General features: G+C 40.4%; 2 protein-coding genes across 4 annotated transcripts; one reads left to right on the forward strand and one right to left on the reverse strand.

Moving 5' to 3' along the window:
• The first annotated feature begins 18824 nt into the window (after window positions 1–18824).
• LOC127623181 (C-X-C chemokine receptor type 5) lies at window positions 18825–28054 on the forward strand. The gene is made up of 2 exons (XM_052097498.1): window positions 18825–18920; window positions 26561–28054. The coding sequence occupies exons 1-2, from the start codon at window positions 18864–18866 to the stop codon at window positions 27632–27634; spliced, it is 1131 nt and encodes a 376-aa protein (XP_051953458.1). The 5' UTR covers window positions 18825–18863; the 3' UTR covers window positions 27635–28054.
• A 201-nt stretch (window positions 28055–28255) lies between these two features.
• On the reverse strand, window positions 28256–109229 carry LOC127623180 (B-cell CLL/lymphoma 9-like protein). Of its 3 annotated transcripts, none has more exons than XM_052097497.1 (9): window positions 108814–109229; window positions 52797–52858; window positions 48144–48551; window positions 38015–38137; window positions 34761–34935; window positions 33974–34058; window positions 31172–33593; window positions 30753–31010; window positions 28256–29988 (listed from the first exon to the last, which is right to left on the reverse strand). In XM_052097497.1, exons 3-9 carry the CDS (start codon window positions 48454–48456, stop codon window positions 28754–28756), a joined length of 4611 nt encoding a protein of 1536 aa, XP_051953457.1. In that variant the 5' UTR covers window positions 48457–48551; window positions 52797–52858; window positions 108814–109229; the 3' UTR covers window positions 28256–28753. The 3 variants fall into 3 exon arrangements, with proteins under 3 accessions (XP_051953457.1, XP_051953455.1, XP_051953456.1); XM_052097495.1 differs by having other exon boundaries at window positions 28258–29988; window positions 38015–38140; XM_052097496.1 differs by lacking the exon at window positions 108814–109229 and adding an exon at window positions 55947–56084 and having other exon boundaries at window positions 28258–29988; window positions 38015–38140.
• Between the last annotated feature and the right edge of the window lie 27458 nt (window positions 109230–136687).

Genomic DNA, 136687 nt, shown 5'->3' on the forward strand with positions numbered 1-136687 from the left:
AGGACGACATCCACGACTATGTCCTTTCCTGTCCAGTCTGTGCCCAGTCCAAAACTCCTCGTCACCTTCCCGCTGGACTCCTCCAACCGTTGCCCATACCCGATCGGCCGTGGTCCCATATCGCCATGGACTTCATCACCGACTTACCTCCTTCAGACGGTCAGACGGAGATCCTAGTGGTGATTGACAGGTTTTCCAAGATGTGCCGCTTGATTTCCCTACCTGGACTACCCAATGCAACCCAGCTGGCCGACCTCATGATCAGTCACGTCTTCCGTAACTTTGGCATCCCCGAGGAGATTACTTCAGATAGAGGGACCCAATTCACGTCTCGATTCTGGCGAGCCTTCAGTGACAGACTAAGCATCCAGCTAAACTTCTGCTCGGGATACCACCCCCAAACAAATGGTCAGACTGAGCGCCTCAATCAAGAGATTGGTAAATATCTGAGAGCCTACTGTGCTCAGAACCAGGGTAACTGGCACACCTACCTTCCTTGGGCCGAATATGCCCAAAATAGCCTGGTCAGCTCTTCGACCCGCCTCACCCCATTCCAATGCGTCCTGGGGTATCAGCCTCCCCTTTTCCCTTGGGAGGCAAATCCGAGTGATGTTCCTGCGGTGGATACCTGGGCCCAGAAGTGCACCCAGGTCTGGAGAGCCACCCATGACCGTCTACAACACTCTAGCCAAACCCAGAAATCCAAGGCTGACCGCCGATGCAGACCCACGCCTTTATTCCATCCAGGCCAGTGAGTGTGGTTATCGACCCGAGACATCCGTCTTCGTCTCCCGTCGAAAAAGTTGAGCCCCAAGGACGTTGGTCCCTTTAAGATTTTAAAGAGAATTAACCCTGTAACGTACAAATTACTACTGCCACCCCGCTACAAAATCTGCTCCCTACTTAAGCCAGTATTTTACAGCCCACTGCATCCCAGACACCCCCTCCACCACTCGATGTTGGAGGTCAGCCCGCATATGCGGTCCGGGCTTTGTTGGACTCCAGACGTCATGGTTGTCTGTTGCAGTACCTGGTAGACTGGGAGGGCTACGGACCTGAGGAGCAGTCGTGGGTACCTTCGAAGGATGTCTTGGACCAAGCACTAAAGCTTGATTACCATCGCCAACATCCCGATCGTCCCGCACCACTTCCCAGAGGTCGCGCTCCTTGTAACCGAGCGCGGCCGTCCGGAGCAGTCCGCAGTAGAGGGGGAAGTACTGTAACGAACTCTAATTCCCAAGTTCACTCTGCCCCCTCTAGCTCTCACACTCGTTCCCAATCACCAGAATATTAGGTTCACCTGCACTGTTCATTTCCTCTATTTATACCTTGCCCTTTCTCCCCACGGTTGTTGGTTATTGTTTTGTCTACCACTTCGCTTTGCCAACTCTAGTGTTTCGCTAGCTTTCCCCAGTTTACCCACTCTCGTCTTTGTTTATTCTGATCTCCCGGCTTCGACCCTACGCTTTCCCTTTAACTACACTTCTCTGGATTTGCCCCTTTGTACTTCTGCCTGTCTGTGAATAAAGCCGTTTTCCCACATTGGGACTATCTCGTCTTGAATACATGATTTCAACGTATTGTGTGACAGACGCAAACAGACGAAGTGTAGTAAAATAAAGACCTAAATGTGTATTTCGGACTTTTTTTCACCACAAGTCTGAAAGAAGACATGTTATTGAAGACAAATATCCAAAAATCTCAAAATTGACCAGTAAAAAAAAAACGATGTTTTTGCCTGCCGTGTCTCGCCTTAATATAAACACACACTGTTATCAGTATTATTTTGGACAAAGTTTTGCACATTTCACTTCAATGTACACTGAAGCATGCGTCGTGAATTAGCAATGTGGAAACAGTGGTTTGTTACTGCAGTAATATCACGTTCAGTGCTATAAATCTCTCCGTTCCAGAATATTTGGTTCATAACATCAATCTTTGATTCAGGTGTTTGTGCAACCGTGCCCTGAAGATTTAACAAAAGTCTGGGTAGGCCTAAGTTAAAAAAAAAGTAAGTAGGAATTAGGAAAGTATGTGAGAAGTGAGATCAAAATTACCTTGCTTGCTTCTTTCCGCCATTTCACCTCAGTTCGAGAAAAAAATGCATCAGCTTCTTCTGTATGGAAAATGAGCAATTTTAATTGGTCGATCAATTCACTGTGAGTCTGTGTATCAGTAGCAACGAGCACAAGACTGTGCTGTTATGAATCCAGTGGGAAAATAGATCTCGTGTATTGTTTATATATTTCGTGTGTGTATGTCTCTATGTGATAGAATTATTATTTGATGCAAATAATTCTAGCCGGCTCAGCCAAACTTTATCAGATGGCGGCTCAATTTGGCTTACGAAATTATTGGCTGGCGGCAGCTGAAATTGTAATTGGCGCAAATGGCGGCTATGCTGCATCATACTCCAAACGGCTAAGGAAAAACTCAAGCTTGTACTACAAAAAAAAAACTTAGGTCCAACTTAGCCTAGTAGTGGCGTAAATGGGCACTAAGTCACAATTTAAGCACTAATAAATATTTGAGTGGTGCACCATGAAATTTAGGTAGAACGTAACCCTACGTATAAACGAAATATTTACAAAAGACTACGACCAGGAGTACATCCGGAGCAACCTGGAGTTAAGGGCCTTGCTCAAGGACACAATGGTGGTGGCTGAGTGGATCGAACCAGCAACCTTCTGATTACCAGTTTAGTGCTTTAGCCCACTACACCACCACCACTCTAGTAATGACTGGAATAAAAAAGCAGACTGATATTTTATGACATCAATGAGCTAATGTTTTGCGTGACAGGCATCAATCATTTCGACATACAGTATGACGTTGACATTTAAGAGAGAGAGAAAAAACCTTTCATTTAAGTATCTCTTCAACACACTCACAAAAATATTTTAGCCTATTTTTAAAATGTAATTAATATTTTTTTTTTTTTAAATTTATACATTTAATTTGTTAAAGATTAGGCAATTCAATTAGATGAAAATTTGTTATTAAATTAAAATGGATACATCTTAAAAATAGACAAATATTTTTGTGAGTGCATGAAACCGTTCAAGCAGTGCAGTTTTCAGGGTGTGTCGACCAGTGTCAAGTTTCAACACATTATACATGTATAAGAAATTAAATTAATAAATGTTTATTTATCACCCCTTATTTATTTTAGATACAGTTCCTACATATTGTTATTTACACAGGGCAAATATACTATTTATTAAATCGACTTTTATTATGTATCATATATTAATGGGGAATTTATTACAGCTGACAGTTACGTGAACAACAAGGTTTCAACATCAACCTTAACAAGATCAAATTGAAGTTCACAGCTTTTTAACACTTCTGTGTACAAATATGAAGGCTGCTTATTGGATCAATACAGGTAAACATCATATGCGACTATGCATTATGGAGAGTTTACGACCTACTAGTTAAGACTTGCCTTAAGAACAGGTGGTGCAACCAAATTAAGCACTTACTTAGTTATAAAATAACTAGTAGTTACTAAGCCCTTAGTGTGAACTTTACGTCCCAACGTAACACATTACACAGCTATTTACTCAACCTCATGTCCTTCCAAACCTCTATGACTTTTGCTGTCGAACACAAAAGAAGATATTTTAAAGAATTAAATTCCAATGAACCACTTTTAATGACAGACAATTAATGCAAGCCTGCATTATATTCATCACTTAAATCACCGGTGTTGATCTGCAAGTAAATATTCAACTTGATCAAAAAAGCTAACTTGATGAGTTATACTGTTATTCATTGTGGTTATTTATTCTCCTAAGCTAACGTTAGCTACATAGCTCACATTCATTTAGCCTTAGAAAATAACCACAATGAATGTTCAACATAAACAAAAGTTACAAAGCATAATTATGTATTCAGAATAACAAATTTAAAGCCTGCAAAACATATGTTTGAAAATGTCTACTGATATCTATCCTCAGTTTCTTAAACTTGTTTCTATCAAAGTAACATGTGAGCCGCTGAACGTAATGCTGCTGCAATAAAGAGTAGCATAACACGCTCACACTTAGAATAAGCAGGGGGGGAAATGAGAGTCCAAATAAAAACTAATTACATGTATAGGAAGATTGCATTGTGATGCTGTATATGCAGATTAAAAAAAACTTTTTTTAAAGTGACTGGATTGGTAAAAATAAGCACCAATACAGATGATTTCCCATTGAGACCCATAGGAATACAGAATGTTAGGGAATACAAAGACGGCGGCGCAGTAGCTTCACTGTTGTGACGTCATGAGCAATCCAGTTATATATATAGATCAGTGGTTGGTATGCATTTGTACCATGGTTCATCTAATTCTGAAGTGTAGTGTTACCGCTGAAGTCTGAACTTTAGCAAAATCACAACCATGCTAAGGCTAATGGCTCTGTATGTTGATACGGCTCAATAAACAAAGCTGCGCAAAGTTTTCTCTGCTTTCAATTTATGTCACATCTATATGCACTCGAGGTGATGTCCTCCCTAGAAAGTGGCTGTGTCTAGAAGGTAATACCCTGGTGTAAAGGGATTCAATGGGAAGGAGGAGGCGAGAACCGGCTTGATAATATAAATAATAGTTTAATGAATAACTTAAAAGACACAAACACACATGACGGATATGTCCTTAAACTATCTCTCTCTCGTCGCACCACCATCTGTCATCGGCCTTTATCCCTCTCAGAGGCTTATTTAGCCTGATTAGGGACCGGGTGTGTATAATCACAACCCGGCCCCGCCCTCCGCCCTGCCTCATTCCTCCCTCGTTCTCTCAGGTTGGGGAGCCACCCCCCGTGCTTTAAGCCTAGTCTGCTGGCAGGTCATCCCCATCTACCTGGACGAGGGAGGGGACAAGGGGAGGGAAACAGAAATAATTAAGATAAAATATACGTTCATCTGATCACACCATGATTTGTTGATCATAAAACATACACCAACACCTCTGCTTTTATCTGAGAGGTCTTACACTCTGTCCGCTCAGTGCGGAGAACCCCGCGGGTTCGATGGCCGAGTCTGGAATCTCCGCAGACATCCAAGTTTCTGTAAGTAGTATTCTGGGTAGCGTGGGTCGATTTGCACGATGTTTTACTCTGATGAGAACGCCGGCTCTTTTTTCAAATTTCCTTCTGCGTTTCCGTGTTTGTAAACAGCAGATCGGCATTGAGGAATTTGAAGTCTGGTTTTCAGTGTGTAATTGCAGAACCAGTGTCCAAATGCGTTTGTCTGTCATGTACAATAAGGCACACAACATCCAAGAAAAAAACAACAAAATTTAAACAAAACAAACAATAAACTGCAGTGTTGTGTCGGAGCTCGCAACGGTAGCAGCCATACTCGGCGCCATCTTGAGTCCAATCTCTCATGTATTATCCTGGCTGATTTCTACGGCACCAGTGGTTGCATTAGACTTCCTCATCATCCATCATTTTGACGGACAGGGTCGTAAAAATTCTGTCAATCTATTATTATTACTCATCATTTTAATTTTCATATTTTAATGATAATAAGACATTTAATAGCTTTTATTTTCATTCACATTTTCATTTTTAATCATGAATTTACAGGACGAGCATATAACAGATTATGCATTTATTTTTTTATGAAGAGAACAGATGAAAAACAGAGACACCACACGAAGCAGATTAATATTTTTCTTCCCGCAGTGACAGCAGAGGCCACTAAAACCTGACACATGAACAATGCAAAAATACAAAAAATGAATAAGATTTAAATATGAACAAAACTCAATCGACAACTCAAACCTTCCTCCTGGTCTGCAACGACTTAAACTGGGTTTAAAAATGGGCTCGCCTGTGCGTAATGAAACGCATCAAGGGAGACTGATGCTGAGGCAATTGTCATTAGATTTTGTATCTTTTCCACGGACAGACGACTTCTCGTGGCAGTTTTAATTTGGTTCTGAAGGCTGAACCTGCAATCTGCTGCCACACTGGAGACTGGAATTACCAGCACTACTTCAGCCAAAGTTTTGAAGTTGTGACACATTTCTCCCAGGGAAGCAATCAAAAGTTTTCAGTACTCTCTGAACGTGGGATTTCCCAATCCTGCAAGCACTCGCTTCACCAGGAGGAAATCCCACAGCATGCGCTCCTGCACCAGTGGCGCAGCCGCACCCCTCTATGACCCATAGTGGTCACAGACATACTCCTAAGCTGTTGTGCAACTCCAGCCTTTCGACCCACCATCACACTCGATCCATCACTTCCCAGTCCAACTACCCGAGCCATAGCTACACAACAGCCTATCAACACATTTTTTTATTTTTGCTGTGATGCATTCTGCAGTGCCAGAGGGTATTACATGATTTCCAATTAACACAGTTTCAGGGTCCCCTCTCTGCGCTGGTTATGGTCATTGCTATGGCCCCCTCCATCTGACTGACTGTGTCATGGTGGGTGTACGTGTGTGCACTGTTCAGGTTTGGACACCCAGCAGACTCTAAGAGGTGTATTAGGTTAGGATATAGGTGGCTCGGGGTGTTTGTATTTGCCATATGCAACAAAAATTATGTTGTGTTTTTAATGCCTCGTTACATGCAGACAGTGATTTCTCTACATGCTTGACCATTGCCAAGCTCCGACTGACCACCTGTGAAGCTTCGATGTGGCTATGGCTACTTTTGTGATTATTCAAAGCTGATATCTGCATCGTCGTGCTCCCTCGGACAAATCCATTACTCATGTTAGCTTTTATGCAGATGTCGCAGAACATTTTGCCATCTTCCCTCCTCAACCACGTGAACTCCTGCTCCCACTGAACCCGGTACTCCCTCCTGACCTACTTGCTGCCACTTGCTTGCCCCGTAACTAACTGCCGGTGACTGATAAACTGTCTGATGTTTGCCCTTCATCCTCCACCGCATCTGCATCAGACCATTTTTTTCACCTCTTTTATCTACAAAATCACAACTATTTGGCTGTTTGAAGAAACCTTTCACACTCAGCTGCCGTGACATTTTTACAATTGTATGTAGTGGTGACTAAAGCTACACAGGACAAAGACGTCATGCACAGAGCTCAAAGACGAGATAATACTAGATAATAGTTAATTAATATAACACACGCACTGCCAACTAGACAGGGGCAGGAATCACAGTTACAAGTTACAATAGATCACCCTTCGTGTAATCCATCAAATTGACGGACGGCCTTCAGATTTTTCCATCACTGCTAAAAGAAAAATCGGTCAATGACGGAAAATATACGGTTAACGCGACCTCTGGACGGCAATGTCCAGTTAGCAGGGGAGGATTCTGTCAAGTACTGGGTGTGACTAAACAAGGCAGTGGATCTTGCAGTGGACACATTGAAGAGGCTTGGGTGACGAATGGAGGACCCATGCCAAAATGTGGCCATGATGTTCGTTAAATACTGCCCTGATTCTAGTCTTGCCGCAGTATTCCGATTGAAATCTCCCAAAAAATGGACTGTACAGGAGATCCAAGAACAGCTTGACCGGTACCAGACCAAATTGAAAGAGCAGGTGTCAGCCGAGCTGAAGCGTCACACCATTACGAAGCATGTCACAACTCATATTCAAACATCCAGTGAGGATGATGCAGTGGATGCTGGTCCCCCAGTAGAGCCATGTGAGTGGGGCAGAGTCTGCAATGTATACACTTCACAGAGTGACAACCATTGTTTGAGATCTTTGGTCAGCCTCCTAGACTCCTAGTCTTAAAACACCCAGAATGTGGTTAAGCAGTTGCCAACTCTCCAGCCACAAAGTAAGAGCCCTGTAGAGTATGCAGATCACACAGACACACTGTCTCATTGCCTGTGTTTCACATGCCTTCAGCCTGGACACCGTAGGAGAGACTGTATGGATGACAGATTCAAACCCAAACCTGCAAGTATACAGCCATTTCAGGGTCAGTCAGGTTTAAACTAGACAGTTCACGTTTGGAAGGGGGATGCATGGGCAGGAGTGAACAACCCCTAGAGAGTGCTGACATTCATCAGTTTTATGAGAGCACGTGCGCACAAGCTCCAGCAGGGGCTAAGATGATAGTGCAGAATGTCCAAACAGTTGAAGCATTCAACAAACTGTTCTATGCACCAATGTGTTGCCTACACCGACACAATTTAAGCAGGAAGACATATTAGTAGGATGTGGAGGTAAAGCCACAAAGCCAAAATGTAAAATGGAGTTAAAAGTTTATGGAGAAAGCTGTCTAGTGCCTGTTCTTGTCGTACCTGGCCAGCAGGATGATCTGATCATTGGCACAAATGTGATCAAGTTTCTCACGCACCACTTGAAAGGTACCAATGATTATTGGAGACTCATTTCTAATAATCATACTGTGGAACCAACAGCAGGATGTGAGCAGTTCTTGGATGTCATGGCCAGCACCTATTGGTTGAAGTATTCAATGTTGCCAGACAAGGTGGGAACGGTTAAGCTACAGCAGTGTGTTACTCTTTTGGCAAAACAAGAACACCTCATCTGGGGAAAGCTGCCGAAAAATGTCCCCATGTCACCAGGAAGAACAGTTGTGGTGGAACCAACTTCTTCAAGGTCCATGTCATGAGACATCATAGTCAGCTGTGTTGTCACGCCATTATGGGTTATTGCTGAGTCCCCGTCAAAGTCACCAACTTCTGAAAAGCCAGTTACCCTCAAGAGGAACCGCATATTTGCAGATGTGTTCCCATGCATTGCTGTAGAAGATTTAGAACTTTTTCAAGGGTTGAGTCGAGCTGAAGTGGCTTGGGAGGAGAGTCAGTGTTCACCAAATTCGTCAGCTGTTTTCAAACAGAGGCTGGAAAACGTGGGTCTTGCAGATCTTGACATCAGGTCTTGTTCTGTCAGCCATGTGACCAAGGAAAAGCTAGTGCAAATACTGGAGAAATACACTTATGTGTTCTCCAAGCATGCGTTGGACTGCAGAGAAGTTAAGGGATTCATCCATCGCATTCGACTAATGGATGAGCGCCCATTTCAACTCCCTTATTGTAGAGTGCCACCCGCACATTATCAAAAGTTTAGTCCCAAATGGAAGAACAGGATAATTTGGAAGTCTCTGAGTGAATATGCCTACCCTTTGGTGTTAGTGTAAACGAAGGATGGCAGTCTGAGGATTTGAACAGACATTAGATGGTTAAATGCAAGAACCATAGAGGATGCGCACCCACTCCCACACCAGTCTGACAGCTTGGCTGCTCTAGGCAGAAACATAATTTTCAGTACCGTGGATCTGACATCAGGATTTTACAACATACTGTAAAGGGAAAGGAAAAGGAGGCTTAACAATATAAATAATATTTTAATTATAAACGAAACCAAAAAGACAAACACACACACACAGGTGTCGGACAGCTGTCCGTAAATCTATATCTCTCTGTCGCACTGCTGTCTTCGGTCGGCCTTTATCCCTCTTGATGGCTAATTAGCCTGATTAGGGGCTGGGTGTGCGGAATCACGACCCCGGCCCTGCCCTCCGCCCTGCCACACATACCCATGGCTGAAGAGGATAAGAAATACACTGCATTCTCACCTCCCATAGGGCTGCATGAGTACAATAGGATGCCACAAGGGCTATGCAACAGCCCAACCTCCTTTTTGCGCATGATGATGAGCATCTTCGGAGACTTGAACTTCAGCAGCCTGTTATGTTATCTTGACAACTTGCTAGTATTCTCTCCAAATAAGCAGGAAGCATTGGAAAGATTGGAAGTTGCGTTCACTCAACTGAAACAGTACAATCTTCACAAACACGCTTACTTTAGCGAAGAGGAGAGATTCGCGATTGCAATGAACACGTTTTAAGTGCAGGCATATTCTCTGGCGAGCGCAGAAAATTCTTTCAAGAGCAGCGTGTATCTGAGAGCTGGCGCCCAGTTCCAGCGCGAGCAGAGGGATTCGGCCATGATATATTCATGTCGAGCAGAGGGATTCAGGCTTCACGCATAACATTAATGTACTTTCGCGCTACAATAATGCGCTCTCGACATTTGACAGGGAAATAACGCCATAAAGATGAGCCCTAAGAAATGTCACATACTTCGGGCATCTGTCAAGTTCCTGGGCCACATCATAGACCGTGATGGAGTTTCTGTGGACCCCAACAAGGTCAAGGCCATCTCAAAGCTTTCTAAGTTTGATCTCATGGAAAATTATGGACATACCCCATCAGTGTGGAGAATTAAATCAGTCGTTGTTTTTATCTTCTTTTGTGACTTGCTCATCGAGGCTGAAGAAGGGGGGACTTTTATAACAGCAGGTTTTGTCTTTGTTTTGCTGTTTATTTCTCTTCTGTTATCAAGTGTTGTGTGGACTAGTTGCATATTGGGTGGCCTGATATTCTAGGCCCCATTTTGTATGTTTAAACATGTAATTGTTATTTATCCCCCACATTGTTTCAAGGAGCTAGACCCTACAAAAAGGGTACTAATAGAGCTCAGGGCTCTCTCTTTCTCCATTTTGAGAAGAGGTAAATGGAATAGTGTTGTGGACATGGGCCATTTGTTGGTTTAGCCATTTTTGCACATTGTTGCAATTTTCTTTTGTGTAGTTGTAGTTAATACTTATGTAAACATTTTCACTGTAAATACTTTTTCACCATAATAAGCACTTCTTGGGATCCACCAGCACATCATTTTTACTCTGACCGTTAGGCCACTTAACACAGTCCTTTTAAGATTCAATACCAGCTGGTTTCGACACCCTTCCTGCAATCACTGCAGATGAAATTCAGGAGAGTCAAGAGTCTGATCTTTTCATTCCAAGGGTCATGTCCTTTGTGAACTTGAAGCGTCAACCATCAAGATGTGAGAAGTTCAGTATGAGTACCAGGGTCTTAACACATTTCAGACAATGGAACAAGTTAAAGATTCAAGATGGGATACTGTACCAAGCCACACAAGATCCTTGCATTAAGCAGAAGTAGTACCAGCTAGTTTTACCATCCAGTCTAAGGGGACAGGCCTTGAATGGTGTATGCGATCTTGCGGGTCATCAGGGGCAAACAAGAACCATTCATTTAACCCACCAATGGTTCTTCTGGACAGGAATGGAATGAGATGAGTGTGAATGCTTTAAGCACTGCCAAAGATGCATCTTGGCTAAGATCCCAGAACCTTGTGTGCATGCTCTGCTTGAAAGCATCAAGACTTTTGTGCCAATGGAGTTAGTGTGTCTGGATTTCTAGACAGCTGAGGATGGAATAAATGCTCTGTGGACATGCTTGTCATAATCGAGCATTTCACAAAGTTGCCCCATGCTTTCCCTTTTGCAAATCAATCAGTGGAACAAGTTGCAATAAAACTGTGGGATTGTGTGTTCTGTGTTTATGGGTTCCCAAGCCATATTCACACGAACCAAGGAATAAATTTAGACTAAGACTGTCAGGTGTCGCTAAGTCTCACACCACCGCATACCACCCCATGGGAAACAGAGGAACAGAGGTTCAATCGGACTCTAGGTAGCATACTCCATACCTTGCCTTTGAAAGAGAAGAACAAGTGGGCTGAACAAATACAGACTCTGACATTCGCCTATAATGCCACCGTTTATGAGACAGGGTATGCCCCATTTCAGCTTATGTTTGGCCGTGTACTGAGACTTCTGGTTGATGTCATGTTTAGATAAGTAATGCACGACCCTGTGGTTGTTGATGATGATACTTACCTAAAGTCGCTGATGTCATACCTCCATGAAGCAGCAGAGATTGCGCAGAAACGCTCTGAACATGAGCAGAGCAAACAAGCCAAAGGGTAAAACATAAAGTTCAAGGGAACATGTTTAAATATCAGAGACCATCCATCCCATCCATCTTCAACCGCTTATCCGAAGTCGGGTCGCGGGGGCAGCTGCTCCAGCAGGGGGCCCCAAACTTCCCTATCCCAAGCCACATTAACCAGCTCTGATTGGGGGACCCCGAGGCGTTCCCAGGCCAGTGTGGAGATGTAATCTCTCCACCTAATCCTGGGTCTTCCCCGAGGCCTCCTCCCAGCTGGACGTGCCTGAAACACCTCCCTAGGGAGGCGGCCAGGGGGCATCCTTACCAGATGCCCAAACCACCTCAACTGACTCCTTTCGACGCAAAGGAGCAGCGGCTCTACTCCGAGCTCCTCACGGATGACTGAGCTCCTCACCCTATCTCTAAGGGAGAAGCCCGCCACCCTTCTGAGGAAGCCCATTTCGGCCGCTTGTACTCGTGACCTAGTTCTTTCGGTCATGACCCAGCCTTCATGACCATAGGTGAGGGTAGGAACAAAAATTGACTGGTAGATCGAGAGCTTTGCCTTTCGAGGTGCTAATCCTCATCCCAGTTGCTTCACACTCGACTGCCATGCGATCCAGTGAGAGCTGAATGTCACGGACCGATGATGACATGAAGACAACATCATCTGCAAAAAGCAGCGATGAGATCCCCAGCCCACCGAACCGCACACCTTCCCCACCCCGACTACGCCTCGATATCCTGTCCATGAATATCACAAACAGGATTGGTGACAAAGCGCAGCCTTGGCGGAGACTAACCCCCACATGGAATGAACTCGACTTTGTGCCGAGGACCCGGACACAGCTCTCACTTTGGACGTACAGGGATTGGATCGCCCTAAGCAGGGACCCCCCCACCCCGTACTCCCGCAGCACCTCCCACAGTCTCTCCCGGGGGACCCGGTCATACGCCTTCTCCAGATCCACAAAACACATGTAGACCGGATGGGCATACGTCCAGGCCCCCTCCAGGATCCTTGCGAGAGTAAAGATCTGGTCCGTCGTTCCACGGCCAGGACGAAAACCGCATTGTTCCTCTTCAATCCGAGGTTCGACAATCGGCCGAACCCTCCTCTCCAGCACCTTGGAGTAAACTTTACCAGGGAGGCTGAGAAGTGTGATACCCCTGTAGTTGGCACACACTCTCTGATCCCCCTTTTTGAAGAGGGGAACCACTACCCTGTTCTGCCACTCCTTAGGCACTGTCCCAGATTTCCACGCAATGTTGAAGAGGCGTGTCATCCATGACACACCCTCCACATCCAAAGCTTTCAGCATTTTTGTTCGGATCTCATCAATTCCTGGGGCTTTGCCACTGCGGAGTTGTTTGACTACCTCAGTGACCTCCTCCAGGGAAATAGAATCTGATCCCTCATCAGCCTCCGGCTCTGCCTCTACCATAGAGGGCGTGTTGGGATTTAGGAGTTCTTCAAAGTGTTCCTTCCACCGCCCAATAACCTCCTCGGTTGTGGTTAACAGCGTCCCATCTTTGCTGTATACAGCTTGGATGGTTCCCCGTTTTCCCCTCCTAAGGTGGCGGATGGTTTTCCAGAAGCACTTTGGTGCGGAAAGTCTTTCGTTCTCCATGGCTTCTCCGAACTTTTCCCACACCCACTGCTTTGCCTCCCTCACGGCCGAGGCCGCAGCCCTTCGGGCCTGTCGGTACCTTGCAACTGCCTCCAGAGACCTCCGGGACAACAAATCCCGGAAGGCCTCTTTCTTCAGTCGGACGGCTTCCCTGACCACCAGTGTCCACCACAGTGTTCGAGGGTTACCACCCCTCGCGGCACCTAAAACCTTGAGGCCGCAGCTCTCCACCGCGGCTTCGGCAATGGAAGCTTTGAACATTGCCCACTCCGGTTCAATGTCCCCAACCTTCGCAGGGATGCCTGAAAAGCTCCGCTGGAGGTGTGAGTTGAAGATCTCGCGGACAGGGACCTCCTACAAACATTCCCAGTTCACCCGCACTACTCGCTTGGGCTTCCCAGGTCTGTCCAGAGTCTTTCCCCACCCCCTGACCCAACTCACCACCAGATGGTGATCGGTTGACAGCTCTGCCCCTCTCTTCACCCGAGTGTCCAAAACATATGGCCTCAGATCTGACGACACGATTACAAAATCGATCATCGACCTTCGGCCTAGGGTGCTCTGGTACCACGTACACTTATGAGCATCCTTATGTTCGAACATGGTGTTTGTTATAGATAATCCATGACTAGCACAGAAGTCTAATAAAAACATCCACTTGAGTTCAGATCGGAGAGGCCGTTCCTCCCAATCACGCCTTTCCAGGTGTCCCTGTCATTTCCCACGTGTGCGTTGAAGTCACCCAGCATCACTATGGAGTCCCCTACTGGGGCCCTATTCAGGACTCCATTCAGGGTCTCCAAGAAGGCCGAATACTCTGAACTGCTGTTCGGTGCATATGCACAAACAACAGTCAGAGTTTTCCCCACAACCCGTAGGCGTAGGGAGGCGACCCTCTCGTCCACCGGGGTAAACTCCAACGTAGTGGCGCTCAGCCGGGGGCTCGTGAGTATCCCCACACCCGCCCGTCGCCTCACACCCTGGGAAACTCCAGAGAAGAATAGAGTCCATCCCCTATCCAGGAGTACGGATCCAGAGCCAAAACTGTGTGTCGATGTAAGCCCCACCAGATCCAACTGGTAACGCTCCACCTTCCTCACCAGTTCCGGCTCCTTCCCCCCCAGTGAGGTGACATTCCATGTCCCCAGAGCTAGCCTTTGCTGCCCGGGTCTTGTCCGTCGAGGCCCACGGCCGTCACTGCCACCCATATGGCAGCGCACCCGACTCCTGCGGTTTCTCCAATGGGTGGTGGGCCCAAGGGACGTAGAGGGGGGTTTCACGTCGCTTCTTCGGGCTGTGCCCGGCCGGGCTCCGTGACAAGCCCGGCCACCAGGCGCTTGCCGTCGAGCCCTCCATCTGGGCCTGGCTCCAGACGGGGGCCCCGGGCTTCCTCCGGGCAGGGTAACTCCTCCTCTTTCCGTTTTTCTCATGGAGTCTTTGTGAACCATTCTTAGTCTGGCCCCTCACCTGAGACCACATTGCCTTGGGAGACCCTACCAGGAGCACATGGCTCCAGACAACACAGCCCTCAGGATCATAAGGGCACACAAACCTCTCCACCACGATAAGGTGCTGGTTCCCGGAGAGGCCATCTGAATCAGTCAATTAAAAAAAAAAAAAAAAACGAATATATATATATATATATATATATATATATATATATATATATATATATATATATATATATATATATACTGTATATATATTTATAATATACAAGACAATAATATAATTATATTAATATTATAATATTAATAATATACATCATATGTATTATCTACATTTAATATTTAAGCAATATCACATGAGTTAGAGTGCGATATGGCCCTACATCAGCACTGCTGTGATTCAGCCACAGGTAATCACAGCAGTGCTGATTTAGGGCCATACAGCATAATTGTGAGTGTGATATTGCTTATACACAACCAGTAAATGTCCAAAAAATTGGAAAACTGAATACCGTCATAAAAACGCATTTGTGCATGGAACTACTTTCTTATGTGACGGATCAGAATCTGCCGTTGCTGGTTCAAAACAAATGATGCATCCAAGCCTTCGTTTGTAATTCAAAAATGTCACTTCAGAAATAGTTGCATGGCTTGTGCTTTTCTAACAAGTTATTGGATAAACAAGGATGGATGGATATAGGTGTGTGTGTGTGTATGTGTGTGTGAGAGAGAGAGAGAGAGAGATGACCTGTTGCCACCCTGGAAGCAGAGATGCTGTCAGCTTTCTGAAGATCAGATTTCTCAGTTGAAAAATAGCCATCCATGTGGGGTATTTCTCCCTTTTTCACGATAGCAAGTGCGCAAGAGTCTTTCATTATAGAAACTGCAATGTCCTCTGCCATTTTAAACACTGTGTCCACTCCAATGTGGCAAGTCTGATAAAAGGTAAGCACCTTCAGTTTGTGTAATTTATCAGTCTGTTGTGTCTCTCAGCTGTGATGAGCCGTAATGCTAAAGTTGTTCATTTAAAGCTATTTCCTAGCTTTAGTAGTAGTAATACAAGCGATCACGAAGAGCTGTTGTATGTAATCATCACCTTATGCTGAGTTTACACTACATTTAAGCTTGATTTTCGCTCGCCAACAGTTTTGTGGAGATCACCGGCAAAAGCCCGAAATTGTAGGCAAATCAGAGCTTGCACCCGTGAGCGAAGATCGCAATGTATGAATCATCAAAGACGTTATCTGAGAGAATCGCCGACGCGTCACCGATGTCAGCGAGAAATACAGAATGTTAAATATCTGGACCTATCTGCGATTCCAAATCGCGCAATGCGAAATATATTTTGACTGAATACAACTGCAGCGTTGACCTACAGCCAATGAGAGAGCAAGAAGCGGGGCATGGGAAGTTTCAGTGGGAGGAGTCCTGATGTACCTGCAACCAAACATCAACTAGCATGGCTGCCGTATCAAAGACCGTCTCATTGGACCGAAGAATTGGAGGGAAATTAGTGGAACATTGGCAGGAGCACCAGTGCCTATTTGATGTTTCATCTGATCTGTACCACAACCGGGTGGAGAAAGAGAAGAGTTGGAGAGAAATTACCAATTCTCTTGGACAGTCAGGAAAGCAATTTTCAGTAGGAGGTTGTGGCAGCGGGGTGTGGTCAAGCGCCCGTCCGGGAGAGAAAAGTGGTAAGGGCGCTTACACCTGAGTTAAATTATGTCTAACACCTGTCTCTAATTTCAGTGAGCACGGGGAGAGCGGCACAAAAAGCAGCCAGAGGGCCTCCATGGGGAGAGACAGACAGATATGTGTGAAGCTGAAGGCTCAGTGCTGTATTGTATATCATTGAAGCTGTCTGTATGACATTGTGAAAACATTAAAAGTGACTGACCTGAACTGCCTTGTTAGGATTTCTCTTACAGAGGTATTTTCATATTGTAACCAATAAAATATCTGATTAAAAACATGCACATCATATTCTGAATGCATAGCACATGATCATGCATTTGTTTTCGTATCTCGTAACACTTCTTGCGTGTACTTTGCAACTCTCTACTCTGTACTCTCGTATATAATCTGTTTTCAATATACATCATAATTAATTGTGCAGCACAGTTCTCTTTCATAATTTAATCTATTAAAATTTTCAATACATCTTGTCAACTTTAAACGGCCATTTTTTAAGGTAACTGACAAGTTTTTAATACTTGAGATATTTCACACAAAATGAAAAGTGTCATCGCTTATCTTCATGCTGTTGCAAACCTGTATGATTTCTGATTTCAGTGGATATCAAAAGGAGATATTAAGGAGTTTCAGTCACCATTCACTTTCAGTGAATGAAAAAAGATGCAGTGACAGTAAATGTTGTTCCAGAAGGAAGCGGGTGGTAGTAAGTGCTGACAGAAAGCCCATTGACTTGTGTTAGATTTGACAGATTAGACGATTAAACGAAAGTATGACACAAAACCATCATAAATACAAACATATTCTTATGATGGTTTTGTTTAACTGATTCTTATATCAGTCTGGTCAGCTCTGTTGATGGCTTGAAACCACAGCAGTCAATGAGAGCCCTTAATAACATTTGTTTTAAATGTTATATTTAATAAAATTCCATAAAAAAATAAGTAATCTGATAAGTTTACTTTATGCACATGGTTTTTGCCACCACCTCTGTCTTTGACGTAAACGGTGACATTGCTAAAGGATTGGTTTATTGCATCATGTACAGGGTTGGGGAGTAACGGAATACATGGAACAGGATTACATATTTAAAATACTAAATATAAGTAACTGTATTCCACTTGAGTTACAATTGAAATTATTGGTAATTAGAATACAGTTACATTCAAAAAGTATTTTGATTACTGAAGAGATTACTTTGCATTTTATTGTCATTTTCTTTAATTTAATATTTAGTCCTTTCAGATGGAAAACATTTATACATAAAAATGATGTGATCCAAAGTGCATTTGAACAGCAGTGAAACACTTTCTTATGATGTGTTACATTCATACGCACAGACAGAGTAAGTTTCAAGTAAGTTTGGAGCAAAAGAAATAGAAATAAACACTGTGTAAATTGTTAGCTTCACGCTAAGCTAAAATGCTATTTCTAGCCATTTTACAAGCACATGTTACCAGACATGATCATATTTTTTTATCAAGAAAATTCACGTTGGATCATAATTTCTTTTTCTAGTAAGACCTTTGATTTTATTGCAAAAATCTTGATACAAAAAAACATTTCCTGTTAAAAAGCAAGTGACTAATGAGAATGGTCACAATATAGGCTACATGCATTCCTAATGAGTTCATTTACAGTTTTAATGTTGTTCCAGAAGGAAGCGGTGTGGGCGTCTAGTAAGTCAGCTTTTTATTCAAGCATTTCAGCTTCACAGTCTGAGTATCGGCTTTTCAGCTTGCAGTTCTGTCTATGCTCTGGTGGCCTTTTATAGCCCGTCTCCATTGTAACTGCAACAACACACAGGTGTTTAGTATTAACTATCACCATGTGACGGTCCTTACGCTTCCTCTCTCTCAAATAATTGACACACAACCACGTCCCGCTCCACAGTTATTTTAACTTATTTAAATAAAGCAAATACATAAATGCACAGTAAAATATATATAAAAAACATGTCCAGAGACTTCAAACAGGCTGCTAAAAACAAAATGTGCCAAGCTGTGGTCTACCAGGTGTTAAAAAGCAAAGAACTGTCCTAGTTGCAAGAATGCTGCAAGCTGTGTAGATCAGGTCACTTAAGACAAATCAAATAAGAGTAGCATTAGGGTTCAGGTTGTGCAAAGTACAGCATAAATATGAATTGAATTGGATGATAATTGGGGAGGAGTGTTTGAACGGTGTGCACAACTTCCTGTCTTTTGTAAAGTATTAAAATAATGTGAACGTGAGTTCTTGGCTTGAGGTGGGGATTTTTGAAGAGGCGTATCTCAAGACTTGGGTTGGTTGTTCAGAGTAGTTTCACCACTGAGGCACCTCTTATTATTTCCCTTAATACTGGGGCCGAGGACACACTTTTGAGACAATAGTATGGTTATCCAGATCAGGACGAACATGGATCAAATAACAGAGAAAGTCATTTTAGAAGTGAGTATTCCAAAGCTCCTTTGCAATAACTCAGATTTTTAGAAAATAGCATGGTTTTTAAAGTTTACATATTTGTGAATACTGATTACAGCAATATTAAACTACCTGTAATTATTTAGCACAGAAAACCAAAACTCTGCTTTTTAAGAAAAAACTAATTAATTAAAAATGATTATTTAATCATAAATAAAATGATCACACTCCAATATATATATGTCTTTGGATATGTTTCTGTGAATCTTTGTGTTTATTCATCAGAATTAATAGTTTAGATTTATAAATACATTTTAAATACAGAAAGAAAAAGATGTTTACTTGAAACAGTTTTCTGTGAACACCACAGTTGGATTCCAGCATACATTTGCCTGCTGCACTTGTTTATTGTTAAATAAAATTGAAATTGTAAATCATTAAGCTACACTGTCAGCAAAAACATGCACAATTTGTACCTTTAGGGGTACACTGGCTTGTCACTGGGGCAGTACCCCCAAATGTACTCTTAAATGTGGGTACATTCTCATACCCTTACAGCTTGTACCTTTATATGAGATAAATATGTACCCTTGGCGATTAACCTGGACCTCAGTGATATGGTACTATAATGTATGCTTGGAAAAGGTGCACATTTGGCCTTTTAAGGGCACTGCCCCAGTGACAAGCAGATTAAACTGCCAACTTGATGTTTAATCACATATATTTAATAAAATGAAACATTCAATAATTTCCCATTTTTATTCACAGTGTCACAGAATTAACAATAATCTCAGAATCCCAATTTGTCATCGAATACAGTAGGATACATACATTTATTTGAGCCATTTTGCTTTAAAAATATTACTACACATTTCATTTTAACTTAGGTATACGGGACGTCTTTCAATGATTCTTGACTCATATCTATGTAAAAGCACATTGCAGGAAGTGAGCATATGGGGTGAATTTTCATATAGGGTGAAAAAAGTCATGTTAAAAAGGAAGTATGAACTGAAGGCTGCAGTTACCCCCACTTTGATTCTTATTCCCCTGCACACCATCCATTTGATCAGGACTTGATTTTCACATGGTGTATCAGCATCACGCTTTGAGAGGAAATCATGTTAGAACAGTATTAAAATCATGCAACATCTGCAACAACTTTCATTTAAAGAGCCCTTTTTCCTCTTCAAAGCACACACATTATGCGCATCCACTTCCCTATAGTGAGCGTTGCATCATATCATACAGTGAGCAAACCAAATTGCCCACGGTCAAATTTTAATTTGCCATGACAAAATATACAGTATAACATAATTCAGATGAAACATAAATGTTTGTTTGACAATATTTACTACTCATATAATCCGCAGTAATGCCACAGTAAATACCTGGAAGATCTTCCGCAAGCATCTCCTCTCTTGCTTTAATATATATTTTGGCCAAAATGTTTTTTTTTTGGTGCAAGCTCATGCACAATACAAGTGAAGCCCTCCTTCAGGCACTGGACAGTTGATAAATGGAATTGGTCAATTTCATCACATAACTGGGAAAAAAACCCAGTTAGTAATGGAAAGTTAATCGTTCACATTAACTTGATATGGTCACTTCAGTCTTATAGAAATTGTTCACCCAAAAATGAAAATGATGTCCTAACTCACCCTTATGTTGCTCAAAACCTGTATATCTTTTTGTTCTGTGGAACACAAAAGGTGAATGTTTGAAATCTTCATAGTTTTTATTGGCCATATTGTAAATTGTTGGTGACTTAAAAATCTAAATAAAAGAGGGAATTTTGTTTTGATAAAACCACAGTAAAACTTATCAATGTTCCTTAAACTATATTCTAATTTTTTTTAACAGGATGCAGTGAGAACCAGTGAGGTTTTCAGTGCTTAAATTGCTTTAATTTGACATAAATTATGTTCCCTTACAACTTCAGTCTACTTGACATTGTGTTTATTAATAAATATGGGTGCCTTCATACACAACCTATTTGAAACATCTCTACAATAATGGCAATATTCTAATATTGGCTATGGTGTTTGAGCCCCGCTTATTTTGGAGTGAAACGGACCGCTCGTTTCGGCGCGAACTGACCACTATAAAACAGGTGCACCAACACCATTTCCTCAGAATTTCTTCCTTCAAGACAGCAAATACCTCTTGTCTCGAAGCCCTCTAACTTCGCCGTCGATACACAGCAGTAAGCGGACGGAATCTTCACAGCAGCAAGAAGCCTTGCCGCTGACGCTTCGCTGGTGAACGGACCTCAGCATCTTGATTCTCCGCAGCACGTCGGCAGGTGTAGAGTAGATTCACGTGTTTGCGTCTTTTTCAAGATGTCGTTCCATAAGTGTTCCTTGTGCGAGAGACACATCCCGCCATCAGACAAGCATGAGAGCTGTTTTCTGTATGGGCCGTGCCCATGCAGAGTCAGCTCTCATGGAGACAGACTGTTAGCACTGTGAGGACATGAATCTAAAGTCGCTTCGCTCATGAATCGCCCTCGTTCTGAGGGACGATTCAGCCTCTTGCAACCTCCCACCCGTTTCTTCTGTGATACCCGAAGGTCCACACGAGGGGGCACGGCGGGGCCACGAGGTTGAGTAGGACGAACTTGAGGTGGATTTCATGCCGGCACACGCCCCACGAGCCCCTCAATCTCCACGAAGCGCATATTTCCCCATCTGCTATGTGCGAGCTGAGCTCCGGCCTCTGAAGGAGCGTGCAGCCTCGTCCCGTTTGGTGGATCTGACGCTGGGGATGATGATGATGTTATGTCTCTCGCCGCATCAGGCAAATGGTCAGTGGATGATGCTGCCGCCCTTCCCCCCAGCGAGGGCAAGCAACGTGCACGAGCCACTGACAGGGAGATGCACCGCATCCTTACAAGGGCAGTCGAAGAGCTTCACCCTGACTGGTCTCCCACAGAAGAACATGAACAGTCTCGCCTCGATGAACGGTTCCAGCAGTTTGGATGCCGTCAAACGGCAGCATTCTTCGCAATTCTTCCCCAAAGTTCATAACGAACTAAGTCCTGGTGCGCGACCTTGTATGGCGCGCTCGCACAGTGGTGCCATCCTCTTTAATGTGGATCACGGGAAAGAAAATGGTTATGCCCAATTGCCCCCAGTGGAGGAAGCCCAGCGAGTAACGTGTACATCCTTCCAAACCGTGTCGACAAACGTCCACACTGGCAGGAAAATCTTACTCAGCAGCAGAACAAGTTGGATCAGCACTCCACACAATGGTGGTGCTCCAGGGCAGAAATGAGTGATAAAGAAAAAGCCACTCTTTTGGATGCTCCAGTGTCTCCAGCCAGCCGTTTTGGCGGCTCTATGAATGAGTTTGCTGAGAGTTATGTCACGATTCAGCAGCAGCCACAGGCTATGAGACACTTTATGCCCATACGGAGTATATCACAGCCGGTTCGCTTTCGCTCTGTTTCTAGCCAGCGCCCGACTAAAAGCCCGTACCTGCTGCCTCACAGGCACCTGTGTATCAGTACGTGCTGCAAAAGCGGTCCTGACAGGCACAAACCTTTGAAGCGTAAAGCAGAGCCCAAGATTCCCTCCAGGTCTGCTCCAAAAAAGTCTCGATAGGAGAGACACAAAACACTTTTCCCCATCTCCCCACTATTGTTTGTTGGGAAAGGGATATTATTGTTCAAAATGTTGTTTCTGTGTCTTGCACTCAAATAAATGCAATAAAAAAAAATGCAATAAGTGCAAATAAGAATACAGCATTCTGTATTCTCACACATTCTCAATAAAGAGCCCTTTTTCCTCTTCAAAGCACACACATTATGTGCATCCACTTCCCTATAGTGAGCGTCGCATCATATCATACGATGAGCAAACCAAATTGCCCTCTGTCCCATTATGCGGGTTTCAGAATGGGTGCAAAAACGATCGAACATGGTTATGCGATCCAGTTTTGCACACCGGCCACCCCATTTCAATGGCGTTCTGTCTTCCACAGTTTCGTCCGATGACGCGGCAGTGTTATGAGCCATCTCATCGTGAAAAACGCGATAGAGATTGTGCCCAATTGTCAAGCACAAAAATGGTTTTACAGCCGTTATTTTGTTGTTCCAAAGAAAGACGGCGGGCTTCGGCCAATCCTGGATCTGAGACATTTAAATTGTGCACTTATAAAGCGCCTATTCAAAATGATTACTCAGAAAAGGATCTTATCGCATCTATGCCCACACGATTGGTTTGCGTTGATAGATCTGAAGGATGCGTATTTTCATATCCAAATTGTATGACATCACAGGATATTTTTGAGATTCGCATTCGAGGGAACAGCGTATCAATTCAAAGTCTTGCCCTTCGGACTGTCTTTGGCTCCTCATTACGCTGGGACAAGTCTCACGCAGTGTCTAAAGCCATCGTCTGTATTTCTAGCCTTAAAGGATTTTCAGTCAGAAATATAAAACTGTCATGTCCTGGTTCGCTCAGACAACATGACAGTTGTGGCCATATATAAACCGCCAAGGTGGAATTCAGGAGATTTCACCCTCAAACTGTATTGAGGATTTGGGAAATATATGGCAAAGCAGAAATCGATCTACAGTATTTGCCTCAGTGGAGAATACCCACTGTCCCCTCTGGTACTCGAAGTCCCAAGTTGTCAGGCAGAAAGTGGTGACCACGGATGCTTCCAAAACAGGTTGGGGGGTGGTGTGCAATGGACCCCCAACTTTTGGCACCTGGACAGGTGCAAGGAGGGCTTGGCACATTAACCGCTTAGAGCTATTGGCTGTAATTCAAGCCTTAAAGGCTTTCAGTCAGAAATAGTGAGCTGTCATGTCTTGGTTTGCTAAGTCAACATGACAATTGTGGCATATATAAACAGCCAAGGTGGAATTAATTCACCACCACTGTCGAGAATGACGTGCCATCCCCTCCTATGGAGCGAGCAGCATCTCTCCCTGAGAGTGACATATGTCCCAGGCTGCCTTAATTACGGTGCGGGTCTACTGTCACACACACTAAGGGGTGATACCGGGCGAATGAAGACTTCATCCTCAAACTATGTACCCAAGGCCCTGACCACACCCTTCAAAGCGAAGGTGGTTTACCTTTAGGTCTTCTTCCCTCCTCCATTTAATTCACATGAGGAACAATCATTGCGGGCATTAAATACATACGTTGAGCATACTTGCCAGTTCAGATTGTCTGATCAGCTCTTTATATTCTATGGAGGATGCACAAAAGGAATGTCCATCTCCAAGCAAAGACTTTCTTACTGGACTGTCGATGCAATTACACTGGCTTATGAATCGCAGGGTCAGACTTGCCCAATTGTTGTTAAAGCACACTAAACTAAAGGCATGGCCTACTCATGGGCATGGACGAATGGTGTGTCCTTACAAGACATATGTTTTGCAGCAGGATGGTCCTCGCAAAACACATTCGCAAGGTTCTACAATCTAGACGTAACGTCTCTTTCTTCACAAGTCCTCTCTGTTTAAAGCACTTGCTATTCATTGGCCAAATATATATATATATATATATACTTGTGCCCCCTTTTAGAGTACGGGCTCTGCATCATTTACACAACTGCCTGCATTCAGGCTGTTATCAAGCACTAAGCACTTCATTATAAATAAACCGGTTGATAAGGAGTAAATCATACTATATGGCTATAGCTCATATATTCATTATGAGTGCTCTCCTCCTGGCCATCATGAGGATCACTCCGCCATCCAATAAGACTGTGCCGCCATGCTTCCTCTCTAGGAAGTTATGTCGTGTAGTGCAGCGTAATGAGATTCCTGAAGTAGACTGAAGTTGTAAGGGAATGTCTCGGTTATGCACGTAACCTCGGTTCCCTGAGACAAGGGAACGAGACATTGTGAAAGCTAGCCGCACCACAAGACTCAGAGTTATTGAGGCACGAGTAATGCCCTCCTTGTTTTCAGTCAGAAATTCTGAGGAAATGATGTCCGCACTTGTTTTATAGCTGTCAGTTCACTCCGAAAACAAGTGGTCAGTTTCGCGCCAAAACACCATAGCCAATATTAGAATATTGCCGTTATTGTAGATAGGTTTCAAATAGGTTGTGTATGAAGGCACTCCCCATATGCATAAGTAAACGCAATGTCTTGTTCCCTTCGTCTCAGGGAACCGAGGTTACGTACGTAATCGATACATTCTGTCCATCAAAGTAATCATATAACTACAGAAAACGTGGAATATATCGCACCTTTTATTTCAAATAGTTTTACTGTACTTTATGTCCTGCCACCAAAAATTCACCTTTTGTGTTACAAAGAAGAAAAGAGTTATGTTGGTTTGAAATTACATTAGGGTGAGTAAAAGAAAGAATTTCAGTATTCAGCAACTTTTTAGCAATATTAAAATATTAAAATGCCCAAGTGACAGGTCAACGGCCATCAATGAAAATTACTCCCTACAAACACATAATAATTGGACAAATACACGAAATACCAATTATAACAACACTTGGATTTAAACATACCTCTGAATTTATCTTCCAGGTTCTTTTAACTTGAGAAGATCCTTCGTGGACAGTCAGAGATCCATCATCATGTTGCGAGCGTCGGTCCGTGCACATGCCAAACTTCTAGTGATGGGTCGTTCATGAACGAGCAAACCTTTTAAGTGACTCAGAAGAACGAGTAGTCTCAGAGAGTGATTTGTTCATTTTGTTTTACTGTAAAAGTGTTTCAAATTCTTTTTTAGTAAATTAAAATGAATTCCTTCTTAAAGACAGTACAGAAAATTGTACAATTATATAAATACTTAAAAAATCTGCATAGGCGCTGTACAGGAAACAGAAGTGATTTGTTCACCTTTCAACTCTTTTGAGTCCTTCGTTCTTGTCATGTGACAGCCATATGTTATGCATTGCTCACACAGGAAACAGAAATGATTAATTTACCTCTCGAGTCTTCCTGTCCAAATCGTTCATTCTTTTGTCACTTGAAAGCAGTATACGCTGTGCACTCAAGTGACAAAAGAACTAATGACTCGGACAAGAAGATTCCAGAAGTTAACTAATAATTTTTGTTCCTCATAATTTGTCTTTGGCTGCATTATTACTTTTTCCTTATTGGGAATATAATCAAAGTTTGTGTAAGTAGACGTGTTGGGGGGATTTGGCTTTTGAAAATGTGACATTTTAATTTAATTGTCAATGCTCAAATGAACGAAATGACGTGAATAAAGATTTGTTAATTTTACTGAATTCGTTCATTATCACTACAAACTTCCCATGGCACATCCCAAACTTTCCACGCACAGCATGCACCTCTTTTGTGGGACATGGTGCATACATGGACCCTATGATGGACAGAAATGTATTCGTACCTTATCAATCCCTAAAGTGTAAATATTAGTATCTTAAGGTGTAACTTTGACCCAGTGAGGGTACAACCACATAAGCTGTACCCTATGAGATCACATATCACAATTTTTCTGACAGTGTATGCCTTGTTTAGGCTTTCATTCACATTTGCAAGAACTAACAATGTAGAGTTTGAAAAAGTGTGAATTTCAGATTTAATCACATTCAATCATTTTGATTTCTCTATTGCAAGATCGCCATTGTAAATATTGCAGGATCTGAACAAAACAGGACAAAAAGGTGATTAATCTTGATCATATCTAACTTGTTTCTATTTTATCTATCAGATAGATGATTTTTTTGTCTATGAAAACATGACGGAGGCTCCTTATGATGATGTACAGTACACCTGTGAAAACGAAAAAAACCCACTGCTCCTGTTTCACACCGTGTTCCAGCCCCTTGTGTACGGTGTGGTGTTTCTCTTGGGCTTGACAGGAAACGGCCTCCTCCTGACAGTCTTGCTTAAGCGCCGAAGCAACCTCCGCATCACCGAGATCTACCTGCTACATTTGGCACTGGCTGACCTGCTCCTACTCTTCACGTTACCATTCGCAGTGACTCAGAGGGTGACTGGATGGCTTTTTGGAGAGTTTCTGTGCAAGTTATTAGGCCTTATTAATCGCCTAAATCAGGTGTGTGGGAGTCTGCTTTTGGCTTGTATCAGCTTTGATCGTTATCTCGCCATCGTGCATGCCGTCCCCAGCCTCAAGACCCGTAGCCCTCGGACTGTTCACCTCACCTGTGCTCTGCTCTGGCTCCTCTGCCTATTGGTGTCCATGCCCAATATGGTGTTCCTTTCCGTGGAGGTAGATAAGGATGAAAGTGCCAGTCTCTCTTGCTCTTATAACAATCTCGGCCTTCATGCAAACAACTGGATGCTGACCAACAGGTTCCTCACACACCTGCTATGCTTCTTCTTGCCTTTGGTCATTATGGGGTACTGCTACACTGCCATAATCATCACTCTTTGCCAAAGCCAGAGGAGTCTGGAAAAGCAGGGGGCCATTCGGCTGGCCTTGCTGGTTACCCTGGTTTTCTGCCTGTGCTGGCTGCCCTATAACATTACCGTTTTAATGGATACCTTGGTGGTAGTAGGTGCTATGCCTGAGCAGAGCTGCCATGCCCGCTCCACATTGCAACAGGCACTGATAGTGACAGACAGCATTGGCTTTAGCCATTGTTGCCTGAATCCAATCTTGTATGCCTTCATAGGTGTGCGTTTCCGGAGAGACCTCCTGCAGTTGCTAGCGAAAAGGAAGTGTATGCGCATATGCCTGTCAGGGCTTAGAGCGGAAAGTCTTGGTAGAGTGTCGGTCTCAGAGGCTGTTACCACCACAACAAGCAGCCACTACATCTAAAGAACAGTTGAGGTTTTTGAAATGACTGTACTTATTAAACAAAAAAAATATGTTTTTGTACATGCAACTTGTAATATTTGAATTGCCAATAAGCAATCTGAGATCAACAGCTTCATCTCTGCACTGATGAACTGCACACTGCCTGAGCCTAAGTCTGAACACATGAATGCACACAATGTAACTGAAATTATATACAGTGGTGATATACAGACCCCCTATGGATTTGGACAAATAAGCCACACATATATTTGTTTAAAAGACATTGTATTAAATAAAAAAGCACACTTTTTTCTAAGCAAAGCATTTAACATAAATCCTATAAAGTTTTGTTAGGTTTTATGGCACACATTTAAAATGACTAGAATGTCTTTATATTAGATAATAAAAGTGTGGCTGAAGTGTCCAAATACTTTTTGGGGGCACTGTAATTTGGGTGATCTGTAAATCAAAGATTGAACTGCAGCAGTAAGTAAAACTAAGCTTTTGCATCATGCCTACCCCACTATAGCGCTTTGCATTGTGTTTAAAATGTGCCCTAATCCAGAATTTAGTGAATGTAAAATAGCAAATTGTTCTGAAATAAAAAAAATATATATATATGTAATGGTGTTATTATTTATAGTCCCACACACAAGGACAGAAGTTGCTGAGCAGATATTGTTTTTTTACATCATTAGATTTCTAATAAAACACAGTATACAGAACAGTTGCAAACAAGCACAAATTGCATCTTATTTACAGCAACTATATATATATATATTTTATATTTATATATAGATATTTGTATACCTTGCACAACAGTTTGGTAGCCAGAATATAATTAGAACATAGAAACCCATAGGTTTTTCTCCTTTCGCCTTAGCAATCAAACACACTGATCTGAAATATACATATTTTACAAATATCTTAAAAAATGGCTTCAGATTGTACTAAACTGTAATGACAAACCTCTACAGTTAGCTTTTCCTGCCAAAGTTCCCTTCAGCATCATGAAAATATTACTAAAACCAAAGTTTTTGTAGCATTTGATTGCCACAGTTTATCAGAAGCAATAAAATATTGTCCAAAAGAAATAACCAACAAGAAAAAAGGTTTTTACAGTTTTACAGAAAAGTCCCATTAAAAGGGCATGTTGGCCATACTCCCGGGCCCGTAGCCCAATGGACTGTCCAGTGACATGCTCCTTTGTCTTAGATTTTGAGGGCCCATCATGCCTGACTGGGAATGTGGAGGTCCCATCATAGGCCCCTGAGGGGACATGAGGGGCCCCTGCTGGCCAAAGTGCTCCCCAGGGAGGGACATGCCCCGCTGCTTAGCCTGCATCATCATAAGATTCTGCTGGGCCATAAGATTATGAGGGTGCTGCTGTGGAGACAGCATACTACGGGGAGGGTGGGACGGGTGTTGTAAGAGGTTATTGGCCATCATCGCCTGCTGCTGCTGATGGTGGTGTTGTTGTTGCTGAAGATGCTGTTGTGGAGACATGACTGTCCTGCCAATCATGTGCCCTGGGTGGCATATGGGCCCAATCCCACCACCTGAACCCATGCCCCTAGTGCCAATCTGAGGCATGTCCATACCTGGGCGCATACCACAATGTGTGTGTGAGGGGTGTAAGGACAGCTGCTGTTCAGCCATCATGTTCTGAAGGTTAGCAATATGGGGGTTGGTCGAGGGGACATTGCTATGGGGTGGTCCAGATGAGGAAAGCTGCTTGAGAAGTTGAGCAGAAGAAACCTGTTGAGGCGGTTGGCCCTGGTGAGGATTGTGCTGTGGCTGGGACATGGCCTCATTCTTGGGGAAGTACTGTAGGGTACTGCTGGGCTTGTCTGCAGGAATGATACGGGAAAGGTCGAACTCAGGAATGCCTGTATGTGTAGGCCTGATGACCTCACTCAGGTCTGGACCATCACCCATGGGCATGGATGGAAAAGAGTCTTGTTGATGAGGAGGCTGCCGGTGAGACATGCCTTTACTTAGAAGATGCATCTGCTGAGGTGGTAGGACCTCATCAGAACGCTGGGGATACTGTTGCCCCATACCACCAATAGGGGAGTGAAGAGGCCCCTGCATTCGAGGAAATCCACCCATCTGGTTTTGGGGATGAACTGGAGAAACGTTACAGGGTCCTATTCCATCAGGAGGTCCCCCTCCGCCTCCCATTATTGTTGATGCCATTCCTGGCATGCCCATAGGATTAGGGGATGGGAGCATGGGCCCAGAGGGATCATGGGATAGCTGCTGACCTCCTTGCAGTGTCATTCCCATGGGACTTTGTGGACCACTGTGAAGTGCCATTGAACCCTGGGAGGAGAGGAGCATCGGTGTAGTCTGGTGATTTCCCATGTTTCCCACTGAAAAAGAGTCAAAATTGCATTGTATTTAAACAATCACATAAACAAGTATAATCTTTAATAACTATTTGGGTAAGCCTCATGAAACCTGTCAAGAAATGTCAGGTCATATTTCACCACAAAAGAAAAGATCCCTTAGAATATTTTTGCATTGTGACAATATATTTTTATGTATCTGGTTGTATTAATGTTGTCTTTCTCACTATTTTTTTAATGCTGATTCTCATTACTGTAAAACATAATTTTTTACTCTATTACTGTAATAGTGTTTCAAATAGTTTTTTAGTAAATTAAAACGAATTCCTTCTTAAAGACAGTACAGAAAATTGTACAATTATATAAATACTTAAAAATGTATTATTCTTTTTTCGTGTTAGAATAATGAGAATTAATTTATGTATTTCACCTTGCAGTAATGTTAACTAGGAGTAAAATGTACTTAATTGTCCTGTCACAATACAAAAAAAAAATAATAAATAAAATCTTATGGGTCTTCATAGTAGATTTTTCTTTTGATTTGTGACCTTAAATCTTTGATGATGGACTGTATATCTTTGTGAGATTCACTTATTTACTGCTCTATTAAAAAAATAAAGCAGCTTTAAAGATGATAATAATATAACCAAACAGCATATTACGACCTGAAGGGGAACCCGAACCACCCCCCCCCACACACACACAACCACACACTCAAATTTACCTTCAAAGATGAAGTTTGAGATTTCAGATTGAAAACAAAAGTTTATCAAATTTAAAGTACATACCTGACATGTTTAGTCCAGGTAGAAGGGGTCTATCTGGTAGCATCTCATCATCTGATGTGGCAATTGTCTTAATTGCGTCATGGTAGAGTGGAGTAGAGCTGGGCATGGCATATTTTGACATCTGAGACATTATAAGGGATAAAGGATTTTGGGATGGTGGGGCATCTGGTGAGGATGTGAAAGGCATGCTAGAATTGATAGAGTTGGGAGGCTGGCTGATGGGTGTTGAGTTTGAACTCCTAGGTGGCAGGGACATACCTAACGTAAAAAATTGTGTAAATTATCTAAAGGCATTAATATATAAAATATGCATAATACACATAACATATGAAAAACAGATCATATTTTGCAAAACAAAACTGATCAGTGAATCTCTGAGTGACATATGTCATATAAATGTTTTTATTTTTTTTATTTACCTGTATCAGTGGAGCTGCTCCCCCCATTCCCAGCAACTTTGACACTAGGAGGCCCCCCAGGGCTGGGAATAGCAGTTTTGGGTGAGGCAGTCCAGCCAGGTGAAGCGACGGGCATGGTTGGAGACTTCAGGTGTCCAGGAGAGTCAGATGGTGAGCGAAGACCAAGGGAATGGCCAGTGACCTGGGGGGACTTGATAGAGGTAGAGGAGGGAGTTCCAGCCCCAGAGGCTGCTGGTAGAGGAGGGTGAGGGCCACTCTGTGATAAATGGCTGGGTGATTTTAGGCCTGCTGCAGAGGGTGAAGGCATGAGAGGAGATGGCTCCTGGCTAAGAGAGGGGGATTTGAGCAGGTGAGATGGAGGTACTGCTTGGGATCCCATTGGGTTAACACTAATGGACAGGTCAGGAGGATGTCGGGTGCCAAGTTCTGTACCCCTTGAGCCAGTGTTCACAGGAATGTGACTAAGCCTTGAGGTGCTGCTCATGTGGGGAGGACCTGATTGGTCTGCTAAAAATATCTCAGGGCCTGGCTGCTGCATATATAACACATCACCTTGACTACCAGGAAAGGAGCTCTGGTTGGGGAACTGAAGCGGTCCATCTGGGCCAGGGATCATTCCTTTGTTAGCACCACCCCGGCCATTCTGAAAAGCCCTGATGCGGGATATGTCTTCCGGGCTCAAAAACTCTCCAATAGTGCCACCATGTCCAGGACCACCTCTCAGCTTCTGAATCAACAACTGCTGCTGTTGTGGATTCATATTCATGCCCATATTCATGTTTAGGTTACCCCCCAAAGGTGAGTCAACAATGTCTCTCATTGTAGGGCCACCATCACTGCATACTCCTCCAAGTGGAGAGCCCATCATAGCCCGAGAACCAAGAAAGTCCACTGGATCTCCACGAGAGGGTGGGCCTCCTCCCACGCCAGGATTATGGAAGCCTGGTCCTCCAGTGTTATCCATCATCCTTTGACCTCCAAGCCCTGCCTGCTGCTGGTGTCTGGATATTTGCGGCAAGTCTAATCTATGGATTCTACGGAACATCTCCTCTCGTGTTAAAGGGCGATCCAAATCACCTGTAAAGTGCTGAGGGGGTCCACCAGGCCCCCCAGGGGTGTAGCAGCCATGATATGGGCCTCCACCACCCATGTTTGCCGGCATTTCATCCAACCAACCCATGCCTGGCCTCGGAGGTCTTTGAGGCCCCAACCCTTCCATTGCTAAAATTCCCCCAGGGCTTTCTGGGTAGCTTCCACCACCTGATGGGCCTCGCATATGTCCAAGAAACCTTGGTCCTCGAGGCCCCTCCTGATGCATGTCCATTATTCGTCCATTACCTCCTATGCCTCCCCCTACCATTGGACCTTGCCCCCACTGTTGATCACCAGGTTTACTGTGATATGGTGGAGGGGGTCCCCTCATTAGCATTGGAGGCCCCCCAGGCATTCCCATTTCTGACATCATACGGAAATGCTGGGGATGTTGGTGTGGATTCAGTTCTTGTTGTCGCCTTTTCTCCTGGTAGTACTCCTCCTGCAACTTCCTCCAAGCCAGCTGCTCTGGTGTTACACCTTCAGGCCCCATTAGGGTTCCCATGTCCAACCCTGAAGGTGATGAGAGGTGATGAGGGTGTGGTGGCATACCATGGTGTGTGCCCATCAGCGATTCCTCTAAACTGGGCCCAACAAGATTCTGTGTCTGTGAGATGATGGACTGTAATGGCTCCTCATACTTTTTCATTCCACCTACAGGGGGCATGCCAGGTATTCCAGCATTGATGCTATGGCAGTTGCCAGCATTTCCCCCACCATTCTCACCATCTTCCAAACCCCTACCTCCATCATTACTATTATTGTTATTGACATTAGTGGCATTAGAATTGCCATTAGGACCTCTTAGTTCCTCGTGGCCAGCACCAGCCCCACTACGGAGAAGCAACCTCTCAATGTCTCGAAGAGTCTGCAGAGAGCGTTCTCGATGCTCCAGTTGCTCCTTAGACAGGCCATCTTTATTTCCTCCCCCCCCACGCTGGCCTGGTTCACACTCACTGTGTGCTGATAGTGCAGAGGGACTAGAAGAAGGAGACCCACCTGCACCATGGTGGGAAACGGTACTTGGCCTGTCCACTCCATCTGTTCCTGAAACTCCAACAGACTGAGGGCCTGAAATTCCTGGACCCAGAGAATGAGCTGCAGAGCGGCTGTTGCTGCTTGATGTTCCTCCCTGGTGGGGTTGAGTTGGCTCACCATCTGGATGGCCAGTAGAGGAAAGAGTACTGGTGCCAGGAAGGTGTCCTCCTACAACTCCACCAACGGAGGCTGGCCGAGGTGTACCGCTTTGGGATTTGGGTGTTTCAGTGGGCGGAGTGTGACTAGAGCTGATCTGTTCTGTTAAGTTGGAGAGTTTTCCAACACCAGTAGACTTTTCAGAGAGTGCACAGGTATACAGGAAAAGGAAAAGACAGAAAAGGGGGGGGGGGCTGTTAAAATATAATATTTATCTCAGCTCAACACATTACAAAAGACATTCAACTGTACTATTTTCCATTACAACAGAAACAGGAACAAAGATGAGCATTGTGATTTAAATAGCCATTTAAACAAATACAGGGTCTCACGCCAAGTTGCACCTGCTTGTGTGGATGTGATGACACATTTCTTCCTTATTTAAAGACTTTAAATATACAGTATGGCTTATGTTTAGGAACAATTCAAACCAACGTAGCCTAACATAACTATTTTAGAATCTTGCATAACATTGTCGAGGCATGTGTATGTATGTGTCTATGCATTGGAACAGACCTGGTCCAGCTTAGTGTGAGGGACATTCTGCTGGTGATAAAAGAGAATGGAGTCTGTCTGGCCATGCATCACTGCCTCTGCAGCACTGCAGAACACGTAAAAATATTATCTTTAAAAGGTCTTTGATCCATAAACAAATATTTAAAATATATACTTTATATACAATACTATAATACATCAGCTTGACTAATCTACAGCTTAACAAAAATAAAATGTATTTGATCAAAATAGTTTCCTATTCAGGCATTTGACAATGCCTTGTAAAAACATACTCCTACATCTGCTACAAAAGCGTGGTGGAAAATTAGCTGCAAAGTGAATACAAGCATAAAAGTCAACACCTTTGTTGCGGTTTCATCAAAACTTTCCAACTTACAGTTTGAATAACAATTATTAACACAGGATGTCTGTGATTTAATTTACTCATTTGGACATGATTGCGACCTGTAGTTATTATTATGGTGCCCACTGTCTGGATGAGGGTGTTAAAGAAGGTCATGTGCTCTGGATGTGTGAATCACCCACTGAAATACACGACTTAAGAAATATGATCAGTTGCATAATTATGGCATTATGTATATAATTAAAGGAATTAATTAAGATGAGGATGGAACCTGATACTGCTTCTGGAGTGGCAATTCTGAGCTGTTTGTGGGACCCGACTGTCCTTATTGATTTAAATCTGTTTTTACATATGATGGAATGCCAGTATATAGTAACTTTCTCAAATGGAAAAAAGAATATGTCTACTGAAGACTTTATTAGAGTAGAAGGCAATCACACTGACCTGTTGGCTAGGCTGGTAGTGAACACATACACTACTTGCTGAGAGGGCCGAGGATGCAGATCTGTGCGAATACCTGGTCCATGGCCTGAACCTGAACCTTGACCTCCCGGATCACTAACAGGCCCCATGGCGGATGAACCAGAGTGGGCCTGACCAGGACAAATCACATGCTCTCCTGAATAAATGTCACCAAAGAAAAACAAATAGAGAGTGATTCATAAGGTACGTAAAAATGCATAAATAATCAGGTTTCACTTCTGGAGCCTTTTTACTTACAAAAGCACCAAAAGATGTGCCGTTACCATGGTAGAGTGATGTGTCAAACAGTAAAACCAAGAAATACCACGAAATTGCCATAGCACATGTTGAAAAAACATTGTATTTCCATGAAGCGTGTCCATTTTACCAGTGTACATTTTATGAGTACAGCACAAAAATATTGAAGATGTTAGCTTTTCTGAACTATACTTACAATATTAAAGATTATAGTGAATCCTAAAATCAAGCTGTTTGTTTACTGCAAAAAATAAGATACAAATCTTCCAGAAAACCACAAGGAGGAGCTAAATACCACTGAAACACTTCCCAGAGCTTGGCATTTACATCATGACATTATGTGGGCAGATATGAAACGCTGAAGATGAATGAAAAATAAAACAACAAATAGGCCATTTTCTGTTCAGGTCACATGAAATTAATGGAAATCTCTTGTAGAGATGTTGAGAATTTGGGAAAACATCTAAAGGTTATACCACACAAAATGTTGTAACCTTGATTAAACAATTTATATGTTTTAATGTCTCAGACAAGGTCAAGGTTAGAGTGTCATAAGTTTTCTTTGAAGGGAAAGATACTAAGAGATATAAGTGAATTATGGGTGTTGTGCGAGCCATGTGCAGGCTTTGTTTCATGCCACACCTTTAGTCAGGTGTCCATACACAGCTGATTAAGGTAGGGTTTACCTTACATGAGGGGACAAATATCTCAGAATGCTTAGCTGGTATTATTTAATAATAATAGACAATCTCATACCATTACAGGCAAGAACACACTGAATTTTTTTGTAAATATGGACTCATACATATTTTCAATGAAACTAATATAAAAGCACAGTTTTTAAAAGAGCTTTTCTTCATTTTAAGGTGTTTTCAGCTGTTTTTATGTTTTAAGTGCTTGCCAGATATGGCAGTTATGAGCAGAACTTTTAAAACAGATATTTCACTTTTCTGTTTGGTATGCAAACACGTCTTCAAATGCTTCTTTCTCAGTTTTTTTTCTAGCATAGAACAGCAAGTAGCACATGGTCAAGGTATGTGTGTGTGTGTGTGTATATATATATATATATATATATATATATATATATATATATATATATATATACAGTGGCATGCAAAAGTTTGGGCATCCCTGATCAAAATTTCTTCCTTCTACCAGTGAAAAGTTCCTCGGTGCCACTGGCATCAACACAAGCCCAAAGCATGATCAATCCACCCCCGTGCTTAGTTGGACAGGTGTTCTTTTCATGAAATCCTGCACCCTTTATTCTCCAAGCATACATTTGCTCATTGCGGTCAAAAAGTTAGATTTTAACTTGTTTCTAAAATGCATCAGGCTTGTTTAGATGTTCATTTGCAAACTTCTGCCACTGAAATTTGTGGTGAGGACACAGGAAAGGTTTTCTTCTCATGATTCTTCCATTATTTAAATTTTCAGAGTGCTAGGCAGATGCATATAGGAGCCCATGGCTGCTGGTTGTTGGGACAAGATTTGAGGAGTCAGAGTATGGACAAAGCTTTGAAATTTGGAACAAGCCCTAACAAGCTAATTAAAGTCTGAGACTTATGCAAAAGTTATCTGAGAGCTCAAATCTCTTGGGGTGCCCAAACATTTGCATGGTGCTCCTTTCCTTTTTTCACTCTAAAATTGTACTAAATAAAAATAATACTAATAGCGTATTTTTTTAAAATGCTGAAAAGAATGTTTAATCTTAAACTTTATGCCTTTTGGAGATCAGTTAATCTTCCAATCACTTAACTATTCAAAGCAACTGAAATTTTGACCAGGGGTGCCCAAACTTTTGCATGCCACTGTATATATATATATATATATATATATATATATATATATATATGTGTATATTTATTTTTAAACAGTATACCATATTCTTAAGATTTATACATTTAATAAAATGTATTTAAATAGATTTTTTATTTATTTATAACTTTTATTTATTTAGTATCTGTAAATTCATTGTATTTTTTTATGTATACTATGTATTCTGCATTTCGGGTAATATTTCAACAACATTTTCACTACTGTTTATTAACAATATTAACCCCCTATTTAAAATGTTTTTTGTTTTATTTAAAACCTTTATTTATAATTTATCAATTTACTTGTCATTATTAAATGTAATTATTTATTCTGCCTTTCTGGTACATAGACTGCAAAAATGTCACTATTGTGATTTTATTATTATCACATTTAGAATTTATAAATTGACGTATTTATCTATTTTTGTATTTACATAAACATTTGTAATTGTTTTTCATTTTAAACATTTATTTTTTATAAATTAAGAATTTTTTCTATATTAAATCCAGTTTATTTTGCATTCCTGGTAAATAGGATGCATTATCTTCCCTATTGAAGGGAATACATATTTTTCATGTATTAAAATAGATTTCATGTATTTATAACATTTATGAATTATCCATTTACTTTTCTTAATAATAATAAAAAGAAACCATTATTTGTTAAACATTTACGGTTAATAGACTGCAAAGTTTCCACTTATGTAATTGAGTTTTAGTTTCTGTCATGTTTTTTAAACTGAAAACTGATTTATGAGATTTACTGTATTTTAATACATTTTAATAATTTATATTCATACTTTAGAGGTGATTTATGTGTTTGTTCTCATGTGTTTATTTCATAATTTTGTACCATGATCATGAGTTTAACAGTTTGTCCGTCGATGCTCCCTTCACAAAGAGCTTTAAGCTAATGTCACATCCTGTAGCTTTGCCGTAATGAAAAAAAAAAAGCAAAACAATTTAGACAGTGATTTTTCAGAGATGTTATTTTTCTTGTCGAGCACCTCCATTACTATATTTTTACTGGGCAGCATAAGCTAATAATAAACACTGTTGTGATGTTTGTGTAAATACAGGAAGACACACTCATTAAGGCTTATCAAACAGTGTTTATATACAGGTACAGACTGGCCAGGTGTACTGTCTGTGTGTACTTACGGTGTGTGCAAGAAAGGGGTTTTTCATCCTCTTCCTCAGTTTCAGCCCCCGAGCACCATTCATCTCCACTGTACGGCTGCTTTCTCTCCAACACACACCGCCGTTTGCTGCGCATCACACCCTCTACTGGACACCATTAAAAAAAACACACAACGACAATGTAATCATTTCAAATGAATTCCAAATAAAGTGAAGTTAAAAAGTCTAGATCTTGGGACATTTTCAAAATCTAATTTAAACCTGGAAATAAATAAAAGTAAAAAGCAAAATACTGAAACTCATGTTTTTTTATTATTCAACTTTGACCTCATATTATTATATAATTTGCAATAAAAATACATAAAAAATAGATTAGAAGCATTTTTAAGTTAATGTTTGAACCCCACTGTAAATATGAGCACACAGTCTCAGTCACCCTCACATGCACTTATTTACTATCCGTACAATCCGTTCTCACACACTCCAAACACAGAACACTCCAGAAAGGTTGGCATATGAGGGCTAAGAGTGGACAAGACCTCCAAAGCCTTGAAATATCTCCCAACCTTGAATACCAGACAAAGTAAAAGTGTGTAAGAAACTGAGAAATAGAAAGAAATAGAGAGAGCAGGTGGTGTTAGTTGTGGTTTCCTCGGCCTGCACACGCGTGTTGGCAGCGGGTAGAGATAAAGAGCTAAACTTTTCTGCATCTTCTTTTGTTCACAGCAGACATCAGTTTACGTAAATGAGTGAGTCAGCTCTCGCTCTCTCTCTCTCTCTCTCTCTCTCTCTCTCTCTCTCTTTCTTTCTGGACTACTTTCTCTTCATTGGCCCTTTCCAGGTGTGGCGAGAGGTCTGAAGTGCATGGGGGACTTGCATTTCATTTAAATGTCTCTGTTTGTTTTGCAACAGGTGAGGAATATTTACAGAGAAAGAGGGAGACTGAAATAAAGGGGATAATTTTGAAATTCTCTGATATTTCCAGGTTGTCCATATTCATGGGAACCTTTAAGGACAGTTCACACTGTACAGAAAGCGAAAAAGCGAGAGAAATGGCCCCTTCAGAACCAAAAATGACAGTAATTTGACATTAGCACATTTATGCCTTTACAATATGTGGCTCTGTTTTACTCCGGTACAGTAAGCGTTACAATAAGTGGCAGATTGGTGGCATGATGCACACCGTTAATGACTGTTAAAACCAATGTTGTCAATTGGAACAATACTGATGACATGTTATTGCCATTTACATCTACTGTATTTGTGTTCTTTACATTTGTTTAAAACTCTATGCAGTTACAAATGAAATGTGACGACATCTACATGTAAACGATTAGAAGTTTTAAAGAGGACGCAAATGAAAAATGCAGCAATATGAAATACATTATGAAGAGAATACTTTTTCAAAGGTTATGCAAGGCAAACAAACATAATTTTTTTTTTATAAAATGTTGTATGATAATGAATGTAAACTAAGACAACTTGCAAAAAAACAACAACCAGCCAATCAGACGATAAGGCTCACTTATTCAATCTGCCTGAAAAATGACTCATAGGCAACAAATGAGAGAACTATTTTTAAAGTTAAAATTAATCAAATTGATCAGACCAAAGCACATTTTGGAGTCTATATAAAAAAAAATTAAAGACCCAAATCTGAAACATCACTTTATCAATAATAACAAAATTAACCAACAGACCACAACCAGTCCCCAAAAAACAAAGGAAGAACTTGAAGATTACTCAAAATCCTTTGGATGCCTATACTGTATAACGCTGTCAGAATTAAAAGAACATATTAAAGATCTTAAATTAAAGAAAGCATTTGGACAAGACAATGTTAGTAATGAAATGCTTAAACGCAGCAGCTACAACATCATTCATGCTCTACTCAAATTATTCAGTCTGATTTTATGGTCTGATATTTCCCCTGAGATCTGGCATGAAAGACTCCAATAATGATCACGGTATTTGTGTGGGCAGTGCCCTAGGGACATTATTCTGCAGTATAATAAATACTCAGTCACATTCCAAGCAAAACACTAAATCCTAAATAAATCACAAATTGTCTTTTTACTAAAACAACACACATCAGATCACATCTTCTCTATATAGACAAAATACTCTAATAGACAAAAACATCAAGGGCAAACAAAGAAAAATACTTGGAAGATTTTGAAAAAAGCATTAGACTCAATTTGGCATGATGGTTTACTTTACAAACTCGTACAAATTGGAATTGGTGGAAAAAAAATTAGATAAAGTGTAGATGTGTGGTAAAAATGGAAAATCAGAAAAGTGAATTCTTCAAGAAGGATTGTGGAGTGAGACAGGGCTGCAGTCGGAGTCTGACTCTATTCAATATCTACAGTATATAAATGGTTTGGCAGCATCCCTGGCCTCACTCTACATGACACTGAAGTGAAGTGTCTGCTATATGCAGAGGACTAGTGATGGGTTCTTCGGAACCGAGTCAGCTCTAAGAGCCGGCTCTTGTAGGTGAACGGTGGGAGTGGGATCGCATATCAGAAGAGCAAAATATAAAAAAATTAAGATATGAATAATCTAAAGATTTAAATGAATAGAATTAACTAATTAAATCGAAGCGCACACACATTCGTTCTGACTGTCTGCTCAGACTAACAGTCTCACCTGTTGTTCCTGTCAATCACACACGCAGTGTCAACCAATGAACCAAAGATGCATGAGGGAGTGTGGAGCCAATTTATTACGTTGTTCAGATTGTATTAATTTGAATTGTTACATTTATATGCACTTTGTTTATATACATTAAAAAATACTTTCAATGCACATGTGAAATAGCATCCTTCTTTTATACATTTATTTCAATTTGTGGGATGCTGCAGTTTTGAAAATATTTATTTATTTTCTCTGATATGGTGCATTATTCTATTATGCTGTAGAATGTATTCGTTTTGAATGTTTAGATTTATATGCATTTTGTTTATCCACAATAAAAAGTCATACTTTAAATGCAACTGTTAAATAGCATTATTTTTCATAACAAACCTATCACAAACTGACTTTTTTTCTTAAATTTTTTTCTTAAAGTGCCGTTTGGGAGCTGAAAAGATGCCCATCACTACTTCTGTCATCTGGTCCTACAACACAGCGCCACCTACAGTTTTCTGGGCGTTGAAATAAATGCACCTGGAGGATTTAATCAGTCTGTAATAACCTTGGTTGAAAAGGATCGGATGACATTTTATGCCATCAAATCATGGCCAAATAAAATTACCAATAACAATTTGGACAAAATTATATCATTATATAATAAAAACCAATACTACTATATGGATGTGAAATATGAGGATCCATGACAAATTTGTGCCATTGGTAGAAAACTCCAATATAAAAGGATATGCAACTGGAATATGGGAAAAAAATAATAAATAAAAAAATAATAATTATATGCGTGTGTGTGTGTGTGTGTGTGTGTACATAGAAGCACCTCAAACAGTGCCTGTATGACTGAATTAGGTCTTTACCCCCTAAACATCGAAATTCAGAAAAGAGTGGCATCACCAGCATCAGTCTAATCCTGAATCTATAAAATATAAAGCCTTCCTTGCCAATGAAACCCCTACAGTGTCACTCCCTCTGAACATTCTCGCTCTGTAACTTGATATCAACTCCATTTACAAATCTAAACTTATTGTTAAAGAAATTGACAAAACCTAAAACATGACAATGATGAAACATTATAGGTGCAATATGTAATATATTTACTGTACTAAAGCATACAATTATCATAATATGTTATCAGAGATTTTGGAAACATGCCAAGTTGAAATACTGGCTTCTCTGAAAGCAATGCTACAGCCAGTATATTCTACTCTGAAATGTCTGTTTCGGGCTGAAATTTCTGTTTCTGTTTTGGCCTGTGTGATTCCGCCGGACTGTGACCCCCGGGTTACCAAATTTGAAACAAGTTGGTGGGAAAACAGTGCGCTGTAGCCATGGAAGCCGGAAATACATCTAGCAAACATTGACAGAGTTATAAAAATCCACATGAGCTGGTTTATCATTTGCAAATTATAAACCAGCTCATCAAATTACAGTGTAAGGCTCGTCGCTGGCCATTTTCAGTTTGCTTGTTCCTGTTGCGTGTCCTCAACCTGGCAACCCGTGTGAGCTGTCTGGGGAGGAGGGAGCGGGGGACACAACTCTCTCCAATATTTTGAATTTGGACTGTAGTTCCCATTTTAAACACTTGATGTCAATGTTACATATTGCTCCTTTAAAAACTGAACAAACTTCAATGCTATTCAGCCCTAAATAGAAACAACAAATTGACAAATTACGTATCATTTGAACAATTTAAAGAAAGAAAGATTCTGACTAAATATAGACTAAGAGGCCATGATCTAGAGATAGAGCGAGGAAGACATCACAGTTTCTGGCTGCTGAGAAAGCAGAGGACATGCAGAGAGTGTGACACAAACCAAATAGAAGATGAGAAACACTTTTATTTTCTCAATGCACTACACTGAAAGAGCACTACACCATTTTGTTTTTATATTTTAAATTTCAGCATGTATTTTTAAAAACTGTCTGATACAGAGAAACTCAGATATGTACTTGGAGAAGATTACCTACACAACCACACTAGCTGCAAAATATGTGTTTGCCATTCACAATATAAGAAATGGATTATTCATTCAGCGTGTAATATTGGTGGGCAAATCAGATTTCTGAGCTTTAGCTCCAGCAATTGTGCCATTTTGGTAACTGCAGAAGTTCCTGACAAATGATACAAAGTTCATATTTTACTGGTTGGGGCGTTTCATTGCCAGGTGAGAAAAAAAAAAAATCAAAAACACTCTTTGTCTGCGTGTGAATTCTTGCTGCTAGAGTGAAAAGCTCTATTGGAATCCATTGTTTCTATTTAAACTCTTCACTGCACGAGAAATTGCAATGAAAATGTGTGTTTGGTGTGAGAGACTTTAGGATTGTAAACATAGTTTTGTTAACTAATATAGAAATAAGAACTGAAGTTTGAAAAGAACCTGAAACTGTAAATGTGCACTACATTATAATTAAACTCAGAAAAATTACAGAGATAATTATCTTTTATATTTCAAACAATGTTGGATGCCTGATTTAATTTATATTGGCTTATTCTTTCTAAAAAAAACACCCATTTAGAAAAGAATCATCTCTCTGTTCAAAAGTACAAAAACTAACCACAGATCGCATTTTGCATTTTCTTATGTCGTCATCTTAAGCAGGACAAGCTAAATGTTTTTGTCCTTTTAATTCAGCTTTTAGTCCATGTCTATTATCGTTGAGGCCATATGTATGCTAGTTTACTCCTAAAAGTAAAAAATATATAAATAATAATCAGATAAATGCATATAGAATTTAGAGTCTTTTTCAATTTAGGAAATAGACCAAAAAATATGAATGACTCATCTTGCACTCATGAAATGTGGATGTCAGAAAGAGAATGTCCCCCACTTTCACACTTATTATGAATATTTAAATCTATATTGGCTATACACCAATCAGCCACAACATTAAAACCACCTGCCTAATATTGTGTAGGTCCCCCTCGTGCTGCTAAAACAGCGCCAACCCGCACCTCAAAATAGCATTCTGAGATGATATTCTTCTCACCACAATTGTACAGAGCGGTCATCTGAGTTACTGTAGACTTTGTCAGTTCAAACCAGTCAGTTCAAACCAGTCTGTCCATTCTCATCAACAAGGCATTTCCATCCACAAAACTGTCGCTCACTGGATGTATTTTGTTTTTGGCACCATTCAGCGTACATTCTAGAGACTGTTGTGTGTGAAAATCCCAGGAGATCAGCAGTTACAGAAATACTCAAACCAGCTCGTCTGGACCAACAATCATCCATGTGATTATCTAATCAGCCAATCTTGTGGCAGCAGTGCAGATACAGGTCAGGAGTTTCAGTTAATGTTCACATCAACCATAAGGATAGGTAAAAAATGTGATCTTAGTGATTTTGACCGTGTCATTATTGTTGGTGCCAGATGGGCTGGTTTGAGTATTTCTGTAACAAAGGAAGACATGTGATACAAAGCCACATGTCTGATGAAGGTCTGACACAATTTAGAAATTGATATGACCTAAGCTCTTTGTTCCATAATGATGTATGTAAGTGTACTTCCAAAAAAAGGCCACTTGGAGGTGCCAATAGACCACTTGTAGTAACTCCGTAAACCAATTATCAAAGTGGTTCAAAACACACAATTTGTTTATATTTCAATGTAAAAAAAAAAATACCACACAAACCATATATTAGTAAAGTCATCAAAACTATGGACTAACATAAATGGAACTATGGGAATTATTTTGTGACTAAACAAAATATACAATAAATCAAAACTGTGTTATATTTTAGCATCTTCAAAGTGGTCACACTTTGCCCAGAATTTGCAGACACGTACTCTTGACAGTTTCTCAACCAACTTCTTGAGTTATCACCCTGGGATGTTTTTTAAACAGTATTGAAGGAGTTCCCATCTATGTTGAGCACTTATTGGCTGCTTTTCTTTCTTATTTGATCCAAGTCATCAATTTCAAAAACTTTTTTTTTATTAATTTTAGTTTTATAATCAAATATATTAATATGGTGGCACAATTATATTTTTATCTGCAAAATTATTTTCAAACATTTAAGCATACACCTTCAGATCAAAATATTTATAAGATCATAAGAAACATTTCAGTCAAATCTTTCAAAACTTTTGACCTGTAGTGAATATTTATGCATTTTATAAATAATATGAAAAGAACATTGCAATTTGAAATGTTGCAATGGAAATAAACTTTTACATACAAAAAAGATGCTTCTGTTTTTCCCCATACAAATGTAAATTGATTTAGTCATTTTTCAGAGCTTTTGCTCTGCCATTCACCCAGGGACTCGCTCTCTCCGGCTTCAGTCACCTTCAGTGAAGCCTGAGCACACCTGCTCCCAATACAAATTGAACAAAAAGCAGTGGAAAAAAATGACTAAGTCAGAGCATTGTGAGCGCGTGTGCTCCTAAGTTCTAACTCACGGTGAACGAAGCTGGGGAGGGTGGCTCATTTCAGCTTGAATGACATGCAAGAGCCCCCTAGATGTGCATTTGCACAGGAGGTTTGATGAAAAAATGCAGTCAGGGAGGAGCGTTTCCTCCAGCCCCTCGGTGATGGTGACTGAAGCTGATCAGGGTGGCACCTCTCGGGTTCAATGGCATGCCTGAGCCCCCTGGATGTGCAGTAGAATAGGGGGTTTTAGCGAAAATGCTGTTGGGAGGAGCAGTTCCTCCAGGCCCATGGTGATGGTGACTGAAGTCGAAGAGGGTGGCACCTCTCGGCTTGAGGCAGAGGCTAAAGGCCCTGGGTGAATGGCAAAGCAAAAGAAGTCAATGTCAATGCATTGGGAGCGCGTGTGCTCCAGGGTTTAACTCACGGTGAGTGAAGCCAGAGAACGTGATGAGCATTTCGGCTTGAATGACATGTCTGAGCCCCCTGGATGTGAAGTTGAATGGGGTTTAATGATAAAATGCAGTCAGGAGCATGTGCTCTCCAAACCTTTAGTGATGGTGACTGAAGCCGAGGAGGATGGATCAGATTGCAGATCCAAAAGCTGAGTTCTTTGTCGACAGTACGGCAGTAACAGGCTATAATTGCACACCATGTGTAAAAGCGTAAACACAAACAAACACAATCCACAGTCACTTCGAATCGGCATCCGGGATATATGCAACCCTCATATCGTTGTTTTCATCTTTTCATTAGCTACACGACCCACCAGTCAAAAATTATCTAGCTTTTCATTGCCCGACTTTATCTAGAGATCTATCTATCTTATTCTGGTTGGCTATTTTGAATGACTAGTCAATCACAGCTGCAAAGAAAATTTTGAGGTACATGTCATTTTGTTTGTAAGACCTTCCTAAATATCATGTTTGGGTGTTTTGCTACTGAAACACTACATGGAGTGCAAGATTTAGCAGAGAATGGAAATGAATGATAACATGTGCTGAATATGTAAAACCTGAACAACGAGAGATTGATACATATTTCTTCATATTTGTATATTTTTGGTCTAAAATCTCTAATGGATTTTATTTATTGGACTCTTGCAATGAAAAGCATACTGACGTTGGGAGGATTGTGCTCATCTGTGTTTGGATGGAAGACAATAAATGTCAGAATGTCAAAATTAATTTTCCGTGTTTTGATTTTCACACTTGACACGCTTAATAAAATCTTATTGTTGTAACTTTGCGACCATCAAAATTTGTTTGTTTAAAATATAAAATCTTCAGACCTTTCAAATGATATATTAGATGTCAATATTAGTTTACAATTTCACCGTTTAAACATGCATTAAACCTAAATTAAAAGTAAATAAATTTTTGACCCAACTGTTGTTAAGAGTTTATAAAGAACGCTATTAACTGTTCTAACCAGTAAACTTTTGGAAAGGAGGCTGCGGAAATTCTCAACCGGAAAAAAATCATTTTTAGTCCCTGTTCAAAACTAAACTACAGTAAAACTAAACTGAAATTGAAAATCAAAATACAAAACTCAATAAAAAATACAAATATCAATAACATAAAATTATTAACTGTAATAAACCTGACCCCACCTTCTACCTTCCGTTCTATAATAAAGCCAAACAGGTGTGTGTTTGTGTGAAAGAGAGACTGTTTGCACACACACACACAAAGGAGCTTCAGTGCCATTACAGGAAGCCCACATGACTCAGTTTTTCAAAATCACACTACTGCTTTGATATTTCCCCTGATCTCGCTCTCATACACACGGCCTACACAAAGAACTGGGGGAATGGAAATAAAATAAGAACAGCACAATGAACCAATCAAAGAAACAGCAAACACACAGTGAAAAGAATAGCACACCCCCACAATTCAGAAAGAGTAGACCAGTTATTGCTATTTAGAATGGTCAGAAGCTGTTCGAGTAGGAATCTTAAGAAATATGAAGAAAGGTTCTGCTCATTTTTCACCTCAACACCCCCCAAAAAACAAACAATAAAAAGAAACTAGGACACTTTAATTCACTTTAGGACACTTAGAATTTGTATTGTTATATTATTTTCATTTTTACAATTAAATACCTTTAAACCTCTCTCTCTCTCTCTCGCTCTCTCTAAACCTTGCTGTAAAGCTAATTGTTTTTATTAATTTTTTTTATTTTACAGCATTTACACATCATGGTAGTATTTGTACTGCCTTTAATCTATGCTGATTTAAATAAAAACAAATCTTTGTATTATTGCATTTTCCCCCCTTTAATACAATAAAATAAACTCATGACAGTCTAATGACAAATTATCATTGATAATTATAGGAACTAAAAATGTAATTTAAATAAAATGCCAAAATGCATTACAGTAGTGCGACTTTGAAAAATGTCCTAAAATGTCCTAAAAATTGCTTCATTGTCTACATGTACAATATCATTTTTTAGCTTTTATTTCTTTTAACTTTGGAGTGAAATGTGACCTGGATATATTTTTCGTGACTTTCACTCCTTTCGACCACATAAGGGAACTGATGTGCATGTGTGTGTGTATTGACATTCAGGAACTGGTAGAGTCTCCCTCCCCCTCACTCTCTCCACCCCACTCTATTCTACTTCCTGTCTGAGTCGGTCTCTATCCCACTCAATTAGAGAGTGACACACCACAGAACGACCAACCGGAAAACACAAACACTTTCATGCACACATTTGGTCATGTTCTAGGCAAATACAAATGGGGCACAACGTCTGTTATGCTACACACAGAGACGCATAGAAGCATGCACACAAACGTGTACTTGGAAAGGTCAGGGCATTTTGGGGTTGCTGAAAATAGGCAGTTTCATCTTTACTGTGTTTCCAGTTGAAAGGGGAATTACAGAACTTTGGCTTTTTGGGCTTGTTGATCGAGAGATACAGTGGTACAATGGTAAATTACTAATATGCATATGCATGTTGCTGTTGGTTGTGAACTACCATTGAGAACCAGTGGATGAATAAGTGTGTGACAGTGTTTATATCAGGCTAGATTCAATTGGAGCCTTTTTGTGTGTGTGTGTGTGTGTGTAATAAGCATCAGACGGTCAGTGAACAGACTAGGACTAGTATGGGGCTTACCTTTGGCATCTGGCTCCAAAACAGGTGTCAGTGATTCTCTTTGGTCTCCTGTGTCCATGGAGACGCTTCTTTCCCTCTTGTTCTTGGTTTTCATCATTCCAACGCCACCACCTGATTGGCTGAGACTCTTCAGTCCAGGGTTGCCTGGAGAAATCTGGTTGGATTTGACACCATGGTTCCCTGATCCATTGCCCTTTGAACCCTGGTTTCCAGCAGATCCTTGCTGCTGCGTTTGGTTTACATTAGAGAGCTTGGATTGGGCACCGCTTGTCACTTGCTTGCCATGATTGGATAGTTTATTTTCTGAGTGCATTTGATTGGTCGGTGATGGAGATGAAATATAGGGGGTTGGATTGCAGCAGTATGTTGTGTCTGTCTGTCAGTGAGACGTACACTGTAAACAGATGGCTAAATAAAGGCAAAGAGAGAGAAAGAGAGAGAGAGAGATGAATTGTGTCAAGAGTATGTTTTTATTAGGAATGCCATAAAATATAGATACATTGATTACTGATCTGCACTAACTTCTCAATACGTTTTTGAGGAATCTATATATTAATCTCTAATTTGTATGTTTTCCAATTCACTTTCAGTTGGCCTTCCGTTTAATGTAGTCTGGCGTAATACATTTGGGCGACCACAAGGGGGCAACAGTACTGAAGGACACACTGATGTTGTGCAGGTGGCAGTACAAAGTTGTGAATATACCATAAACCCAAAAGTTACAAAGGATTTTGTACTTCTTCAAGAATGAACAGTAAAGCTGATGAGTTTGCAGGTTAGTGTATGAAACTGGTGTAACTGCGCAAACTGAATGATGTTTATTATACAATTACTCCATATGTAGCCTTAAATAAATTTCATTCAATCTGTCAAACCACAAAAAGACATACTGTAACTGAAAATACATTTGTGCAGGCTATATAAAAAATACAAATCCACAATATATCATCCAGTGATGGCTAGAGTAAATAATCCATGTCCTTTGATAATCATTTAGATGAAGAAGTTTTATGGAAAACTATGCAAGATGTGCTCAGTGGCGGGGCAAAAATTTAGGCAGACTCTGGAGTCATAGGTGGGCAGTGTGCGTACATTCATTGAAAATAATTGTTTCGAATGTTAGAATTCATGTCGTCCGCCAGACAGGTCCGGTGTGTGACCCCCTTTAAGTTACCCTGCCACTCACACTTTACCAAAGTTGAAATATGTACAACGAGACAAAAACTACTGTGCAATAATTAGCCTTAATTAAATCAGATATAGATCTATAATCATCTGAATTTGTTCTGATTATTGAGGCATCAATTCCAAGAGCTTAGTCTTTAAAAATGTCACACACTTACAATATACTCACAGAAAAGTATGCGAACCCTTGGATTTACTTGTATGTTTGCATAAATTGGTTACAGTCTGCTTAAACAAATAATGTCTTTACTAGCCACACTGTGTAAACATACACAGTCCAGGATTTAATAACTGATTGACCCCAGTTTGATGACGCTTTTCTGAACACGATTATAAATATATTTAAAATGTACCACCTTACAAGTCATGCACTGTAGTACAGGTGAAACTCGAAAAATTAGAATATCGTGCAAAAGTTCATTAATTTCAGTAATTCAACTTAAAAGGTGAAACTAATATATTATATAGACTCATTACAAGCAAAGTAAGATATTTCAAGCCTTTATTTGATATAATTTTGATGATTATGGCTTACAGCTTATGAAAACCCCAAATTCAGAATCTCAGAAAATTAGAATATTACATGAAATCAATAAAAAAAAGGATTTTAAAATACAGAAATGTCGGCCCTCTGAAAAGTATAATCATGCATATGTACTCAGTACTTGGTTTGGGCCCCTTTTGCATTAATTACTGCCTCAATGCGGCGTGGCATGGATGCTATCAGCCTGTGGCACTGCTGAGGTGTTACGGAAGACCAAGATGCTTCAATAGCGGCCTTCATCTCTTCTGCATTGTTTGGTCTCATGTCTCTCATCTTTCTCTTGGCAATGCCCCATAGATTCTCTATGGGGTTCAGGTCAGGCGAGTTTGCTGGCCAATCAAGCATGGTCATTGAACCAGGTTTTGGTACTTTTGGCAGTGTGGGCAGGTGCCAAGTCCTGCTGGAAAATGAAGTCAGCATCTCCATAAAGCTTGTCTGCTGAAGGAAGCATGAAGTGCTCTAAAATGTCCCGGTAGACGGCTGCGTTGACTCTGGACTTAATAAAGCACAGTGGACCAACACCAGCCGATGACATGGCTCCCCAAACCAACACAGACTGTGGAAACTTCACACTGGACTTCAAGCATCTTGGATTGTGTGCCTCTCCATTCTTCCTCCAGACTCTGGGACCTTGGTTTCCAAATGAGATGCAAAATTTGCTCTCATCAGAAAAGAGGACTTTGGACCACTGAGCAACAGACCAGTTCTTTTTTCTTTAGCCCAGGTAAGGCGTTTGACATTTGAAGCCCATGTCCAGGACCCGTCTGTGTGTGGTGGCTCTTGATGCAGTAACTCCAGCCTCAGTCCACTCCTTGTGAAGCTCCCCACACATTTGAATGGCCTTTTCCTGACAATCCTCTCCAGGCTACGGTCATCCCTGCTGCTTGTGCACCTTTTTCTTCCACACTTTTCCCTTCCACTTAACTTTCTATTAATGTGCTTTGATACAGCACTTTGAGAACATCCAACTTCTTTTGCAATTACCTTTTGAGGCTTTCCCTCCTTGTGGAGGGTGTCAATGATGGTTTTCTGCACAACTGTCAGGTCAGCAGTCTTCCCCATGATTGTGAATTCAACTGAACCAGACTGAGAGACCATTTAAAGGCTCAGGAACCCTTTGCAGGTGTTTACCTGATTAGAGTGTGACACTTTGAGCCTACAATACTGAACCTTTTCACAATATTCTAATTTTCTGAGATTCTGAATTTGGGGTTTTCATAAGCTGTAAGCCATAATCATCAAAATTATATCAAATAAAGGATTGAAATATCTTACTTTGCTTGTAATGAGTCTATATAATATATTAGTTTCACCTTTTAAGTTGAATTACTGAAATTAATGAACTTTTGCACGATATTCTAATTTTTCGAGTTTCACCTGTATGTTTGCATGAATTGATAATCTGCCATTTTACTTTTTTGATTTGTGTGAAAAGGAATAAAAGTCGTTGTTTTAGCATTTGTTTGTTCGTGATAGGAAGAAATCAGAAATTCTGCCATACCATTTATTTTACGGTAGATATACGGTTTTGAATTTTTGTTTTTAACTCATGTGTAACTAAACCTGAGGCTGTTTGCTATTAATAATCTTATATTTTGGTTTGCAAAATGATATGTATACAATTATTTACATTATTTGGATGCAATATTATTTATACTGTGATATAAGTTTTTTGTCATATCATCCAGCTCTAACTCAAAATTATAATTTCTCTCCACTATATGAGAGAATTAAGCCATAAAAAATATGACAACCTGTATTTCGAAGGTAACTCACAAAGGTAAAACACTAAACCATGCCCTATCCACTTGATCCAATTGAAATGAATGACCTAAATTCAGAGAATAATATGTAATTCAGAAATTACCTGTGGTAGCATGTTTTGTTGAGTAATGTTGCAGATTTATTAAAGGGATATTTCACTCAAAAATGAAAATGCTCTCATCATTTAACCTCCCCCATGCCATCACAGATGTTTATGACTTTCTTCTAATGAACACAAATGAAGATTTATAGAAGAATATTTCAGCTCTGTTTGTCACAATGTGAATGGTGACTAGAACTCTGAAGGTCCAAAAATCACATAAAGGCAGCATAAGCCATACGACTTCTGTTGTTAAATCTATATCTTCAGAAGTGATAAGATAGAAGGTGGTGAGAAAACGATCAATATTTAAGTCCTTTTTTTTTACAATAAATCTCCACTTTTGACCAGCCCGAACCAGTAAGTTGTGATATGCACAGAGCATGCTAATGGCCAAAAAAACAAAATAAGAAGAATGAGGAAGTAAAAGAGAAGAATTATAGTAAAAAGAAAAATGATCTGTTTCTCACCCACACTTGTCATATCACTCCTGAAGACATGAATTTAACCACTAGACTCGAATGGATTACTTTTACGCTGCCTTTATGTCCTTTCTGGAGCTTATGTTTTCTTCAAAAAATCTTTGTCTTCAGTGGAACAAAGATAGTACATACAAATCTGGGATGGCAAGAGGGTGAGTGAATGATGAATTACAATTTTTGAGTGAACTATTCATTTAAGAGAACTGGAAAAATATATTCTAGTAAAATTCTGCTATTTAGCGAGACACATAAGAGGGATGTTTTATGGTGTGATAACCAGATTCCAGCCCTGCCGTGCAAAGCCTAAATGCAGTAACTACACCAACACTGCTTTATAGTGTTTTGATTGTCCAGCCAAATGTGGATTATAAAATAGTCACTGAATCTGAGCACTGTTGAATGACACCCATCTGTCAAAGGACATAAAATGCTCTAAAAGACCCGATTTCAAATATCAACTCATTTTTGGCAAAAGGGGTAGTAGATACTGCATTTGCCTTTGCAGGGCAGAACTCATGCTGGCTGGGGTTCTCTTGTTAGCTGGATTTTAGAGGATGCTGTAAGTTTGATTTACAGACCTCACTGGGATGAAAGTCCAAACAAGTGCATTCCGACGTCTCCTCACTGCACGCACATTGATCTGTAACACAAACACACAAATGAGAAAAATTTACAAAACAATAACTATGGCAGTCTTAACAAAAAGCAAAAATCAGGGCAACAGCTTAGATGTAAACAATGTGCGTTAACATGATTTAAGTGTGATAAAATTGTTTACTAACTTTTCTGTGTAAAGTTATATGCAATTTCGCAACTATGCTGCCATGACCACATATCACCATAAACCCTAAAACAATGGTAAAAATTTTTATTTGAATAACTTCACAGCTCAAATAAAAAGTTTTAACAGAAGTTTTAATGTAAGTGCTTTTATAGAATTATAAGCTTCACATTTCTGTCTTTAAACCCTCCAAAAATTAGCCCAATGTATTTACATTGTAAGTGCATCACAATTACCTAGATTCTTTTTTAAGAGAAGTAGGCTTGAGTGAATTGTTTTCCAGACTAAAAACGGTTCAAGGAACAAAAACAAAAAATGAATGAAATTTTTAGCAGAATGTAACCAAAAACCGGAACAAAGTGCCTTTCAAATGTTCTGGAGTGAAAACATTATTTTTAAATGCTGGTAACAGGTTAAAACGGATTAATTTTATTCCGATCATTTTTTCATAAAAATACTAAAGGCCAAAGGGATTATCACAGTGTATTTATGGAACTACACCACTTCATGTTGCCCAAAAATATGAAACATGTTCTTTGAACCTGAAGGTAACTGATGCATCACACATTTCTGCCTAATTTCCCATTGTTAATGTTGCATTCTCTAAATGAAGACCTTTATTAAAACTATGTAGAATTATAATTATAAATATAAATTAAGGTAAAAATTTAATTTCTCAGTTGTTTCCAAATCTTCAGTGAATTATTGTTAGATATGATGCATTAATACAGATTTAATGCAGCAGGATTTTGACTCCGAAGCAGATCTGTAAATATAATTATATTTAACTGTTAATTAACTGTTTGTTATGATTTCTATGCCGATAAACACACGGGGATGCTTATTTTCGGTTATTTGGGTGAGGCAAGTGGCTTATTTTGGGCTTCTTTTTTTATGACCAGGTCGCTTGTTTCTCTCTCAAGATCTGGCAACACATCGATTGGTATTTCACCCACTGCTTAGTGCAGAGTACTGTCATTTTAAAAGAACTCTATTCTTTTATTTTGTTCTAATCGGACAACTTATGTAAAGAAGGCTGCAGAACTTCTGAACCCCAAAAAAATACAGTTTTTTGCTGAGAACTAACCGAAATGAAAAACATTTCGTTTATAGTCCCTGATCAACATTATATCACAAATACTGTTGATTGAGCTTAACTTGTATTGAACCTGGAATATACTATCTTGGGAGTTGCTCAGAGTTTGGTTTGTTTCAAGACTGTGGTTCAGTTTGTTCACAACATGCACTGTGAACGCAAAGATCTCCACATCGACTACACGGAGAAGTGTGCATGACCAATAATTGGAGAGATGTGCATGTCTCTTTAAGAAAGAGAGTGATGTAGGTGATTTATAACAATAGCTGCACATGTTTTCAGAAGCCTTGGTTTCAGAAGTATTTTTTTTTCCCCATTCATGTTCTTTTATTAATATTAATTAAAAATGAATATTAAAATATTAATATCCGATATAATAAACAACCAGTCACAGTTCTTTTTTATTGTTACATGCCATCGTGTTACTACAATAATATACCAGTGTGCAACAGAGTGTCATTTAAACGGTCCGCATATCAGAGTTTAAGCTCATTCTGTTAAAGTGCTCGCCTGTTTCATTCTCCCTCTCTCTCCTCAACAGTTCTCCGTAAATTTTTCTTGTCTAACGATAAAAGGCAAATATCAATAAAACTAATATCATATACCATCTGCAAATATGCACATATCTGGCTTAAACAGATGTAATAAACCAACCTCACACAACTTGAGCAGATTCAGCATCCTGTGGAACGCACATAAATCTTCCTCTGAAGCATGTATTCTACCAGCCAGAATCAAAACTTCAGGATCAAGATCAAAAGTCTCTGATTCACAAATCATGATGATCCAAGCAGGCGATCCAGGCCATTTAAACTGTCAGGAGATTGCTGCTCACACTGGATCCGTACAAGCACGTGTGTGCAACTTCAAAGTAAAAGTGCTTACGTGCGCTATGAGTGAATATCTTATTCACTGTGTGGTTTGATTTTATTAGATTTTTCTTTTTTAGAAAATGCAATTGCTGAAGTGGACATGCTATCCATGGTTTTTTGACTACTGTGTGTACTGTTAATGCCATCTTCCAAATATATTAAAAAATTCTTCCTGGGCAAAATCATTATTATTTATTTGGAATGCCCAATTCCCACTGTGCTTTAAGATTGATTGCCTTTTTATGTTTTTTTTTTTTAATTTAGTTTAGTATGAGATTTTACACAGAAACAGAATAAATCAGGATGGGGCAAATACTTATTAACAGCACTGTATACCACCAACACTGCATATTTAGGATCTCTCCATTATTTGACACACCCAGTTCAATTCATGGGGCCTCTACAAACAAATATGTGTGAGCGGTTGAGTATGTTCTGAGAGTTCCCATGCCGTCATTGTGGGTCGTGTAGACCATGTAGGAGAGGCATGCAGTACATGTCTGACTGTATACAAGTCTGAACAGGATGCCAAAGACACCTGTTGCATAAGACACCCACTCACACACCTAATGACACAAGAGTTCATGTAAATGATAGAAAAGATTATTTTACGTTTTCAGAAAATGAAAAATGAAATAAAAATAAAAATGCTGAGAATGGTGAGTGGTGTAGCCACAGAGCTACTACGGAGTGTTGTGGTAGTTTCCAGAGTTGCTAAGGTGTTGCTAGGTGGTTTCTATTGTGTTCTGGATGGTTGTCAAAGTCAATGAGCCCACCAAAGTCTCGATGATATTCTGGTTTTAGATATTAGATCCCACCTTAAATACTAGTCTATAGAATTTTTTTAAACAGTTTATTTCAACCATCAAGCAAAAACCTGATTTTCTTATTAAATTAATATCACCCCTCTTCTCCACACTGAACAAAATTTGAGGTATGGCACAAATGGTGCGTGAGCTATAGTAATAGTTATGCTTACCTCAGCCAGTATTATTAATAAGTGGTTCTTTTAGCAGAAACAAACACTTCCAGAAAGATGTAGAGCATGCGTCGGTGACGCTTACAGTGTCCCACTCATATTTCCATCCAACTGTTTCAAGGTATTGACCTCAAAAACAAAATGCACAGTATCTATCCCTCTCACACACCCCCACTAACACACCTCTGCTCCTGTTGCTGCCTTTCTCACTCTCTGTCTCTTCAATGGGAAAAGTTCTTTCCACTTGCTGTCTTTCACAAACACCCTCTCCTTCCTCTATCAAGACTCCTCTTCCTATTAATAACTTGCTCTTTCTATCTCTTTTAAGTGTCATTTCTGTGTAACTAGTGGCATTGCCAATGACTGGTTTTCAAATGGGTTTCTTGAACACTCTGTTTTGTCATTGCTTTCCAGGCAAACAGGTAGTCTTGCTTTTCGTTTATGTCGGGATTCTCGATTACATGTATCGAGCTCACTTAGAAGGGCAACATATTTTGACAAAGAGTGGATTTACATGGATGATCTTACACATACATATACCAGTAGAAATGTGTCAACCGTATGGATTTTCAAGTATCGTTTCCATCGCTGTTATGCAAAATGCGGCAGGCTGGTTTTCAATGTGCAAGGTGTTTACTTAAAATGTAAAAAGACACTGAGGAAGAGCTTGTTTCATTACTGACCTGCCGCTAAGCCCCATTTCCATTATTTACTGTTTAACATATCATCAGCTTTTCTACCTGCACCTGTTTTGTAGCAAACATGGGAAGGTATTTATTGAACAATGCCATTTTCAACTGTGCATTTACAGTATATCTACTATAAAGTCACCACACATGTTTACAGCTGCTTTACTAACAGAGATTGTTCTTTATTTTCATTAAAATATAATTATCAGAATCTTCTAATTCCCAAAAAATGCATGTTGGAGGGGTTCACTATAAAGTGTGCAGCACATGTAGACTAAACAATTATTTAATTAAACCACTGTCTTTTTCAGTTTAATAAAGAAACTGAGACATACAGCAGACAGCTTATCCACAGATTCACAATATTTCTTAATAATAATAATACATCAATAATAATTAGATAATTTTAAAGCAATATCTCACAAGCAAGAATGATGTTGTTCTGAAGTTTTAATCAGTGAGTCCATTTACATCCACACAACAATATGCTGATTACTCCCAAAAATCAGGAAATCCGTGTTAACATGAAAATTTTAATAATTGCGTTATTCTCCGATTTTGACATTAAACTGTCAAGAGGCATGTGCAGAATGCTTGCATACATTGTGAAAGCCGGTAAGAACGGTGGTAAAGGTGTTTACATGCAATGCAAAATCAGGGTTATAAGCAAAAATCTACCCGTGTAAACAGGTTTGTTCTTAAGACGCTTATGGCCCTACACGATAAAGGAATTCCGTTTAATGCGTTTACATGACCACACTCATTGTTGGCTTATTAAGCATATATGATTTAATTTGTACGATGATGCTCTGTTAAAACAAGGAATTTCCAAAATTTTTAAATACATTTAGGAAAAAAAATTAAAACATAAAATTAAATGGATTTCACAGAGCTCTAATTAAGTTGTTTTATTGCACTATACACCACTGTTCAAATGTATTTATACACTATAATTTGCTTTTGAATCAAAAAGGAACTTTCTCAGAAGTTTTTGAATTACTTTTCCAAAAACATTTTTATATCTTCATATATATTGTTACAGACCATAATCAACGACATAATGGCTTCTATCACCCACCACTAGTTGGGGAGTTTTTGAATTAGGTGACTTGGGGGCGTTATCATCATATTGCTGTGCAAGTTAACATGCTCACTGTTTTCCACAGTTTTTTACATTGCTGTTTGTGAGCTCCACTGTCTTCACTCTCATTGGCAGTCGCCGAGATTCGCTACTGCTCACTTGCAATTAAGTTCTCAACTTTGTTGTTGACACAGAAAAATGTTAGACTTTTTCCACCAGAAGTTACTGTCAGTGTGAACACCACTTTATAGCTGTGCAATAAGCCAAGACGAAGTGTACTACCATCCCAAAAATGACACATTTAACCTCTAAATTGAATTCTAATGGGTGTTATATCCAACAATCACCTTGATGGAGAAAAATTTGTCATTACCTAACATGCACATAAACCACAGCATTCATCATTCTTATTTCTTGTAATAACGTCTCAAATATTAGGTGTCATGCTGAATTGGTGGGTTGGGTCAAATATAGTTTCTTATTGGCCAACCCTCATGCGAGTATCTATACAGCAGAACATGAGTTCTGCTTTAAGTCCCCAATGAAATGGTGATAAATGACATTTACTTTCTGTTGACATATTTCCAATTGAAACAAGAAGTTGAGGCAGAACATATGGAAGGGCATGTCATTTATTCAAAATTGCCAATAGTCTTGAGTTTCACATCACAGCCTGACAAAACCACACTTGATGTGGATGTGTTAGAATGGTAGGCGGTCAAGTTTTTTTAATATGATTTTGTATCTCTGAGCTACTGTAAATTAGTTTAATGTCAGGTGGTATTTACAATTACTGGAGAGGGATTTTGGACAAAACATTGCATTCACCCCTGCAAAAATATTTTGTTCACTTTGCCAGAAGAGAAAGTGAATCTAACAGATATGAACTGACAGCCATAAACTCCAGTTTGATTTCATGAGGTAATTTTCTGTTCTCAACACCTTTAAATGGACAGTTCACCAAAAACTGAACATTCTGTTATCATTCACTCTCTCTCATATTGTTCCAGACCTGTATTACTTTTTCTCTTCTGTGGAACAGAATGCTTTACTGCATTCAATGGAAGTGAATGGTGAAATTAGTTTGTGATCCATGAATAACTGCTTCATTGGGACATATTTACACACCTATTAAAGTAATGACTACATTTACATGGACACCAGAAAGTGACATTGCGAGAAAGTAGTTTATTGCGAGAGCGTTCCTGTGTACGTGCATTGTATAAGCGGCATACACTTTACACCTGTATAAATGCGGCTCGATCAATAAGCAGCTTTCAACGCAATATTGTAATTTTCCTGTGATGCTTGTTTATATAACAAACATGGGATCTGAGGAAGACTACGCAATAATCTTTAATCTTTGTTGCTTTGCTTTACTTCAGGATATTTCAGAGTTCTTGTGTTTGTTTCCTTCACTTTCCATCGTGACCTACAGCACAGTTGTGCTACAATATTTCCATTTCCCTCTTTCATCAAACCCGTGGGATTCCCCCAGTGTACAAATGCATTTATGCAACCATGAGGGACAGTTCATATTTTTCATTGGTGTGTACAAATGGGTAAAGTTTATAGTGTTTATGCTTTTCCTACTGTAGTCCCAGGAATTCTGAATTCTTTCTGCTGTGTTGACTTGTTGTTGGGCTCCATTCTATTACGTTTGTTATCTGGTCTGTTCACGTACTCCTCAAAAGCCTGTGTTTACATGACCACATTAAGCTGCATTCTCTGAGAGAAACCCAGGTGTGTTAAACCACCTTCTCTTAATCCCTTAAATGGTGCAAGGAAATCAGCATTCTCGTTTACATGATGTTTCAGAACACCAATTTCTGCAAAAACTCTGGAATAAACCGTTTTCTTAAGTGCATATAAACGTGGTCACTGAATTGTGTGTGTGTGTGTGTGTGTCAAAAAGACACAAGAGAAGCGAGAGAAAGTGAGATGTGAGAGAGAGGAGGCGTAAGACAGAGGGAGAAAAACAGAGAACATCTTTAGCGAATGACCCAGAGAACCATGTGAAAAGTACCCCGCACCATTACTTCTAAAAATGCTGCTATTACTGCTTGCCACTTTGATCCCATTTACACTGTCCAGAACAAATCATATAAAGACAGATATAAGAAAACAAGTGATCAAAATGGGAGTTTGTCAGTCACAAATTACATTTGAAACATGAAAGTAAAGTTGGCCGAAGAAACTTTCCAAAGATCCAGTGCGAGTTTGAAAGAAGCAAACAAAAGTTTGAGATGTAAGAAATGTAAACATTTTGACCTGGTACTCACATTTGATGTCACGGGGAACACCATAGTTTTATTTTTTTCGTCAATGTTCAAAAATGTCATTGATTATTTAAGTCATTCTATGTTACATTTTCAAACAACCCTGTAACATTACACCACAGCCAGAAAGACGACATACATGATAGAGTCAAAATGGACATTTCTGCTTGTATTTGTGTGTGTATGTAACCATAAACAAAACCACTGAGACTGAGAAAAACCTCAGTCACATTGCACTGAACACATTACACAACAATAAAGCGTGGGTGTGCAATAGTTGATGAACAACTGTGTGTGTGTGTGTGTGTGTGTGTGTGTGTGTGTGTGTGTGTGTGTGTGTGTGTGTGTGTGTGTGTGTGTGTGTGTGTGTGTGTGTTCCTTGTGAATATAGAATCAAAGCAAAATCAAAGTGCAGGTAAGGTGAGGACAAAAAACAGAGGGCAAGTGTGTATAAATGGGAGTTTACATAAGAGAGAGAAAGGTGTTTCTATCCATCAGTGTTAGGGAAACTACTTTGAAACAGTAGCTCATCAAGCTACTCATAATTTAAAGTAGTCCAACTGCAGTCAAGCTACCCTATACAAAAATAAGTAAAAGACACCAAACAAAAAGTAGCTAACTATATAAAAGATACTTAAGGAGGTAATATGCTTTAGATAATTATCAGACATAATTTCCATAAAACTAATGAAGGTCTCAAAAATGATGACAGCATCAAACTTAATACTTATTTTATTTATCGGGAATTGATTGGATCGTGAACACTGGGCATTACATACCAGAATGGAGCAAGGTGGTAAGAGAGTAAGGGGTGTACATCTGCACATTGCATCTGTTCACTGTGTAGGCATACATTTTTTTGTGGACTTTCCATCATAATGTTTTTGAAGCCAAATACTAAGTTATTATTAAGTTAAAAAGTATTATGGAAATACATTTTTGTATAATATTAACAACAACAACTATTATTAGTATTATTATAAAACATCACCGTATTCATGTAAAATGTTCTTCAGCAGCCAAGCATATATGGATGAGCAATAAGTGAATCTACAGTGCTGTAAATATAACATGCTTAGCTCATTAGCATCACGTGCACTTTGAGTATGAGCAATACAAAACAGAGTATAGCGCTGCAAACAAACACAGCATTAAGCACAGTGAGCTGAACATGCAGACTATTTATTTATTTAAGAAAACGTATCGGTTACCTAACGTAACCTCGGTTCTCTCTAGAAGAGGGAACGAGTATTGCGTAAGCTAGCTTACGCTACGGGAAAGATTCATCTTTTCTGAGATATTGAAGCCAAAAAATTATCCTTAATTTTTGTATCCATTGTCAACGCATTGCGGCAGCTGCAGACCTTGAGCGGGCTATCTAGCGAGCTCATAGGTTGCTCTGCGGCAACTGCTGCAGCCTATAGACGAGCTTGGGCGAACTCGCATCCAATGAGAGGCGTCCAGCGCTCACTGCATCAAAGCCCGCCAAAATGGGCGTGACTAGAGTGCATATAAGCGTAGTTCGTAGGCTGGAACCCTGGTTTTCATTGACTGAAGCGAAAAGTCGCCGTGGGCGCGAAGCACGGCCGGCTACGCAATACTCGTTCCCTCATCTAGAGAGAACCGAGGTTACGTTAGGTAACCGATACGTTCTCTTACGAGAGGTTCTCTCGTATTGCGTAAGCTAGCTTACGCTCACGGGAACCCATTGTCAACGCCGTCGCGCTCAAGCATCCACTGTATGAGCCCCAGGGAATTAAGGGGGACCGGGGAGCCCTTATGAGTGTGGAAATAATATTTGGCCGGCAAGAATGCGGGTCATTGATTGTGTAATACATAAGCACATAGTGGGAAGGGAACGACAGAGCGGCGGTGCCGGTCTGTGTGGAATGTGACCCATCAGTGCAGCTCACCAGGGGAGCTGTAGCGTATTAAACCGCTAGTAGTTTTGCCTGCAGAGCGGGCACTTCCATATTGTAAAATCTGACAAAGGTGGAGGGGGAAGTCCATCCCGCTGCCACACATATGTCGTGAATGGAAATCCCGCTGGAACATGCCCACGAGGATGCCATGCCTCTAGTGGAGTGAGCCCTAATGCCCAACGGGCATGACAGGTCTTTTGACGCGTATGCAGCAGCAATAGCGTCCACTATCCATCTAGATAGTGTCTGTTTCGAGGCGCGAGACCTTTGGTGCGCCCTCGAGCGAAACAAAATGCTGCTCAGAGCGTCTGAAAGCGGCGGGCGCGCAGTATACAATCTCAGTGCTCTGACCGGGCAAAGGAGATTGGCGTCGCGTTCGCTATCGGGTGTTGGTAGCGCCGATAGGGAAATGACCTGTGCTCTGAAAAGAGTACCGATCACCTTGGGAACATAGCCGTGTCTAGGCTTTAAAATGACCTTGGAGTCACTTGGTCCAAACTCAAGACAGGCAGCGTGACAGACAGCGCATGAAGGTCTCCCACACGTTTGACTGATGACAGGGCAGTCAGAAAAGCGGTTTTGAGTGAAAGGTATTTCAAATCCACGGATTGAAGTGGTTCGAAAGGGGGCTTTCATAGTTTCGAGAACTATAGAAAGATCCCAGATAGGAACCGATGGGGGCGCGGGGTTCATCCTTCTAGCTCCCCTGAGGAAGCGGATGACCAGCTCCTTTTTACCCCATGACTGGCTGTGCAGGGGTTCAGCTGAACGCCGCAACGGCCGCCACATACACTTTGAGCGTGGATGGGGATCTGCCCTTATCCAGCAGCTCTTGTAGGAATACTGAGCAGCGACAACACCCCACATGTCCGCGGGTCCAGGTCTCTGTCGGTGCACCATTTTGAGAACACAGACCATTTTGACGCATAGAGTCTTCTCGTGGAAGGGGCTCTAGTGTGTATGATGGTGTTTATTACTCCTTCTGGCAGAGCGACGGGTAGTCGTTGATCACCCACGCATGCAGCCCAGCTCTGGGTGGGGATGCCAGATTGTGCCGCGAGCTTGAGAGAGGAGATCTGCTCTCACTGGGATGGGCCATGGCGCTGTCAGTGACAGCTGCGTAAGCTCCGGGAACCATGTCTGATTCTCCCAGCGGGGCTATGAGGAGCACCGAGTGGCGTTTCCCTGATCCTCTGCATTACCTGTGGCAATAGCGAGGCGGGAGGGAAGGCGTAAAGCGGGCGTCTGGGCCAGTCCTGGGCCAGCGGCGTCCTCGCTTCGAGAAAAATATTGGGCAGTGAGAGTTCTCTTTGGGCGCAAAGAGGTCTATCTCTGCTCTGCCGAATAGGTGCCATAATGTCTGGACTGTTTGGCGTGCAGGGACCATTCCCCTGGGGAATATTGTATCTGGACAGTCTGTCCGGGCCGTCGTTCAGGTGGCCTGGCACGTGCGTCGCCCTCAGCGGCGCAGGTGGCACTGGGACCAACTCAGTATGCGTTTCGTCAGATGGAAGAGGTTCCTGGATCTGACACCGCCCTGGCGGTTTAGGTAGGATACCACAGATCTGTTGTCCGAACGGACCAGGGCGTGGTGACCCTGAATGACCGGGAGAAAGCGCCGCGGCGTACTCGACCGCTATCATTTCCAGACAATTTATGTGAAGGAGCTTTTCCTGAACTGACCACAGGCCGAAAACCGGAGAGCCCTCGCGAGACCGTGCCCCAACCCATGTTGGACGCGCGTCTGTCGAGATGACTTTTCGGCGAGATACAGCTCCCATTGTCACTCCCCGCTGATACCATTCGGCCACTGTCCAGGGCTGCAGAGCTGATATACAGGTCTGAGTCACCTTGATGGGCTGGCGGCCTGTGGCCCAAGCCCGGCGAGACGCGCGGGTGTTTAGCCAATGCTGAAGCGGGCACATGTGCAGTAAACCCAGCTGAAGTACTGCTGCGGCTGAGGCCATGTAACCTAGCACTCTCTGGAATTTCTTCAGAGGCGTGAGGCTGTTCATCTGAAAAGAGGCGGCTAGTCGCTGAACACGGCGCGCACGCTGTGTAGATAAGCGAGCCGTCATTGCCACGGAGTCTAGTTCTATTCCAAGGAAGGAAATTGTCTGACTGGGCTGTAGTGAGCTCTTGGTCCAATTGACTGCAAGACCCAAACTGTTCAGATGGCTGAGGAGAACTGCTCTGTGAGACAGAAGCTCCATATGTGACTGTGCCATAATCAGCCAGTCGTCCAAATAGTTCAAAATTCGCAAACCCTGACTCCACAGGGTGCGGCGCCGCATCCATGCACTTCGTGAAAGTACGAGGTGCTAAGGACAGGCGAGCGGGAGGACGGTGTATTGATAAACCTGGCGCCCGGCGAATCTCAAGAATGGCCTGTGACGGGATTTATCTGAATCTGAAAGTATGCATCTTTCAGATCGAGAGAAATAAACCAGTCCCTCTGGCGCACATGCGCGAGGAGTTTCCTGATTGTAAGCATTTTGAGCGGTCTTTTGCAAGCACCTTGTTCAAAACCCTGAGATCTAATATGGGTCTGAGGCCGCCGTCTTTCTTGGGAACAAGAAAATAACGGCTGTAAAGCCCGACTTCGCTCAGAGAGGGTGGCACTTTCTCTATGGCCCTTTTGCACAGAAGGCTTGCTATTTCTGAGCGAAGCATGCACGCTGCTTCCGTGTTCACAGTGGTTTCGAGCAGCTCTGAAGCGAGGAGGGCGGCGATCGAACTGTAGCAAATAGCCCTGTTGTATTGTGCTTAACACCCACTTGGATATCCCTGGAATAGCTTCCCATGCTTTGAAGCGTAACGCTAGAGGGTGAATGGCCAATTCGCTCTGATTGCCGCACACAGAGCGCTGAACAAAATGTGTGAGCGCGTTTAGTGTGTTCATGAATGATTGCTCGCAGACAGCATGAACAGGCTGTTTTGTGAGTGACTTCCCGATTGGAATGAATGGAGAAAGAGTCACATCTGTTACGTGATGCGCAAGCATAGTCATGGGCACGGGACTTACACACAGAGGAATGTTTGCTGGCCGTGTAACAGAGCGGGCAGAGAATTTGCACGCGCACGTATTCGTGGGCGCATTTATTTCTAGCGCTCGAGCGGTTCGTAACCGCTTTATGTGAGCGTGCTCTGGTGGGGACACGAGACATGCAGTGCTTGTGTGCAGAAGTGAACACTGGATTGTGGGCACATTTTCTACACATAGGGCTGGTCATGTGACAGAGCGGCCAGAGAATGGGCGCTACGACGCATTTGTGGGCGCCTTCATTGACTCTGACGCTCGAGCGGTTCAGTAATCAGCTTTATGAGAGCAGCTCTGATAGGGGCACGGGATGTGTTATGCTTGTGTGTAGGGGCTGAACACTGGGTTGTGGGCACATTTTCTACACATAAGACATGTTTGCTCTTTACAAGATTTATTTGGGTCGCCGTGAAAGCGGCGTTTGAGTGCTGAGCAAGCGGGCAGTGTCACCGGCTTGTTGGCTGCTAAATTCACCACTGTAGTAGCCTGAGAGAAGGGGACTGACAGGGGGCAAAGCTTTGACGGTGGTCCGGCCGCGGCGGGACTGAGCCATCGTTTGTTCAAAGTTAGGAAGACTTCGATTGCTCTGGTTTCAGCGTTACCTTAAATCGAGGCCCGCAGGGGGGCGGCGGTCTGCGGCGGCTGTCTGAGCGCGATCGAGGGCGGCCGCCCTGTCGACGCTGAGAAGTCTGAGATTGTTGAGCTGGGCGCTGTGAAGAGGCTCGTGCAGGAGGCTGATCACGTGAGCGGCCTGCAGAGGAGCTAGCGCGACGAGGCAGAAAGAGATTCATGGCTTGTGTGGCTTTTTGGACCTCTGAAAACCGGTCAATGATACCACTCACCGCGGAGCCGAAGAGACCGGATGGAGAGAGCGGTGCATTGAGGAACGTAGAGCTCTGCTTCTCCCATGTCGGCTAGCGTTAACCACAGATGTCTCTCGGTCACAGTCAGCGGCCATGCACTTCCCTATAGCTTGGGCTGCAGCTTTGGTAGCCGGAGGGCGAGGTCCGTAGCACTCCGTATGTCTGCAACCGCCTCTGGATGCCTACTTTCCTCATCCCACTCCCGCAGAAGGTCCGCTTGGAGGATCTGTAGGACGGCCATAGAGTGCAGAGCAGATGCAGCTTGGCCGGCGGCGGAATAGGCGCGGCCAACACAGGCGGAAGTTGTTCTGCAGGCCTTAGACGGGAGCACTGGTTTAGACCGCCATCTCGCGGAGGGCGGGCAAAAGGTGTGCTGCTACCGCATCCTCGATCGGAGGGATGGAAGCGTAGCCCTTCTCAGTGGCGCCGTCCACCGAAGCAAGAGAGGTGGAGATGTGGGATCGGACCCTGGCCGAGAAAGGCGCGTTCCATGATTTGGAAAGCTCGGCGTGGAGTTCCGGCAGGAAGGGAGCGGCCCGGGTAGCGGGTGCTGCACTCCTCGCTGTCCGAAGCCATGATGGAACAGCCCTTATCCTCCGCTTCTTCGTCCGAGATGGCAGAAGAGCAGCCGCTCGGCGGCAACTACGCGGGTGGGCGGGGAGGGTGAAGGCGATGCTCGAGGGATGGGCTCCGGCGAGGCAATCGCTTCTACCATTGTTTCCGGCAGCCTTTGAGAGCGGCGCTTTTTTCTGCGCGGCTGAACGGAAGGCGGCGCGGCGGATTCGGTCCTGAGCGCTTCGAGTCGAACCCGCAGGGTCGACATCGGCAGCTCCTCGCAGAAATCGCATCCGCCTTCGGCGAGGGCGAGCTCTGCATGCCCCAGTCCCAGGCAGAGGCGCCAGATGATGTGGCGGTCTCCGGTGCTGAGAGGAGCGGCATGAGGCGCAAGTGGAGCGAGGCATCTTAAAAAGACGCTCGTACTCTTTTGTGAAGTTCTTAAGAACTAGCTTGCTTTTAAAAGGATACGTCGCCGGATGGCGTAGCTTCGCAGGACGGCTGAAGGTGGCGAAGACGGCCGGCTTCTTCGGCGCTGTCCACGCTTGCTTGATGCCCCTCGAACGGCGACGCGGCTTCCAGTTCAGTGATGCGAAGAGCTTCACTGAAGAGATGAAAATCAGGGTTCCAGCCTACGAACTACGCTTATATGCACTCTAGTCACGCCCATTTTGGCGGACTTTGATGCAGTGAGCGCGGACGCCTCTCATTGGATCGCGAGTTCAGCCCAAGCTCGTCTATAGGCTGCAGCAGTTGCCGCAGAGCAACCTATGAGCTCGCTAGATAGCCAGCTCAAGGTCTGCAGCTGCCGCACTGCGTTGACAATGGATACAAAAATTAAGGATAATTTTTTGGCTTCAATATCTCAGAAAAGATGAATCTTTCCCGTAGCGTAAGCTAGCTTACGAGAACCTCTCTTACGAGAACCTCTCGTAAGAGAACCATCTTTTCGGTCACAGATTACCTTTCTCTGTGCTTGATTACAAAATCAAACCAAGGAACCATATTAAGACAAACAAGTCACATGGTCACATAATCACATGACAGCATGGCATCCAACAAACAAAAAAACAAGACTACACAATTACACTTTCCATAGTATACAAGACTGTCATGGCTCCGGTGAGTTTGTCGGTTTGTTTTGTATGTTTTGTCATTTTCTCTCCCTCATGTCTCACAGGCACAGCCGGCAAGCGTGATGGCGTTTCCATGGGAACATTGATTGTTCCCGGGGGAACGCTGATCATGCCACTGATTAGTGTGCAGAGCAACACCTGTTCTCCTCTAATTCACTCTCTTCTATAAGGCCATCGTCTTCTCAGTATCTTTGCTAGATTGTTGTTTGATGTTGAGTACTAACCTCACTCGCTCTGCCTAGTTGGTCCTGTCTCATCTACGATGCGGATACCATTGGAGATCGCTTCTGGTTGCTATATCCGGCGTCGGGAATTTATACATTCCTCAACCCAGTGACTGCTCATTATTATTGATAATAAATCCTTTAAAATGTTCCTCTGCTCTTGGGTCTCTTTGACCACTATCGTTCGTAACACAATACTAAGTATGACTCACTTAAAACAATGGACAAAGACAATTTCATATTAGCAAGACATAATTTATATACAAAAAAGGAAAATTACACTAGTTATTCCCCTACACATCTATGCCCAAAAGATGAAGGAAAACAAGATAACTGAGGTTCTTCATGTGACCCTTTCAGTTGTGCACAGTTCATATTATAAATCTATGCAAGAGTCTTTTGTCAATGCCACCACCCCTCCTTAGTCATGTCAACTTCGGAGTTCCACAAAATTTTAAATCAGTTTTAGAATGTTTGGTATCAATAAAATGTCTAGAAATTGAATTTTACATCCTATCAGGCCAGTTTTGTACCTGCTTCCAAAAGACACTGCAAAACACTTCTGGCCATCCTAATTCTAGCTCCACTGGGTCACTCGCTGAACCTTTATCAAACTTTATTGACCATCTCAAACCCCTTGTTTCACAACAGCATTTGTTTTTGAGAGATACAAATTTTTTCTTTGAGCAACTGAAATCAGTTAATGTGGACACTGGACAGCAAGATAAACTTTATCTTTATCCCACACTGACCTGATCCCACACCTACAGATTGTACACAACACTGTATAGAAAAGTCTACTGATCACAACAATATTCTCCATGTCAAAGAGGGGCTCTTTAATCTTGAGATTGATTACGTTGTGATTTTCAGCAGTACCTTGATTGTCGACGGAGTTGTCTTACAGCAACCAAATTGAATCATTATGCATCAGTGCTAGTGTTTGTTCTACAGGTTTATGATAATCAAAAGAGAAAATAATTAACCATGTTTTGTTTTATTATCATGTAATTTAGGAAATTTGACTGATTAATGGATATTATTTAATACAAATTAATGTTTATCATTGACTGTAAATCTCCCAGGGCATGTTTGCGTGATATCACACAAGATTTCCGCCCGAGTTTACAAGTTGGAAGTCCTAGCCTACTCCATAGCACTTCTCAAAGTAGGAATTGGAAATTCTGTTTATAATTTAATTCCAAAGTTAGATGGAACACAACATTAATCATCACAGCAACAAGCGCAAACACAGCGCACAGTGACTTTCTGTCCAGGGCAGAGACAGTGCTCAACACTCTAGGCACACACACAAGGTGAGTTCTTCCTTTCAAATGGAATGGAACAAAATGCAGGATATTCAAAACTATGTTCACCTTTACACGGTGTATAAAAACGTGATGTTATGGCATGTCCACATATTGACGAAACAGTGGTGCATGCTTGTTAAGATAATTACGGTAATCTGTAAGATAAGCAGAGAGACACGCTCAAATCGGGAAATCTGTTTCAATACCCAGCGTTACAGATGCCCTGGGCATTGCTAAACCATTATGCTGGCAAAAAGCCTGTTTCTCTATTGGCGGTCATGCAAAATGGTATCAATGGCCCAACAACTGCCATTGAGTACTTAAATATTTATTATAATTGTCATTATTTTTTAATGGTACAAGATCTTATATAGAAACTTGATTGCTAACTCTTCCCCTACCACTCCTATCTGTCTAGTTTTTACATCTAGGAGTGGGACACACTTGCACAACTTCCACTGTTGCACATTTTTAGCATGCTGAGGTATATTTATAGCTCCAAAGTCCCAAAGGAGAGCAGGAGAAAAGTTACAGGAAAATTCTAGGCCCTCCTCTAAGACCCATACACACAAAAACACACAACTATTTCTCTCTTATACTAACATAAACACATAAATCTCTCACACACACACATGTACACAGAGCACTACTGTAGGCAATACAGGGTCAATACTGTGACCAAAGTATGTGACAGAGAAGTTAAAAGTTAACAGCACACACACGCACACACACAGTGAAGGCTTTATGACATTGGCCCCGGCTTAACAAACTACATTTGAGTGTGGCGCCAGTGGAAACACGGGGAGGGGTGCGAGAGAGAGAGACAGATGTAGAATGAAAGGGTCTGATGGCCTTGCTCTCTCCATCTCTGTCCCAGGCCGTCCACTTAGACTCAGTCTCTCTGGCAGACCAAATTGGTTTTGTTTCCAAAACAAAAAGCTCTTTTTCTTTTGCAACTTAACCTCGTCAATGCTGCAGCCAGATTTAATTAGGTTGAGAAAACAGCAAGAGACGTGTGCTGTTTCTCCAGTGGAATGGCAAATCTTTATCGATTAGGGCTCAAGCTGGGTTGGGTGGAATGTGGAGACGTTCACTGCAGCAGCCTTTTAACTAGCTGTCAACCGCTGATATATTCTTTTCTATGTTAATATATCTTCTTCTATCTCAGCTTAATATGCAGAGTCAACCATAAGTAAACCATTTGTAGGTTGATTCTGCCAAAAGTGTAGTACTTTGACATAATAATACGGACATAGCAACATTGGCTCAACAATGGCATGAGTTTGGGGCTGACCAATCTGTTTGTTTGACCAGTGGAAAAAGGTATGGTATGTTTGGGAAATTTGTTCAAAAGTTTAAGTTTAGTGTTGCAAGTGGCACAGAAATGACACTCTTCAGCTTTAAAGTCAACATAAAACAACCCATTTTACTTCCCCAATTTGGCATTTTCCCAAGTAAACCAGATATTCAACAATAGAACAAACAGTTGTAAGGTGGGACTTGATTTTATCCATATCAAACTGAATGGATCGAGTAAAGTGGGACCTCCATTAGGGCTGCCCAATAATCTAATATATAATCAAGATTACAAATACAGATACTATTTGCGGCAAAACTGTTTTGTTCGCCACAAGTTTGGCACAAATATTTTTTGCAAGGCTTGTTGCAAGCACACCTTCTATAATCAATGCAAATCACAGACAAAGGCTATGTACAAACCATGGATCACTGTGACGCAAGTTAATGTACACAAATACATTGTCAACGGTCTCCTATTCTGCAAGTTCAAAGGCTCAGCGGCACTGAATTGAATCCCACTCGATCACCTGATGGTGTGACCTTTGCTCATGCTGCTGAGTGTTGTGAAGGAAAGGTAAACATTCTCAAGCTGACTGACACACTCAAAGCTCTAGGCCTAATCATTCACCTGCTACTGGTGTTTAAAAGCCCATAAGAGCATCCAGGCCACAGCTGAGCGTTCATGACCACAAATCTAGTCCTCTACGCTCGAAAAAGCCCTGAAACAGTGACCGGTATATATATATATATATATATAAAAAGCTGATTTTAGAGCTTTTTATGTGCATTTTAAAGTAATTTTGTAGTCAAGCATCCACAAATAAAAAAATAAAAAAAAATGTATTAATGGTACTTGTATAATAAAATGTTAAAATAACACGTATGACACGTATGTGAAATTTATATTTAGTTTTATTCAAAAACGTTACCAAGAATGGTTTAAAAATAAGATCACTTTAACAATGTTTTTTTTAAGGAACCATTTTTTTAATGAACAATATACATTAATACAAATTAATAGCATAATTTAAAAATGATTTAAAAATAACAGTAAAAAAATTTGCACTACAGAACTTACAAAGAAACCAATACTGATGGCATTAGGGTAATGCAATTACATAAACTCGGAGTCTACATGAAAGCTATAATATTTTTATAATTTCACCTTTTTTAACTTTCACTTTAAGAAAAACAAATGGTGAAACTTGGCTTTTTATAAAATGTGCTCTTTCAGGGCTCTCTTTCAGAGATTTAACGCACATGCACATATACTTGTCTGATAAGCTTCCGAGTTTCTTGTGCCCAGAGGTGTAGTGGTAAAAAAAGAGGTGGGTAAACTATAAATTCTGGTGGACCACGACGTGGTCACCCGGTAAGGTGGGCCACTGCCTACCGGTGTATGTGTATCCTGATGACATCGCTATAGGCTATCATTTGATGGTACTACCAAGGGTATCACTGGTTGTTCCCTCATCATAGGTCACACAATCACTATTCAATTCATACATTAATCTAAGTTCTTGTTAAAGAGACCCAAGAAAGAATAATAAGGTTGAAATCTATAAAGTTTACTAAATGACAAAACAGAGAGAACAAAAATATTTAAGAGAGATAGAGAGGGAGGCTTATATCCAGGGCTTCCAATGCAATGCACTTGTACATAATGATTAGGGATTTGGGATTATTTTCATAGTCGATTAATCTGTTGAATATTTTCTCGATTAATCAATTATTTGTTTGGTCTATAATATGTCAGAACAATGTGGCTCAGTGTTTCCCAAAAGCCCAGGAGGATGACGTCCTCAAATGTCTCGTTTTGTCCACAACTCAAAGATATTCATTTACTGTCACAGAGGAGAGAAGACACTAGAACATATTCACATTTAACAAGATGGAATCAAATAATTTTTTACTTTTGTCTTAAAAAATGACTCAACCCGACTAATTGATTATCAAAATAGTTTAGTTAGTAAAATAGTGCAGATTAACGACAGAAGAATGAATCTGGTGCCACATATTTTAAATAAAATTATATATCCATTTTTACATGAGACGTTTGGGCTAGTGAGTGACGGATGAATCTTGATGCAGTCTGCTGCTTCCTGCTGATTGGTCAACACTGACAGTAATGCAGCCAGGGTTTCCCATACGTTCATTTATTTGTGGCGGCCCGCCACAATATCAACGCTGACCGCCACACATTGATTTTCGATTTATTTTTTATTTTTTACTAAGCCTATTTAAAATCGTATTTGATTGCAGAGAGCCGTAGCGCATTCGCGCAGCACTAGGCTACCTCTCGCTCGTCCCTCTCTCTCTCTCACCCGTACCTCTCGCGCTCTCTCTCCGTCATGGAACACCGCTGCATAAATCTGTCCAACACAGCACTGTCAGTTATTACTTATTAGCCAGCATACAAGGAGCTTAGCTAATAAGGAGAGCTAAGTTATTGTTCGAATACAGCTGGATTTTTGAGGTCAGCACGCTGTATATAGCTGGTAGTAGTCAATATCGATGCACGCGCATGGGAAACACTGGCAGCAGCGCATTATGAAAGACTTCGTCTTAGGTTTAACAACCTATGAAACTAATAATGAACAATATGAAACTAAAAGCGACATAAGCTTAATTTAAAATGGCTTAGGAACTAACTATTTAGAGGTGGATAAACGCAATTTAGAGGTGGATAAACCCACTTTGGAGGTGGGTAAACGCTATTTCCGAATTTTGGGAGGTGCGTAAACGGCGTTTACGTGCGTTTAGCCTCCACTACATCCCTGCTTGTGCCACTTCGCATTTCTTTCCACCATTAAAGCAGTTCTTCATCATGGTTTGCATGACTCCAATAAGAACAGAGTGCAAATAGAGTAGAATTAATAGAAATAATATTCAAAATATTACTAGTATTGCCACTCGTGGCTTTGCTTGAGAGCATAGATGCCATGATATCTCCTTCTCTCACCAAAAAACATCCCCAATCTATCGTTCATTTCTTGGGCTAAAAAGTTTGATACACCTCTTCCTCTGTAATTCTACAAGCCAAGCACTTGGTATTGAGCATACTTACTACAATGCCATAGAAATGACTGCCCCACACCCCAAATTAAAACTGATGACTCATAGTTCCACTGCATAGCAACTCGAATATGAACAAGATAAAGACAAATAGCAATAACGGGACGCGCATGCATGATCCATGTCTTGTTTGAACATGAAACTTACTGAGCAGAAACACAATTTCCCACACATCAGCTGAGTCAAACACGCTTTCATCTGGCAAATAATTAATACGTTCACTCTCGCACAAGCGGTGACTAACACACTTTCCTTAATTTCTTCTCCTCCTCTGCAGCAGGGACTAATACACAATGTCTGAACACTTCCCTCCCTCTAAGTCTCTCTCTGTCTCTGTCTCGGCATGCGTTCCGCTCAGACCCTAATGAACAGTGTAAAGAGGGAGCCATTAAACACATTTTAAACCATGTTCAAACCCATTATTCATGCTGCCTGCAAGATCGTCTTGACATTTGACTGAACATCAATTACGTTTGACAGCTCTAATGATACACAAAGGACTTGTTAGTGGTGCTTGCTAAGGCAAGCATTGCTATTACTGCTCATAGTTATAGTTAGGTATTTGAACAAAACCCTAACACTAAGTATTAAACTTTGGGCTGTAATTCGCAAACTGTTTGTTACAGACATAAATGAGGCCTAAAACTGTGTGCTAAGGGATTGGACTAGCGATTTTTACTGGGTGGGCAATGAAATTGAGTATACCTAAGCCACTTTTTAGAAAAATGATTTAGAAAAAGAAATGTAGTGATCTAAAGAGTTCACATAAAAACCTAACATTTGCTAGGGGTGATGGAAGTAATTTACATTTATGCATTTGTTATTTTATCCAAAGCAGTCATTTTAAGTTATGGATGAGGCTTCCCTGGGAATCAAACTTGTCATCTTGGCATTGCTAGCACTATGCTCTACCAGTTGAGCTACATGAACACCTGTACTCATTGCTCTAATGTTGCTCTCAGACTGCTGTTAGGTCAAGAGGCATTAGAGGTCAGTAGGTCATGAAATGGCATAACTGAACTAATTAATGCTTTTGCGCACAAAGGCCTTAAAATTCATGTAGCACAACAAGGAGAGAGAGATGAGTAAATACGGAAAATAAATCATCACAATAGAGGGTTTACCTTGAAACTCCCCATTGTTAGAGGGTCCCTAGTAACAGTAAGGATGGCCTGGGGCCAGTGCAAGAGAGTTTTGGACCAGTGCTGTGTTGCCATTGCATCTTGAATTTGTTGATCATGTCCATATGTCTTATGCCTTCCAAACAGGTTTTACTTGATGTAATGGTTGTTGTAGTGAATTCTGATGATATAAAGCTAACGTTATTTAGCTGGCTGACATTAATGAGGTTTCATCGAAATTGCAAAAATGAAAGCATCAATATAATGAGTATTGTTTTGCACCATATGTCATCCATCGTTTTCCCAACTGATCTCACAGTGAAATAGGAAACAGCAGGTTGACTTTTTTTAGCCAAAGAAAAGTGCTTACAAAAATTCAAAACACTGCCTCAGAGGCCAGTGTGGTAAGTGTTGTTGGGCGAATAAGTATGCGTGAGCTTCATTATCCGTTTGTAATGTCCATGGAGGGGTGCCAAAAGCCAGTTGTGAAGTGAGTTGTTTTCAGCTGTACAGTGAATACAGAGGTTTGTTGAGGTGTGCAGCCAACTATTGATGCGGTCATAAAAACAGATGTACTTTAAGCTTGACTTACTCATATGATAGGAAAATACGTACTTTTAGTATGGAATATACGTACACGTCAGGGGGTCGATTAATAAAGTAATTTTTTAATATAATTACATTTATATTTTTATAATATAATATATATTTTTTATAATTTATAACTTTAAATTTAATTTAATTTTGCACACTGTGAACACGGAATGTGCGGGGATACATAAAATGTTGCATAAGACGTGCAATCCCACTACGAAATTCATTAAGTGTGATTTTTCCTTCTATTTTCTACACATTGGTAATAGCTGCTGCTAAGACACTTGGAAAAGAGCAAGGACAGTGCTAGGAGAGTGCACTCGGTGTCTGCACGATCAATGCACGCGACTGTGCATTGGCGCGTCCGGTATATTATGCATTTGTGCATCTATGCGAGCTAACTAGAATCGCGCTCACTCCTTGGTTAGAAGACTTGTTGTTCTCTTGCACTAATGTTATAAATGAAGCACTGGCCCGATCGGGCACGTGACAGTTCTAGCAATTGGCCCGAAACTCTCTTACACTAGCCCAGGGCCATCGGGCAGTCCTTATTGTCGAGCCCTGCAAAGTTAAATCGACAGCCCTGTACATGAAAGTCCCCCACCCCCCCCCCCAGTTATTTTCTAAAATTAAAGGGGTATAGACCTTTTTGTTTTATTTTAATGTTCCTTGAGGTGCACTCATGATATTAGTAATGTTTTTTGCTAAACAAAAACAGTCACATACTGAATTTGTAAAACTTTATTTTTCCACCCTCATTCTGACCCTCTGTCAGAAATGTTCTGTTTTGGTGCTGATTCTCCTTTAAGACCTGACAGTAAACATCCAATGTTTACACCAGCTATCTCCTCTTGCTACAGACGTAATAAGGTAAGTAGGCAGGCGTTGATGTATTGTTGTGGAGGTGGTCAGATGCAAATGTCTTCCACAGTGTGACATCAGACCCACGTTTTTTTCAGCAAGGAATGTTGAGTAATTTTCTCCCTCTGTCCAGCTGTGTTCCATCCCTCCTCAGTCAGTCAATTGTTCAATCGCTGCAACAGGCTGTTTGTGTTTCTGTCGTCCGTTGTTGTGGGAGTGAGTGCAGAGTATTTTGAGCAAAAGGTTATGTGAGTGCAACTGTCACATTTGCCAGACAGAAGCTACCGGGCATGTGTGAGACTGCAGGTGACAGCATGTGTAACTTGTTCTCTTGAGTCAACACTCAGAAGTGAACTAGATCGAGCCATTTACCACAGCCTAGGATGTTCTAAGTGGAGGTTACGAGCACTGAGACTTTGAGACGCCAACTGCACTCTGCATACGTCAAGATGTCACTCATTTAAACTGATCTAATTTTCTTCCAAGTACCTCACTGTCCCAAGCCAAACTGATGCGTGACAGTGAAAAATCGAATCTGAATTATTTTTGTCGAAAAGGCTATGATGACAAAGTCAGGGTTCCCACAACTTTTGGCCAAGGAATTTCCATGAACTTTCCAGTCGCTTGTGATTACTGGATTAGAAATTTTACAAATCATTGTGTAGACTCACAAAAAGCATTTCTTATGCTTTTCAACATTTTAGTATGATTTTTTTAGTCCAATATTTTGGACCATATGATGCCTTATAGTGTTGTCACGGTCCCAACATTTTAGTATTCATGTACCGATACAAGTGAAATTTCACAGTTCTCAATACCAATTTCGGTACCACAGCGTAAACATGCTAATATGACAATGTGCTACTAAACACACCCTATTTAAATAGTTACATTTCAATGTAAATAATAATTAAAAGAAATGCATGTTTCCTTCAAGTGTCTCTCAATCAAGTATGCAAGTGTTTTAAGTAGAAACCTACAGAAATCTGTTTTATTCTTTAACAAATCATGTTTTCCTTTTGTTATTATTATTATTATTATTTTCCAAAACTCTATGTTATAGAGTTTAATTTAATTTTATCATCAAAATGGTGCCTAATCAATTATTTTTTTTTTTAACTTTTAACAAGTGATAATAGAACTGTTCAAAATATCATTGCGTTTTTTTCACCCCAAATTTTTATTTGCTTGTGATATATTGCATAGTTGTTATTATTATCATCATTACAGTGAATTTTACATTTTACTATAAAGTTGTACGGTAATATATTTGTCACAATTGCGTGAATTTTAGCGCTCTAGCTTCTATTTTGAACCGTGATTTTATTATGATGTGTATGTTCCAGATAAAAAGTTTGTGACACAAAGACTTTTAAGTCTTTACACAGGCCTTTGAGTCTGACAAATGAAATGTAGGACACAGTTTTAGAGTGTTTGTATTTTGTGTTTTACATCCTGGTGTTTGTGGTCATTTAGAAATGTTACATTCTAAATTGTATTACTGTGAAGCACTTTGGTCAACTCTGTTGTTTTAAAATCTGATATAAATAAAGTTGAGAGATTAAAGTGCAAATGCTGTGATTTAATTATATGCATAAATAGTTTATATATGCTGCATGGTTCACAGTAGATTAGTGCTCTGCTCTGTCATCTGATTCAATCATCATGAATGATTCTCAATATGGATGAGCGGTCGGATTTTTACATTCATTCAAAGTATGCATCTCTTCCACACTAAGATTGCAGCCTTTAATGGTTTAATAAATCACACTAGGAGATGTCCTGATTTTAATTCGATACATTTCTCTTCAGTGCATTACATAATTTACAACTAAAAGCAACTCACTTTTGGCGGCCCTCTGTGGACATTTCACCCAAAAGCTGGAGGTTAAATGTACCCTTACGTTCAAAAACACTTCTCGCGTCGGCCACTGCATTTCGAATTGCGTTAAACACAGTAAAAGTTTTGCTCAAGAACTGTCAACCCACTGTTCGACACAGTGAGATTAATCTGGAGTTACAGTAGAAACTTCTACACAAAGAACTATTCTATACAAAAACATGAAGGCTACAGGAACCTGAAAGGGAAAATCTTGTTTATTTCTTTCAATAGGGGAATTGATTATTATCAACAATTTACAAACCTTTAAAGCCAGATATATAGTGAACTCCAAAGATGTTAATCAATGCTTTATGCCTCTGATGAACTCATCAGAGCTCTTCAGCACCCCTCCCATGATGCACTGTGAATAACATAATTGAGATGCTCTTTAACTACTTGTATATTTGTACATATCTGAATATTTTGCAGTAAGCATAACATTTATTGATTCTAATCTAATGAAGAACAACTTTAAAATCAACAGTTTTACATTTTCCCATTGTTTTAAATTGATTACACTAGGGGTAGGTGATATGACCAAAATCGTATATCATGATATCACTAATTTTATATCATGATAATGATATATATATCATGATATAGTTAATTGTTAACTATATAGCTAACTTTGCTTAGTTCGCCTACAAATGATGATGAAATGCAGTGATGTTTTTGTTCTGCCAAGGTGTTTGTTTGGTGAGATTTCTCCTGGTTGCACACATTCTTGGCCCAAGAGAACTCTTGGCTGGTCGAAGAGTGTTGATGATTGGTTAAAACTTATCGTGGGTGTGGTTTGGACGTGACATTTTTTATTTACAATCACTCGTGCCAGCTGAAGAGTTGTTCCCATGTAGGTTACCGTTGTTAAAATGGATAACTTTGAAGCACACCTCTCAGAGATTGTGTGGAAGTAAACTTTTTTTAAATGATTTGCAACACAAATTCTACAAGGACAGCACAGCCATGACAAATGAGTGGAGAGAGATTTTAGTTTTTCAAAGTAAAAGGGGCCGTGACAAGTTTAATAAAGCACAGTCACAGCGCTAAAAGCGGCGATCCACAGAGAGAAAACCCTGCATTATTGGCTTTACTTGTGGCTGGAACAGTACGTTAAACACCATGACATCACCCTAAACGTACTCATTTTAAAACGTGCTGACGCTTGTCGCCTGTTCAGGGTTTAGCTATAATGTTAGCATTTACATTTCTGTCGGTTCACAATTTATAACATTAGCACATGTGTGTGCATGTGCTTGTGGCAAACGCTAGCTTATGTCTCTACGATATGGTAACGTACCAATTCAAAATGGTGTTTGTTAAGGTTGCACATGAGTGATTTGCTGCATTTATAGCAGTAACTTAGCTAACTAAGGACGAGGTCATTAGTCAGCAGAGGTTGGTTAACGTTTTGCAGTGGAGTTAATGTAACTGCAACTGAGTTGCTGAGCTAAAAGTTTTCTTATGTTCTATTTTTACATGCTCTTGTGAAGATGCAGTGGAAGTATTGTGAGTTTATATGTGACAAAAGGAGTTACCTATTAAAATATTACAGGTTAAAACATGGCACTACTTTGCAGATGCATTAGCTGACTGGTACAGTTCAATTTGTGCTCGATTTTTTTTTTCCTGCAGTAAGTTTCTCAATATACGGCAATCAGCTAAATAATTGTATTTACTGATAGACACAATGATACAGAAGTCAGAAAGACAGCCTAACTTAAAAAATACCAAAATTGTCCTTTGATTATTTCAATAATTTACATCTTAAATGAGATAAAGATTCAAAGTATTTGATAGGTTTCAAAGTTTCCGTTATCCGGTAATAACCATTTTGTTCTGGGAAAATCTGTTCAAGTCTGACATATCTAAATCTCTCCGGTCCGGTGAAAATAATTCCCTCTGAGGGAGTCGGCAGCAGCACGCCATAATTAAGAGCCAGGTATTTTTTTGTTTGTTTGCAAATAGTTTTTATTCTGTTTTATCTGAGGGCCTAACAGGCAGACTACACAGTACACTATAATCAACCCCTGCAATTAACACTGCCGTGTTCACCACAATTTTGGCATGAATGGCTTGATGGCTTGGACTGAACAATAGGAGGAGCTTTGTCCTGACAATGACAGGTAGCTGTTGCAGAGTAGTGTGAGTAGTAACTACCTCTGATTCTGACATCTTGCGTATCAAAGCTTCAAGCGTGATTGGCCCTGTAGAGCTGATGAGGGCAGTATTGAGATGCACACAGGATACAGGTACAGTGCAAAGGAAACAACTTGAGCAGGAATCACTTAGTACAGTGTGATCAATTTTGATTGCTCACCTCATGCTGGCACCTCCAGCCACAGTGTTATTTAGTCTTGAAATTTAATACACTGTATTTTTCTCTGTCTTTTTCAGAAGTACATGAACATCAAGAGATTAACAGGATTGTGGGCAAGAACCTCAAGCAGGAATTCTATGAAAGCATCGATCGGCAAAGTATTCGTCTTATTGAGATATTATCTAAGAGAAGGAACATTTGGTAGCTGTTGACAGCTTTCACAACAGACCAGGGCTGGTCCATATCCATTATACACTTGCATTGCATTGTTTTTCACGGCTTATGCAATGACAGCATGTAACAGAAAGTGCTACTAACACTAAATGACACTAAACTGACAACAACAATAGTATATATATATATATATATAGGTTTTGGATATACAAGATTGACAAATGCTTAATCAATAATACTCTTATGGCTAAAATGTTTACAGTGTTCAGTGACAAAAATATCAATGACTAAATGTTACTAAAATATGACTAAAATGTCAACAGTTTTCATTGACTAAAACTACATTAAATATGCCCAGACTTTGGCAAACAAAATGACTAAAAACAATAAATAGAAATAGAATAAATATGATAAAAACTAAAAAGGACATTTTGACAGGATTAAGACTAAGATTAAATAAAAAAAAAAACAGCGGACAAATTTAACACTAGTATTCAGTTGCCAGGTCATTAGGAGTGTATTAATGCAAAGCCAATGTTTACGTGTTTTTAACGTCACTTTTTTTATCTGTATGTGTTATGCTTGTAGGTGAGCAGGAAAGAAGACGAGGGGCGAGGATCTAAATGCAGCTGGACTTTATTGAAATAAAAGGGCAATACGGAAAAACACGAACAAATGAAACATCCACAATGGTAAAAAGTAAAACAAAAACACGAAAGGCACACAAGGAGTTAACAAGTGGGGACAACAACGATGGGAAACACGGGAACCAGGCATCTACATACATCAAAGACCGACAGGGGAATGGAGAAACAAACAGGGTTTAAATACACGAGGTGATGGAACCAAACGATAAGCAGGTGAAAACAATGAGTGAGTGCTGGCAGGTGGTGAGGGCAAGGAAAGATGGGAAGTGTAGTTTTCTTAGACAAGGACTAGTGAAAACACGGGCCAGAGCACAAGGAACGTGACATGGAGTGTGAAGTGCTGAGTGAAACAGAAAACATGGGACAGACAACAAGGGATCGTGACATAACCCCCCCTCAAAAGGACTGGATTCCAGATGGTCCTAAGAAACAAAAAAATAGCAAAAATATACAAATGTTCAAGGAGAGAGGGGCTAGAAAAGGGGGAAAACAGACAGACCAAAGGGGGCACAAGGGACACAGAGACAGACCAAGGAGGCACAAGGGACACAGAGACAGACCAAGGAGGCACAAGGGGCAATTAGGCAGTCCATGGGGGCACAAGGAGCAATTAGGCAGTCCACGGGGGCACAAGGGGCGGACAGGCAGACCAGGGAGGCCGAGAGGGCCGACAGGCAGTCCATGAGGGTATGAGACGGGGAACGGGTAGGATAGGTTTAGGAGGCCAAGGAGGTGTCGACCGGGCAGGGACAGGTTTAGGGAGCCTTGGAGGAGGAGTGGCCACTGGGGGAGCTGGCGGAGCCACGTGAGGCGGAGCCAAGGAGGACTTCTGAGGCGGAGCAGTCGAAGACTTGGGTGGAAGCGCCGAAGGAGGCGCAGGCAGGGCCGCAGGAGACCCTGGGGGCAGAGCAGAGGCAGGCAGAGCCATGTGGTACACTGTGGGCGGAGCCGTAGAAGGCTTGGGAGAGGGCGCCGTGGAAGGCGTAGGCGGAGCCGAGGGAGGCAATGGCGTAGAAGGCTCAGAAGGCGGAGCTGAGGGTGCCATTGGAGGCGGAGCAGAAGGAGGCTCGGGAGGCGGAGCCAAGGGAGGCGATGGCGTAGAAGGCTCAGAAGGCGGAGCTGAGGGAGACACTGGAGGCGGAGCCGAGGGAGGCGATGGCGTAGAAGGCTCAGAATGCGGAGCTGAGGGAGCTATTGGAGGCGGAGCCGAGGAAGGCGGAGCCGGGGAAGACTCTGGAGGCGGAGCCGTAGGAGGCTCGGGAGGCAGAGCAGAGGGAAGCTCAGGAGGCGGAGCAGAGGGAGGCACAGGAGGCGGATCCGTAGGAGGCTCAGGGGGCGGAGCCATAGGAGGCTCGGGGCGGAGCCCTGGAAAGCTCAGGAGGCGGAGCCCTGGGTGGCTCGAGAGACTTGAGAGGCAGAGCCCCGGGTGGTTCGAGAGACTCGAGAGGCGGAGCCCTGGGTGGCTCAGGAGGCTCGAGAGGCGGAGCCCTGGAAGGCTCGAGAGGCGGAACCCTGGGAGGCTCGAGAGGAGGAGCCCTAGAAGGCTCAGGAGGCTCGAGAGGAGGAGCCCTGGAAGACTCGAGAGACTTGGGAGGCGGAGCCCTGGAAGGCTCGGGAAGCGCTGGCTCTGCGACGGTCGAGGCTACTGGCACTGGCTGCTTGGCAGAGGTAGGCAGAAGCTGGAGGGCAGAGGCCTTTCCTTTTCTCCTCCTCCTCCTCCTCCTTCGGGCGGACGAGGCTGGCAACGCTGGATCGCTGACCATGGCTGGCGTGAGCTCAGGCTCGCTGACCGTGGCTGGCGTGGACTCTGGCTCGTTGACCGTGGCAGGCGTGGGCTCTGGCTCGTTGACCGTGGCAGGCGTGGGCTCTGGCTCGAAAGCCGGAATCAAGAGGGGTGGTTCCAAAGGCAGCGAGTTTCTCTACCACGAGACTCACATACTCCCTCCACGTGTGCTCTCCGGGTTCCGGCGCTTCCCTCCGCTGGCATGATGGTAACCCGATCCAGTAGATGGATTTCAGGGAAGCGTCGTCGAACCCGGTGTAGATGGCGACAGTGGAGAAGAGATGTGAGTACTCGCGAATGGTCAACTCTGCCTGGGCCAGTTCGGTAAATACCGCCGCTAGATCCATTTTTGGTCGGTCTTTCTGTTATACTTGTAGGTGAGCACGAAAGAAGACGAGGGGCGAGGATCTAAATGCAGCGGGACTTTATTGAAATAAAAGGGCAATACGGAAAAACACGAACAAATGAAACATCCAGAATGGGAAAAAGTAAAACAAAAACACGAAAGGCACACAAGGAGTTAACAAGCGGGGAAAACAATGATGGGAAACACGGGAACCAGGCATCTACATACATCAAAGACTGACAGGGAAATGGAGAAACAAACAGGGTTTAAATACACGAGGTGATGGAACCAAACGATAAGCAGGTGAAAACGCATATCGCAATATGACATTTTCCCCAAATCGTGCAGCCCTCGAGTCAACTGATATTCAGTCACTGGTGCTCAGAGGGCTTCATATTGTCCTTGGTGACAACCCCACAGACTTCTAGTTCTCCACAATTCCCAATGCACAATTCATTCTCGTGGTGGCATAGTGACTCGACTCAATCCGAGTAGCAGAGGACGAATCTCAGTTGCCTCTGTGTTTGCGACAGTCAATCCACGCATCAGATCACGTGGCTTGTTAAGCTACCTCGGAGACCTAGCGTGTGTGGAGGCTTCATGTTTCTGGCTTTCAAGGATACATTATCTCCAAAGTGTTTACTGAATATCCTAGACAACCCACTGAATAACTTTGATAAATAATGTAATTAAAAACAACCCATGACAGATTATAATCACTCTTAAACTTCTTGTTCAACAATAGGTGTCTACATTTCTCAAAACCCATTTTCGTAATTATTTGTAATTACCGAAAGCTTTTCTTCCAGTATCACAGAACCAGCTGGATATATGGACCTCATGGCAGGATATTTGCAAATGTGAGCTAATCATAATCCTGTTGCAATAATTAACATGATTGACATTTACAAAAAAAAGAAAGAAGAGAAAAGGTATCTGAAAGACAATTTAGAGAGTAATTTGTCATTCTGTAACCAGTTTGAAATGCGTTTTCGTGCACGCCAAACTGCAGAGGACTTGCTCAGTGTGCAATGCATTGTAAGACTTTGCACAGGTAAAAGCCAAAAAAAAAAAAAAAAAAAAACAGCCTGTTCAGGTAGGTTGCTGTGGCAACAACACATGACATGGGTCTCAGCAAATGAAAGCAGCATGAAAGAAGAGCAAAGAACTTGAGGCCTACACTGGGCTGAATGACGACACAACAACAAACAGAGTGAGAGAATATGAGAACGGACACAGTCAGGGGGAGATAAACTCACAGCCATGCCTGTTTGAAAACCCTGTCCGTGCCCTTGCGCCAAAAACAATGCCACAAAAAAGAGAAAGAATACTGTTTATTTAGGAGGTAGGGAGGACAGACTGCAGAGGTCTGAAGAAGAGAAAAAGGAGGAGTGGAGAAATCAAAGGCAATGGAGCAAATATAAACACCCAGAAACACAGAGAACCTGATGACGTAGGCAATGTTAATTGAGTGTTTGGCTACATTCACACTGTCAGTGTTTGGGATTGACAAACGTTGTGACTCTTAAATTGCCCTGTACATACCATAGCAGACAGGTCATAATCGAATATTGTATATGAATAGTTCACCAAAGTAAATCCCCTTCTCTAACTTCTGATAGCCATAAGTAATGCCTGTACCTGTAAAAACACATCAATCCTGCTAAACATGTGTTCTGCAGAGGAAAGAAAGTCAACATAATATTTTTGCCCAGCCCAACCTGCAAATATGTGTGCAGTGAGGTATGCAAACAAGTATGCATTTTTTTTTTTTTTAGAGTATACAGATCAATCGCATCATGAAATTGAGTTTCTTGGCGAATGTACCGTGTGACCCCCAAGAGAGTAGAAAAGCAGAGAGAGAGGGAAAGGGAGGGAGAGAGAGAGAGAGAGGGAGAGAGAACAGCAGCAAATGCAGCATAAACAGATTGTCATAGCCACAGAAGAGTAGAGTGTGTTTGTGTGCAAGTGCAATGACTGAGATCGCAGTCCTTCTGTGAGCTCTGTGGTCCCTTTCTCCATAACTCACTCTCTTTCATTCAGTATTTTTCTCTTGCTAAAGGCAGGGAAGGGCTGGGCTCACTTTGCACGGGGGCCAAAGGTCGTATCTTTTCCAACACACTCTGGGCCGTCAGCCAACTAGAGCAAGAAATAAGAGAGCGAACTGCAGCCACAGCAACAACAGGCGGGTGATGGTGCGAGAGACAGTAAGAGAGAGACAAATAGGGTGTACGTATGCACAGAGTCCATTACATACACTTACTGTGCAGCATTCATACATTACCAACTGACAAAAGAGCGAGACACACAGAGGACAGAAAAGTGAGACATGCACTTGAGTAAAAGGACACTGTGTTTATATTTGGGGATGCACAGGATGTTCAGCCTAAAATACCATTTTCTTGGCTGGAATGAAAAGAAATTTGCACAATTATTGGGGGAGCGAACATTAAGAAACCGCATCCCGAATTCAGCCTCCGTCTTCATGATCAAAGGTCTTGAGACATGCATAATAGAATAGTATGTTCATCAAGCACAAGTGTACACAAGACACACAGTGAACATAAGCACCACACCTTGTCCCCCCATAAAGAATTAATTCTGGATGTGAGAAGTTTGAATTTTAATTCACTCTGATACAAACAATATCACAAGTACTGACTGGTTTGTACAATAGATTTGAAGGATGCTTATAAAAACCAGCAAGAAACTGTAACTGAACATTTTGTTAATTTATAGAGAGAAATGCACATAGTGATCGCCAATAGCTGATGCCTTTGACCATGTCATGACGATATTTGGCTAATTTTCCCATTAATCTATTACATTATTTTTATTAGACTATTATTATTATCAAATTAATATTACACATAATTTGCCCGTAGACACAAAGACAGGCATTTGAAGAAACACTCTTTATTATATTATTAAGTACAGATGACAGAAAAGCCGTAAATGGGCATATATGACGCGCTGATGCAGAGGCGTGCAGTCTCGTGGAGCACGCACATCTAAGGATCTCACTCTTTGTTTCTGCCTTACAATTTTTATTTTTTATGAGTGCTGCAAATGACCTCAGTTCAGGAGGTGTTTTGAGTTCAGTTCACTTTATTTCCACAGAGTGAACGCAACTCTGCAGCCTGTAAAATAATACAAATTATATAAAATAATACAAAAACACGTTCACCTCGAACCATGATTTATATTTCAGTAATGATTATCATCATTATAATTATTATTTTTACATTTATAATTGTTTTTATGTCTTCATTTGTGCAAGTAATTTTCCGCCTGCATGTTTAGTCGGATTCTTGCCTGACGGTAAATGGAAAGGTGGTTACTTATAAACAGTATCTCACAAAAGTGAGTACACCCCTCACATTTTTGTAAATATTTGATTATATCTTTTCATGTGACAACACTGAAGAACTGACACTTTGCTACAATGTAAAGTAGTGAGTGTACAGCTTGTATAACAGTGTAAATCTGCTGTCCCCTCAAAATAACTCAACACACAGCCATTAATGTCTAAACCGCTGGCAACAAAAGTGAGTACACTCCTAAGTGAAAATGTCCAAATTGGGCCCAGTTAGCCATTTTCCCTCCCCAGTGTCATGTGACTCATTAGTGTTACAAGGTCTCAGGTGTGAATGGGGAGCAGGTGTGTTAAATTTGGTGTCATCGCTCATACTGGTCAACGGAAGTTCAACATGGCACCTCATGGCAAAGAACTCTCTGAGGATCTGAAAAAAAGAATTGTTGCTCTACATAAAGATGGCTATAAGAAGATTGACAAGACCATGACACTGAGTTGCAGCATGGTGGCCAAGACCATACAGCGGTTTAACAGGACAGGTCCCACTCAGAACAGGCCTCGCCATGGTCGACCAAAGAAGTTGAGTGCACGTGCTTAGTGTCATATGCAGAGGTTGTCTTTGGGAAATACACGTATGAGTGCTGCCAGCATTGCTGCTGTTTGAAGGGGTGGGGGGGTCAGCCTGTCAGTGCTCAGACCATATGCCACACACTGCATCAAATTGGTCTGCATGGCTGTTGTCCCAGAAGGCAGCCTCTTCTAATGATGATGCACAAGAAAACCCGCAAACAGTTTGCTGAAGACAAGCAGACTAAGGACATGAATAAAGACCAAGACTAACTTATTTGGTTTAGATGGTGTCAAGCGTGTGTGGCGGACACAAGGTGAGGAGTACAAAGACGAGTGTGTCTTGCCTACAGTCAAGCATGGTGGTGGGAGTGTCATGGTCTGGGGCTGCATGAGTGCTGCCGCCACTGGGGAGCTACAGTTCATTGAGGGAACCATGAATGCCAACATGTACTGTGACATACTGAAGCAGAGCATGATCCCCTCCCTTCAGAGACTGGGCCGATGATAACGACCCCAAACACACCTCCAAGACGACACTGCCTTGCTAAAGAAGCTGAGGGTGAAGGTGATGGACTGGCCAAGCATGTCTCCAGACCTAAACCCTATTGAGCATCTGTGGGGCATCCTCAAACTGAAGGTGGAGGAGCACAAGGTCTCTAACATCCACCAGCTCTGTGATGTCGTCATGGAGGAGTGGAAGAGGAATCCAGTGGCAACCTGTGAAGCTCTGGTGAACTCCATGCACAAGAGGGTTAAAGCAGTGCTGGAAAATAATAGTGGCCACACAAAATATTGACACTTTGGGCCCCAATTTGGACATTTTCACTTAGGAGGTACTCACTTTTGTTGCCAGCGGTTTAGACATGAATGGCTGTGTGTAGAGTTATTTTGAGGGGACAGCAAATTTACACTGTTATACAAGCTGTACACTCACTAGTACTTTACACTGTAGCAAAGTGTAATTTCTTCAGTGTTGTCACATGAAAAGATATAATTAAATATTTACAAAAATGTGAGGGGTGTACTCACTTTTGTGAGATACTGTATATTGTATATATATATATATATATACAGTGAGGAAAATAAGTATTTGAACACCCTGCTATTTTGCAAGTTCTCCCACTTAGAAATCATGTAGGGGTCTGAAATTGTCATCGTAGGTGCATGTCCACTGTGAGAGACATAATCTAAAAAAAAAATCCAGAAATCACAATGTATGATTTTTTTAACTATTTATTTGTATGATACAGCTGCAAATAAGTATTTGAACACCTGAGAAAATCAATGTGAATATTTGGTACAGTAGCCTTTGTTTGCAATTACAGAGGTCAAACGTTTCCTGTAGTTTTTCACCAGGTTTGCACACACTGCAGGAGGGATTTTGGCCCACTCCTCCACACAGAACTTCTCTAGATCAGTCAGGTTTCTGGGCTGTCGCTGAGAAACACGGAGTTTGAGCTCCCTCCAAAGATTCTCTATTGGATTTAGGTCTGGAGACTGGCTAGGCCACGCCATAACCTTGATATGCTTCTTACAGAGCCACTCCTTGGTTATCCTGGCTGTGTGCTGCGGGTCATTGTCATGTTGGAAGACCCAGCCTCGACCCATCTTCAATGCTCTAACTGAGGGAAGGAGGTTGTTCCCCAAAATCTCGCAAAATACATGGCCCCGGTCATCCTTTCCTTAATACAGTGCAGTCACCCTGTCCCATGTGCAGAAAAACACCCCCAAAGCATCATGCTACCACCCCCATGCTTCACAGTAGGGATGGTGTTCTTGGGATGGTACTCATCATTCTTCCTCCAAACACGGTTAGTGGAATTATGACCAAAAAGTTCTATTTTGGTCTCATCTGACCACATGACTTTCTCCCATGACTCCTCTGGATCATCCAAATGGTCATTGGCAAACTTAAGACGGGCCTTGACATGTGCTGGTTTAAGCAGGGGAACCTTCCGTGCCATGCATGATTTCAAACCATGACGTCTTAGTGTATTACCAACAATAACCTTGGAAACGGTGGTCCCAGCTCTTTTCAGGTCATTGACCAGCTCCTCCCATGTAGTTCTGGGCTGATTTCTCACCTTTCTTAGGATCATTGAGACCCCACGAGGTGAGATCTTGCATGGAGCCCCAGTCTGAGGGAGATTGACAGTCATGTCAAACTTCTTCCATTTTCTAATGATTGCTCCAACAGTGGACCTTTTTTCACCAAGCTGCTTGGCAATTTCCCCGTAGCACTTTCCAGCCTTGTGGAGGTGTACAATTTTGTCTCTAGTGTCTTTGGACAGCTCTTTGGTCTTGACCATGTTAGTAGTTGGATTCTTACTGATTGTATGGGGTGGACAGGTGTCTTTATGCAGCTAACGACCTCAAACAGGTGCATCTAATTTAGGATAATAAATGGAGTGGAAGTGGACATTTTAAAGGCAGACTAACAGGTCTTTGAGGGTCAGAATTCTAGCTGATAGACAGGTGTTCAAATACTTATTTGCAGCTGTATCATACAAATAAATAGTTAAAAAATCATATATTGTGATTTCTGGATTTTTTTTTTTAGATTATGTCTCTCACAGTGGACATGCACCTACGATGACAATTTCAGACCCTCCATGATTTCCAAGTGGGAGAACTTGCAAAATAGCAGGGTGTTCAAATACTTATTTTCCTCACTGTATATATATATATATATATATATATATATATATATATATATATATATATATATATATATATATATATATCTTTATCTTTATCACTTTATTATTCATTTATTAGCTTTTTCATTTCGTTTGGAGTGCAATTTCAATTTAGAAATGTTTTTGATTTAAGTTTTTTGTTTTTTTAAATAAAGTATTTAATATTCAATGCAAAATCAATAAAGCAAGAATATTCACTAATCCCTCAGCCCGGAAGTTTCCTATGTAATTGGATATATATATCATGAAGGAGGGAACAAAACTAATTTATTCACACACGTTATATATTTTCCTGGATAACAAAATACCTGACGGGTAGAGAATGCACAGATGAAGCTTCTTTGCCAGAGAGATGTTCAAACTATTGTAAAGCCATCTTTCAAAAAGTTGAACGACACATTTTAAATGCACTTATTTTTTTCCAGTTTCATTTGAACTTTTAGTTAAAATAAATAAAAAATTAAGTTAAAAGTTTGAAATCAAGGTGTCTTGCTTTATTGTGTAATCTTAACCCTAACCCTGCTTAATGAAAATGATCCCATAGTACCACATAGCGTCCAACCAGCGGTAATACCGGTGTGTCGTTTTCCTGGAGTTTTTTTTTTATCGGTATCGAAAATTTTGGAACGATGCCCAGCCCTACTTAGTAGATTCCAGTCAGAACAGACATGTTGTCTAAGGTTTGGGGCATTATTTGGCACCCCCGGCCGGACTTGTGGAAGTTATGGATATGGCTCCTCACCGTGGTGCTCTTTTGAATGATGGGTTATCCCCGCAGTGGTTGATTCCATTCTAAATGCTAGAGCTCCATCAACTAGGAGGCTTTATATTTTAAAGTGGCATATTTTTGCTTCTTGGTGTACAGCAAGGTACAGTGCTGGAATTTTTGCAGGAGCGTTTCGGGGCCAGGGTTGCCCCAGCAAAGCTTAAAGTCTATGTTGACGCTATAGTTGCAGAACGCGTGCTTATCAATGGAGTCTCTGTCAGTAGACATTCTCTTGTCTCTCGTATTATGCACAGGGTACGCATGGGCTTAAAGATTTTCGTCCCTTTCATGTTCGTTTATGGGATTTACTGTATCTGTTGTTTTAGAGGGACTCACGGGTGCTCTGTTCGAGCCCTTGGTAACTTAAAATGGCCACACTAGTGGCATTGTCATTGTTTAAGAGAGTCTGTAATTTACATGCCCTGTTATTTCAACGTAATTTCACAAATGGGGAGGCTTTCCATCCTCCCCCATTTGAGTTGAAGTAGCATGAAAGGTTGCATTTGCTTCGCCCAGTTCGGGTGCTGCAAATGTATGTTGACCGTACTAGCCAGTGTCGTAAGTAAGAGCAGTTGTTTGTGTGCTTTGTTGGTAAGCAAAGACTGTCTCATTGGCTTATTGATGCAATTTCAAGTGCTTACTAAGTGCTAGGTTTACCTTCGCCTTCTGGTATTCCAGCCCATTCTATGAGAAGCATGGCATCCTCATGGGCTTTGGCTAGGGATGTGTCCTTGCAAGACATTTATATGGAGGCAGGGTGGTCTTCTCAGCATACATTTGTTAGATTTTATAATCTGGATGAAGGTTTGACTCCTCTTCCCAGGTTCTCTCTTTTGGAACAGGAGTAAACTCATAATTCCTTCTTGTCATTCAGACACTTTAGCTTGCTTGTGTACTGCTATATGCTTGCCAAGCAAGCTTAGACAGTTGGCAGTTACTGTTTGCATGGCGTGAATGTACTAATACCATAACTAATATGCAGCTTTAGTTCCTACGAAAGGGAACGTGTCTGTTACGTGGAACATAACCTTGGTTCCCTGCATTGGAACGACATGCTGTGTAGCTGGCCATACTCTCTAGGAGCTGCATAGGCTCATGCCTTCCTGCAGAAAATCTGACTCGATGGCACGATATCTATGACTATGTTTGTTCAGCCAAAGGCAGATGGTGGGAGTATTCGGAAATCTGTTTGAAAATAATTTATATTTTTGCAGTTCCGTTTGGTGATGCTAGCTGCGCAGAAATTACACTATTAGGCCACATCCACACTAATCAGTTTGCTAACGTCATCGTTTTCAAAAGTATGTGGTATTGTAGAGCGTTTGCTCTGTTTTATTTAGATGGAGAAAAAAGGCATTCTAGTGTGGATCAGAGGCGTAATGTAATGTAATGTATTTTCAAACAAAAACATATTGGGAACGTGGCCCTCAGCTTTACTGGTATGGTAAGTTATTCCAAAGTCTTATTTAAATTAGAATTTTCTGTTTTCAGCCCCATGTCCATGTCCATGTCCAAAATATTATTTAAAAGTGAAAACTACATTTTAACATTTTCCAAAGAAGTCCTTGGCCATGTACAATAATGCTAGGATGTTGTGGGAGGTTGTCAAGGCATTGCTATGTGGTTGCTAAGGTGTCATAAGCTGTATTTAGTCCATTTGATATGTGGTTGTAAGGATGGTTGCTAGGATATTGCTAGATGGCAGCATGCGTTACGAGTGTAATACTTAGAGTTATAAGAGGTATGATTAAATCTCTAACTCTAAACACTAGTAATAGTGATGCATGCCTTAGCAACTTACTACCCAATATGCAATTAGAATGCAGGGCAGCAACGAAGGACCTTCAACCATGTCTATGTGCCTTAGCAAGCATCACTAAATATCTTTTCCATCAGGCAACATCCATCTCTTCCATCTGTTTTTATTTTGTTTTTGTTTTTTTGAAGTTCACAAGCTGTTTTCACACTTGATAATAATGAATTTGTTATTTCAACGGGTTAGCATGTCGACTGAACATTGATTAATGCTTTAAAATGTTCTTGTTTACCCCAATTTTTCATAGTTCCCCTAGACTTTTAATCATTCCAACCATTTGTTTTTTTGTAAATCTAAATGAACTATACAAGTATCAACAATCGTCATAAAGAATACCATACATTTTCTCTTATGGGTGAAATTGCACTTCATCTTTGGTCCATAAAGCTAAATATTTAAAGTCTTAAATTAAGCTTGTGTATACATGCTGTAATTCGGCCAATGGTTGTGTTCAAGGAACAAACTCAACAGGAACCTTGTACACAAGCATTATAATTTCCATTCCACCTTCAATGTAGGGCAAGGTTCTGGCTCGATTCACAAAAAGTTTGTACTAAGGGAATAAAGGCTTGTTGTGTTGAGTGTGTAGTGCTTTGGTATCTTTGTAGAAGCTAACAGCTGGGTTGAGAGCTTCTCGATATCACATTATTCTTTAAAAGATCACCTCAGCACCGAAGCTCGTAACTCATCTAGAAGCTCTCAGATCACCTGAGCAGATAAGAAACACTTTGTTTCAAATGTTGGATATTATTGTCCTTCCAACACACTACAAACAACATATAATAGACAAGAAACACAGATCTACTTTCACTGACACATTTCACCTTCCTTGGCATAGCCTTGTCTGGCCTGTGTAAAGCTGAATACATTTATCACCTTACAAAATCAGCTTCAAGCTATCTTTGTAATCATGATGTGACGATAATGTGGTGGTGCAGCACGGGGTTATATGACACAACAAAGACCCACCATGTCCAGAAGCCCATTAGCGAAGTGGGTATTTGAATGCAACTTCTAAAAAAGCAAACAATTGTGTCTTTGATAATTAAAGTTGAAATGTGTGATTTCTGTGTCACTAGAGTAGCCAAATTGATTTTTACCCATGGGACAAAAGGGGTTTTTATCAAAATGCCAAAGCTACTTTTCCAAAAATGCATGATGATCACTGCCTGTCAATTTTAGTTAAAATTTTGCTTGGTTACTGTAATTAAAATATAAATATATATACGGTATATTCCACCCAATAAGGCCTCAGTCATGGCAGAAATGCTGAGGTTATCTACAAAGAACCCATATCCACCAGCTTGAGACAGATATGAGGTATTCTGGGGTGTTGTTTTTAATATTCCTGAGTCTTTTGTGAATATGCCTTCCCTGGACACCCATCTGTATGCCTGAGAGGATACACTGCTCTTAAAACAACATGAAAGCAGATGGTAGAACTGGGACAAACTCTCTCCCTTAGCAGAGGTGATCTGAAGTGTGTTTTCTAAGGCATTGTCTCAGGTGAGAGGTCATATAAGTCAGGCTGTAAAAAGTTTGCATTGGCCAGCGTGAGGATGTCCCTATCGAATATGCAGCCAAACAAATTAACTGGCATTAGAACAGGGCAGGGGTCGGCAACCATTGGCACATGGAAGGGTTTCATCCAAGTTATGGTGTACATCACATAATGTAATTAATTTTCATGACCTAAGCCGTGGGTGGCAGTTGTGCTGAGCCAGACAGAATGTAAACTTCCTGAGGAGAGAAGACATGCACGATAGAATAAAGGAATGCATTTTTTTAATCATAGTTGTTGCAACAATTATTTTGCCATAATTAGTAACATTTTATGACAAAAAAGCTTGAGTGACTGACTTTTAAAATGGTATCTCATAAGAATGCATCCTAGGCAACCAGACATTTAAAACTTTGCCAAACTTGTGAAGAGAGGCTGATGAGTCTTGTAATGTTGCCACCATAGTTTTTGCATCATTCCTACACATATGTCTAGTGGTTAGCTCCTACATATTAAAGGAAAGCACTGGGTTCAATACAAGTTAAGCTCAATTAACAGCATTTGTAGCATAATGTAGATTAATACAACAAGTAATTTTGATCCCTCCCTCGTTTATTAAAAAAAAGCAGAAAGACATTTACAATGGAAGTGAATGGGGCCAGTCCATGAACATAAAAAAAACAAAAAAAAAAAACAAAAAAAAAAACACTTTTTTCCAAAAATATAGACATAAGATGTAAAAATTATAGGTGTTAACATGATTTTAGTTTGATATAATGGCTTATTAACCTTATGTAAAGTTATATCCAATAGTTATTCCAATATTACAACTTACAACATTGTCATGACTACATAATGACAGTATATCCAGTAATCTGGTATGGTTAAAAACTGTAACACAGGTAAATCCCTGATTTCATCAAACTAAAATCTTGTTTGTCTTGTGGCTTTACTTCTGAAACAATGAGAATTAAAAAAAGGCCAAAATATTTTTTGTATTAATCAACATTATACCACAAATACAGTCGATTGAGCGAAACTTCTATTGAACCTAGAACATTATTTTAAACCCTGATACTCAGGTGGCTGATGAGACTTTAAATCATGCTTAAAAACCCTTACTGATCCTGTTCCCCACTTTTACTTGCCCTCTTACTGCCTCTTTGAAAGTGGGAAAAATGTATGTGTGTTTATCAGAAAAACGTTCCCACTGGTTAAGGTGTGATGTCACAATCTAGTCTAGTCTAGTTCCTTTAAGTACTGTTTATGCTCCAATGTTTCCACTGAAGGATAAGTGGATTGTGGTCTGGAACTTGGGGTCAACTCAGGCCACTGTAACCACACTCAGTTCCTCAGTAAACTCAAAATGTAACGGGAAGAAAACCCAAAACTGCAACACAAAAACCCATGTATGCAAGCCACTGCATTGACATACATTAGACTTGCCACGATATCATGATTTTCATACCGGTGTGGTGTTCACATTCAAAATTAATAACACCGGTATTACTGCTGGTTGGACGCTAAGTGTTATGGAGTAATTTTCTTTAAGTAGTAACCTACACAATAATGCAAGGCAGCTTGATTTTAAACTTTCAACTTTATTTTTTATTTATTTTATCTAAACATTAAAATTAAACTGAAAATAATTAAGTGCAATGGTGTGTTGTTCAACTTTTTGAAATATGGCTTTTCAACATCTCTTTGGCAACGAACATACTTCATCGGTGCATTCTCTCCATCATGGGCTACTGGTCGTTTATTTCGTTGTCTGGGCAAATACAACACTTATTGTGTTTTTTGTGGGTTTAATGTTGGTGTTTTTTGACCTTTCATCCCAGGACCCAGTTTAGCTGCTTCAGAAGAGTAAAGTCTGAATACATTTGTTTTGTTCCCTCCAAGGGCTGGGCGATATGCAAGAAATATGTTCACAATATTTTTATAAAGAAAAAAAATTACAATTACATCATCAACCCCCAGATGAGGGATCAGTGAATATTCTTGCTTTATTGATTTTGCATTGAAAATTAAATTAATTTATTTAAAAAAGAAAAACTTAAACCAAAAACATTTCTAAATTCAAACTGCACTTCAAACAAAAATAAAAAGCAATAAAAAAAAAAACCATATAAACCACAAGACTGCACACCTTCTTACAAACAGTGCATCAAACATGCACAAACATGTCATCTGTTTTTTTAAATATAATAAAGTGTGTTTCTTCAAGCGCATGTCTGTGTGTCTAACAGCATTACTTGTGCCATTCCGAATCTGAGACGTCTTAGTTACCCACCGTGCACATTAAATTTGCTACCTGCAATTAAACGTCTACTGTCAGTGCGCATACTTTGCTACCTGTGTAATTTGATACGTTGGTAAAGAACATCTGGCTTTCAATGTGTTGTTTAGGTTCATTTATCATTGGTCACAAAATCTTCATTAAGCAACTATTCTTTATTTCAGGCTATCCTATTTGTTAGGCTATTGAATTAATTTTGAAAGTTCCATTCATAAACTTTCTCCATTTTACCCAGTATCAAATTTCACAGCATTGTCCCTTTTACCAAGTAAAACCGGTAACACCGTACACCATGGGAACCCTAACATACATGAGTGGCTTTGGGTTGCCTCACTTGCCTGACCATGAGTTTTTGGTGTAGGTTAAAGTAAGAAGTGGTAAACATGGGCTCAGAAGTTAAAAAAGACAATAACATGTCTCAAAGCAAACGTTTTCTTAACGTGTCTATGCAAAGGGTACAAGGTAAAGGGTCAGACATGGGTAGCTGAATTTTTCAAAATGTTTTTTCCAAAGTATTTACTAGGTTATTCAAAGCTTAGCACTGAGACAGGACCCGTGACGTCACCTAATTTTGATTACATTTTTGTTTCCCCCATCTCTGTGATTCAGTTCTCATTGAAGGATAAACACATAATAGATTGTTAGATTGCTTTGAAGTCAACATGATTTCAAAATTGACCCCATTTACTTTCTTAATACACGTTCATGGTCCTATTGTAAACTATTAAGCAATGCACATATTTTTAAAGATTGCTGTCTCCATAATAAAAAATAATGAGCTCCATCTCTTAAATGACTTTACTTCCAAATGGCTGATGTCATCATGGCGCATTTGGAGCGGAAAATAGCCAAGCACATTTTAACCACCTAGTTCCGTTCTAGCGCTACTGATCAAAAGTTTTGTGAGCAGCCTCAGAGACACGGGTTCTGGTCCAATGGAAACCAGGAAGTAATCCCATTCATGTAAACTATGGATAGCGTGTTTTGGGGGTTGCATTTTCTCGCTATAAATACATTTTTAATCCACTGATGATTAGGTTTAGGGTTGGGGTGTGTTAATTTTGCACAGTACCTCTCTCTGCTCAGTGTCGGTTATCTTAAAGCCAAAATATCGCCATACAACCAGGGTTTTTCCTGGCTCAAAATGAGTCGGAGGTGGTACCATACTGATAAAAAAGTGACGTTAAAAACACGTAAACATTGGCTTTGCATTAATACACTCCTAATGACCTGGCAACTGAATACTAGTGTTAAATTTGTCAGCTGTTTTTTTTATTTAATCTTAGTCTTAATTTTGTCAAATATCCTTTTTAGTTTTTATCATATTTATCATATAGTCAACCTTATTCTATTTATAGAGTATGGGCTGTCACATCCACACATGCACATATTTATTTAATAAAATCGCAGCATTTTGCCGTCATATAATCGCACAGGCTGACATCACGATTGCGATTGCGATATGATTAATCATGCAGCACTAAATCCTGTTGACTGTCTTATGTAATTTAAAACTACAAATACAACTCGTTTATGGCACCACCCTGTGGGCATTTCACCAGGAAACTGGTCAGCAGCACTTCCAGCTTTAGCCTTTTTTTCAGTGGTTTAAATTTAGTTAGACCAATTTCAGCAGCAGAAATTCGACCACCTTTTGCCAAATCCACTGAATGTGATCAGTCAAATGGAATGCCCATGGATAAAATCAAGTTCCACTTAAATAACCATATTTCTTTCTGAAATATTTCTGATTACAGAGGTAAAATGGATTTCAAACAGACTTCCCCATCCATTTAAAAGGCAGATCCCAGGGTAGTTCACCCTAAAACAGTCGCTGATGTCTACGAGATGTAAAGCCAATGTGGGGCAGAACACACCATGAGCCTTGGGCCTCAAAAACAATTCAGATCAAGTTGCAAACTCTGTGAGTCTCTATAAATAGCATGGTAGGATATCACACTCACAGCACTAGTTAATGTGGAGGTACAGGCAGTGTGGCCACTGGGCTAAAGAGCAACCAAACACTGACAGAATTGTCTTCACACAATCTCTCTCTCCCTTCCTCGCTGTCTCCCTCTCTCTCGTCATACTTGTACTTCTGCTGAAGGAAAATTTGGGAAAAGACCTGGTTAATGTCAATGGAGGGCTTTGCCATAAATCCCAACAGAAAATAGTAACATTATCAGCAGTGTTTGATCTGGGGTCAGCTCATCTTGATCACAAACAGTACTGACTTAATCAGCTTGCGTCACTGAGGCCCTGGAGAGCTGACAGGAAAAAGATAATTAAGGGGAGCACTCTTGTGAGAGGCTTGATGAATAAGATGCAAGGTTTTATTCAACTATGATGAATGACCAAGAAAGAGAAGTCTTAAAAGTCAACATGAAATTAAAACTGACCCCATTTACTTTCTTAAAACTCGTTTTTGGTCTCATTGTGCACGATTCGTCAGTGCACGTTTTTCAGAAATGCTGCTCTTACATCAAACGTTATAACTAGCCCCACATCCAAAATGGCTTTTCTTTTTTGGCTGATGTGATAAGCCCTCTTATTTATCAACCCATCCCCTCCAGCCACCTGGCTCCATTCTGGTATCATGTGACCGCCCACATTTCATGATCCAATCAATTCCTGATGGATAAAATCATGTCCTGCCCTACATTGTTCCTGTTGAATATCCAGTTTTATTAAGAATTTTTTTAAATACCAAAGTAAAAATGGGAGTTGTTGGGAATAAACCCCAGATAGTGGGTTTTGCCAATACCAAAAACTAAGGTGAGGAAACAGGCATATAGCCGATTAATCGACTGTTAGTGTTTAAAATCAATAACATGAACGAAAACTTTCAACTTAATGTAAAATGGTGCTGAACTTTAGTAAATATTGTTTTACATGCCGATACTGTAATACATTTCTCCCACACTGGTACCTTCTTCAAAGCCTTTGCCATACATAATAGAAATCCATGTGCCCTCACATGAACACACACCAAAAAGATTTGGCACAATGTCCTAGCTGCTCTTTTCCATACAATGCAAGTGAATGGTAATGTCAACTTAGGGTGACATTTGTCTTAATGCACCATATTTGAATGTATCTATGCGTAAATGAGGTTTGCAAATAAGCAAATGACAATAAGCAAAAGCAAATAACTAGGGTTGGGTATTTTTACAAATCTCCTGATTCGAATCAATTCCGATTCAAAAGCTCATGATTCGATTTGATTCAGGTTAATTTGGGTATATTTAAATTATAATGTCCATTTTACTTCAATATGAACGAAATTCATCACAATCATTTTAGATATGATTCAATATTAAAGATATAAATATAATATAAAGACCCTCTTTATGTAGAATAAAACAGCTTGTAAAAGGTTACTGATATACCTGGAGTAGAGCTGCACGATTAATCGCTAAAAGATCATGATCTCGATTCTTGCATGCATGTGTCTGCACGTGCACTTGTGTCTCATGATGAAAGCAGCGCAAATATAAGACTAAGTATATAAGATGCATGATGTCTGTTATAGGCATTTAGGCATTCTTACTGCATCAAATCAGTATTAATATTTATGTAATAATCACCCAGTCAAGAGCGACAAATATTTAAGTAGTTTCATTTTGCATTAAATTAATTGTTTTATGTTTTTATATAATAATGTTTTTAATATTTAATTACTGTTGCTGAAAAATGTAAAGCACTGTTTACTCTGTTCTCTATTTAATTACTGGTTCTTGAATAATTCCTTTAAAAGCTTGAAGCAATTTTAAATATATATATATATATTTATTTATTTATTTATTCAGAATCGTGATTCACAATTTATCCAGAATCGTGCAGCTCTAATCGGGAGGCATCATCTCATGTGAGGTCATGATATTATGTTTTAAATTACTACTAATTTCTTTAGAAGCAAAACTTTTTAAATAAAGAAAATATTATTGCGTGCAGCTTTAAGGCATTTTATTGTGATATTTTTGTTGTTTTTAGAGCTTGACAGCCACCCTGGTCGTGGTAGCAAGAGTGAGCATTCTTCAAAATTTCTCCTTTTGTGTTACAAGGAAGAAAGAAAGTCATACCTGTGTGTAACAACATGAAGGTGAGTAAATGATGACACTTCGGGGGGAACTATTCCTTTAAGAGGATGATTCCATGTCACTCCATGTCATGTGATGGTACTAAAGCTACTAAAAGCAGGCCAAATATTTTATAAAATGTATTTTATACTAGCTTTTATACTGTATCAGGTCTTCTCTTGCTCTGTTCTACAAATATTTTGCCAACATCAAATAACCTTTTTAATCAGAACAGTCAAAATGAGTTGAGTTGTAAGCGCTAGCCATCCTGAACCTGACAATAAACTGCTCAGGGCCAGATGTAGGCATGGGCAGGGGAGCCCACCCAAACGTAATTATTCCCCACCCAATCAAACATTTTGCAAACACATTATTCAATAATATATATATATATATATATATATATATATATATATATATATATATATATATATATATATATATATATATATACATACATACATACATACACACATACACACACACACACACACACATATACACTTTATGTATCTTTTTCTTTTTACGATTTGTGCATTGGTTAAAAGCAATTTAGGGGCAGGCTGTGCATTGTGAACATTGACTGTCCCAAACTGTAGACCGCCCAAAACAATCACAAAATAGCACCAGAAATTTGTGGTATTTTCCTATTTTTGTCATCGGCCAGAAGCAACGACACACTCAAGAATGTGACATGTGCTGCAACCAGAATCAGAGATTGAGCGAGAATGGCAATAAGAGATATTTTTGTGCAAAAGATTTATAGTGCCCATAAAAAAACCTGTTGGTGTCTCTAACAGTGACCATGTGGCTTCTGTTAAAGGGATAGTTCACACAAAAATGAAAATGTACTCACCCTTATGATATCCCAGGTGTGTATGACTATCCTTCTTCAACAGAACACATTTGAAGAAAAACAGAAAAACATCTCCACTCAGTAGGTCTTTAAAATGCAAGTGAATGGAGATTACTCTTTTGAAGCTTTGGTGAAAAAAAGATCAATATTTAAGTACTTTTTTAATATAATCAAAAGCTTTTTGGTAAGATTCACGAGAGGGTGGAGTCCAAACGGCCTCTCGTACTCACGTGACGTACTCACGTTGTCATGATACCAATGTAATCTCACATTCTCCACTCGGCTGAGACATCAAAGATAAGCACACAAACGCACCATTGTGAGTAAAGAAACAGATAAATACAGATCTAAAACAAAATCAACCTAGCTACTGTATATTAGGGCTGAAATGATTAGTCGACAATAAAAAAAAATTGTCGACTAGGGATGAAACGACCAATTTTTACTGGTTTCACTATAAACCATGGTAAAATTCCCAATGGTTAGTATTACCGTTTCAAATTTTAACTGTCATTAAAACCATGTTTGATTGCCACGGTTTGAAAAACGTAATGTAAATACTGTCCAGCGTCAACCAAAGTTAGCAACAGTCTGATGCAGGTGCAGCGTGGGCTTTGATTTGTGTGAACATTTGACAGAAAGCAGTGACAGTGCTTGGGAGATTTTTCAGCCTTCTAGGAGGACCAACAGGGGTTGACTGTAAGGTTTCATCTAGGGTGCCAAATGGGATTGGACCAGCAGCTACAGCTGCGCCAATAAATTATGCATTAATGGATAATTCTGCTCAAATTCTGCTTTGGCTTTTACAAGTGTACTGAGGGAAACTTGTCTGCAGACCATCCACAAAAAATTTCTTCAGTCATCTTAGTGACCACTACCCACTATTTTATAACGAATGCAAGGTAAGTTAACTTGGCTAAATGCATGATGTTGGGACTTCGGAAGGGGAAAATGTTATGGTTTGTCTGTCTAACTTGCTAATAGCTTGTCAATAATATAAACCGAAGCTTTCAGTGTTGACCTACTCTTGTATAAACACTACATGTTGTTCTGTTGCTGTATGAATCCTGTGTCTGCAGACTCTATTCGGCCATTGCAAACAATAACACGTTATGTAGTTTAGTCACCCAACCAACATATTTTGTTCATTTAAAATCCGGCAGTCGTCGACTAAGTTGTAAAAGTGTTCCAACAGGAGAAACACTATAGACTCCTATACAAGACTCCTGTATTTATCTCAATTGTTGAGCTCAATGCAATTACTATCACTGTCTTTTAAGGGGGCTTTCACACTGACAGATTAGTCCAAAACAGAACACGGTTCACAGGAAAATTTGGTAATGTGAAAGCTGTTTTGCGTACCGGGGAGAAGACCGCAGAACTGAACCAGAGACTACCTAGGAGGTGGTCTGAGTTCAGTTGCACTGGAACTGTGGCGTGGTTCGCATGAGTGAGAAAGCAATCTTTACTCAGGTCCATACTTGTTCATTAAGTAAAATGACTTGCACATACGTTTTTGCACATTTAAGCATGATGACATCACAAGTTGCACAAAAACAAACATGCACGTGCATCAGGAGTGGCACGGAAACGTTGCAGGACACGTTGCAGAAAAAGTGAGGTGCCTTTTATATATGTGAGTGAGTGAGTGAGTGTGCAATCAGCTGTGTCCTCAAAAAAGATCAATTGAGTGCATCAGATATAGTCTCCTTAACCCTAGATATGTACAACTGCTGAATAACAGCATGCGAAGCACAGAGGTGCAAGTGCCGTTCACTCTGTTGTGCATAATGACACAAAATTTATAACAAACATATACAAATATAGTGACCCGCATTGTGCTTTCCATCATGTGCACGTTTGTGATGGTGCAAGTTGATGACGGAAAAGCACTGGGGTTCGACAGAATCATATAAGTGTCTGTAAACAGACCAACGCTGCGGGGGGGGCACCGGGAAAAATTGCACTTGGATTCGGACCGCAGCAAACGTGCCCAGTATGAAAACCACCTAAGAATCATTTGAATTTATGTAAATTGTGCCTAGGCTCATTGCATATACTCAAACGCAACACAGTAGATAGACTATGTGAGTGAGTGAGTGAGTAATAATAATTATAATGTAACACCACCAATAATAATAATAATACTATATTTGCTATTCCCTTGTTTACAGAGTTGGGTTTCAATATAAACTTGCTGAAATGATTAGTGTGTGTGTATCAGTACTTTTTTAACATTTCCAGCACATTTTAAAAATACCACGATAATACTGATAACCGTGATAATTTTTGTCACTATAATCGTGATATGAAATTTTTAATCTCTATTGTCGAACCAAAATATTAGTTGTTTCATCTCATTTAATTTTATAATTATTATACACTAGTGATGACAGTGTGATGAGCAGCAATGCTTCTCGCGTCTGAATGAAAAGAGGAATCAAACGTAGCTAACAGTCCTGATGCACTCCAAACAGCCTTAAAGGTGATGTAGATCGCAAAGTATGAGGGAATTATAGTACAAAATTCAGAATAAGTAAACACAGAAGCAGTGTCGTCCTGATGTGAAATAAAGCATAACCTTACCTGGTGTTCCACTTGAGCAAAACTTGCTTGCCAGAGCATCTAAAACGGTAACACCCCGGCGATATATCTTAAATGAATCCTTTATTAAAGTTCAAATAATAAGCAAGCAGTTGTGTAAATAAGCACAATCTCCAAAACTGGCATTTCTCTGTACGGTCAGAGCCACTATTGGAGTCGCATGAAAAACGGCGAGAGAGAGTTTCAAACATCTCCCGGTTGATAAACCCTCTCGCGCGGAGACGCTTGTCCCTCATGCCAGCTTACTGCAGCTAGATTATAACATGATGGCTCAATAGTGAATCATAATATACTGTATGTGTCACGATCTGTATCTTATCATAAAGAAAGGTGATCTGCAGCTCTATTAAGAAGAATTAAGTTTTGTGAGTTAAAGATGGATCGACGTTAACAAAAAGGAGAGAGTGTAGTCTTAGCCCTTTATGCAATGCAAAAAAACAAATTTGGGGGATTTCTCTTTTTTGATTAATTTTCTTATAATAATATCTAAAACTCCTTACATACATTTACTTTAGGAGCTATACTGCAGAAGAAAAATATTTTATCGGAGAATGTTGAATATAATGTTTAACATATTTTAAACTATCTAAAAATTTAAAACAAGACACATTTACCTGAAAAGCAACATATAAGGTATTAAGACTTTATATTTTAAAGGATGTTTTTTTCTTTACTGTGCTAGCAAAAAATACACTTATATTCTTGTTTTAAGGATTTTAGATGGAAAACAGTGGTGGTGTAGTGGGCTAAAGCACATAACTTGTAATCAGCAGGTTGTCGGTTCAACCCCACAGCCACCACCATTGTATCCTTGAGCAAGGAACTTAACTCCAGGTTGCTCCGGGGGGATCGTCCCTGTAATAAGTGCACTGTAAGTTGCTTTGGATAAAAGCGTCTGCTAAATGCATAAATGTAAATGTAAAACAGGACAAAAACGTTTGATAACAATAGGATTTTTGCAAGGAAATGTGAATTTACATGAACTAAACTTATAAATTCAAGGATTTTTTTTTTCTTGTAATTCAATGAATGTTATTTAGATGATTTCAGCTGAGTGGAGAATTTGAGATTACATTACGTGAGAACGAGAGACCGCTTGGACTCCACCCTCTTGTATGATTTGCATGATTTATAGTACTTAAACATTTATCTTTTTCACACCAAAAGCAATCACGTTGCTTTAGAAGAAATTATTTTAACAACTGGTGTCTTATGAATGATGTTTATGCCGACTGTCAGTGATTTTTGGAGCTTCAAAAGAGAAATCACCATCCACTTGCTAAGGACCTAAGATATTTTTCTATTTTTCTTCAAATGAGCTCTGGTGAAGAAAGAAAGTCATACACACCTGGGATATCATGAGGGTGAGTAAATAATTAGAACATTTTCATTTTTGGGTGAACTATCCCTTAAATGTAATACAGGCTCCCTTTGCCCGCTCATCAAATATCTCCCTCTCCCTCCACATCAGCTCCCCAAAATCGTGCTGTGGATGTTCGCAAAATACTGGGCCAGAATTGTAAAGCGCCATAACGGCCCATATTAGCTGGTTTATAATTCACGACCATGGCTAGATACAGTGGCTGTGTCTCGTTTGGAAGGCTGCATCCTCCGAAGGTCGCATTTCTCGGCCGCATACTTCATCGAGGCTGTCTCGTTTCAGAAAAGTGAGTAGGACACTTTGAATGCAGCCTTTGAATGCGACCTTCTTTCATGGGAATTCGGAGGATGCATGAGGTGTATCCTTCGTGGGCACTCACAAACCACAATTCTTTGCTTCAACGGAAATGCCTAAAAAAAATGTGCCCATAAATATGATGTTCAAATGCAAGGAATGTTAATTCCCAAGTTGAAGTACCTCAGAAGATGGGTGCAGAGTATAGAATATGTATAATTATATTAATAATTAAAATAAAGTATTAGACTAAAAGCACACCTATAAAATCTGGTTTCATTTCTCTTTGCATCATTATAACTCTCCTAAAATGTACCTCATGCATTCCCTTCCAGGGGGACTTTGTTCCATTCTCACTCAAAGCACTTCCACTTGTTAAAGAGTGGTGTGCTGTCATAGCAACCACGTTACATTCCGTTTGTCCTACGAAGGCCATCTTGTTTAAACAAGACTTGTTTAAAGGAGGACACTCGGTATACTGCAGCCTTCAAAGGACACATCCTACCTAGCCTTCGAAACAAGACACAGCCAGTGTGTCGCTAACGAAAGAGCTGGTCTTCAAACTTCACCTCCCGTCTTACATCTTCTTTTTTTTACATCTTTTTACAGTTCTGTGATAGTTTGTTTTTGTTGTTTTTATTCTGCTTTAAACTTCTCTTTTTTGCCATGAAAATAACCTTTGGTGCCATAGGCAGAGTTATGCCAGTCTATGCCAGTGTTTCCTGCATCGATATTGAGCAGCGGCACTCTGCCACTTCTGAATTTCCAGCGCCATAGCAAAAGAAGAAACTCAAGTTGTGATCTTGCAGTCTAAATTGAACATGATGAGATCAAATTAGCGCGTGCCGTGAAATAATGCAAAAACAACACGTTTTTCCTATTGCATTGTGTAGGGCTGAACGATCACTTTAATTGTTCACCAAGTGAATCTAAACAACCCTATGACAAGGTTTTTGTGGACAGAAGAGGAGGCGATAGAGAAGGTTTAACCAGATCTCATAGCAATGCTGCATACAAATTTATTAAATTATTAGAGAAATATTGCTTGGGTATAATAATAATATTAGTTATTATAATACAATTGTATGCCTATCCCGCATGTTCCACGTTCACGATGTGGGAATTGCTTCACTATATTATTTATTTTAACATGTATCTGAAAACTGGTAAGTCAGTCAATAAAGATCAATAGTAAAATCAATAATCTTGTATTTTTATGAAACTGTAATTCCACAATCTGCATAAATAAATCATCTCTTCCGCATCTCTCCATGTGCAGTGGGGACATGCATATTAACTAAATTAAGATGTTACGGATCTATAAACCTGTTAATTTGACATGCGGATGGCGTTGTACCGTGTCTCTGTAAGCGAACGTTGCATTAAAACTATCGCTCTTGTTTTGTAATCAACAAAGCTGTCAACATTGCAAGTGCGCGACGTTGGAGCGATCTAATTTAGACGCCTTTCATACCCTGGTGCTCCATCATTAAAATCCAAGAATGGTAGAAATAGCAAAAAAATTAATAAATAAAATTTGCCTTGTGTGCAACCAGAACTGCCCAGCTTCAGAGTGAAAAGAAATACTTAAACAGCTACATCTCATCTCCCTAAAACAGTTTTAATAAATATGTAATATACATAAACAATAATGATATATTAATACTATACCATTAATCATATACATAAAGGAAAAATATCAATATCGATCAATCTTTACTATACATATTAAATAAGCAAGGTTCCATGTTTACAGAGCATTTCCCCCGGCTACAAGAGCTGAATTCTGTAGGAAACACCGGCCTAACCCTAACCCTAAATATGCTTTTTCTTTCTTGCTTGCCTTTTATTTTATTTTAACATCTTAGTTCACTTTGTTTGGTTTATGCACACTTACTTTCTACATTAATTATATTTATAAATATGGTGATCCCCATTTATGTTGCCTACTATAGAAGCCGTAACATGCACTTGCATATTTTTTCCTAAAATGTTTATTATTAATGTTTGGTTCGTTTGAGTTTATACCGGTGATGTACAGTATTTAATTATGTATTCATTTGTACTCTTTTTTTTTTTTTTTTAAAGGTGTGTGTGTAGGGGGGTTGACTGTAAGGTTTCGTCTAGGGTGCCAAATGGGATAGGACCAGCAGCTACTGCTGCGCCAATAAATTATGCGTTAATGGATAATTCTGCTCAAAATGTAGCATTTTGAAACATTGTGCTTTCTTTGTCTTTTCTGACTTTGGCTTTAAAATCAAGTAATAACACAATATCAATCATAAATCAATGCATGTTGTCATGAAATCAGAGACCCTCCCTTTGAAATCAGAACACAAGTGTCACAGATGTATTTAATGATCAAGTGTAAATGGTAAACCAACAGGTTTACTGGTGAGATGTAACTTTTCACAAAGATCCCTAATAACAAACTTAAGTGAAATATGCTGCAGTGGCCACAAAATGTATTTACCCACTTAAAAATATTAAATCGCATTAGATAGCAAACTATGAAAGCTAAGTGTCGTCTGCAAACAAATGATGCTCAACCTTTTTTTTTTTTCCACTTACATCACTTTTCTTTGCAATCACTTTAAACCAACTTTTCATTTTTAGTGGACGTTCTCTAAAGTTCACACAGGTGCCCTGACAGAGTAACTATCATATTAATTATGGACATGTTAGGATGTTAGATCCTGACATCCTCAGTCACCATTGACTTTTATAGTATGGAAAATGTCAAAATGAAACTGAATGATGAGGATATCATTCTGCCAAACATCTCCTTTATGTGTTTATACCATAGGAGACATGAGTTTTTTTTGGATGATCTATTCCTTCAAGTGTCTTTAGAGGCCCCTGTTTATGTACAAAACGCTCATTTGCACATTATGAATGTTTTGCATGCATTTCCTGTTGCCTTAGCAGAGCTTAAAGAAAGCTTATTTGATGCTAAAAGTATTATTATTGCAACTGCTTTTCCATTCATTTCATGAATGTGGCCGAGCAGACAGTGCTCAGATCAGCAGCACATTCTTCAAGTGCCTACCTCTTTCTGTCAATCAGACGCGACATTCAAACTGCCTAGCTCTTTTTTGTCAACCACATATCTTCAAACGACACTCAAAACGTATGGCTCGTTCTTAAACAGCAGTCATGAGTGTTTCAAAGTCTGTAGAGGCGTTTCACGTCTTTTTACGGTCACATGGAGACGGGCCCGACTGGGCTCATTAGCATCTATTGCATTGAAGAGAGGCAGTTAGCAGGCGAGGCTAACTCCGGGATCCATTACAGCTGCTGCTGTGACGGCAAGTTCACAACAAACGCGCCGCCGACACATTCAGCCAGGTGACAGTTTGATGGCTTTCGCGCCTTTTCTAAATTGATACAATGTAACAACCGCGGCGGGCGGCATTTTGAACGTTTAATGCGCGCGGCGCTGTCAGAGCACGAGCCTGAACGAGTGAGTGCGCGTGTTGGTTTCCTACCCCATTCCGCTGCGTGTCTGCGAGGGGAGGCCGATGTCAAGAGTGACGGTCAGTCGACATCACCCGAAGTGTCCGCCGCCGCAGCCGCCAATGCGCTAGATCCTTCTCCGGCTATTAAGTGTCCAATTCCGATTCCCCGAAGTAAAGCCGGTGGTTCAGTTTGCGATGGTTTAAAATGTTGTTTTATGTTCGGCTCGGAGCGGAAGATGAGTCCGGGGGAAGACAGTAGATCATGACTCCGCTGTTGGAGACGCTGTCTGCATATTCCAGCCCTGAGTCTAGAGGTAGCAGAAGACGCTCTCAGCTTTCACTGATGAGGTGCTCAGACAGACAGCCGCTCTAGCGTTCATTACTCAACGCACTGTACACACAAATGAGTGACACACTCAACCCGGAGCTGTAGCAACACTGTTTCCTGCTGTTTGAATGAGCTCCCCTTATATTAGATTATAATAGTAATACATCATTGTTTTATTATTATTACTGGAGGTAATGTCACGTATTATTAGACAATTTATTATTATTGTTGTTGTTTTTATTATTATTATTATTATCATCAAATGTTTACAGAGAGCAAACAGGTGCGTGCATGCTTGCATATATGAACCTATTTAATAAAATTACAAGAAACTCTATAGTTACCGTAATTAATTATTATTGAATAATAATAATATATTGTCTGATAATATAGTAATAATAGATAACATGTGCTTTTACAAAAATTTTACAAAAAGCATATGTGCATACTGTACTTGCACCTCCATAGTGCATGGTAGTTACCATAATACATTATTATATAATAAGATATGATAATAACAACAATAGTGATATTAAACCCAACAAAAACATTTTTTACAGAGAAATTGTACATACTGAGCATGTCGACATCATATAAATACACATAAATCATACACATAAATATATGGAATACGATCACGTAACAATACTAAGCTCAGAACAAAACATTACCAAAGTAAAAGTGTGGATAATAGTTAGCATTATTACATCAATTTCTAATACATTATTAGCTTAAATATTTATAATATATTTTCTAATAATATATATTAATATAGTAATATTGTATAGAAATAATACTAGTGTTTAGATAACACATTTTTAAAAAGTATTTTTCAGAAAGTATATATATATATATATATATATATATATATATATATATATGATCCGATATACATATATATACACACACACACACACACACACACATGCATACATGAAGAAGAAGAAAAAACATGTGGTAACCACAATATATTATTATCTAACAACCAAATTGATTATAAACACAAATTAATATTTTTATTTGCAAAAGGGCTTTACAGAGAGTTTCAATACATGTCAATACATCATGCATATATAAACATATACAATAAAATTACTAGACAATACTAAACAGAACATAACACAACCAAAGTGAATATTAAAATAATAGTAATAGTAAACACCACAAATAAAAAATTAAAATGCTTACAAAGCGGCTTTACAGAGAGTTTTTATAAACATGTCAATAACTCATGCACATGCAATCAGATATCATAAGGAAATAAAAATACACCCATAACACAGACTAGGAATTATTAGAGTTTGTAAGTTTCTCTGCTGGTTCACGAGGAACACGATTGTGTTTGTATGAATGAAGTTCACGTCTGCACTGTGTGAATGACATCAGACAGACACACATTTTGATCTGTCAGCTGAGGTATCAGATGTATCAAACCTCTTAGATCACACTTTACCTGGCATATGCAGCACTCCTTCCCTGGGAGGCATTGGTGGGTTCAGACATTTCACAGATGAGCACTCCCTCTGGTGGTGCAGAAACCTGTTAAAAGTCCCAAAAAGTTCCTTTAGTGAAGCTGTTGGGTTGGCCAAGCAGGCAAAACCTTGTTCTAAAAAACGAACGTGCATGATTATGTAAGTCCTGTGTCCCAAAGTGAATTAACTGTTGTTTCATATCCGACAGACTTGCTCTAAATGTACCAAAAGTTGCACCACCTAGAAACAGAAATGCTAATCCAATTGCGTGCATACAAGTAGCTCCTTTATTAGCTGGATGTGTTTATCAACTTTACCCATAGAAAGTGTGCACTATAATCCCATACACATGATGAAACCTACAGCAATTCCGAATTGGCATTATGCTGTTAAATTTGTGTAGTAATCCAGTAGAATGGACGGATGGTGTAAAATTGAGAATTCAAAATAAAATAGTTCTTTTGGGATGAGATATTAGGAACTGTTCTGCATATCTGCTCTGGCAAGAGTGTGTTCCTGAAAAGAACCGGGATCTTCCTCTGCCAGATCTGGTGTTGTGCTACACTATCGAGTGCCAAGCCTGGAGGAGAAAGTGGGAAAGAGAGACAGAGAGTGAAGTGCAGAGAAAGACTTTTTAAACTTAATTTCCAACCCAGTATCATATGAGTTTTATAGTACAAAAACGAATGACTTTTACTCCCATAGACAAAAATAAATAAACCAACAAACAATATTATTACGATTTGTCCTAAGGTAACCCAAACCTAAATCTAACTATTATTTTAATAGGAAAACGCTTTGGTTGGAAACAGATGAGGGACGCATAGTACAGGTTATTGACAGACATCAGTCATTTGTATTGCATAAACAAATATGGAATAAGTTACCAAATTTGTTTCCAAAAATGTTCTTTCTTCAAATAAAATGTTGGTTAGCAAGCTAGCTAAAATTTGATGCCTGTATTGAATTGATTTGAAATTCTGTTTGATGATTGGTTGGTCTCTATGGGAATAATTGCATGATATTTTACGATTTCATCATCACAAACAAATTAGTAATTGTTTTTATAAGACTATTTTGCCATGTTTAAGGCCATTTTAATAGCTTCAAATATGCCTAACCTTGAAGCGTCCGATTGATTCATTAATAATCTTATGGATTGTAAACTAAATTTAAATTTGATTGTCCTTGATAAAAAAATATAACGTGTTTGGATTGTCACAGACCCCACATACAGTATTAAACATAAATGCAATGCATTTTGACATGCTAATATTCTCTGATTGGCATACAGTTTTGCATCGGCTCAAGTGTGTTTACATTCCCTTGTGGTGCGACCAAAAATGGGCTTCATCAGCAGTCTGGGACGCCTGTGTTTTGATCGCATGGTGAATCCAGGAATAATTGCGTTCACATAATCATGACAAGAGCGATTCCGAGGTTGTATTTTTCCCTCTATCATTACATTTTTACTCCACTGATGGATAAGTTTACGGCTGAAAACAACTTGCTTTACAACTCGCTTTTGGCACACCTGTGTGGACATTTCACCCGGAAATTGGAGCTCACATGTGCCCATATGCCCAACAACACTCACCGCTTTGGCACTGGGTGCAGTGTTTCACATTTTGGTAAGAAAAGACTGATTTTAGCTAAAGAAAATTCAATCTACTGCTTCCGTTTTACTGTGAGATCAGTCTGGTTGTGTTGTATTCTGTGTTGGGGGTAATCTGATTACAAAATGATTAGTTACTGTAAACTAATTACTGTTAGTCAAAAGTAGTTTTGCATTCTTTCCACTTTCACTTTCACTGTACTTTTCAGAACATTTAGACATTATTTAAAATTGTTAAAATTAAAAATATTTCTGTTAAAGGTGTTTTAGAAAGTAACTTAAAAGTAAAGTTATTAGTAATGTGATTACTTTTTCAATGAAGTAAAGGGAATTTGATTACAATTTTGCAAAGTTATTATTAATTTGTAGTGGATTACTTTTTTAAGTAACTTACCCAACACTTATTTTATTTTCAACAACAAATAAATTCTCTAATATTTTTGATTGACCCCAAACAGAAACAATATTACAATACTGGATAACATGTGGTCACATCTCTGAAAAGTGATACAACACAGGGTTAATGCTTTAAAAATATCTGTCAAATGAGTTTTGACTGGTTGAAAAAACAATATGAAAATACTTAATGTCCTATTTTTATTCTGTGCAAAGAATTGCTTATATGGCTGTACTTGGTTAATGATGGACTGAGCACCTTTACAGTATATGAACGTTTTTACACTGATTATACTTAATAAGCCAACAACATGTGTGGTCATGTAAACGGCATTCCGTTATCGGTGTAAGCCCATAAACTATGTTAGAATAAATCGATCAACACTGGTAGAGTTTTGTCCATTATAGCGATGTTGCATGGCAAGTAAACACCTTAACCAGAGTTCTTACCATCTTATCCAGTGTGTGCACGTGTTGAGCACGTGCCTCTTCGTGTTATGGCGTCAAAATGGGAGAATAACACAATTATTTCAGATGTCATGTTAATGCAGATTTCTTGCTTTGTCAGGTTTTTAAATACGCTGATGTTTGAGAATAATCAGCATGTTGTTGTGCATGTGAACCTGCTCATTTCACGCAGTTATTTTATTCAATCACCCATAAAAATTATCCTTGGACTGGACACAGCAACAAATAAAAGCATCGGAGACCAAATAGCCCTTTGAAACAGAGAAAGCGAACCACCCAAATAATTTCCTCCAGTCACTGATCATTTAACACACAAATATAGTGTGATGTGTAATAATACAGACTCTCTCCTACTAATCTCTGATCTCAACTATTACCTTCAGCTGCTGTGTGCCACAACAGCAACCACATCAATTAAGCAAGGAAATGAGAGTTAAGACACAAGAAGCAAACAGAATGTAAAGATAAAGAAAATGAGATAGAAGAGCAAGGTCAAGAGTAAAGGAGGAGAGCGAAACAGTGGGGAATGAAAGATCCTGAGGAGGAAAAAGGGGGAGAAAGAGAGAGAAAGCAGTGTTGTCATGGAAACTGGCAAGGTTCTGAAGACCAAAACAAGAATGTAAATTGGTTTACCCTCCGAGAGTGTGATGGAATTGGATAACAAGAGGAGAAAAAAAGAGTGAGAGAATGATAAAGAAATCATGAGAAAGAGTGATGTATGATTGAGGCAGAAAGGGAATGGTCACGACTTTCGAAGTTACATACGAATCACATCAGCGTAAGCAATGTTAAATGTGTGACTGTGCAAGATAAGCTACAAATATATAAAATCTCGGAAATGCATAAGATAATAGTTGGTGCAACAGGGGCAACTGGAAGAAAGAGTGTCTAATTAAGCAGTAAACTCAGTGAGTTAAGTAATTACGAAGTGCTTTAAATTAGCCTTGGGAGGAACTAAGGTGAGTTAAAGAGAAGTGTGTGTGTGAGTGTGTTTCTTTGTTGTCTTGTTTGTCTTTCACAAGTTTAATTTAGCTTGGTAGTGGCGGGGAAGTCTCCAGAGAGTTTGAGCTTCTCGTACATCAATGTTTTAAATGAAATAACTCATCACAGACAGAGAATAGGTTGCACGTGTTTCATGGAAGAAACAAGAAATTAAGCATAGAGAATCTAATATTACATGAAAATTTCAGTGTCTATATCATTTTAATTGCCAGTGTATTTGAAGGAATAGAGTAGCAATTATGGAAAGGAGGAAGCTAGGGCTGGCTTGACATTTATTGTTGCACTATTCAGTGTCACACAATAAGGCAGATTTTCAGCAGTACACAAAAGGTTTGCTTTTCAGCAACACCACACTGACACACAGACCAACACAAACATCTTTGTGCGTCTCTTTCTCTCATCTGCCACTGTCTCCTCTCCTTAAATACTCCCCGCCCCTCACTGGAACATGAGACTGGTGTGGCACAGAGGTGGACATCATTATCTTCCCGGCCTCGATCTGCCCTGCCGCCACTCGGCCCCGCTCTGCTCGCCACAAATAGTTTACCCAAAAATTCTATGTCTCTCATCATTTACTCTCACTTATGCTGCCTCAAACTCGTATGTCTTTCAACAAAGGTATTTTAATGAAGATATTCCTTACAATGCAAGTCATATACGCATCATAAAAGTAAACAATACAATTCGGGTGATTTAATCCTTTTCTCCAGATGCGATACAATCAGTTTAGGGTGAGAAAACTCCTTAAATCTTGACATCTGCAGTCTCCTTGGCACAATCCTGATTTAAAGCTTGATTACGCAATTGACGCAATCGCAGAACACTGTACACTTAAATAGATTCATACTTTGTGCATTTCTTCTCCGCTAGCATAAATAGTTCCAAAAAGGAATTAAAGCATCAAGCACAACTTGCTCTCTGCACAGCTCTCCTACTCTTTAAGCTAGTGTGTTTTGTTAATGTATTTTTTTACTTTTTACTTCCACTTGTTTAACAACTCAAAGTCAATGACTGAATGACATAAAATATGTAAATAAATATCTCTAGAAATGGTCACTGGATGAATCAATGATTGAAATCAGAATGAATGATGAATCAAAATCCCCATCACTAGTTGAAAAGAGACGAACACGGAGAAGTGGAATGATACAAAGCGTGGAGCATCCCAATACTGTTGGATTTAATATTAGCATTCTTGGAATGCTGCTCATCCTGTCAGATTCAAGGACTACAACTAACTGTTGTCTAATTTCAGTATTACCAAGAAACTGGTTAAAGAGAGTTGTCAAGAGAGTGACTCAAGCATGATTTAGTCAACATGAAATGCAGTTTGTTAATTGTATTTCCTTTATTCTATTGCTGAATCCATTCACTTGATTGTATCCATTAACTGGATCATGATTATATTGTATTCTTGTATTACTCTTTTGGAACCAAATATGGCAGATGTAGAAAGTCTCTCCTTACAGGTAAACGAGCCAATCACTTTTTAGATAAAGACATCGTCAGTTAACTCGAGAACAAGCATGTGCATTAACCGGACCATTCTGATAAATAGTGTTTTTATATTGATCTGAGCTAAAAAACATTTTTAAAAAAGTATAATTAATGAAACATATTGTTGTCATATTGTTACTTTTATCAGCATGTTCAGGATGCACCAATCATAGTCGTTTGTAAGATTTTTAAAAAATCATTTTCTGAAGATCACACTAGGGATGCACCGATCTGATACCTGGATCGGTTTCGGCTACGATACTGAAATTTTGCCGGATCGGGTATCTGTCTGATGAGCCCGATCCAAATCCGATACTGTGTGTTAGTCATGTTCATTCACTCCAAAAATGACATAAAAGAACCATAAAAACACCATTAAAGTAGTTCATATGAATCATTTGCATTTTAATCAAAGCCACGTGAGGACATGCGATAGCTCTGTGAATTGCAAAAGGCTGTGTTAATAAGTAAATATATAGTATGCACATGCAGCGCCACCGTGTTAGTGAATGGCATTGCTCTGTTGACAAACACACACACAAGCACGCAAACCGCTAGCACTCGCAACTATTTTTAGCCTTCATGCCTATGCAATATTTGATGAAAAAAGTGGTATCCGTGCATCCTTTTGGTGATCACACGGAGGGATTTACATTGGTATCTAAAGTCTAATCCTTGAACTTAATATACTTAAACAAGCATACTTTTTGTGCACAGATGTCAAAATGTTCTGAGTTTTGTGTGTAGCCTAGTGGAGGATTCTGCTTGCTCGGCCAGTAAGTGCCCTCCTGAGGAAGACACCTTAATATTTGAATGATTCTGCCAGAGGTGTAGAATTTTAAGATGCCAGTATAACTCCTAATACATGTTTTATTTTGCACATTGGAGAAGAACACCAGGATAGATTGGAAAATAATGTTTTTTCAATCAAATAAGGTATTTATGATAAAAAAAAAAAAAAGTAATGAAAAGACTGACATCTACTTTTTCATATTAAAATGTAAGTAAAAAAAACAAGCAATATGAGAAAATATGTGGCAGTGAGGGTGAGTTGGAAAGCAGAAAGTGGGAGAAAAATCAAGGGTCTATCCCATTATCTTGTGATGTCATTTTGCACCTGTACAGTAAATTGTTAATTTACCCTACCCTTTGTTTAGATTTACCTGCTTTACAACAGGCCTACAAGCCCTCAGTCCAGCCTCTCTCTGCCTATTGCAGGCAGTATGAGCACTGATGCAGGGATTTTGCATTCCTGGTGTAACTCGGGCATCTGTTGTTGGCATCCTGTACCTGTCGCGCAGGTGTGATATTCGGATGTACCGATCCTGTACAGGTGTTGTTACACGTGGTCTGCCACTGCGAGGATGATCAGAGAGACGTTCCATGAGAGCTGATCTTCTGACTCCATCGGCACCATGACAATTCACTGTTTGTATCACTCCTCTTGTCACTCCTCCTATTCCATCCTCTAAACTAAAATGTAAGAGCAGTGCATGTGTTTTTTTACATTAAATATGTTAGCCAGCAGATGGTGAATATGAGCCAGTTAGGTGACGTGTAGTGAATGCGCATCAGCCATTTACATACAACAGCTCATCATGATCACTTACTACACTTACTACACTTCACTTCTACAGCTAGGAAATAGCTTTAAATGGATTCAAACGAACAACTTCAGCATTACGGCTCATCACAGCAGAGAGACACAACAGACTGATTAATTACACAGTGGGTGCTGTTTAAAATGGCAAAGGACATTGTGGTTTCTATAGTGATAGACTCTTGCACACGGCTACTATGAAATAGGGAGAATTAGCCCTGATTGGACGCTATTTTTCCACTGAGAAAGCAGATATTCAGAAAGCTGACAGCACCTCTGCTTGGGAGTGGTAACCAGTGATTGCACACACTCCATCTCTCTCTCTCTCTCTCTCTCTCACTCTCACACTCTCTCTCTCACACACACACACACACACACACATATCCATCCTTGTTTATCCAATAACATGTTCGAAACAGCACAAACCGTGATACTATTTCTAAAGTGACATTTTTGAATTACTAATGGAGGCTTGGACGCATCATTTGGTTTGAACCAGCAACGGCAGATTCTGATCCGTTGCATACGAAAGTAGTTCCATGCACAAATGCGTTTTTTTGACCGTACTCAGTTCCTAAATTTTTTTATTTACTTGTTCAATTAACTGTTGTATATAAGCAATATCACACTCGCAATCGTGCTGTATGGCCCTAAATCAGCACTGCTGTGATTACCTGCTGCCGAATCACAACAGTGCTGATGTAGGGACATATCGACTCTTGCTCATGTGATATTTCTTAAAGTGACATTTTTGAATTTGTTATATACTTATTATATGAGGTAAAATGTTATTTTGCTTATATTTCCAGACTTAATTTCTCACATTTTCACATTTTCTTAATACCGACATTTTTATTATCATCCTTCCATTATGTCCCTACCAACTTTCAAACTGAACCTACACCCTTGGGAGCTGTACTTTTATGCCACTTATATAAAAGTAACAAAGACTAATATCTTTTATTTAGAATAAAATGCACAGATGAATCATACACAATAAAACCAAAAATTGACATTTAAAAAGTACATTTTTAATTTCATGTTTCATTACATACTTTCTATAGACTCTGAATGGAAACATTTGTGGCATGTTAATCATGTCTCCAGCTTTGTTCAGCGCTTGTTTCTTTGTTGAGAAATAGCAGCCACTCACTGCAGTTTGTACTCAAACAGAAATGGATGTGTCAGAGATGATAGAGGGCTCATTCAAGGCTGGAACACTTCCAAGGCCAGGTACACTTTATACAAAGACTCATGTTAATGGACATTTAGTCACAACAGACTCGCTAAAGGCAAAGTGCCTCACTTCCAATGCAAGTAATTCTTCTCAAAAAGAGAACACTCATTTTCTGTATCCTTCCCATTTTCAATACATTCAGTCTCTTTTGGATTTTCAAAGCAACACTTTACTCTTCCCACAGCTTACCACCCACATCTCAGTATATCTATCTTTCCTTTTTCTTTCTTTCTCTCTCTCACACACAAACATCACGCAGATGTGTTTTAACACTCTGAGCTGCTGGAATCCCATCATTAGTTGACACGCTCACAGTCTTGCCTTGATAGGTCAGTTGCCTGGCAACTCATGGTTTCCGTGGTGACAACAATACCCCTGCCATTGTGTCTGTAAGTTATCTTAACCTGCTCTTCTCTGTGAATGACCCTCATTTCTGAAAACACCCAGAGATGAGTTAGACCACTATTGCTCTTATACGCTGACACATAAAAGGGTAAAGCACATTTAATTTCAAACAGTTTCTCAGCATCAGAATGTAAGCCACACATACTGTATAGTGTTATGTGCAGGTGTGCAGATAGCACAAGGGTGGCATGTGCTTTTCACACTTGTAAAGTGACCTGTTGATTAGCATGCTAACTTTCATACACTGCAGTGTTAATTGGGCTAATGTACTGTTTTGGTGGGCTAATGAGGCACTAAATAATTCATTAATCTCCCCACAGCCTCTGCTAACAAGGCAAGAGATGTTTTGCTACCAGCATATGCAGTATTTTGGGTGTTCACTGAAGCAACAAAGTGCACTGACTGTCCAAGTCTACTACTTTTAAAGATTTGTTTATGTGCTAACACTATATAGCAAGCCGATTTAGCTTTTAATGCTCCCAGCTTTACTCCTTTTAATTGTACAAGAAATGTTTAAATTAGAGAGCCCTACAACATATTTACTACTAGTAAGAATTCCAATGACAGAGCTCTATAACTGATGTTTTACTAGGAATTCCAATTATAGAGCTCTCTATTTGCACTTTTACTAGAAAGAATGCAGTTGCAGTGCTCTACGATTGAATTACAGAGCTCTGCAACTGCATTTCTACTAGTAAAAATTCAATTCTTAGTGGTAAAAATCAATTCCAGAGCTCTCTCATTCCATTTGTATTAGTAAGAAGTCCAATCAAAGAACTCTACAATTGTATTAGTAAGAATTTGATGTCTTAGATGAAGTGCCGTTGTCCTTGTCTGTCCTTTATGCCGCATATGAAATTGCTCTGAAAGGTACGAGGTCCCTGCATGTTGCCACTCAAAAAGGGAGAAAATTAATCCTTGTCTCGACATGAGTCGCTAGAAACAGCACAGGCTACAAATCAGTGCACTGAAGTAAATTCTGGAGGTGATGCCGTGGGATAGTGCCTTCAAGGAGCCCATTTCATGGTGCTTAAGTGCTATAAGTCAATTAATTGGCGTAATTGGATAAGGGCTTCAGACCATGTGACCCAATGTGTTCCAACTGCATCATTACGCAGCGTGGAAGTTCCTAGGAAAGGGAGCAAGATGATGGGGGCTTTCCAGTCATCTTTCCCTTTTTTTCAACAAATTGCGATAAAATGATGGGCAAGCAAAACAATCGAGCGACAACACTACACAGAGTAGAGTAGAAATCGAGAGGGTGATAAACAGGTGCTGTTGATCTGCTGGCGATTAGTGTGATCAGTAGGGATGGGCGATACCACTTTTTTTTTTTTCAGATCCGATACCAATAATTTCAAGTCCAATATCGTCAATACCGATACTTCTATTAAATTTTTTAGTAGAATTGAATAGAATTTAACTTGGGATAAAATGGGTAATTTACAATATAATTTTTAGTCATAATTCGTCATTATTGTTATTATTATTATTACTTTTTTTTACATTTGTGAACCTAAAAACAGAAAATTGTTAGACTTCTGTTTTGTTTACCATTACAAAAATTATCCATGGTTTCACTACAGTAACTAAACTTTAAACGTGTTGTTATTTTAGTGTGAATGATTTTCTATCATTACCTCTACAAGGTACTGATCCCTCTTGTTTGAACGACTTGTGATGGCGCAAGTGCTCGTCTGTTTGTGTCTTTCAGCATGCATGTTAAGATGAGCGGAAGAAGAAATTGTTCCCATCCTGCAGAATTATTTACAGAATAGCCTAATCCATTGTATTTCACTTTGAAGCTTATGATTATTGTTCATGTCCATGGTAAATAATAATATCCCTAGTTTTTGTTTTATGTTAGAATCTATATTTTTGTGTGAGGATCAATATTCTTGATACAACATCAGTATCTGAAGTATCGATACTTCAGGTTTGATCCGCTCATCCCTAGTGATCAGTAACGTCATGGCAATGCTGATCCAGGCTGCTGAGCAGCACCTGCGAGACGTGAGAGGGAAACACAGACTCAAGCACTGACACAAGACAAACATACAAAGGGAGAGGGACCGTCATGATAGATCATAACAGTAGAGCTCTATAACTGGAAATCTTACTAGTAAAATGCATTACACAGCTTTTAAATGGGAATTATTAGTAAGATCTAAATTGTAGTACTCTCTAATTGGAATTCTTAAAGGTAAAAATTCAGTTGTAGATCTCTGTAATTAAAAATGAATAGGAGTCAATGGATAGATATTACAAGCAAATATTTACATGTAGAGCTCTGGGGGAATTACCAATTTCACGCCATTGTTTCCCCTTTTCTATGGGTTTTTGATAATGGCAGTTTTGGATTTATGAATAAAATAAAATCTTCTTTAAACATTGAAGATACTTGTACGTTTTGTTCTACAACACTCAAACTTGAATACTGAAGCAGCTGTGTTGTTTTTTAAAGTATGATGCTAACAATAAGGACTAAAATGGTTTTCCGTTTTGTCGTTTGAGCACATCCACTCAATTGCTTCTGGTAGTTGTAGTCCTAATCTAGCAACTCGTTTGCAACATATTTCTTTTTTTTTTAAATAAGAGGCTTCAAAATTCACGGTTGAGCTCTAATTGAGTAATTTATGTTGCATAACAAAACATCCAATTATCTTCAAGTTGTGTTTATCACAGGCCTTATTTTACTCACAAATTGAAAAACACCATTATAAAGACCCATAGGAAAATTCATTATAAAAACCCATAGGAACATATTCGCCACATAGCGAATTAGCGTTCCAGGTTTGCCTACAATTTGACTTCATGGCTGGCAACCTCTATTGCACATGAGAGGCGTAAGCGAAATGTGTTTTCAAATGAAAATGTATTAGTGTAGATGTGGTCGCATTTTCGTGTTTCACAAAAGAGAGGATGGCAACGGTGTCGAAAGGACAAGAGTGGGGTAAATTATGGGTGAATTAAAATTTCTGGGATATCCTTTAACATGATCTACATTGTGTTAAAGGAGACATCAGAGCAGTGAGAATTTGAAATCTATCTCGAATTCAGATTATATGTAAACACAAGATGGCGCCAGATGTCTTCATGTCAGACTCAAACCTCAAGCTTTTCAACAACACAAGGAAGCCACAGTTCTGACACATTGTTTACTAGACTGTTGGACTGATTGTAATTATAAATACTGATGTTGAGCTGTAAAATTGATTGGAAAATATAAAATCATTGTTAAAGTTTCATCAACTGTTTCAATTATGAACTGTTTTCCCCGTGGAACATAGAGCAATATAATGGTACAAAAAGGATTTGTATGACACTCTTAAAAATAGATCTTCCCTTCCTGTTATCGGAACAAATAAACACATATTAATTATTATTAAATTATTATTATTATTAAAATGTTTAATTAATGTTCAGTCAGATAAACATAAGTTTGGAGCACCAAGGCTTCTTCAGGGCCCTAAAATGTGCTTGTTAAATGATGAATTTGAATTCCACCATCTTTGTTGTGATAAACTGAGGAGCACTGGGCCATTGAGAAGCATAGTGTCTTTACTTTTAGGGTTCACAACACATGTATTTGCTGCAGGACAGGGTCGGGAGGGTTACTTTTTAAATGTATTCCATTACAGATTACAGAACACATGCTGTAAAATGTCATTTGTAACTTATTCTATTAGATTACTCAAGGTCAGTAATGTAATCTAAATACTTTGGATTACTTCTTCAGCACTGGTAGATTTTTTTCACTTGTTTTGACCATAAACACGCCAGTACAGTAAGATAAAATACACATGTTAAAAATACATTCTCTGAAAAACCTAAATATCTTATTCGGTGTTGTTTCTAAAACAAGATAAATTAAATTGATCTTGTTTTAAGGATTTTTAGATTTTTTAGGAAAACAATAAAACTATTATTATCAAGAATATGATTTTTGCCCTAATATCAAAGGTCTTACTAGAAAAAATATCTTGATAAAAAATATGATCTTGTCTGGTAACATGTGCATGTAAAATGTCTAGAAATATCATTTTAGCTTAGCGTAAAGCTAACAATTTATACAAGCTTTATTTATATTTGTTCTGCTCCAAACTTACTTCAAACTTACTTCAGACTTACTTCTCTGTCTGCTCGTATGAATGTGACACATCATAAGAAAGTGTTTCACCACTGTTCAAATGCACTTTAGATTGCATCATTTATATGTATAAATGTTTTCCATCTGAAAGGACTAAATATTAAATGAACAAATTACAATAAAATGCAAAAAAATCTCTTCAGTAATCAAAATACTTTTGAATGTAACTGTATTTTAATTACAAATGATTTAAATTGTAACTGAAGTGGAATACAGTTACTTATATTTACATTTACATTTATGCATTTGGCAGACGCTTTTATCCAAAGTGACTTACACTTATTACAGGGACAATCCCCCCGGAGCAACCTTGAGTTAAGTGCCTTACTCAAGGACACAATGGTGGTGGCTGTGGGGATCGAACCAGTGACCTTCTGCTTAACAGTTTAGGACTTTAGCCCACTACACCACTACCATCACACTTATATTTTGTATTTTAAATACGTATTCCTGTTACATGTATTCCGTTACTCCCCAACACTTCCGCAGTATACCACAAATGAAACAACAAGGGGTCCAAACAATTTGGACTTTAGATAATTTTCTCTCTCTCTCTCCCCTTTCTTCCCACTTTCCTTCTCTCCCCTATGTTTTTACTTAGTGCTATTCAAGTCCCGCTGCTCCCACAATGCACTGCTCCTAGGCTGCCTGACAGATGTTTCACAGTTTGGGGCACCAGTGTGTGTTGTGACTTTGGAGAATAGGTTTCTTTTTACAAGTGTTTAAGCACAAATGAAACATCAATGACCTTCACTGACATACATAAGCATCTGCAACAACTGTAAGCTTGTTGTGAAAGTTTTTGTTGGTAATTGTGCTTTCAAATATAGCCATAAGTATGTAAAAAATCAACTCAAGAAGTGTGATTTTATCTCGCATCCTAATACAACTGGCCTGCGATGTCTCAAATAGTTATTGCATGGCTTGGAACATCTCCTTTTGGGCTCCACAGAAGACTGAAAGTAATTTGGGTGAGTAAATAATAACATCATTTTTATTTTTGCGTAAACTCTTCCATAGCTAGCCTTCTGGTCACAGATAGCAGTTTGTGTGTGTGTGTGTGTGTGTGTGTGTGTGTGTGTGCGTGTATTTATCACTTTGTGGGGACCAAATGTCCCCATAAGGATAGTAAAACCCGAAATTTTTGACCTTGTGGGGACATTTTGTCGGTCCCCATGAGGAAAACAGCTTATATATCATACTAAATTATGTTTTTTGAAAATGTAAAAATGCAGAAAGTTTTCTGTGAGGGTTAGGTTTAGGGGTAGGGTTAGGTTTAGGGGATAGAATATAAAGTTTGTACAGTATAAAAACCATTATGTCTATGGAAAGTCCCCATAAAACATGGAAACACAACATGTGTGTGTGTGTGTGTGTGTGTGTGTAGCGTGTATTTATCACTTTGTGGGGACCAAATGTCCCCATAAGGATAGTAAAACCCGAAATTTTTGACCTTGTGGGGACATTTTGTCGGTCCCCATGAGGAAAACAGCTTATAAATCATACTAAATTATGTTTTTTGAAAATGTAAAAATGCAGAAAGTTTTCTGTGAGGGTTAGGTTTAGGGGTAGGGTTAGGTTTAGGGGATATAAAGTTTGTACAGTATAAAAACCATTATGTCTATGGAAAGTCCCCATAAAACATGGAAACACAACATGTGTGTGTGTGTGTGTGTGTGTGTGTGTGTGTATGTGGTTGTGTGGGGGGACTAGACTCCAGCACTAAGTCTGTTCTTGGTTGCTCCCCCTCTCCTGCCTTTTTACTTTCAAAGCACTGTCCCTGTAATTGATCCCAGATTGTCAGTTTGCGTTGCCAGGAGCATTTCATATCGTTTTTATCTTTCAGACAAGCCCTCTACCATTTCCAGATGGGGAAGGCACAACAGGGTTCAAGTTTGCTTTTCAGAAAATGTAATGCTATAATGTCTTTGACTCCCACAAAAAACTATGCACAAAGCAGTAGGTCGGTAAACTAGTACCTCTAGTCATGTAGAGTTGGGACAAGAAAAAGAATAGGCTTTAAGACAAGAGAGAGAGAGAGAGAGAGAGAGAGAGAGAGAGAGAGAGAATGAGCGATTCTTTATTTTTGGCCGCATTTCAGTGTAATTTGTCATCCTCATTTGTATGTGCTCCAATGTTTGTTTGCTCTCCTAAGTGTTAAGAAAGCATATTATCCTTGTACGTTTGAAACACTGTCATGGTTTGCAACGTGGTCTGGTTTCCATTGAGAGAAAACGTTCAGATGGTGGCTTTCCAAGTCAGTCCTGTTGGTGTGCATTATGGGTATGAATCATGGTTAAATTTAGAGCTTGAGTTGAAGCTGCTTCCTCGAGCCCCTCCACCTTGGACAGCAAGCCAAATAAGTTTAACCTTAATAGATTAAAGATTATTTGGGCAAATTAACTTGTGAAATTCTGGGATAAATACAACATGACCGCAAACATGGCATGCTGTTGCGTACCTGTCACGAACCCCGCTCCTCTGCTTCTCCCCGCATCGTCTAGCACACACACGCACACTCCCTCACTCCGCCTCCTCGAGCTTTTCACGCTCTTTTTGCTCGCTCGAGCCCTCATGCCCACTTTGCTCCTACTCGCTCACATGTTTGTAGGCAATCTCCCTCACATGCTCGTAGGCAATCTCCCTTCCTCGAGTTTCTCACGCGCTTCCAATCCCCAGAACATTATGACCACCTGCACTCGCGTCATCTGCACTCCTGCACATTAGTTTCACCTGCACTCGTCTCGTCACCTTTCATTGTTTACACCTGCACCTTCCCCTATAAATACCACAGCACATCCGTTTCACGGGTGTTGGTTATTGTATTTAGATTCCCGTGTCTTTGCCCCCCGCTAGTCTCGTCTAGTTTTGACCCCCCTGTGATTCGTTACCCCTTAGCTTGCCAGCGCTCTTGTTCCCCTAGCTCCCCTGTTTAGTCCTTCCCGCTACTCATTCTGATTACCCCAGCTTTGACCCTACGCTTTCCTCGACCTCTCTCTTTGGATTTGCCCCTTGTTTATATTTTGATTCCCCGGCTTTTGACCCTACGCGTCCCTCGACAACTCTTCACTGGATTTGCCCTTTTTTTGTACTGTTGCACGCTTTGTAATTAATAAAGCTGTTCGTATTCGACATTGTGACTGTCTCTTCTTGTGCGGGTTACAGAATAACCAACCGTTACCGAAGACAGTCACAATGCCCCGCGCTGAGGATTCACGCAGCTCACTAGAGCGGAGGTACATGTCTCATTCAGCGCGAGGAGCTACGGTTTGGAGGCATGACCGAGCACTCACGGCCCAGGGACAGCAGGAACGTGCGAATTTTGATTGGTTTCACCCTGTTCCGCCTGTGTCTGTCCCTGAGCCCGGTTGTGCTCCCAACACATCCCCGAGCGCCGTAAGCCTTCAACCCCCTGAGAGGTTTTATGGCTCTTCGGACGCTGACCAAGAGTTTTTTATGCAAGGCAGCGGTTGTGTAACTCATAACCCCGCCCTTGACATTTTGGTCCCCATGGCCACGTCCCCTGTTGGCCGAAGACGTAAGAGAAGGAAGAGGGTCCCTTCTCCCCAGTCTCGTCTTGTGCTCAAGACCACAGAGGTTCCCTCAGAGTCTTCCACGGCTCTGCCGGGTTCTGCTCCGCCCCCAGAGTCTTCCACGGCTCTGCCGGGTTCTGCTCCGCCCCCAGAGTCTTCCACGGCTCTGCCGGGTTCTGCTCCACCCCCAGAGTCTTCCACGGCTCTGCCGGGTTCTGCTCCACCCCCAGAGTCTTCCACGGCTCTGCCAGCCTCTGCTCGCCCCTCAGAGCCCTCGAGGGCTCCTCCTCTCAAGCCTCCCAGGGCTCCCCCTCCTTCCAAGCCTCTCAGGGCTTCTCCTCTAGAGTCTTTCATGACTCCACCCCTCAAGCCTCTCACGGCTTCGCCTCTCGAGTCTCTCAGGGCTCCTCCCCCTCTCAAGCCTCTCAGGGCTTCCCCTCTCGAGTCTTTCAGGGCTCCTCCTCCCCTCAAGCCTCCCAGGGCTTCTCCTCACTGAGTCTTTCATGGCTCCACCCCTCAAGCCTCTCACGGCTTTGCCTCTCGAGTCTCTCAGGGCTCCTCCCCCTCTCAAGCCTCTCAGGGCTTCCCCTTTCGAGTCTTTCAGGGCTCCTCCTCCTCCCCTCGAGCCTCTCAGGGCTCCGTCCCTCGAGTCTTTCATGGCTCCACCCCTCAAGCCTCTCACGGCTTCGCCTCTCGAGTCTCTCAGGGCTCCTCCCCCTCTCAAGCCTCTCAGGGCTTCCCCTCTCGAGTCTTTCAGGGCTCCTCCTCCCCTCAAGCCTCTCACGGCTTCGCCTCACGAGTCTTTCATGGTTCCACCCCTCAAGCCTCTCACGGCTTTGCCTCTCGAGTCTCTCAGGGCTCCTCCTCCCCTCGAGCCTCTCAGGGCTCCACCCCTCGAGTCGTTCATGGCTTCGTCTCTCGAGTCTCTTAGGGCTCCTCCTCCTCTCGAGCCTCTCAGGGCTCTGTCCCCCAAGCCTCTCGAGCCTTCCAGGACTCTGCCTCCAGAGCCTCCCACGGCTCCCCCTCCAGAGCCTCCCACGGCTCCACCTCCTGAGCCTCTCACGGCTCTGATCCCAAAGACTCCAGAGCTTTCTAGAGCTCCGCCCCTCGAGCCTGCTACGGCTCTACCCCCCGGGACTACAGAGCCTGCCAGGTCGTCGCCTCGGGGACCTCCCACGGCGCCACCTCCCTTGGCTCCACCTCCAGAGCCTTCCAGGCCTACCTCGCTAGAGCCTCCCATGGCGCCACCATCATCGGCTCCACCTCCTGAGCCTTCCAGGCCTTCGCCCCTAAAGCCTCCTTCGGCTCCACCTCCAGAGCCTTCCAGGCCTACCTCGCTGGAGCCGCCCACAGCGCCACCATCATTGGCTCCGCCTCCTGAGCCTTCCAGGCCTTCGCCCCTAAAGCCTCCTTCGGCTCCACCTCCGGAGCCTTCCAGGCCTACCTCGCTGGAGCCGCCCACGGCGCCACCGTCATTGGCTCCGGCTCCTGAGCCTTCCAGGCCTTCGCCCCTAAAGCCTCCTTCGGCTCCACCTCCGGAGCCTTCCAGGCCTCCGCCTCTAGAGCCTCCTGCGGCGCCACCTCCCTCTGCCCTGTCTCTTGGGCTCCCCATGGCGCCGCCTCCTCAGCCTCTCAGTACCCCGCCTGCCGAGTCTCTCACGGCTCCGTCTTCCAAGGCTCCGTCTCCCAAGTCCTCCACGGCTCCGCCTTTCACGGCTCTTCCCTGGTCCCCTGACCCTGTCCGGTGGCCCCCTGACACTCTCCCTGTCCTGTGGCCTCTTCCCTGGCCTCCTGACCCTGTTCCTGTCCGGTGGTCACCTTCCAGACCCCCGGATCCAGTCCCTGTCCTCCAGTCGCCTTCCAGACCCCCTGATCCAGTCTCTGCCCTATGGCTGCCCCTAGATCTCCCAACCACCCGCCTGTCCACTATGTTCCCCTGACCTTACCTTGAACTGCCCATGGACTGTCTCACTTCCCTTTGTCTGTCCCCGATCATCCTGCACCGCCTCCGCGGCCGTCAGGAGCCGTCCTATTCAGAGGGGAGTACTGTCACGAACCCCGCTCCTCTGCTTCTCCCGCGATCGTCCTAGCACACACACGCACACTCCCTCACTCCGCCCCTTGAGCTTTTCATGCTCTTTTTGCTCGCTCGAGCCCTCACGCCCACTTTGCTCCTACTCGCTCACATGCTCAGTAGGCAATCTCCCTTCCTCGAAGTTTCTCACGCGCTTCCAATCCCCAGAACATTATGACCACCTGCACTCGCGTCATCTGCACTCCTGCACATTAGTTTCACCTGCACTCGTCTCGTCACCTTTCATTGTTTACACCTGCACCTTCCCTATAAATACCACAGCACATCCGTTTCACGGGTGTTGGTTATTGTATTTAGATTCCGTGTCTTTGCCCCCGCTAGTCTCGTCTAGTTTTGACCCCCGTGATTCGTTACCCCTTAGCTTGCCAGCTCTCTTGTTCCCCTAGCTCCCCTGTTTAGTCCTTCCCGCTACTCATTCTGTTTACCCGGCTTTGACCCTACGCTTTCCTCGACCTCTCTCTTTGGATTTGCCCCTTGTTTATACTTTGATTCCCCGGCTTTTGACCCTACGCTTCCCTCGACAACTCTTCACTGGATTTGCCCTTTTTTTGTACTGTTGCACGCTTTGTAATTAATAAAGCTGTTTGTATTCGACATTGTGACTGTCTCTTCTTGTGCGGGTTACAGTACCACAGAAAATAATTTTTCTTGTCCCTTAGTTTGTAAAAGACAAAACGTATAATTCACTTACAACGGAAGTCAAATGGAGTACCGGAGGGTTTAAAACAGAAATGTAAAGCATGTATTTTTGTTGAGTTGTTGTAGGTGTTGTACTGGTGTTACTTCACTACAGAGTAGCTTGGAGTGTAAAGTAGTCTGAGTGGTTCTAAACAAACAGAAATAACAATACTCAATTAGTAAAGTACAGGAATAACAATAATTAACTCAGTCTGCTACTTACACATGCATTATGTATATATTTATAGTGATCGATAGATTAACTAGATTAACACTCGTGTAAAATTCTCACGTTCTCTGACACGTGAGCTCGGGAGAATTTATACATCTGGCTTAAAGAACGTGAACAATCTCACTTATACAGCAAATAATAACATACATATATTCATAGTGACTTACAATTTACAATATTATATCCAAATATCAATATTTAACCATCTCTGTATGATGTCACTAACTCCGTATATGGATGATGCAATACACAATTATAACTAAATAACGCTGATACATTCAAACTTACATTCAAAATACAGCTCTTCAAAATTAGTGAAACTACATAAATGAAGTCACTCATTGTATATGAACGCACTCTGCAACAACAACAACGGGACTATCAAAGCTCTCTGAACTGTGTCTTGTCAATACTGAACTGTTAAAGGGGAAATGCTGAGTTATCAGAGTAATTCATCTCACTGTCACAAGGGGCACTAATGTCTCTATATAGTCATAGCGAGCCTTTTCTACACAATAAAACAATACATCTAGCTAACATTGACAGAGTAATACAAATCCACATCAGCTGGTTTATTATTTACAAACAATAAAAACATTGCAGAAGTATACATTAGCTGATCAACTTACAGTGTAAGTCTCGTCACTCGCCATTGTCAGTTTGCTCGTTCCTGTTGCGTGTCCTTAACTTGGCAACCCGCATGAGCTGTCTGGGGAGGAGGGAGCGGCGGACACAACTCTCTCCAATATTTTGAATTTGGACTACCAATTTTAAATGCTTGATGTCAATTGCTCCTTTAAAATAACTAAAATAATCCTACTTATTTAAAATGCTAAAATATGCTCTTTCTTTAACTTCTAGAATCAAAAATTATCCATGATTATTTATTTTAATCAGACACATCAGTTTTGGGTGAGGGGCCTTCAAATATTGTCTTGGACAGTGGGGGGGCCTTGGAGTAAAAAAGGTTGAGAACCACTGGTCTAATTCATTCATCTCTAATGGCCTGTCATTTTTGAACAGCAACACAACAAGTGTAACAACAAAGACAATGAATTTGATTCCAATTGGATTTAGTAAAAAAATTTGTTCTAAAATCTAAATGTTATCCAAAATGACGAGAACACAACACAAGGGTTAAAACCTCTGGAATTCCTTTCTGCTTTAGACTGTTTTACTGTAGGTGCATTAATGTAAACAAGTTTTTTGCTGCTTTTTAAACCTATTTTCTCTGGACAGCATGCTTAAGTTGTATTTAAACTTGAATACTAGTTTATATTTTTGTTTGTACTGTATCTTTGGAAGAATGATCATTAGCTAGTAGTTCAAGGCAAGCCAATGTGGTCCTGTGCCAAATGCTCATAGAGTTGTCCTTGATGTCTCCTTATTGTGTCCTTCATCAGTTTTCCTGCCAGGTGTTGAGAGGACAGTTCCAGACTGATTTCTTTGAAGGTCCCTCTGTCCAGATATCCTTCACATTTCAGCCTATGCTCCTCTCTTTATCCCCATAGCATTTATCCATGAGATCATCAGAAGCAGCACTGGATTGAAAAGTCTAATTACACATAATTGCGCATTGGTTCTGAGACGGAAACATGCAGCTTTGGGAGCAAAACAGAGCCGGCTGCACTGAGCTGAAGAGATAGGTGATAGACATCTGAGAGAGTTCAGGAAGTAATTCAAAGCTAGATATCATACCTACTGAACAAAGGAGGAATAGTAATTCTTTCCATCTTGCGGACACAAACTGCAAAGGAGGTCAATGTGAATGTGAAAAATGTTTGTGGTATGTATTAAAGATCAAGCAGGCTGTCTATACTCACAAAATGTTTACCTCCACATCCTTATGGAGGTATTTTGTGTCGCATTAAGCGCAAATTAAGCTTTACATTTTCCAGTGGACTATAAGAAATAGAGTGGGGTCCAAAAGTCTGATACCACTAAAAGTTGCTTCATTTTTGCATTCTCTTCTAATTGAATAAGGGCTGTCAATTGATTAAAAGTTTTAACCAAATTAATTGCATGATGTTGCATGAAGGGGGTTGGATGGCAGATTCCAAGTGCTGGAAGTGCAAAGTTACGGTGCTTGAAGCGGGTGCAGAGGCGGAGTTACATTGATCGGGGCAGATCTGCTCAGATCTGCATCGGCCAAGACTCAAAATGCCCACATAGTGTAAAAGTTTCTACGTTTTTTCAAGACAATTCAAAAATAATAGAATGAAAAATATTTTGCTGTTTTATTTTATATAAATCAAAGAGTTAATGCAACAAATCAGGTCAAATCTAGAATGGGATTCGTTACTTTCACGCTGAAATTTCATGAGATACAACTGGCTGTCAAACACATATTAAGCTACACATAGATTACACATATGTATTTTCTCAGGCATTTACTGAGTCTAAATAGATACACAAGTTACATAGTTTTAATAGTACACCCAAATGTCAATAGCCATATCATACTGTTAACGTGTTTTACTTGCTATAGTTTATTTTCTGTTGTTTCTTCATCAAGTAGATGTCAAATGTAAATGAAGTCAATCACCAAAACAACAGCGCCACCATGAGTAAGAAATAGCACGTATAATATGTATGTGTATACGCATATAAAATACTGTTAATACACTATTGTTGACAGTTCATAGTTGCACAGAAAATCAACATGATATAGTATTTATTTGTATGAATATATTACTCATTTATTTTGTAATAAACAAATAAAAAGATATCCTGTGATTGCAAACCTATATATATATGGATATTAAATAATCATACAAATGTATGTAAGTTAAAAAAAAATTACATACCTCGGGTCTATCATGACCCTGTACACTTTTGATACTTAAACCATAAAATATTTTTTTTTTATTTTGTAATTTTGGTATTTAAAAAAATATATATATTTTGTGTGTTACAATATTAAATATTGTAACACACAAAATATATATATTTTTTTAGGGTTAGATTTTATAAGAGACAGATTGAGGAATACTGAAGAGGTGTGGGCACAACTCCAAAAATGGATTAGGTACAGGGGATGGAATGAGTTCCCAGGTCACTAAAGACCCAAGGTATGTGTTTAAGGGTTAATTGCATAGCATTTTTAATGCATTCTTTTTCATAAAATTAATCACACTAAATGAATGCAAAATTAATAGACAGCCCTTAATTTAATACTATGTTTTTAATTACAAATTATATTATCAGCACAATAATTTGAGTGAAAAGATATGTTGAAAATGTACTTGAATTTCAGATTTGTTTTTGGTATTTGGTATGCAACCCTTTTGTTTATTGACAGCGTGCACTCAGCCTGCCATGAACTCCACAAGTTTGCAACCTGGTTTCATAGAATCACGTTACTATACTTGCATTTTTGCAAAATTATTTTTACATGGCTTGTTTTGTGTATTGCAGTTGTTTCCTGGTTAAAAAAAATGACTTTTCAATGTTGTCTAAGACTTTTGGCCTCTACTAAAGGACATCATTCAAGTTCAGGAAATCCTATGTTGGACCCGATGGGTGCATTGTATACGTTTGTGCTGAGAAGAGCCAAGAGCAAAGTGCCAAAACGTGAAACAAACAAAAAAAGAAATTAATTTACTCAAGCCTCCTGTTTCCTTTCCCTTCAGCTTCTTTTGGCAAGATACAGGAAAACAAAGAAGTCTGTTAGGGGGCCACCTGCTCGGGGAGGATTGTGGGTAAGCACTTCCGCACACTGAACAGCTGAACTGGAGCTGGCGAGGGAACGGCCCTGAGGGAGTCTTTTTCTCTGACTGGGTTCGGTAAGATTAAGATGTTGCAGGAAGCAGAAGATGAGGTAGCACATTTGCTCGAGAGCCCTGGGTCAACTGCGAGAGGACTCAGACGTTGGTGTAGTCCGCGGGACTTCTATCTGATGGACAGTAGAGGAGTCTGCGTGCAGTACATAAATGCTCCACGCTACATTAGAGGCCAAAGCCTTTCCACATGTTATTTGCAGAAGGCCTCTGTGGTGCTTAAAAGCCCTTTTCCCCATCTGGCTCATTCCAGGTCAACTTTCTCGCCCTCTTCTCTGACGCACACACCGACATGTATGTTTCCCGACGTGAACCTGTGTTTCACTTCACAGCCACTCCTCCAAAATGCAAACAGACCCTCTCCCGGGCTTTGTGGTTCACACTTATACAGACACAGGCTGTGTGTAGGCCGGTCTTGCTATGTCACGGGTCTGTAGTTGTGCCGTCAGCAGGTCAGCTGAGCTGTAAAACTCACTCTAGTGTGTCTGCTGCTTGGCAGCGTCACAAATACATCCACGGCACTTTAAGAAGCAGTCAAGCTCATCCATTTGGAGCTTGACATACAGTGTTGACAGGCCACAAACCCCTCTCCATCATTAGAAGGCTGAAGAGGGCATGTGAGAAGCCATTACAGTAGAGAGTCCTTAGTGTGGCAGCCAAAGATATTACGCTTGTGGATGGAAGGCAGTATACAGTAACTTTGAGAATTACAAAGGGCATAAAGCCTGGGAAAATGTGGCTTGTGTGTACAGTAAGAACAAAACACAAAGCTGTCAGCAGTTACAGTAATGACTAATGACTGAGTAAATATGTAGGCCCTGTTCACTGCTCTCTCTGAAGCTAGTCTGGTTAATTCTGATTTTGTTGGAATGTCCCAGGCATCAGGCTCCATTAATCCTTCTGTGGCTCAAAGTTATGAAAGTTTGTGACTGCTTTTTTCCCCTCCCATCAGCCCTGTTTTCTCTTTTTGCCATCTACTTTTGCCGTCATGCATCCTCTCCTTTCTCATCATCATGGGCAGCACTAGGGGTGGGCTACCCGGGCTGAAAGGAATATTCTGGGTTCAATACATGTTAAGCTCAAACAACAGCTAGGTTCCAGTGGGGCACTTACAATGGCCAACTTTTTAACATTAAAATACATACTGTTTCAAAAGTACAGCCACAAGACATAAACAATATGCACGTAAACATGATTTACTGAGAAAAAAACATTTATTAACCTTTTCTGTGTAAAGTTGTAGCCAATTTTACAACTTCGTTACTAAGACGACGTAATGTCAACAAACCCTTAAACCCTAAAATGACCATAAAATTACAATTTAAACAACTTTACTGCTCAAATAATACATTATTTTTAACAGAAGAATTAATGTAAGTGCTTTTATAAAATGATAAGCTTCACATGTCAGTGTTTAAAGGGGCATTCAGTAGTACTCTAGCTAGCATTAGCATTTCTTTTCTTCGTGTACTTTAAGTACCGATACGACAGAGGTTTTAGACGCTATACTGCCACCTTTTGATGTGGATCAGCACGATCGTCTCTGTTGCCCCCGTCAGCAGTGGAATATCATTTGCATCTGGAAAATGTCAGAGTTTGAGGTAATTTCTAAAATCAGATATTACTCCTAGGCTATAATATAATTGCTTTGTGTGGCGTGGGGACGTGGTCATGTGTCGGTCTACGGGAGAGAGAGAGAGAGAGAGCGGTAAGGCTTGTCACCTGGTTCATAATTAATAGTGAGGAGACAGCGAAGCAGGTTCAAGGTCAGTCTTTAATTTCTCCAGACACATGACCTTGTCCCCACGCCAAGCATCAGAATTGAAACAAACAATTATTATTATTATTATTGTCCCTCATATCAATAATCTTTGTAGACTGTCTATGTTTCACATTATTTCTAAAGGCAGTTCTTACCTTTATTAGAGAACTGCTTAGCGTAAAATAACCTCAGTTATCTAGCGATGCAGAATGTTATGTAAAGGAAAGATTAGAATTGTTTTTGATGATCAAATTTATCATGTCCATGAATACTGTATAATTTGAATAACTCATTTTGTTCCAAGAAAACCAATGTCATGTTTACTCAATATCCACAACAATCGCTGTGCCAAGCTCAGGGGTGTAAAGTAACGAATTACAAATACTCACATTACTGTAATTAAGTAGTTTTTCTCAAGAATTGTACTTTTTTAAGTAGTTTAAATTTTTTATACTTTTACTTTAAATTGAGTACATTTGAAGTGCTGTAACTGTACTTTTACTGCACTATTTTCCCACCGTCTGTGTTTGCTACTTCCCTGTCCTGATTTTATTTTATCTATCAACATGATTGGCTACGAGAGTCTCGTGACACCCGTCAAATTAAATCACACTTAAAAAACTTGAACAGCAGCTGTAGATCTGGCACTGTTATGATGTGGAGGATGCCTCAAGCATTAAAATTATGGACTTGAAGTGTACATGTAACCGAATTGTCATATAAAGTCTATTATTCAAACAATAATAACAAGGAAACAAGAAAACCACTCACTACTTTTAGCAGAATAACTTGAGTAGCTTTAAAAGTATTAATGTAATGACATTTTTAATAATAATGTTTTTTAAATATTGTTTGTTTTTTAATAATACTGACCCCTGATGTAGAGAGTGTTAATTGGTATATTAAATTACCAGGAAAGTAGAGAGGATCAAATAATTTATAATTATGCCTTTATAAAGTTCAACATTTGTAGAGCAATAATTCAGGCAGAACATTCTCTCATCATTTACTCACTCATGCCATCCCTGATTTGTATGACTTCCTTTCTTCAGAACACAAATGAAGATTTTTAGAAGAATATTTCAGCTCTGTACAATGCAAGTAAATGTGACCAGAACTTTGATGCTTCAAAAAGCACATAAAAGCAGCATAAAAGTAATATATACAACTCCAGTGGTTTAATCCATGACTTCAGAAATTATATGATAGGTGTGGGTAAGAAACATCCATATTTAAGTCATTTTTTACTATAAATTCTTCTCTCTGCCCAGTAGGTGGCGATATGCATGAAGAAAGTGAATCACCAAAAACGCAAGAAGAACAATGAGAACTTTAAAGTGGAGATTGACTGAGCAGGGAGGAGAATTAATAGTAAAAAAGGAATTAAATATTGATCTGTTTCTCACCCAACCTATCATATCGCTTCTGAAGACATGGATTAAACCACTGGAGTCACATGGATTAGGATACTTTTATGCTGATTTGTGTGATTTTATGAGCTTCAAAATTTTTGCATCGATTCACTTTCATTGTATTGCATTGTTTGAACATGTTTTATGCACAACAATAATGCTCTGTCGGCATTAAGATTTTTTAGTCACAAAGGTTGTCTCCATAAAAAAAAAAACAAGCTTCAAATTATATTCAAAACAAGC

This window comes from Xyrauchen texanus, chromosome 29 (assembly GCF_025860055.1).
Source record: "Xyrauchen texanus isolate HMW12.3.18 chromosome 29, RBS_HiC_50CHRs, whole genome shotgun sequence".
Classification (NCBI taxonomy): domain Eukaryota; kingdom Metazoa; phylum Chordata; class Actinopteri; order Cypriniformes; family Catostomidae; genus Xyrauchen; species Xyrauchen texanus.

What these genes read in the sequence shown, in the direction of transcription:
- LOC127623181 (XM_052097498.1), top strand. Translation starts at nt 18,864, where the DNA reads ATGGTTATCCAGATCAGGACGAACATGGATCAAATAACAGAGAAAGTC. An exon ending in CAGAGAAAGTCATTTTAGAA is followed by an intron (nt 18,921 to 26,560) that starts GTGAGTATTCCA and finishes TTTATCTATCAG; the next exon opens with ATAGATGATTTTTTTGTCTA.
- LOC127623180 (XM_052097495.1), bottom strand. Translation starts at nt 48,456, where the DNA reads ATGCACTCAGAAAATAAACTATCCAATCATGGCAAGCAAGTGACAAGC. An exon ending in CTCACACTAAGCTGGACCAG is followed by an intron (nt 33,594 to 33,973) that starts GTCTGTTCCAAT and finishes CTCTCTGAAAAG; the next exon opens with TCTACTGGTGTTGGAAAACT. An exon ending in GAGCAGCTCCACTGATACAG is followed by an intron (nt 31,011 to 31,171) that starts GTAAATAAAAAA and finishes TTTTTACGTTAG; the next exon opens with GTATGTCCCTGCCACCTAGG.